The sequence below is a fragment of the Hippopotamus amphibius genome, chromosome 12 (assembly GCF_030028045.1).
Source record: "Hippopotamus amphibius kiboko isolate mHipAmp2 chromosome 12, mHipAmp2.hap2, whole genome shotgun sequence".
Classification (NCBI taxonomy): Eukaryota; Metazoa; Chordata; class Mammalia; order Artiodactyla; family Hippopotamidae; genus Hippopotamus; species Hippopotamus amphibius.
Genome location: NC_080197.1, coordinates 98,575,048 through 98,701,767, shown reverse-complemented (window position 1 = coordinate 98,701,767; position 126,720 = coordinate 98,575,048). Strand labels below are relative to the sequence as shown.

At 49.6% G+C, this 126,720-nt stretch overlaps 9 protein-coding genes, 3 long non-coding RNA genes and 2 other non-coding genes across 32 annotated transcripts; 4 read left to right on the top strand and 10 right to left on the bottom strand.

Annotated features, from left to right (window-relative positions):
* Positions 1 to 12,416: 12,416 nt before the first annotated feature.
* RNF41 (ring finger protein 41) lies at positions 12,417 to 19,414 on the top strand. Its single transcript, XM_057703734.1, has 5 exons — positions 12,417 to 12,531; positions 15,603 to 15,874; positions 16,577 to 16,712; positions 17,116 to 17,219; positions 18,061 to 19,414. The coding sequence occupies exons 1-5, from the start codon at positions 12,442 to 12,444 to the stop codon at positions 18,410 to 18,412; spliced, it is 954 nt and encodes a 317-aa protein (XP_057559717.1). The 5' UTR covers positions 12,417 to 12,441; the 3' UTR covers positions 18,413 to 19,414.
* LOC130833762 (uncharacterized) lies at positions 12,525 to 23,526 on the bottom strand. 4 transcript variants are annotated; one of them, XR_009048542.1, is made up of 5 exons: positions 23,260 to 23,526; positions 19,971 to 20,091; positions 16,626 to 18,430; positions 15,951 to 16,064; positions 12,525 to 13,049 (listed from the first exon to the last, which is right to left on the bottom strand). It is a non-coding gene; the product is annotated as an uncharacterized LOC130833762 (long non-coding RNA). The 4 variants fall into 4 exon arrangements; XR_009048543.1 differs by lacking the exon at positions 23,260 to 23,526 and having other exon boundaries at positions 16,626 to 16,770; positions 18,041 to 18,430; positions 19,971 to 21,108; XR_009048541.1 differs by lacking the exon at positions 23,260 to 23,526 and having other exon boundaries at positions 19,971 to 21,108.
* Positions 23,527 to 25,776: 2,250 nt separating this feature from the next.
* LOC130833763 (uncharacterized) lies at positions 25,777 to 28,409 on the bottom strand. Its single transcript, XR_009048545.1, has 4 exons — positions 27,861 to 28,409; positions 27,420 to 27,625; positions 27,048 to 27,232; positions 25,777 to 26,507 (listed from the first exon to the last, which is right to left on the bottom strand). It is a non-coding gene; the product is annotated as an uncharacterized LOC130833763 (long non-coding RNA).
* On the bottom strand, positions 27,649 to 27,730 carry TRNAS-CGA (transfer RNA serine (anticodon CGA)). The gene has a single exon. It is a non-coding gene; the product is annotated as a tRNA-Ser (tRNA).
* A 137-nt stretch (positions 28,410 to 28,546) lies between the features above and the next one.
* Positions 28,547 to 49,228, top strand: SMARCC2 (SWI/SNF related, matrix associated, actin dependent regulator of chromatin subfamily c member 2). Of its 4 annotated transcripts, none has more exons than XM_057703715.1 (29): positions 28,547 to 28,744; positions 30,812 to 30,931; positions 31,561 to 31,646; positions 32,106 to 32,187; positions 32,289 to 32,381; positions 32,981 to 33,050; positions 33,269 to 33,338; positions 34,038 to 34,113; positions 34,284 to 34,415; positions 34,518 to 34,633; positions 35,305 to 35,429; positions 36,757 to 36,816; positions 36,974 to 37,011; positions 37,285 to 37,415; positions 37,702 to 37,773; positions 39,759 to 39,872; positions 40,293 to 40,446; positions 41,157 to 41,249; positions 41,483 to 41,602; positions 41,694 to 41,756; positions 42,093 to 42,351; positions 42,591 to 42,752; positions 43,024 to 43,088; positions 43,319 to 43,454; positions 43,531 to 43,697; positions 44,338 to 44,472; positions 45,466 to 45,847; positions 46,169 to 46,252; positions 47,147 to 49,228. In XM_057703715.1, the coding sequence occupies exons 1-29, from the start codon at positions 28,634 to 28,636 to the stop codon at positions 47,221 to 47,223; spliced, it is 3,393 nt and encodes a 1,130-aa protein (XP_057559698.1). In that variant the 5' UTR covers positions 28,547 to 28,633; the 3' UTR covers positions 47,224 to 49,228. The 4 variants fall into 4 exon arrangements, with proteins under 4 accessions (XP_057559698.1, XP_057559695.1, XP_057559697.1 ...); XM_057703712.1 differs by having other exon boundaries at positions 46,169 to 46,591; positions 47,147 to 48,579; XM_057703714.1 differs by lacking the exon at positions 41,157 to 41,249 and having other exon boundaries at positions 46,169 to 46,591; positions 47,147 to 48,579.
* Positions 49,229 to 49,306: 78 nt separating this feature from the next.
* On the bottom strand, positions 49,307 to 52,493 carry MYL6 (myosin light chain 6). Of its 4 annotated transcripts, XM_057703747.1 has the most exons (7): positions 52,390 to 52,492; positions 52,095 to 52,122; positions 51,081 to 51,224; positions 50,726 to 50,899; positions 50,551 to 50,628; positions 50,200 to 50,244; positions 49,307 to 49,494 (listed from the first exon to the last, which is right to left on the bottom strand). In XM_057703747.1, the coding sequence occupies exons 1-6, from the start codon at positions 52,390 to 52,392 to the stop codon at positions 50,216 to 50,218; spliced, it is 456 nt and encodes a 151-aa protein (XP_057559730.1). In that variant the 5' UTR covers positions 52,393 to 52,492; the 3' UTR covers positions 49,307 to 49,494; positions 50,200 to 50,215. The 4 variants fall into 4 exon arrangements, with proteins under 4 accessions (XP_057559730.1, XP_057559729.1, XP_057559728.1 ...); XM_057703746.1 differs by lacking the exon at positions 50,200 to 50,244; XM_057703745.1 differs by having other exon boundaries at positions 49,307 to 50,628; positions 52,390 to 52,493.
* Positions 52,494 to 52,752: 259 nt separating this feature from the next.
* MYL6B (myosin light chain 6B) lies at positions 52,753 to 56,968 on the bottom strand. Its single transcript, XM_057703737.1, has 8 exons — positions 56,879 to 56,968; positions 55,313 to 55,586; positions 54,571 to 54,598; positions 54,215 to 54,358; positions 53,812 to 53,985; positions 53,208 to 53,285; positions 52,991 to 53,056; positions 52,753 to 52,881 (listed from the first exon to the last, which is right to left on the bottom strand). The coding sequence occupies exons 2-7, from the start codon at positions 55,538 to 55,540 to the stop codon at positions 53,028 to 53,030; spliced, it is 681 nt and encodes a 226-aa protein (XP_057559720.1). The 5' UTR covers positions 55,541 to 55,586; positions 56,879 to 56,968; the 3' UTR covers positions 52,753 to 52,881; positions 52,991 to 53,027.
* A 9,286-nt stretch (positions 56,969 to 66,254) lies between these two features.
* On the top strand, positions 66,255 to 66,327 carry TRNAE-UUC (transfer RNA glutamic acid (anticodon UUC)). The gene has a single exon. It is a non-coding gene; the product is annotated as a tRNA-Glu (tRNA).
* A 2,555-nt stretch (positions 66,328 to 68,882) lies between these two features.
* ESYT1 (extended synaptotagmin 1) lies at positions 68,883 to 83,270 on the bottom strand. 5 transcript variants are annotated; one of them, XR_009048455.1, is made up of 31 exons: positions 82,788 to 83,270; positions 81,137 to 81,268; positions 80,832 to 80,966; positions 80,648 to 80,721; positions 80,457 to 80,529; positions 80,210 to 80,299; positions 79,969 to 80,024; positions 79,419 to 79,542; positions 79,155 to 79,331; positions 78,967 to 79,049; positions 78,627 to 78,675; positions 78,406 to 78,492; positions 78,211 to 78,303; positions 77,931 to 78,002; positions 77,666 to 77,752; positions 76,117 to 76,266; positions 75,635 to 75,790; positions 75,329 to 75,505; positions 75,091 to 75,173; positions 74,942 to 74,990; positions 74,743 to 74,832; positions 74,520 to 74,615; positions 74,174 to 74,245; positions 73,994 to 74,080; positions 71,217 to 71,357; positions 70,955 to 71,103; positions 70,758 to 70,877; positions 70,543 to 70,674; positions 70,360 to 70,465; positions 69,985 to 70,119; positions 68,883 to 69,875 (listed from the first exon to the last, which is right to left on the bottom strand). XR_009048455.1 is itself a non-coding variant. In XM_057702827.1 (31 exons), the coding sequence occupies exons 1-31, from the start codon at positions 83,172 to 83,174 to the stop codon at positions 69,836 to 69,838; spliced, it is 3,417 nt and encodes a 1,138-aa protein (XP_057558810.1). In that variant the 5' UTR covers positions 83,175 to 83,270; the 3' UTR covers positions 68,883 to 69,835. The 5 variants fall into 5 exon arrangements, 4 of the variants coding, with proteins under 4 accessions (XP_057558810.1, XP_057558811.1, XP_057558812.1 ...); XM_057702827.1 differs by having other exon boundaries at positions 70,070 to 70,119; XM_057702828.1 differs by having other exon boundaries at positions 70,070 to 70,119; positions 70,758 to 70,856.
* A 3,700-nt stretch (positions 83,271 to 86,970) lies between these two features.
* ZC3H10 (zinc finger CCCH-type containing 10) lies at positions 86,971 to 92,335 on the bottom strand. The gene is made up of 3 exons (XM_057700780.1): positions 92,275 to 92,335; positions 91,432 to 91,495; positions 86,971 to 89,968 (listed from the first exon to the last, which is right to left on the bottom strand). The coding sequence occupies exon 3, from the start codon at positions 89,911 to 89,913 to the stop codon at positions 88,606 to 88,608; it is 1,308 nt and encodes a 435-aa protein (XP_057556763.1). The 5' UTR covers positions 89,914 to 89,968; positions 91,432 to 91,495; positions 92,275 to 92,335; the 3' UTR covers positions 86,971 to 88,605.
* A 453-nt stretch (positions 92,336 to 92,788) lies between these two features.
* On the bottom strand, positions 92,789 to 94,017 carry LOC130832499 (uncharacterized). Of its 2 annotated transcripts, XR_009048303.1 has the most exons (3): positions 93,985 to 94,017; positions 93,411 to 93,870; positions 92,789 to 93,136 (listed from the first exon to the last, which is right to left on the bottom strand). It is a non-coding gene; the product is annotated as an uncharacterized LOC130832499 (long non-coding RNA). The 2 variants fall into 2 exon arrangements; XR_009048302.1 differs by lacking the exon at positions 93,985 to 94,017 and having other exon boundaries at positions 93,411 to 93,978.
* Positions 94,018 to 96,107: 2,090 nt separating this feature from the next.
* PA2G4 (proliferation-associated 2G4) lies at positions 96,108 to 104,132 on the bottom strand. 2 transcript variants are annotated; one of them, XM_057702929.1, is made up of 14 exons: positions 103,792 to 104,069; positions 101,849 to 101,977; positions 101,487 to 101,592; positions 101,325 to 101,394; positions 100,608 to 100,700; positions 99,063 to 99,126; positions 98,744 to 98,822; positions 98,513 to 98,591; positions 98,297 to 98,430; positions 97,907 to 98,001; positions 97,658 to 97,785; positions 97,453 to 97,506; positions 97,170 to 97,236; positions 96,108 to 96,333 (listed from the first exon to the last, which is right to left on the bottom strand). In XM_057702929.1, exons 1-13 carry the CDS (start codon positions 103,877 to 103,879, stop codon positions 97,171 to 97,173), a joined length of 1,185 nt encoding a protein of 394 aa, XP_057558912.1. In that variant the 5' UTR covers positions 103,880 to 104,069; the 3' UTR covers positions 96,108 to 96,333; position 97,170. The 2 variants fall into 2 exon arrangements, with proteins under 2 accessions (XP_057558912.1, XP_057558911.1); XM_057702928.1 differs by having other exon boundaries at positions 96,108 to 97,236; positions 103,792 to 104,132.
* Positions 104,133 to 105,041: 909 nt separating this feature from the next.
* ERBB3 (erb-b2 receptor tyrosine kinase 3) lies at positions 105,042 to 123,179 on the bottom strand. 4 transcript variants are annotated; one of them, XM_057701461.1, is made up of 28 exons: positions 122,748 to 123,179; positions 119,109 to 119,260; positions 118,420 to 118,606; positions 117,566 to 117,691; positions 116,867 to 116,932; positions 116,576 to 116,694; positions 116,326 to 116,467; positions 116,029 to 116,142; positions 115,796 to 115,916; positions 113,834 to 113,907; positions 113,571 to 113,661; positions 113,156 to 113,361; positions 112,817 to 112,949; positions 112,539 to 112,629; positions 112,161 to 112,315; positions 111,685 to 111,738; positions 111,201 to 111,342; positions 109,839 to 109,958; positions 109,637 to 109,735; positions 109,261 to 109,446; positions 108,943 to 109,098; positions 108,627 to 108,702; positions 108,298 to 108,444; positions 107,889 to 107,986; positions 107,604 to 107,792; positions 107,370 to 107,441; positions 106,871 to 107,165; positions 105,042 to 106,694 (listed from the first exon to the last, which is right to left on the bottom strand). In XM_057701461.1, the coding sequence occupies exons 2-28, from the start codon at positions 119,163 to 119,165 to the stop codon at positions 106,171 to 106,173; spliced, it is 3,840 nt and encodes a 1,279-aa protein (XP_057557444.1). In that variant the 5' UTR covers positions 119,166 to 119,260; positions 122,748 to 123,179; the 3' UTR covers positions 105,042 to 106,170. The 4 variants fall into 4 exon arrangements, with proteins under 4 accessions (XP_057557444.1, XP_057557443.1, XP_057557446.1 ...); XM_057701460.1 differs by having other exon boundaries at positions 122,744 to 122,967; XM_057701463.1 differs by having other exon boundaries at positions 119,109 to 122,282; positions 122,744 to 122,861.
* Positions 110,099 to 110,785, top strand: LOC130832736 (U6 snRNA-associated Sm-like protein LSm3). Its single transcript, XM_057701464.1, has one exon. The coding sequence runs from the start codon at positions 110,162 to 110,164 to the stop codon at positions 110,468 to 110,470; it is 309 nt and encodes a 102-aa protein (XP_057557447.1). The 5' UTR covers positions 110,099 to 110,161; the 3' UTR covers positions 110,471 to 110,785.
* Positions 123,180 to 126,720: the final 3,541 nt, after the last annotated feature.

Here is a 126,720-nt window from a genome sequence, read left to right as displayed (position 1 = left end):
GGAAACTGAGTTCCTAAGAGCTCAGTTCTCTAAGAGGGGGCGTGACGTCACTCTAAGGATTCTACTGCTTAAATGGAAAAGACCACTTGTTTCACTTAGAAAGTCAAGAGAGTTGCTTAAAGAGAGCAAGGTCAAACTTTGCTCTCTTAAAGCCGAGGCACCTTTTGTAATATAATTACCCCCTAATTTAGCCTATTCTTATACTTATGTAGAATTTATGTAGTCTCAGATGTTTCATTTCATGTGGAGTAAAGGGAACGGAGGCCCAGAGAGGTTAAGTAACTTGCCCGAAGTTACACATTGGTCAGTAATAGAGCTAGAGCTAAGGTTCAGATTTCTAGATTCTCAACTCAGTTTCTTTTTCTTTTCTTTTTTTCCTTCCCCATATCTGTTTCTTTATTGGGAGACAGGGATATAAGATGAAATGTTTTAGGGCCACCTGTGAGACAGCCTTCACGAGCTACTTTCTTCACTAGGTTGAAGTTCCTAGGCGTCACCTGTTTCAGCACACTGGGGCAGGTTATGGGGCCCTTTCCCTGTGTGTCTGGTGATTTGTAGCGATTGGGGCTGGAGAATCCTCAGCCCCCTGCGCCTTTGTTGTATTTAGGGCATGGAGGAGAGAGCATTAGTAGAAGGAGACTACAGCACATATACTTGGCTTTTACCCATGTGCTTTGGCCAAGAATTGGTGACAGCATGCCCAGTAACCCTAAAATGGGTTGGAGTAGTTGCTGTAATGTTTCTCTTTGTGTGTGTGTGTGGGAATGTGCATGGTTTGCACACCTGTACATGGGTTCAAGAAATCCTGATTAAGGGAGGGTACATGTTCAGGCTCTGTTAGAAACAATCTGTTCTGAATCCCTAGCTCTCTCTAGGGGTAGACCAGTGAAAACAACTGCAACAGTAAGGGTATAGGAAGGGGTCTGATGAAGTTCTCACATTTTTATAATAATGCTGACCAGAAATATAGAGGGACATCCCAGTGTAACGGTGAGGAAGTATAGCAACACGATGACCTGGTTTGGTTCTGGCCTGTTGGGAATGAAGTTTTCAATTTGGGTTCAGGATGTTCAAATCAGGGAAGTTGGCCGACCTCCTATAAGTCTAAAGGAACACCTCAGTGCTACTTTAGTTCAGCTCCCCAACTTGAGTGAAACCTTCCAAGGCCTTTTCCTATTCCACAACTCAAGGAGAAGATCTAGGAATCTGTGCTTCCAGTGGCTGTGGTCACTGGCTGTGACTCTTAAGGTCCCTGTGGTTTCAGTTTGTTAAGGCTTCTGTCCCTAGGGCAGTGAGCAGTTGCGTTCTTGTGAGGCATCCCCCTTGAAATGATAATCCACCCCTGTGAAAGCCCTAGAGGGTAGAAGGAACAGTCAAGGAGCCTAGCCTATCAGCTTGACTGTCTACCTAGAGGCAGGGCGAGACAAAGCAGGGAGCTGGCTTCCAGAGCTGTGTATAACCACTTCAGCATTTGTTTCTAAAGATGACAGATCGGAAATACCCTAATCAGAATGGAGATCTAAATTTCCCCTTAATTCTTGAGGCGGTACCTCTGAAAAGATATAGTTATAGGAGGGTGGATAAAACAGGAGCATCTCCAAGCAGATAAAGTGGAGGTTTCAATTTAGAAAGAACAACGCCCAGCATCTCTGCAGAGTTTTGTAAACCTTGACTTTATGGTGGGAACTTTGCAACTACTTAGCCTGGCTGGTGGCTTCCCACACCCTCTGGCCATCTCTGCACCAACTGAGGCAAGTTCTTTGCTGTTTCTTTTGGGGATGTAGGATCCCCTGAGACCCCATTACGGTAAGTTTTCAGAATTTGTCTTCCTCCTTAAGATAACATCGTTAGCATTGTTTTAAAATGAAAGCACAGTGAAGCACAGTACAGACTCTCAGCCTGCTCTCTACATTGCCCCATAGGAACAAGGGAGAAAAGGTTATTAGTTTAATTTTTGTCCCTTGCTCTAAGGTAACTGATTTTTAAAAATAATTAAATCTTGCAGAAATATATAATGTAGATCAAAAGTATAATCTTAGCATCTAGATTTTAAAATTGCATACACTACATACACCACTTAAAAAAAAGTTTTTATAAAAATGGGATCATACTATACGTACTGTTTCTGCACCTTGCATTTTTCAGTTTGAGAGGCAGTTTAACATAGGGCAGTTAAAGGCTTGAGCTCTGGGGCCAGTCTGCCTGGGTTGGAATCTGGCTCCACCACCTGTTAGCTGTATGATTTTGGAGAAGTTTTTTAACCTTTGTGCATATGTTTCTCATCTGTAAAATGTGGATCATGGTAAGCCCGGCCTCACAGGGTAACTCATAGAGTCATTGTCATAATTAGTTGGGTTAATATGCAAGGAATGCTTAGAATGTGCCTAGCATGTAGAAATACTCAATAAATATTGACTTAATTATTATTTAATTGTATAAGTAAAACATGATCATTGTTAAAAAAGAAGGAAAAACTAATAAAGCAAAACTGTGAGTGAAATTAAAAGTACTGACAACATGGGGAATATAGCCAATATTTTATAATAACTAAATGGAAGAGAACCTTTAGAAATTGTGAATCACTATATTGTACACCTGTTGCTTATATATATTGAACACCTACTATACTTCAGTTTAAAAAAAGTGTGGAGAAAAAGTAAAAATAAAAAATGAAAGTACTAGAAGTCTACACTTAGATACAGCTTCTCTAATATATACCTTTCTAGATGCTCTCCAAAAAAGTGTGTACACACGTACAGTTTTTTAATAGAAATGGTACTATAGTATACGTAATATGTATAGGTGTTATTTTACTTATATATAAATGATGAATACATGTAAATAATCTAAATAAATATTAATATAAACAAATATATCTAAGTCATATTAATGCTACATTGTATCCCATTTTATGGATGTAAGGAATTCTACAGGATATTTGTGTCATTTCTGATTTTTTTTTTTTTTTTGCTATTATAAACAATGTTTAGATAAACAACCTGGTGAATTGTTTTGCACATTTGTGTAATTATTTCCTTAGGTTGAGTTACTGGAATTATGATTGCTAGGTAAAAAGTATATACTTTTTTTAGGACATTGACTGTTTTTTTGTTATGATTCACCTTGATTAACTTTTTCTTACAAGAGTCCATTTTTTCCAGACCTTGCTATAGTATATGACATTATATGTGTATGTTGTATATGTTATATGACATAAATGACATATACAGTATACGTGACATTGAGTATTTTGGACATGTTTTTTTATTTAATCTTAATACTTTCACAATTTAGGACAATTATAAATTTATTTCTTTATTTGAATACTGAGTACACACACAGAGAAAATCTTTTTCAAAGGTGCAAAGGGATAACTGAGGAAATTAAAATTTTTCCCCTATTCCTGTTCCTTAATGACCCTTCCTCAGCAGCAGCGACTATTGGCAATTTCCTGTGTATCCTTCTGGAGAGTTCCATGCATATGAAAGCATACACATATATGTATTATTTTTTGCACTCATGGTGGCACATTTACATATACTATTATATACCTGAGTATTTTTCTCTTAGTGTATCTTGGAAGACTTCATACCTGGTTCATTTTAAGGCAGCAATAATGTTTTTTCCCTCTGGTTAATTTAGTAGCTATTGTAGAGAAACCAGATTACAATTTGTTTAATTGAGGTAGATATTGTAAAGTCAGCAATCCAACAGGTGAATTATGGACATTTGGTGGTGTTTTCGCTGTAACGTAGAGGCTGTCTCAGGTAGCACCTCTTCTTGACTCTTTCTCTTGAGCCTTCCCTTTCATCCCCACTCTGTGTGTTTGTCTGGACTATGAGAGGGGCAGTAGCTGTTATCCAGAACAGCACTAACGAGTATCATTAATTGAAGTAGAGCGGGAAGGTGGTAATAGTCCCATTGTGTCCATATTGGTCAGTCCACAGGTGAAGCTCCGGGCACCCTGTCTTAGAGGGACAGAGGCATTACAGAATGCTATGGGAGATTTGAGTCTAGGCTAGGTATTTCTCATCTGTGCTCCTGCTGTACCCTATCTTGATTTTTCCCTGGACTGTCTAAGCACAGGGTGACTGACTGTTGGGTAATGTGGTCTCTTATGGTCCATTCCAACTTTAAAGGCAAAAATTAGACAGTCTTAACCAGGGCAATGGGAAAATCTTCTGGGTGTGATCAAATTCTGTCATCCTTTATTCCGGAACTTCAAAAATAAAAGCTTTCCTGTATTTTTTACTCTTAAGTAATTTCTAAATTAAAAAAAATTTTTTTTCATGTTTGTAGAAGACTGTTTAAAGTTGAATTATCACTTAAAGAATGTATACTCAGTAAAACCTTTGGTAGTTAAAAATAGAAGAAAAACATTATTCTTAGTCCTACACCCAAATAAAACAATTGTTAACATTTTGATAATTCTTTTTTGGTCTCTTTGTGCATGGATTATTTATAAATATGTGTTTTTAAACAGATCTGTATTCAAATTTGTGTCCTTTTTTCATCTATTATTATGTTATGTTATTGTATATTCCTCATAAGTGTCATTCAAAATAGATATGCTGTTCCATCAGATGGGTTTACATTACTCTAAGTGTAACTATACCTTTATTGTTCATTTAAATGAATAACTGATTATCTAATTTTTAAAAGTTTACTGGTGTGATTTTTGAAGACCTCTCTGGACCTCTTTTAGTACCGTTCTTTCTTCTTTCCTGCTTTAAAGGTGCCCCTCTTCCTGTTTAACGTAATTTCAGATCTTCCTACCTTTCCCTCAGTGACCAGATTCTCTCCCGTCTACTTTTCTTTCTTCTCTAGTGCTTCCTCTCAGTACATAAACACCCTCAAGCCTTTTTCATCATAAGGAGAACACCCCTAACACAACCCACTTCCTCAGCCACCTGTGCTCCTCTAACTGGTTCTCTCTCTTTTCCTTCCTTGGAAATCAAGCTTTCGACAGGGTTGTCTCTCTGTCTCACTTGTTCACTGTGAGCCACTGCAGCCTGGCTTCTACTTCCAATGCTGCCCTGAAACTACTCGCCACAGTGCCACCCAGCTCCATGGAACCGCCTCTGCTGTGGGCTCCACAGTCCCACATCCTGGCAATTTTTGCTTTTTTTAATCTGTCTTGTGTTTGCAGTTTTTGACACTTCTTTTCCCTCTAAAGCATTCTACTTCCTTAGCTTGTGTGTGTGTGTGGTAAAAAACACATAAAATTTACCCTTTAACCATTTTTGAGCATTCAGTTCAGTAATGTTAAATATATTCACATTGTTGTGAAACAGATCTCTAGAACTTCTTTTTTATAATTTATTTATTTATTTATTTTATTAGCTGTGTTGGGTCTTTTTTGCTGTGCGCGGGCTTTCCTTTTAGTTGCGGTGAGTGGCGGCCACTCTTTGCTGTAGTGCACAGGCTCCTCATTGCTGTGGCTTCTCTTGTTGCGGAGCACGGGCTCTAGGCACGTGGGCTTCAGTAGTTGCAGCACATGGGCTCAATAGTTGTGGCTCACGGGCTCTAAAGCTCAGCCTCAATAGTTGGGGCTCACGGGCTTAGTTGCTCCGCGGCATGTGGGATCTTCCGGGAGCAGGGATCGAACCCGTGTCCCCTGCATTGGCAGGCAGATTCTCAACCACTGTGCCACCTCGGGAGCCCGTCTGGAACTTTTTCATCTTGCAAAACTCAAACTCTGCTCATGAAATGAGAATTCCCCTTTCCCTCCTCCTCCCCACACCCCCAGCTCCCTTAACTTTTGTGACTGTCTTCTCTCCAGGATTTTCTCTTATCTCTGGCCAGTCTTTCTCAGTCTTTTTTCCCCCCCCTTTTAAATGTCATTGTTAAAGTATTTTCTTACACTCTTGGTGGTAGTGTAAATTGAAAAGGCCTTTCCAGAGTACAGTATGGAAGTATCTAGGAAAACAAATAGCAGGCACACCATTTAGCCCAGCAGTTCCACCTCTTGATGTCTGCCCTTGGAGAGAGATTTGTTCTTGTGCTCCAAAAAATCTTGTTACAGGGATGTTAATTGCAACATGATTTGTTTCAGGGGAAAAACTGGCAATCAGGCAAACTTCAGTCCTGAGGGGAATGGCAGAATACATTGTAATCAGGCTTAGACTGGTGAATTAGAAATTCCTACCACTAGAATATAAACTAAATGAGAGCAAAGACCTTATCTATCTTACTCATACATGAATCTGTGGTACTTCACTGAAGGTCCAGTGGTTAAGACTCTGTTTCCAGTGCAGGGGGCATGGGTTCGATCCCTGGGGAACTAAAATCCCATGTAGCCTGCTGCGCAGCCAAAAAGAGAATCTATGTATAGCAAATGAGGGCAATTGAAAGAATGAATGTTCACTAAGCAATGGATGGGGAGAGGAAGGTGGGAAGAGAGGCTTTATTCTTTTAAAATGAGAATATAGTCATATGCATTACTTACGAAAAAAGAAAAACTAAAAAATTAAAACAAAGAATCAGTGCTCTCCAGGGTTCTACAGTCTTCAGTCCAACCTTCATTTTCTGTTTTCATTCTGTATACTTTCCCTCTGTGGCATCTCAAAACCCATCAGCTACTACCTTCAGGATTTCCACTTGGACTCTCAAACTCTACATATCTAAAACTACGATCATTACCTTTTTACCCCATCCTGATCTTTTTTTCTTTTTTAAATTCTCATTTTGGTAAATAAGAATTCACCACTAGCAATCTTCGGCAGAAACACAAGAGTCATCTTTTTTTTTTTTTTTTTTGGCACATGGGCTTAGTTGCTCCGCGGCATGTGGGATCTTCCTGGAGCTGGGATCGAACCCATGACCTCTGCATTGGCAGGCGGATTCTTAACCACTGTGCCACCTAGGAAGCCCAGAGTCATCTTTTTATTACTTCCTGAACCAATATAGTTCCTTTTTAAAATTTTATTTATTTATTTTTTTATTATTATTATTTTTGGCCATGCTGCTCGGCTTGTAGGACCCTAGTTCCTCGACCAGAGATTGAACCCAGGCCCCCTGCAGTAGAAGCACAGAGTCCCAACCACTGGGCTGCTTGATTCCTTCTGTCTCTTTTTTCTTTTTCTTTTTTTTTTTCTTTTTCTTTTTTAAATATTTATTTATTTGGTTGTGCCGGGTCTTAGCTGTGGCATGCAGCCTCCTTAGTTGTGGCATGCGAACTCTTAGTTGTGTCATGCACGTGGGGTCCAGTTCCCTGATCAGGGATCGAACTCGGGCCGCCTACATTGGGACCACAAGATCTGTTTTGTTTTGTTTTGTTTTGTTTTGTTTTGTTTTGTTTTGTTTTCCAGGGACCACAAGATCTTATCCACTGCGCCACCAGGGAGGTCCCTCCTGATTCCTTTTCTTAGATGCCTTGGTTTGAACCTTTATACTTTTTTTAATCTGAACTTTTGCAATACACTTCTCTAATCTTCCCTACCCCCTGTATTTTCTACATAGCTGCCAGAATCTGCCAGTCCAAAATAGGAAGCGAATCATGTCAGTTTCTTAAAAATCCTTCAAGTGTACACACACTTAAAGAATCTCCCCCACAACATTCTTACTGATTACAAAGGAAAAAGTAATAACTCCTACAGTAGAGAAACCTGACAGACAGCACTTAACCAAAGGGTCAAACTTAGTATCACTAGAAATGGTACGAATCAACGTTATGTACTCCTGATATAATGCACTGAGAACACAGTGCCACTTCTGTGGTATTTTTGCCCAAAAGGAAACCTGAATTTAATCATGAGGAAACATCAGACAAATCCAAATTGAGAGACATTCTCATATAACTGGTGTGTACTCTTAAAAATGTCAAATTTATGAAAGACAAAAAAGATTTAGTAACTTTTTCGATTAAAGGATTAAGGAAGCTTGACAACTCAGTGCATAACATAATTCAACATAATCTTGAATGTTCTTTTGCTAAAGGAGATTATTGGGACAATTGGCAAAATTGGAAGAAAGGTTTGTAAATAGTATTATATCTGTTAATTTCCTGATTTTCATAATTTTACTATGAGTATATAAAATAATGTTCTTTTTAGGAACTACAGTACACAGTAAAGTTATTTAGGATTAAAAGCATCAAGTCTATAGTTTATTCTTAAGCAGTTCAGAAAACTTTTATCCATCTCTCTATGTATACATATACCAATTATAAAATAAACATCAAATGTTAACATTTAAGGAGTCTGGATGAAGAATATATGGGATCTTTGTAAGTCTGACATTGTGAAAATAAAAAATTAAACCCTGTAAATTTATGTCAAAAAAAAATCCTTCAGGTACTCCTATAGCTTTCAGGTTAATTCTAACCCTAGTGTAGTGTCCTGGGGCCTTCATTGCTCTTAATTTAAACCATCCCTCTCCAAACTTCTAATGCTGTCTGCTGTCTCTTTACTGTTGTTTGGGCCAGGATTCTTTTGGTTGTAAGATACAGAAGCCCAGAGGACTTCCCTGGCGGTCCAGCAGTTAAGACTCCACACTCCCAATGCAGGGGGGTGGGGTTCGATCCTTGGCCAGGGAACTAGATCCCGCATGCTGCAACTACATATCCTGCATGCGGCAACAAAGATCCCGTGTGCCACAGCTAAGACCTGGCACAGCCAAATAAATAAATATTAAGAAAAAAAGAAAGATGTGGAAGCCCGACTCAAAGTAATTTAAGGAGAAAGAGGATACACAGGTTGTCTCACAGAAGCCAAAGATAGGAAGGCAGCTGGGTCTTGGGAACCAACCAGTCACTCTGAAGCCTCAGGACTTTCCAGCTCTCATCCAGGCCTTTCTCACTGTGTCTATTTCAGTCTTTTCTTTCCCTCTGTAGCTTTGTCTTCCTCAGTCCACATGACAGGCAGAGAAGGACCAACTCATCTTTCCTGGTGTCAAGCTCAAATCCTCAGACGTAGGATCCGTTGGCCCTGCTTGGGTTGCATGCTCACCCTTGGCCCAGTCAGCTGCCCAGGGTAAGGTCTCACAGTACTAGTGAGGCAGCTTCTCCTGGAGCCATGTGGATGAGAGAGAAAGGGAATAGAATTCCTAGAGTGAACAATGTCGTGGTACGTGCTGCAGCTCTCAGTGATGGTGGAGGTCCATAGGACAGTAACACTGCACTATTCTTAGCTTTCTTACTACCATCCACATTGTTCAGTTCAGTGAGTTGCGACAAGGAGATACGTTTCACTTTATGATGTCCTTAATATCCCCCTTCATGTACTCACCCTGATCCATTAGTGTTGGTGGGTTATTCAAGGGAATGTTGGCATAGGAACAGGAGGTCAAAGGTCTGAGGAGAGACATATGGATATCCCCATTTAGAGGAAGATAGCCAGACCAAAGTGATTTAGAGTGACAATTTCAGAGGGATTGTTAGTAAGCCCAAGTCCCTGAACTTAGGCCCTAGAGATGGAAGAATAAGAACACAGAGAAACGGTGGCGATGGAGGACAGTGTAATTGTAGCAGTGTCATTGGATCATTGTTCCTGTAATAAATGGGTAAAGAAATATAAGTGGTTCCAAAGTGAGCCTTGTGATTTCTTGTCTCCATTAGCCTACTATATTAATCAGGATTTTTGTCAGTTTGAAGAGACAAAAACCCAGCTCCAACCAGCCTAAACATAATAGGGAATTTACTGGCTCATGTAACTTATGTTCAGAAAGTGATTGTGGCTTCAGGCATGGCTGAATCCAGGCCCTCAAATGATTTCATCTGAAATTGATTTCTCAGCTCCTACTTTTTTCATTATGGCATCTTTTTTTTTTTTCTTTTTTCTTTTTACTGTGCTGCGTGACATGCAAGATTTTAGTTCCCCAGCCGGGGATTGAACCCGCGCCCCCTGCAGTGGAAGCGCAGAGCCCTAACCACTGGACCACCAGGGAGTTCCCAATTACGGCGTCATTTTATAAGGAGGCTCTCCTCATTAATGGCAGAGATGATCTGTGACCACTCTGAGTTGTACATCCTACCAGCTTTGCAAACCCCTTGAGAGCTCCAGTAGAAGTCCTAGGCATCTCTCTCATTGTCGTAGGTTGGGTCACTTGTCCACTAGGAACCAGGGTCTGATTCCTAAAGGAAAACTGCGATGCTGTTTACAGAAAATGGGATGCTAGGTAGGCAAAATACATGTCCACAATACCCTGTTTGCTGGGGAGCTCCCAGTTAAAGCAACATTTAATCACACCACACGTTTTACTGTTTTGTAAAGAACTGTGCTTTGTGCTACATTGGATGTAGCATGTGAGTTCCTACTCTTAAGGAATTTTTAATCAAGTAGTAGAAATTAGATGTGTACATAAATAAGGAATTCCATGGCTGTCCAGTGGTTAGGGCTCTGTGCTTCCACTGCAGGGGCCACAGGTTGGATTTCTGGTCAGGGAACTAAGATGCCATGTGGCTTGGCCAAAAAAAAAAAAAAAAGGTATACATAAATAATGGTTACTCTTGTGTATCGAGTTCCTAGTATGTGCCAGCAAGCACTGTGCCGAATGTTTCATATGCATTGTTTCTTTGAGGGCAACTCTGTGAGAGTCACTTCTGTTATTCCTTATACCCATTTTATCTATTTAAAAAGCCATTCAGGCTTAGGAAGTGTACGTAGCCTGTCCAAGGTCATACAGCTAATGAGTAGTAGAACTGGGGATGTAAATCCAGTGAGTCTTGACTCAATTGAGTGCTGTACTTTAGCTTGCTTGACTTATCAAGACCTCTCTGCATCCATCCCATTCCCTGCCCTTTTATTTATTTTTAAATTTTATGTATATATGTATGTATGTATTTTTTGCTATGCCATGCAGCTTGAGGGATCTTAGTTCCCTGACCAAGGATCAAACCCGGGCCACTGCAGTGAAAGCGCTAAGTCCTAACCACTGGACATCCATGGAAATCATCCATTCCCCTCCCTCTTAAATTGAACAGCCTGATTCTAAATTCCTGAGAACTACACAATTGACTCATCTTTTTCAGGACATCACAGCTGATGGCTGGTCTGTAGATTGTCTGCCCTTGTATCAGATACCCATTCTTGCTCCAGTTAGCTCACTGGTTGGATGTCCACAGGGGAGTTTCAATTATTATTCAGTGATGTCTTAATTGGGTTTGACCTTTAGGAGCCCAGAGAAGGGGCATGGCAGCTTCACTGCTCTTTGAGTTTTTGTTCTTCTGAAATTCCCTCCCACAGCCACCACCTAAATTCAGACTCTCATCACTTCTCTCCTGCCTAGATGTTCTTCCTGTTTCTAATCTCACCGCTGTTTCCAGAGTGATTCTAAAAGAGAACTTTTATCACATCATTCCTTTTAAGTTTTTCAGTAGCTCCCCATAGCCTTCAGGATAAAGTCCAAACTCCTTACATAAGACTTCTCATGGCCTGGCCCTTAACTTACCTTTCCAGCCTTGTATTTTGACACTCCCTCTCTTGCATCCTTCAGATCAGCCATTTTCCGAACCACTTACAGTTCCCGGAACTCATCATATCCGCTCTTACTTCTGGGCCTTTAAATGTGCTATTTCATGTGCCTAAAACCCTAATGTCCCATCCTGCCCTGGCTCTTCCCGCCCCCAAGCACAACCTAGCTAACTGCTTGCTTGTCCCACTGATGTCCTAGAAAACATCTCAGTCTCCCTCTCCTTTCAGCCTGGGTTAGGTATCCACATGTCTTGCTCTCATAACGCCCTGTACTTACCCAAAAAGCACTTATCACTTCATATTTTATTTATATAAAATGATCTCCCATTAGAATTAAATTTCTTGGGACTTCCCTGGTGGCGTCGTGGTTAAGAATCTGTCTGCCAGTGCAGGGGACACGGGTTCGAGCCCTGCTCCGGGAAGATCCCACATGCCGCAGAGCAACCAAGCCCATGCGCCACAACTACTGAGCCTGCGCTCTAGAGCCCATGAGCCACAACTGCTGAGCCTATGTGCCACAACTACTGAAGCCCATGCACCTAGACCCCATGCTCCGCAACAAGAGAAGCCACCACAATGAGAAGCCCACTCACCGCAACGAACAGTAGTAGCCCCCACTTGCTGCAACTAGAGAAAGCCTGTGTGGGAATTCCCTGGTGGTCCAGTGGTTAGGACTCCGCACTTCCACTGGCAGGGGGCCCGGGTTCAATCCCTGGTTGGGGAACTAAGGATGTCACACGTCACGTGGCGCAGCCAAAAAAAAAAACCTATTAAGAGAAAGCCTGTGTGCAGCAACAAAGACCAGATGCAGCCAAAAATAAATGAATTAATTTTAAAAAGAGAATTTTCTTGAGTCAGCTTCCCTCTCCCCCCACACATGACTGGCACATAGTAAGCTCTCAATAAATATTTATTGGATGAATGAATGCATCTTGGCAATGAGATCAAGTTGGCACATACCCGTAATCTTCTGAACAGGCCTCTTTTCCCTCTGCTGTTCCCTCCAGGACCTGGGTTTCAGTGATGAGACATGGGGTATGATGTAACCCGTTTCCAGGGGGATGTTGACGAAGACCTCATCTGTCCCATTTGCAGTGGAGTCTTGGAGGAGCCAGTCCAGGTGAGTCGGCCTGAGGCAGTTCTGGTGCTGCAGTAGATGGCAGTGGAGCTCGTAGAAGGCCTTCCTAGGAAATGGGCCAGTGGGGAGCTCACTGTTTGGGCCCCCCTCCCCCACTGCTCACACCCCTGACACACGCAGAATAGGCGTTCGGTGCAAAGGAGCAGCCGGGTACAGGGCACGAGGGCCTTGCAGAATCTGTCTAGAGGTGGACACCGCAGAAGTGCAGCGGTTCAGATTTTCTTCGGAGGTTGCTGTGAGACTTGTGCTGTAGGATGGTCAGCTGTTTGTTTCTGTCCTCTTGACAGTAGCTTGGTGGCTTCTCTTCCTCTTCAGGGGCTCTAGTTAGGTTTCATCTTCCTACCCGTGACGGAACTTCCGGACTCTCTGAATAAGTTATCTCTGCATTTTCATGATGTGGTGTTTCAGGTAACCAGCCAGTCTCCCCACAGGCCTGCCTACTGTGTCACAGATAGGAAGTGGGGAACTGTGTGAACTGACCTCGTTTCTTCCTGGGATTTCTTGGAAAAAGAAAAAAGTTTTTGATGCAGTCATGTACTCTGCATTTTGATACGAAGGCTGCCACCTTCATTAGGTCATCTCTCTACCAGCTTTGCCAGACCAGAGATAATTGTATCTTCCTGGGGCAGGTATGAGGAGAAGCTCATGATTACCAAGCAAGTATAATGAGTGAGATGAATTCTTTACAGTTGTATTCATGGAACACCATTCTACATGGTCCTTACTGCCTATACTCTGCAAATACCAATTAATCCTTTGCCACTCCTGGCTAGCTGGAGGTAATCCTGTTTTCTAAACCAGGACCAGTCAGTGAGGTCTCATGGCCCTTCCCCCACTCACTGCTAATACAACTCCCTGGGGCTCCCCTTGATTCTTGGAGTTTATTCTTACTCTCCAGTTTTCAACTACCCAAAGGAGCACAGATGCCTGAGTTGAATGAAAATCAGGCTGCCTTCCAGTGGCAGCTAGCCCTGGACCTATCCCCTGCCTAGGCCTTTGCAGTCTCCTGCCATTAGCAGCAGATTGGCTGGATGTGGAACAAGGCTCTCCGGGTGGTGTCAGGAGGTCATGGGGTGTGTCAGGGCCTTGTCTGTTTTCTGGCATTGTCATTTGAGGTGAGTCACATGCAGAGAAGTCAGTGGCAGTTGGTGACTAAGGCAGAACCTCCCTCCACAGCTCAGACTTTACCTTCTGAGGAACAGGCCAGGTTATCAGGTACATTTCCAAGGGTCTAGAAAGCCTCTGCTAGGGATGCTGATTTCCCTACATCATATTTATTTATTTTTTGAATACATAATAAATTCATATGGTTCAGAAATCAAAACAGTATAAAAAGATATACGGTGAAAAGTCTTAGGTCCATCTTTGTCCCAGGCCACCTAATCCCCCCCATAGATAACCATTTTTATTACTTTATTTGGTATCCTCCCAATGTGTATGTGGGCAGATACAAGCAAGGATGAATGTAAATGTATATTTGCCTACCTTTCTGTATAGTTCTGCAGGGGTGGCAGGTTTAGATAGGAAGCTCACAAAAGGTTCAGTTGAGCTGAGATCTGAATGATAAGGGACCATTCTGGCAAAGGGGAACGTCAGAAACAAGAGACAGGAGTGAGCAAGGTGTGGACAGGGAACAGAGAGAAAGCCACAATGGCCTGAAGTCAGTGCTGGGAGCACGGTGTGAGGTAAGGAGAGGCCAGAGGCGCGGGGCCAGATCAAATAGAATGTTAGAAGTCCTGAGCAGGAGTTTGGATTTATTTTAAGTGTAATGGGAAACCACTGTAAAATTTTAAGCAGGCGAGAAATATGATCTAGTCTGCATTTTTAAACAGCCACTCCAGCTGCTGAATGTAGGATGGATTATAAAGGGGCAAGGTAGAAGTAGGAAGACCAGTTAGAAGACATACTTAATAACACAGATGAGAGATGATCGTTTGAACTGGGTTAGTGGCAGTACAGATGGGCAAAAATGGACACATGTAGAAATCTTTTTGGAGAAAGGGTCTGTGTGATTTTGAAAAGAATCAAATATTATGTCCTTAAGTGAAGAATAACAATGTACTGACAGTTGGATTAATGATATTGAGAATGACTTCTTTCCTTATGAAGCCTTTCTGTGTTAGTCTTTGGTGTCTGTGAGCATCTTGAGGGCAGAAACTGTTTATCTTTTTTTATCTTAAGCACGTAGCCAGATGTTTGGGACGTCACAAGCACGTGAGTCACTCACCCATTCATCATCGTCTAGTGGGTGCCTGCTGTGTTTGTCCCATGCTGCAGGCCAGATACTGCCTCCAAAGAGGCCAGAGACTCCTCTCACTTTGCATTATCAAGGAAGCAGACTGAAATATCTTTATGAAACTGAAAAGAGTGTGATTCTACAAAAATCCAGTCCTGTTGTGGAGGGTAGGCCTGGTCACTGGGACTCAGGGCGACGCCTCAGGTTGGGCTTCATAAAATAAGAACTTGGGGGAGTTCACTGGTGGTCTAGTGGTTAAGGATTCAGCACTTTCACTGCTGTGACCCAGGTTCAATCTCTGGTTGGGGAACTGAGATCCCACAAGCAAGGCCAAAACAAAAAAAAAATTGAACTTTTGCCAGTAAATCTCTGCCCCCCTCCCCCCTTAACCCTCAAGACTCATATTAAACTCTGTCGTGTCCATAAACATCTGCCCTGCTTGAGCTAGACTGGAAGGGTCTCACCCTCTGGATTTCTTTGGCTGTTGTTGTATATGTAATCCAGTTGGCAATTAATAATTGACTACCTTCTTCCCTCTTATTGTCCTGAATATTACTTATATCTGTTACTGTTAGGTAACTTTTTACTTGTCTGTCTGATGTCACAGCCCACTTGGAATCTGGAGCACAGGAAACATATCTGAAGCCTGTCCCCCACAATGCCTTGCCCACAGTAGATCTGTGCGTTGCTGTCACCCCAGGGACCTCTGGTCCTAGAAGCTGCTCAGAGGCTTGATAGGCTTTGCGGAGTTATCGTGCCCAGGCTCTTAGCTCCTGCTGATTCTCTTGTGTCCCTTTTGCCCTGCTGTCCCTTCCAGGCGCCTCACTGCGAGCATGCTTTCTGCAACGCCTGCATCACCCAGTGGTTCTCCCAGCAGCAGACGTGTCCGGTGGACCGGAGCGTTGTGACTGTCGCCCACCTGCGCCCAGTGCCTCGGATCATGCGGAACATGTTGTCGAAGCTGCAGATTGCCTGCGACAACGCTGTGTTTGGCTGCAGTGCTGTTGTCCGGCTTGACAACCTCATGTCTCACCTCAGCGACTGCGAGCACAACCCAAAGCGGCCCGTGACCTGTGAGCAGGGCTGCGGGTAAGACTCCGGCCCTCCTTCTGCCCTCACAGAGAAGGCCTTCCCGTTCACACCCGTCTCGGGATCCCCTGCTCACCAGCTGAGAAGGTCTCCTGTGCACGTAGGCAGGGAGTGTTCTTGGCCTCCCTGGCTCCCTGCTCCAACAGCTCACTGTCATGCTGCTTTCCGAGCTGCGATCTTTTTGCTCTTGCTTTAATAAAAGAAGGGAGACAGCCGTTCAGCAATCTGTGTGACACCACTAAAGACCGATTTACTTTATTTCCCCCCTTTTGTCCAGTACTGCTTTCTCTTTGTCAGATTGACTGCTCTAATTTCCAGGCTTCTCATGTTCCCTCTTGTCCTATTTTTTCTTTCTTTGGGATGTGCAATATTTGATTAAATACTGATAGCTAGGGCTGTGAATCTAGGGCTTCTCAGAAGGAATGAGTGCACAGGCAGAATCTGTAGGAGGAAAGGAGAGCCACTGGGAGATACAACACTGTCTTAGTGAGGAGAAGAGGCCCAGAGGAAGTAGATAGCAAAGGGACGAAGGGGAGCTGGGGAGAAGGAAGTGAAGGCAATAAACAAGAGGGGGCCTGAATGTTAGAGATGAGTGAATGTGAGTAACTTCGGGCAGGAAGAAGCCCTCTCAGCAGTTATCTGCCTTTGCTCACATGTCCCAGTGATGCTCCTGTCCTGTTCTTTTCCCACCCTGGGTGGCAGCCTGGAGATGCCCAAAGATGAACTGCCAAACCACAACTGCATTAAGCACCTGCGCTCAGTGGTACAGCAGCAGCAGACACGAATTGCAGAGCTGGAAAAGACCTCAGCGGAACACAAACACCAGCTGGCGGAGCAGGTAGGGCCCCAGAGAACACAGGGCAGAACACCTCTTTCATGTGCAGATAACCGCGTGCCTGTGGGTGACGGGCATGGGTGTGAGCCGCAGGTCTGTGCCTGTGCTTGAGAGTCTGGTCAGTGGGATGCTCTGCCTGTGCGTAGCAGTGAATCAGACTGGAGCTCTTCTTGCTTCCCTTCATCCCATCAATGGCATCATTTACTTAACATTTATCAAATGCCTTCCCTTGAAGGCACTTTGGTAAGCACTGGGGATACAGCTGGGAATGATACAGTCGTACCCTGGTCTTCATGAAGCTTCCAGTCTGGTTTTTCCTCAGATCTCTGGATTTCCCTCATTCTCACTTATCTTTCATCTATTGTCTGTCTTAACCATTATCCCTTGTTCCCCTTCCCTCCAACAGAAGCGAGACATCCAGCTGCTCAAGGCATACATGCGTGCTATTCGAAGTGTCAACCCCAACCTCCAGAACCTGGAGGAGACAATTGAGTACAACGAGATCCTAGAGTGAGTGTCACTCAGGACGTGGGGCCACGTCCACGGCTGACTCCACATCCTGGCACCAGGCCTTGAGTGGGGAAGAACAGGGAAGTCAGGGAAGGAGCAGAGGGGGAGGGTAAGAAGAGGGCTGGGCTGGGGCCACTGCTTCTCAGGTGCTGGGATGAGCAGGGCCGGGGAGCAGGGGATAACCGTCACCCCAGGAGAGGCGCTCTTATTCTTTTGGGTGGATGGAAGGGAAAGCTTACCCAAGAGTTAGGTGGGTACCCTCATGTACAAAGCCCTGTATGAAAGGCTGTGGGAGGGCTAGGAAGACCAAAAAGAAATAGAAGATATCATCCCTGTCTTCAGGGAGCTTACAATTCAGAGAAGAAGAGAGTGCAAATCCAGGAAAATGATCTAAAATGCAGCAAAAACAAGGGAAGTAAACAAGTAAAGTCTAAGATCCCTTTCAGGTCTGGAGTTCTACATATTCATAGACTACACTGTGAGTGAATCTATGTAGTGCAGATAGTGCTGTGTGGGACTCAATATAGAATAATTGCTTCATTCAGCACACATTTGTTGAGCACTTACTACATGCCAGGCACCATGTGCTAAGTATTGGGATTTTTAAGAAAAATAACAGGAACCCTACACTTGTGGAGTTTAATCTGGTGAGTAACATGTGACGACACTTGGATGGAACCAACTAGGGAAAGATCTTGAGTTTCTGAGCCAGTGATGGAAGGAAAGAAGGAGGAATCGAGTTAGGCCGAGTGCAGAGCAGCCAGTCGTTCCTGTTAGGAGAAAAGCCAGTGCAGAGAAAGGGGATGAGCTGGACTGACGACCTGCAACTCCCTCCACACAGGTGGGTGAACTCTCTGCAGCCGGCACGGGTGACCCGCTGGGGAGGGATGATCTCCACTCCAGATGCTGTCCTCCAGGCTGTAATCAAGCGCTCCCTGGTGGAGAGTGGCTGTCCTGCGTCTATTGTCAACGAGCTGATCGAAAACGCCCACGAGCGTAGCTGGCCCCAGGGTCTGGCCACACTAGAGACACGACAGATGAACCGGCGTTACTATGAGAACTACGTGGCTAAGCGCATCCCCGGCAAGCAGGCTGTTGTCGTGATGGCCTGTGAGAACCAGCACATGGGTGATGACATGGTGCAGGAGCCAGGGCTTGTCATGATATTCGCACATGGCGTGGAGGAGATATAGGAGATCTCAACGGGCTGTCTGGAAGAGATGAAAATCAGAAAATCCTTCCACTCCAGCAGTGGGGCCCTAAGTCCTCCCCATTTTCCTGAATACTGTGGCTTACACCAGAGCCACACATTTCCCTGCTCTTCTGCCACTGAAGGGGGGCCCCAGGGCACTCTGCTCAGCCTTTCAGGTGGGAAACCCAGATTCCCTCCTTTTGCCTAATTTCTTCCCCTGAGATGTCTGTAAGTTTTCCATCTGGTTGGGAAAGTCCCCACCTCTATTTCTGTTTTCCTGCCTAGGGTCCCTGGTTCCAGATATTTTCAGAAAGCACAAAGATAACTCATCTTCTCTGGAGGATCAGGATGGAGTGAGGAATCTCTAACTGTTCCCCTCCTCCAGAACCAGGGAATCCAGAGCAGGCAGGCCTGTTGACTCTACACAGCATTTAGAGGGTGGCTCTGGGGAGCAGACATCCTGAAGAAATGGTAAGGGTGGAACAAAACCCTAGAAATAATGAGGCCAGTAGGCCATCGCTGGTGGCTCTTAGGGGAAGACTGGACCTCTGTGCCAAGCAATACCCCGTTCAGCCCACCTTAAAGATGTGGGCTCCCCACCAGGTCTGCAGGTATACAGGTGGGGATGCGGAAAATTTCCAGATGAGCTCTTCTTTCCTATACTTTCTCATGATTAGGGAACGACAGGGTTGGGGGTGAGGGGTTAGCCTATTGGGTGAATATGCTCAGCAGGAAGCAGCTCTCTGGCTTTTGCTGAAACCAGGTAGGCACTGCCTCTGTGGCATAGCCCATAATAGTTCCGTAGACCCCTCTCCAGCCCTGTGATTGTAACTAGTTATTTTGATAATTTCCATTGGCCATTGTTTGTTTGTTTCACTCCCTCCCTCCTACTTTTTTTCTTTTTTTTTAAGAATGGCCTGATTATGGCTACCCCACTTTTCCAGCCTAGCCACATTGTTGGCAATTTAATTTATTTACTTTTTTTTTTTTAAGAAAGGAAAAAGAAAAAAAAATTAACAAAACTTAAGACTTTTTGCTGTTCCTATTGTGGGGATTTTTGGATAGGGTGGGAAAGGGATGTGGTCTGTTTTATATTTTTCCCTTTCAGCACAACCTTTGGCTTTAATATAGGAAGGGCCAAGGGAGTCCTTGGCTGAACTGAAGTCTGCCCCAATCCTCCATAACCCATCTGAGATGAGGAGCTTCCTCTGTTCCAGTGATGGATGTGACAGTTCAGCATCAATGACTGTGCACTCTGAAGAACTTTGCTCCCAGCCCATCCACGGTCTCATTGTAAAATTCTGAACTTAGATCATTACTTTTGAAGAAATTCTACCCTCCCCCGCCACCACTCACACCCAGTTTCCTTGGAGATATATAGCTGAGTTCTAAGCTTCACCAGGCAAGATGGGAAAGAAATTATGTCTCTGAGTACAGGCTGTGCTGTCTCACCTATACCCCCTAAGGAATTCAGCTCCATTTCAGGTTGCCCAGAGTACTCCTTAATCCCTGGGGTGACTAGCAGAGGAGAGAAGGGGAGGGATGGTGGGTGTGATTACCTTGATATGCAGGTGGGCGTGGGGCTGGAGAGAGATGGCCGTGTGACAGCTTCTCTTTGGGGAGTTTTTCCCAGGGCAGCTTGCTGTAGGTCTGGGTAGTTGGGTCCTGGCTCCACTGGGACTGTGGGCAGGAGGGGTACAGCTTGAAGGGGGTGAGGAACAGTCATATGTTCTAGCTCCAGGACGTTGTGCTCAGGAATTTGAAAACGCTGCTATACTTAGTCTGGTTACTACATTTCTTCCACTCTCCTCTGGCCCTGCCTGCCTTCCCCAGGCCTGTGCCCTCCTGTCGTCACCCTCGGATGGAGCCAGGAGGCTCAGCAGCCTCCGCCCTTTGCACTGGGGTCTCTGCAGGCAGCTGGTTGTGTTATGTTTGTGCTGTTCCATGGTGTTGGCTGCACTGATAATAAACCTTTTACTCAACTCTCTCAATTCTTAATTCACGTCACTCCCCCCATGAGGGTTCTCCTCTGCTTCGGCTTTGTCTCACCTTAATTCCCCTGACGTCTTCCTTGCTTTGTAACCTACTCTTGTCTTAGAACTAACCTCTGTTTTAGGAGGATGTCTGTCTGGGAGGAGTGTGCACCTCATATCTTCTTTGCCCTGTGTACCCTCTTACATCCTTCCCCCCTGTCTCCTGTAGAGCTGAAGTGCTCTCACCAGTGATCTGACCTCTGTTCTTTTCAGGGTTTACCTTTGCTCCAAATCCATGTCTTCCCTATGTGCTCTGGGATTTGGGGACACTTTCTATAGGTGATACGCAAGTACCTTTCCCCCCGTGTCCCACAAGCACCTTTGCTTTGGAATCAGGGATTCCATCGCAGGCAGGGAAGCCTCCACCCCCCCGTGTCTCCTAGAAGTAAACATGAGAGGAACCTGGAACAACCACACCTGCTGTGGCTGTCAAACCTTGATAAACCCTCTTGTAGGCATTTGCTGCCACCTTCTCCCATCATGAGAAAAAAAAATCTTCCTTTGCCACAGTACTATATTTTTAATTTGTCGAGCATTTATCGTGTACCTAATATAAATCTAATAGCACTCTAGATACTTCAGTGCCCCCCTCACACACAAAAAAAGCATAAGGACATTCCTCTGCCCACCAAATCTACTACACTTTCTTACATACAAGGTCTGATGAGAACATATCACAGAGAGCACAAGTGGCAATATATATATGTACTCTAGTGATACCAGTAGTGCTTTTTAAAAAAAAAAAAAAAAAAGCTTAAAAGTTACTTTGAGAACCTGCTGCTCATTCTTTTGAATGTCATCAATGATCTTCCTTTTAAGGTAGATTTGGTTTTTGGAAACAATATTTGCTGGATGTCTATTCTGCAAGAACTCACTAGGGTGGGCTGGGGGTGCTGGTTCATGTAGCAAAGTGGCACTGCTATCAAGGAACTTACTCCCTAATGGGGACGACTATATAATAAGACATCATACATGTGGGAAGTGGATCTTACCACAAGCAACATGTGAGCAAAGAGAAGATAAAGCCACTGGTTCTGATGGGTTCCAGGAAAGAGTTTTCCAAGAGATGTGGCATTTATTCTAGAGCAGAGGCTGGCAAACTATAGCTTGCGTCCTGCTGCCTGATTTTGTAAAAAAAAAAAGTTTTATTGGAACTCAGCCATGCCTCTTTGTGCTTACGTCTACTGTCCATGGCTGCTTTTAGATGACAGCAGCAGAGCTGAGTAGCTGCCATAGAACTGTGGCCCACAATCTGCCAACCTATTCTAGACCTTTAAGGCCAGGAGAATGGGCAGGCAAGTAGAGAGGGTTGGTTCGTCTGTTACTTTAGTATATACATTTGAAAACATTTTTCTACCTTGCCCCAGTAACAAATGCTTAAAGTTAACAATGTATCCTTAATTTCATACAAACTATATTCACTGTTCCCCAATCATTGTAAGAAAAGTACTTTCAGAACTGGTTTTTGTCCAATTCTGGACCCAATCCAGGAACCACTCCATTACACCAGGTTATGTGTTTTAACTCTCTTAGTCTGGATTCCAGGAATAACCTTTTTTTGGTAACACTAATTTGTTGAAGAGAATTGGACCAGTTGTCTAGAGAGTGGTCTTTTGGATTTGATTGCTTCTTCACAGGGTCCTTTAACTTATTCCTCTAACACCTGCTTTCCTTAACAGGATTAGATCTAGAGTCAGATTTTTTTTTTTTTTTTTTTTTTTTTTGGCCACACCATGTGGCTTGTGGGATCTTAGTTCCCCCACCAACCAGGGACTGAATCTGGGCCCTTGGCAGTGAAAGCGCAGAGTCCGAACCACTGGACCACCAGGGAATTCCCTAGAGTCAGAGAGATTCAAATTAACCACTTCTGGGGATAAAAGACATCACAGGAGAGATGTTGTTTATGTTGTGTAACATCAGGACATAGGCCCAGTTATCCTGCCATTAGCCTGATCTCTTCACTGTATACTTGTATTGTTGAGAGAAGTTTTTGAAGCTGGCTAGATGACACATACATGCCCTGAGAGAAGGGGCAGCTGGCAGTGCAGCTCTGACTGGTTACTGCTCTACAAGAACAAGTGCCCAACATTGCTCCTGTTATTTTTTCAATAACTTAGACATCCTAATGTTTATGTTAGATGTCACAACTTTTAAATGTTGGCTCAATTTTGTTTTTAACGTGGGCCAAAAAAAGAACAAAACAAAACAAAAACATAGGGTCCACCAGAGTTTGCAATCTCTGTTTTAGGCTGAGAAAATAGCATGAATAACAACAAGTGGAGGTGAAGGAAGAGACTAGTGTACTCTGAAGCATGGAGTTTGTTGAAGGAAGTAATGGAAGATAAAACTAAAAATAATTTGGGGCCAGTTCTTGGTAGGCCTTGAATACATGGCAGGGAATTTGGACTTTAGTTTTACAGGTAAGTTTTTGAGAAGAGGAGTGACTTCCAATTCATGATTCTGGTGACAATAGGAAAACAATGAAAATTTGGTGACAATATTAGCTTTGTAGTAATTCACACAAGAGGATTAGAGTTTGAAATAGACCAGGAAAGATGACAGAGACATGAGGGGAGAAAAATCAACAGGCCTTAGTAACAGACCAGATTCACTCAGCCAACATTTATAGCACATTTGTCAAGTGCCAGACGTGGTTCTAGGTGTTTGAGATATACAAATAATTGTATATTCCTTGAAAGGACTTTGAAGCTTAGGTGACATACACTTGAACAAATAATGGGAAATACAGAAAAGCATATTGTTAATAAGAATTAAGTACAGTGGGACAACAGGAGGAAAGGGGTCAACTACCTACCTTGGTGGGATGCAGGAGGGAAGACTTCTCAGGAATCACTGGAGCTGAGTTCCAAATAGGATCAGATATTGGCAGTGAGCAAAGCGGCTAACAGCCAGGTTGAGCATGTACTGTGAGTCACGAACTAAATATTAAACATCTAGTCGTCCCAGCAGATCTACAAAAAGACATCTCCATTTTCCATGTGGGGAAACTGAGACAAAGGACAAAATTCACACAGCTGATAATCAGAATTGGGATTTGAACCCAGAAAGTCATTCCAGAGCCTGAGCTCCTAACCACTGCACATAACAAGGGGCACGTAACTAAAGGTGAGTCACAGATAAAGACAGAGGTTTCTAGTCTGTGAATGAGAGGACAATCATTAACCTGAATAGGGAGGAGAAGACGATGAGCAGGTTTCAGGGGTGAAGTAATGAGCTAATTTGGGGAACAATGCGTTGGAAGTGCTTCCCCGTTGAGGGGCTTAGCCAGAAAATGGAAATGTGGGTCTACAGCTTTTAAGAGCAAGAAGTTAGGGTTAAAGACGTGGATTTGGGAGTTATCTGCCCAAAGGTGATCAAGAAATTCCAGGACTGAATGCAGTCACTAGAGAGAATACGAAGAAAGCTAATAATGAGAACTTAGGGAATTCCAGAAGTAATCTGGCACAAAAATCTGGAAAATAGATGGATGATAAAGGTAGCTAGCATGTCAGCTTTTTTTTTTTTTTAAGTAATTTTGAAGTAATGAATCGTTTAAATGTGACTCATAAACTAGCTGTTAAGGAGTTCCAGAAATGTTTTGTGCGATGACAGCATTCCTGAAATAAGTATAGGTTGAGATCATTTCAGCTCAAGTCCTCTAATGATTTGCTTTACTGGATAAACTGCAGAGATCCAAGCCTCTTTTAACATTTGGAACAAGTCAACAACTTGGAAGGGGATTAGTTCCTGTGTGTTAGAATCTCCCCACATTAGCTTTTTAGTCACAGAAAAGCAAATTTGATTAAGACCTAAGACTTTGTAGCTGAAAGAAATCAGTATAGGGTGGCATTAGCTAGTTATTGGTTTTAGGTGAAGAGACAGAAGGAACTTCATGAGAGAAGGAAAGAATTAGGCTGTGACATGGAGACACCCAGCCTGATTAGATTGGGGTATCTTACTGGAAAGAAGGATTTTTAAAAAATGGGTGATTTAGGCAGGACATATTGATCATAGAAGCATGTGTTTGAACAGATGGGGCACTGAAATTCCTAGACGGGATTAAAATGATGAAAGCAGTGTTTCAGAGATTTAAGTGAGGTGAAACTGGGGCACCTGGAAGGCCACTGTTACACAAGCATGAAAAAGATGATGTAGTGGAGGAAGCAATGACTGATAAATGACAGGCATGGCAGGAAAGAAAAGGATAATTCTTAAGGTTGGAAACTAGATGGAATTGAGAGAATAGTATTAACAAATAGAAAAAGTTGAGAATGTGATTCTGGGAAAGAAAAAGTTTTGTTTATATTTTAGATAACATTAGGTCAGCTATATAGACATACAGGCAGCAGGAGATATAGGACCACGGTATGGCTGAGAGGCCATGCCTGAAACGGTGGCTTGGGATTTCTCTCTTGGGAGGAGGGAGAAGAATGAAGCTTTGGTAGAACTCCAGAGAAGAAGGGAGAAAATAAATGAGATGGAGAAACAGTGTTCTAAGAGAAAAGCAAGAAAGTACAATGTCTCCTAAGCCCAATAAGAAATCAGTGGTTTCAAACATAGCAAAGTTTTCTACTACAGGGTATTAAAGATAGCATGGAGCTGCAGGCAGGGGGTATACATTTTATTTTATTTATTTTTTAATTTCTTTGGCTGCAGCGGGTCTTAGTTGCGGCATGCAGGCTCAGTTGGGGCATGTGGGCTCTAGTTCCCTGACCAGGGATTGAACCTGGGCCCCCTGCATTGGCAGCTCGGAGTCTTAACCACTGGATCATCAGGGAAGTCCCAGAGGGTATACATTTTATTTAAAAAAAAAAAGGTGTAGAAAACAACATGTGATTTTGGAAGTGTCAAAGTGACAATTTGTCCTGAATTAATGAAGGAGTGAGCGAGTAGAGAAGGAGAATTTTAACTTGTTATGGAAGGATGCTCATAGAAGTTTCCTTAGGAGGTTGAAATGAGTAGGATTGCAAGCCTAGGTGCAGAAGGTAATTTCAGGGCAGAAGAGCGAGGGCAAATACTGAACCAGAAACTAAAGAATGCCAGTGGGTAGAATGTAGTAAACAAGTAAGAAGAGTGAGAAAGGGGGCCTGATTATGCAACACAAAGGAAAATATAAGGATAGAGAGATAGGATCTGCTGCGATGGAAGGGTGAAGGAATCGTGTTGTGGTAGGCTGTGGGGATAGTAAAAATTTGAAATCATCTATTGTACATGAAGTTTCAAAGTCTTGGCCTCTCACCCCTAAAGTTACAAGGGAAGTATTTGAGAGTGAAAAGTTGTATCTCAAGTACCAAACAACCTCAGCTAGCTTATTCTGGATCCAGATCCTCCATTTTGTAAACCATAGGGCCTTCTTCTCTTCACAACGTAGTTGTCGGTTGCCCTCTGCTGGCCAGTTTTGGTCCTGGCTCTCCAGATATTTAAATTTGAGAGCATGCGCAAAAGGGGATTTGGCAGGACGTCAAGTGCAGAACCTATTAGGTTCCATTCATTCAGGACATTTTTTATTACATCTATGTCTAAGGCCTAGTAGAGGCGGTACAAACAAATAAAATACACAATCCTAACTCTCAAGAAGCTTACAGTCCAGTCTGAGTGAAGATTAAAACATGTACACATGACTATGTTAAAAAACATCCATGTACTCAAAAAGATTTTTTTGGAGTGGCTTATATGTGCTAAGAGTGTATATTCTATACGGGAAAAAAGCTTTCACATGGAAAGATTAGGGAATAGGATGGTGGGTGACAGGTGGTTAGAGAATACTTCCCAGGAGAACCAACATTTAAGTGAAAACAGAAGAAGGTGAGAATGAGAAAGATTATTTCAGGCAGAGAACAGCATGAACACAGACCAATACTATACCAGGAACTAAAAGAATACCAGCGAATGAAATGCAGTGAATATGAAAAAGTGGGGAGAAAAAAGGGACCAGGTCATGAAATACGCAAAGCAGCTACAGTGTGGATGCTTTAGTGCAGCTTTACATATATCAACTCATGCAGTCCTCATACCTTCCAAATGAAGGCTCCAGCAAGTGGTGGGTCCAGCCTGCACTCACCTCTGAGAAAAGTGGACACAGTTGAGACTATTTAGGAGGTAGAATAAATATAACTTGGTTTTATTTTATTTTAATTAATTTTTGCAGAAACACGTCAAAGGAGATGCCTTGCATTCAACCTAGTGGATGGTGGTGGTAGACTACTAGGTTCTAACTGTCGTAATAAAAAAAGACGTTGTAAGATAAAAAGACATGCATGATGGAAAGTGATAACGGTGTGGGGGGGTGGGGGGAAGGCAGTGGTGAGGGAAAAACAGCATAAGCAATGATAGTAGGGAAGTGGGACACTCCAAAGTGTAAATGTGTACACAGCTCTACGAATCACCTGTGAACCCCTTGCCCTCTGGGGAACCTTCTTGGAGATGTGGTTGTGCAAGAAATCAAATACAAAGAGGACCTGCTCAACAAGTATCCTAGATATTCCCAGCGTGAGAAATTGGGAATAGGAAGAACCGGCTGAGGTGAGTACAGGAGCCTGAGAGGTTAGAGAAGGATTAATTCCCTAGCTAGGAACTTGGAACATGGAGAATTTAGAACAGTACCTGGCACACAATGAGCACTCAATAAAACGTGAGTTATCTTCCCACACTGCGGCTCCAGCTAGATTGGCAGTGTCGATGTTTCAGCAGGCTACTCCCCACTTGCGCTGTGATACCCGAGGTGCAGCTCCTCACGGAAATCCCAGGGAGAGAATGCCTTGTTTCCCCGGTCTTCACTGTAATCAGACCTACAAGATGTGATGTCTGGTCATGAAATCCAGAGGTGCCCTCTTTACCTGGGAACTCCAGTGTTGACTATTACAGCACAACAGGCATTCACATTCCCGAACACAACTTAACCCTCCTTCAACCACATCTTTTGCTATGCCCTCCCAAAAGAATGAAGCAAGGTATGCCAAAACTCTGCTTGCCAACCTGAAGTTACAGAATTTTGAAAGTGCCTTGTATCCTAGCAGCCAATACAGTTGTGCATCATCACGCTTCTCTGGGGAATCTTCATTCCCGCCCCCCACCCCCATGCCCCTTAGATCCAGGGGTGAGACCTTCTGGCTTCTGTTTCCGAGACAGAAAGGGAAGAGCACGAAAGACACGTGGAAGACAAGAGGTTCCCTTCACACACCCTAAAGGGAAAAAAAAGAACGACCGTCACGAACAGGATTCGAACCTGTGCGGGGAAACCCCATTGGATTTCGAGTCCAACGCCTTAACCACTCGGCCACCGTGACTTCCAAAACCACTCTCCGCCGCGCACTTACAGAAGGGGTGGGCGCAGCGACCCGGCGAGAGCGCCGCCGCGGGAACCCGGCAGGGCCCAAGCGCACACACCCTGTGACCTCCTGCCGCCCCGCTCCTCACCTCTGCCTCCGCGCCGCGCGAAGCAGCGGGGCCGGGTGCAGCGGCTGACCCGAGGAGAGAGGGTCTCCCGCCCCAGAAGGCGAGGGTCTCAGGGAGCGCAAAGCTACTTCGCGGGCGATGGCGAGGCCCGTGGAGGAAGCAGTTGGAGAGGAGGGCTGGGCCCCAGGGTGGCGGCTGGGGGGCTCCTCGGGTCACGGAGTGAGCGGGGGACCGGGGGCAAGGCGTTAGGGGCGAGGGAGGCTCGCGCGTACACGGGGAACTCCCGGGACCGGATGACAGGAAGGAGCTTCTTGCGGAAAGGGGTCCGGGGCTCCTTGCGATTAGGGGCTGCAGGGGGTTAGAGATGGGCAAGGCGGGGACCCTCGGAGCTATGCGCTGGGAGCTCCTCACGCGACGGGCAGCCCCTTGGGGCAGGAGAGAGAGGCCTCCCACTCCCCGGGCTGAGGGGCGAGAAGCGAAGAAGCTTCAGGTCAGGTAAAGGGCGATGGCAGGGGAGCGTGCGCCCCCTCCCGGAAGCCGCCTCCTCCCCGAAGCTCGGCCGCCGCCGCCGCCGCCAGGGAGGCCGCCAGGGTCCGCCCCGCGCCCGGCGCTCCGTCGCCGCCGCGGCCGGCCGGCCGGCAGGGGGCGCTGCGCGGGCCGGGGCCGGCCTAGGCGGCGGGAGGCGGCGGCCGCGGCGGCGGGAGGCGGCGGGAGGCGGGCGGAGGAGGAGGCGGAGGAGGCGGGAGCTGAGCTGAGCGGGGCGGGCGGCGGCGGCGGGGCCCGAGCCCGAGAAGATGGCGGTGCGGAAGAAGGACGGCGGCCCCAACGTGAAGTACTACGAGGCCGCGGACACCGTGACCCAGTTCGACAACGTGCGGCTCTGGCTCGGCAAGAACTACAAGAAGGTACGCGGGCAGGGCCGCGCGGGGGCCGGGGGCGGGACAAAGGGACGGAGGCCCGCGGCCCCCCGGCTCCTGCCCGCCCGCCCGCGGCCCCTCCCCCGCGGCGGCCGGCGCGGCCCCGGCGCCCTCCACCGCCCCACGCCCCTCCCCCAGCCTCGCTGACCGCCCCCCGGCCCCTGCTGCTCGCCCCCGCCCCCGCCGCTGCGCCCTCTGCCCCTTGTTTTTCTTCACGGGCCCGGCGGGCCCCGGTGCCAGCCGCCCACCCCCCAGAAGCCATCGCCTTCCGGGCCTTTCCGGGAGAGACGGCCGGGGCTGGACAGGGTGCCGAATGCCACCGCCCCCCACCCCCCGCCGCGTGCCCGCCACGGTGCCCGCCAGAGCTCCCCACGGAGCCAGGTACCAGCAGGGCTGAGGCCTCCCCGCTGCTTTGTGTATGTTCGGAGACAGATGATGGAAGCGGGAGGGTGAACAGCCACAGAGCAGGCCCTCGACCGCTCACCAGCCTGAAAGAGGCCCCCACCCCTGGATCACCTGTCTACCGCTCGTCCCCCGTCTCCATCCTGGGGGCGACAGAATCTCTTTGGGAGTCAGGGTATAGGAATTCCTGGGCAGCTACCCCTTCCAAAAGCATTCCTCAGCTTCACAATGAAGTCACCCCACCACCTGGCCTTGCATTGCCTTGGGTTTGGGGTTCAGAGGCTAGGACACACTTTATGTGTGTAGTCCCCCATCCCATAACAGGAGATAATAAGGTAGTGAACAAAGGGTTCAAGCCTTACCTGTCTTTTCTACCAGACCTCTTTCTGGTGGTGTCTTTGTCTTTAGGCCTGGTTGAAAGGAACATCTCTGCATAGGGCTTTTCTCTGGAGATGGTCTGCCTTTCTTCCTTCTTACTGCCCTCAGGTAGGGGTTCTCTTTCTGACATTCCTTCAGCTCCCCAGTTCTTCTTGCCCGGCTTTGCAGCCTGTCAGAAGTGTGATGGGCGGTTTGGGAGATCGGCCCCCTGATCCTGATTAGAAGCCTGGCTCTGTTCTTGGAGGTCTCTCTGGGTGTCAGGATCTTGACACACAGCTACTGGGTCTGTGGCTTGTCTGTACCCCAGCGTGAGGCTCTGGTTGCCAGGCGTCTACCTTTGACCTTTTGGAAGGGAGATCGGTCTAGGGGCTTAGTCTCTGGCCCTGGGGGGATTGACAGTCTGTGACCTGGTTCAGCTTTCAAGCTCTTAGCTCTCTGTCATTTGCCTTTTCTTTCAGGGATCTCTTTACACCTCCCACTGAAAGGTGCACTTTTCTCTGTGATCAGGGTTGAGGAAAAAGGGGTCAAAAGGTAAAGAGAAAGTTAGCCTCTTGGCACAGTTTTAAATGAGAACAGAAGGCTAGGATGCTAGGTAGCATGATATGGAAATATTTAAGAAGGCCCAAGGTTGCCTGTCTCTGATACAGTTTCCTCAGAAGGAACAGACGTTGTCTTGCTAGTTCCCGCCAGGCTGGGTAGTGGCTGGTCTTTTTTTCCCGTCTGGGAGGGCCTGTGAAGACATTTGTGCCCCGTCCTAGCAGAAACAGAATGTACAAACTCACGCTCTCAGTCCGTTTGCCCTACCTCACTTCCTTGCACCTTTCTTATCAGGCTGTATTATAGGGGGAATCTTGACCTTCCACAAAGTTACCCCAAGAAGTAGACTGTTGTATCGCTTAGAGTCTTGAAGATGTTGCTTCTGTGGCCTGAACTCCATAAATCTTCAGAATTTTACAGCTCTCAGTGCTGTTGGCTAGAGATCAAGGTCCTGCAACTCCGTTTTTAGGGTGTAGCTGAGGGAGAGTAGGAATCTGCCTTTACCTCCAGCACCCAAGACAGGTAACCTAGGCTGGGGGCAGCAGAATCTCAGCTTCTTGGTGAGGGGCATCTAGGGCCCTCCTTCTGCCATTTTCTCTGTAGAGACTAGACATGTGGGGCAAGAAGACACTATTTCTTCCTGCCCCAGATGCTTCCAGAGCTCCTGGGGAAGAAATAAGGGAGATGGTGGACAATTGATCTGGGGTCTATTTTTCTTTCCTTCCCCTGTCTCCCCAGTATATACAAGCCGAACCACCTACCAACAAGTCCCTGTCTAGCCTGGTTGTACAGTTACTACAATTTCAGGAAGAAGTTTTTGGCAAACATGTCAGCAATGCACCGCTCACTAAACTGCCGGTGAGTGCAAAAAGCAAGGGGGCAAACCCTCCAAACCCAAGAGGGAGTTGTTTTTTTGTTTTTGTGTATTTCATAATTTTTGAGATTTGGGCGATTTCCTACCATTCCTTTCCCTGGTTGGGGTGTTACTGGCTTAGCAGAGTCCCCAATTTACCATTCCCTTTGTCCTAGTAATACTTTGTGCAACAGGTTACCTCAGAGTGTCTAAGCTCAGTCATGAAACTCATGGCATGGTTAAAACGTGAGATTTGAATTTGCACAAGCTTGTGTTCAAATCCTGGCTCTGCCACTTGGTGTCTCTGTGATCTTGGATAAGCCATTTCTGCCTTTTGAGTCTTGGTTCCTTCATCTCTCCGTGGGATTAATACAGCTGCCTTGTAGGGTTTCTGTAATGGTTAATGGGGTAACCCAGTGAGGGTAACCCAGTAAAGCACATGGTGGGGCTTTGTGAATATTGGTTTCTTTCTCTCCCCTCTTCCAGGCCACACGATAGAATGGCACAGGGCTTAAAGAATTCCAGCTTCAAGAGGGAGATCAGTGCAGCATAGGATTTTGTGAAAGGATTGTTAAGTCATAAGAGAATTTAGGATGTAACTCTCACATACTTCTTCCCTGTCTCAATTTTGTAGATCAAATGTTTCCTAGATTTCAAAGCAGGAGGCTCCCTGTGCCACATACTTGCAGCTGCCTACAAATTCAAGAGTGACCAGGGATGGTGAGATGCCTTCTCTTCTCTCTGTGCTTCTTACATTTAGTTTAGAGGGAATCCCCCTTTATGATTCCCTGGGGTCTTTGTGGGGTGGGAGAGCATAGACATTCTTGCAAGTCTCTTACTTTGCTAGGTCCGTAGGCCTGACCTGCCAGGTCAGAAAATGGCCGGGAGTCAGAGCCAAAATAGTCTCCGAGAATGAGTGAGTGTGTGTACGTGCATCAGTGTGCATATTATAGAGGAAGAGGGATTCTTCGGTTGGCATCTCAAGCTTTTCTTTGTCCTTTTGGACTAAGTACAAAGTGATTCATGGAGTGGAGATCAGTGAACCCCAGATCCCAGGTGATTTTGGCAAAGCTGAGGGCAAGATTGCCTCCTACTTTCCCATGTTAAAAAAGTCACATACTCTAACCACGTCCCTAGACTTGGGCTATACCACTCACCAGATTATTGCCTCTTTACAAGGCGGCGTTACGATTTCCAGAATCCATCACGCATGGACCGCAACGTGGAAATGTTCATGACCATTGAGAAGTCCTTGGTGCAGGTAATAGTCGAGAACCTTCCGCATCTATCTCCTTTCCCTCGGTGAGAATCCAATATTCCCCTTCCCTGTAATCTCACCCCATTTATTTCTTCTTCCCACAGAATAATTGCCTGTCTCGACCTAACATCTTTCTGTGCCCAGAAATTGAACCCAAACTGCTAGGGAAATTAAAAGACATTATCAAGAGACATCAGGTGAGTGGGGAGGCCAGGAGAAGTTTTAGAAACTCCGTGACTCTCTTTCTGATGTTTTCCAAACCAGAAGCAGCCCCGAGGTAGCCCTGCCGACTTGGAAAAATGTTAGAACTAGAGCCTTGAGCCTCTCTTTCTGTTTCTCCATTTCCCAGTCTTGGCAGGTTTGGACGACTGTTCCTAGAGACTGCTGGGCCTGGGGGGAGAGCATCTACTTCCATTGAGCTAGAGATTGCCTGATTTCAGATCAATGAAATCGTCACTCTTTGGAACTCCACAATAACAAGCAGATGTCGTTGGGACATACAGGAACATAAAATCGACTGTACATTTCCCATGTGTAATAGATTATCTATTCAGAGGATTATCTGTAGCAATTTAAAATTCTTTGATTTCTCTCCATGATTATTAGCCCAATCCCAGCTGTTTCTCTCTGCCACTCAGCTGATGTGTGCTTAGAGAATGCAAACCAACTTTGATACCGTTCTGAGCAAAGTATGATTAGGAAGGCAGATCTGTGGTTAAACCTTGCTTTGGTTTATTTACGTTTACGAGTAATTCAGATGGGACCATACTTACCTGCTTCTCCTTGTACCGCCCAGGGAACGGTCACTGAGGATAAGAACAATGCCTCCCATGTCGTGTATCCTGTCCCAGGGAACCTGGAGGAAGGTGAGACCTGGGTTTTGTTGGTCACTGCAGTGGATGGAGGTAGAGGACGGCTCACAGCCATGCAGTGCCTGGGCTTCTCTTTCCTTTCAACTCTGAATCCTCTTATCACCTTTGTCCCTATTTCCAGGCGCCCTGCTGCAGCAGGCGTTGTGTACAGAGTGCTTTTGTGTGTGTACCCCTTTAGCTTATGTCTCTCCCTGCTCTGTCTCTGTCCCCAGAGGAATGGGTGCGGCCAGTCATGAAGAGGGATAAGCAGGTTCTTCTGCACTGGGGCTACTATCCTGACAGGTGAGGATGGGCTCCTGGGCAGGTGTGAATACAGGAGCCAGACTGGGAAGCCCTAGGATGCCTAGTAAAGCAAGAAGACACTCTTTGAGGGTTATTTTTAGGTCTGTTACTTTGTTCTCCTCCCACCTGTTATGTGAATCCTGTGTCTTGGGGGAAGTTGGGACTTATTGGACAAGGCTTAGTCTGAAAGGTTTGGGGCTTTATGTGTGAACTGGTTATCCTGGTATAATTTGGTAAGTAAATCTTAGAAATAATCTAAATATCTAACAGTGGGAAAATGTCTCAGCAGATTTATATATCTAGTCAGTGGGCTATTTTGCAATCTTTAAACTAACAGAGATAACAGATAATTTGTAGGTAAATATTGCAAAAAGCCAGGTGTAAAATAACATCTAATATCATTGCAGTTCTGTAAAAACAAAATTGTACAGAAAAAAGTTACTGGGGAGAAAATATATACTGAATGTCACAAGTACTTGTGTTAGGGTGATTCTTTTCATCTATTTGTGAAATGTTTTGTAATTATTTTTACTACTTTATAGTGGAAAGAATCCCAATATTAACTGTAAAAATAATCATACCAAAAAATAAGCCAGCAACCCAGTACTCTCTGTAAATGGGAAAGGTAGAAGGTCTGCCCTTTATTTTACCACAACTCTACCCCATCAATTGTGCTTCCTGCCCAACTTCCCACGGCAGCTATGACACGTGGATCCCAGCCAGCGAAATTGAAGCCTCTGTGGAAGATGCCCCAACTCCTGAGAAACCTAGGAAGGTAAGCTTTTCTCGTCTGTCCCCCCCTCCTCCAAGAAGAATGCCAGGGCCAGACCGCTCTTCGGAGGTGAAGCGGATGCTATGGTGCCTTTGGGCTCCTCTGCTGAGGGTCCGCAGACAGAGCCGGGGCTTCCGGGCCTCTCTCCAGGACAGTCTGCCTTTGTACTTCAGGTTCATGCAAAGTGGATCCTGGACACGGACACCTTCAATGAGTGGATGAATGAGGAAGACTACGAGGTCAACGATGAGAAACACCCTGTCTCCCGCCGCAAGAAGATTTCGGCCAAGACGCTGACAGATGAGGCAGAAACTCTTCTTTTCTCCTTGAGCCCTTAGCACAAGTCTCAGAACAAGTCTTTGGTGGAGATTGTTGGCTGACACTTGCCCCCCTTCTCCACCCTGCAGGTGAACAGCCCAGATTCAGATCGACGGGACAAGAAGGGGGGCAACTATAAGAAGAGGAAGCGCTCGCCCTCCCCCTCGCCGACCCCAGAAGCTAAGAAGAAGAACGCTAAGAAAGGGTAGGCCAGCCCTTCCCCAGCCCCACCTTCACTGCTCCGTCCACAGCACGGTGCAGGCAGGAAGGGCAGATCCCCTCTCGTAACCGCCGGGCCCTGACCTGGGTGAGCCTGAGAGGGAGGGTGAGGAGGTCGGCTTTACCTGTCCAGCGGCTGCTTCTGGTCCTGGCCACTGGTCAACTCAAAGAGAGCTTGATCTCCAATTGAAAAGCCTCTGCTTCTTCCCATTACTCTGTAGCGATTGGTTTCTCTTATCTCAGAGCTGCCCTCAGGATTCTCTCTCCCTTTTCTTTCCCTTCCAGTTTTATTGAGGGGCAGTTGACATGCATCCCTGTATAAGTTTAAGGAACCAGCATCATGATTTGCTTTATATACATCATGAAGTGATTATGACCGTACATTTGGTGAACATCTCTTGTCTCATGTAGAGAATAAATTAAAGAAATAGAAAAATAAATAAGCAAAACGTTTTTTTTTCCTGTGCTGAGAACTCTCAGGATTTACTCTCTTGACAGCCTTCACGTGCCCCGTACAGCAGTGTTGATTATATGTATCATGTCGCACCGCATAGTCCCTTTGGGAGTTTTTCTTGCTTCCTTTCCGTTGGGTCTCACCTTCTGGGGATTCCTTGTCCAGGGGTGATTGGATTCTCTATCACTTCCTTTCCTCCGCAGTCCCTCAACACCTTACACCAAGTCAAAGCGTGGCCACAGGGAAGAGGAGCAAGAAGACCTGACAAAAGACATGGACGAGCCCTCCCCGGTCCCCAATGTGGAAGAGGTGACATTGCCCAAGACAGGTATGGGCCTGGCCAAGCTCCAGGGCCTGCCCCCGCCTGTCCCGCTCTTCCTGTGTCAGACCCCCTGTGTGGGCTGACTTCCCAGGCCATCTCCGGGTCTCGAGGATCTTTCCCTTCAACTCAGCTGGTTATTGAACCATTTTCATCACCACAGACAGTCCTCTAACTTCATATTCGTATCTGAGTTGTGGACTGTGCACTGTCTCCAAACTCTTTTATTACTCACCAATGTCAGTAAAGTATATTTGAGCACAAATTATACACGTCAACTATTTACCATTATAAAACATACGTTATCTAAAAATGGGAAAACGTAGAGGATAAGATTAGAAACTATAAAGAGAGGTTCTGATATTCTGTGTCTGTATTCCAGTGACTCCTCTTTTGCATCCCCACGTTGGGGACCGTTGCTCTACAGTACTGGTGTACAGTCTGTATTCCACTGAGATCCAGGAGTGAGTTTCAGGAGCAGCGTAGGGGAGGCCACTGAGAGAAGAGTTCTGGCTTCCACGCCCTCACCAATCAGAGCAGCTCTGCTCACTATCTGCGTTTTCTCCTGGGCTTCTGTGTGTGAACTCAGTGGAGGAAAATGTCCTCTGCTTTCAAAAGTGTTTAAGATCTAATCACTGCTCTACAGGGTGATTCAGTCAGACTCTGTCTCAGTCCATGAACTTACAAACACGTAGATGGAGATGAGAGCCAATCATAAAGTAGAAGATGCTTCTTTATAAGAAAAAAGTGAAGTGAATATTTGGTTGGGGAAGAGGAGAAAGTGGCAGGAAGGAGAGAAAGTTTCAAGCCCTAGAATGATTGTGACTGGGGAAGTTACTACATTTTGTGATCCGATGGAGCAAGCTTTTAGAGAAAGTGAGCTCTCTGCAACTGGGGTTTCTTTTGTTTTGTTTTGTTTTTTTAAGTTAATGTATTGGCTGTGTTGGGTCTTCATTGCTGCACACGCTCTTTCTCTACTTGTGGCGAGCAGGGGCTACTCTTTGTTGCAGTGCACAGGCTTCTCATTGTGGTGGCTTCTCTTGTTGCAGAGCACGGGCTCTAGGTGCGTGGGCTTCAGTAGTTGCAGCACGTGGGCTCGGTAGTTGTGGCTCGTGGGCTCTAGAGCACAGGCTCAGTAGTTGTGGCACACGGGCTTAGTTGATCTTTGACGTGTGGGATCCTCCCGGCCCGGGGCTTGAACCCATGTCCCCTGCATTGGCAGGCGGATTCTTAACCACTGCGCCACCAGGGAAGTCCCTGGAACTGTTAACAGTGGAGAGGCGAGGGCTTGATTTAGGCAGAACCTGTCTGTTAAAACGACTCTCTCCTCTGGCAGTCAACACTAAGAAGGACTCGGAGTCAGCCCCAGTCAAAGGAGGCACTATGACTGACCTGGGTAAGATGGGGAGCTCAGGGCAAGGTGGTCACAGCCCACAGGAGGGGAGGGGAGGCTACCACCTGCCCCTAGCCTGCCGGGGCCTTTCCGAAAGTACACGTACTCTCCAGCCCTTCAGGAGGCTCCTGCCTTCTATCTTGCTGTCTCTGTCTTTCAGATGAACAAGAGGACGAAAGCATGGAGACCACGGGCAAGGTAGAGCCAGTTTAGAGAGGCCCTTCCTCTCTATGTGATTCTGACTTGTGATTATAAAGTTCCTTCTACCCAGAACTTCCCCCTGCTCAGACGTTTCCCACCCTGAACTAATTCTAGCTGTTGCTCCAAACTCTGACCCTTTGAGTCCCAGGGCCCATAACTGTTCGTTCCCATCCCATCTTTAGTGCCTGCATTCCTGGGGTGTGGGAGAAGCAGGGGGTTGTGAGGGGCAAAGTGGGAATGCTGAGCGTGCAGCAGCCTCCATACTCGTAGGATGAGGATGAGAACGGCACAGGGAACAAGGGCGAGCAGACCAGGAATCCGGACCTGCACGAGGACAACGTGACGGAGCAGACCCACCACATCATCATCCCCAGCTACGCTGCCTGGTTCGACTACAACAGGTGCCGCTGCTCCAGCTTCTCACCGGGTCCTTGTTGTCCTGCCGCTGCGGGTCGACGTGTTGTTCCTCCGCCTGCCTCCAAATAAGCTCCCTCTCCCTCAGGCAGATAGACCGGGGTATAGTTCAGTTTTAGGGGAGCTCCTGGTCTCTGAGTCTTCCCGCCCCGGCGGAGAGTTCTTGCCAAGCATCTCGTTCCTTCCTGCCGCCCCGTCTTCCGGGCTTTGCCTCTCTTTGAGGCCCCATCTCTCCACTAGAGCCGTCTGAATGCAGCCTTTCTTCTCTTGCAGTGTTCATGCCATAGAGCGGAGGGCTCTCCCCGAGTTCTTCAACGGCAAGAACAAGTCCAAGACTCCAGAAATGTAAGGACATCTCAGCTCATGATTCTCTCCCTCCTGTCCCCGCTCACTCCGCGATCCAGTTCGGCAAACATTTCTTGAGCTCCTTGCGTGAGCCAGGCACTGTGCTAGGCTTACAGACACATGACCTCTGCCCACAGGCAGCCCTCACCCAACACTGCGACCACTGCTCTCTAGGATTTGCCTGGGGGCTGTATTAAGCATGCTCTTCTGTTCAAAACAAGTGTCTGCTCCAGTGCCTCCATTTCTTTTAAGGGGTGTAGAGCCTTTCCACCCATAATTACTCATGCTGTCTAAAATGCAGGTATCTCTAGCAGAGGCAGTAGCTTTGACTAAAATGTAACTGACTATGACTGGTCCCTTAGAGTAGGTTTTGATAGAAAAAAAAAATGGGAGGAGGAACTATTAAGACCCCAGTCTGTGAATTAAAAGGATGCAGAGGGCTCTCTGGAGAGAAGTGTTTTGTAAAGTCTGGGCTTGGGGCTCAGAAGTCTTCGTCTTCTTCAAGGCTTCTCCTCGGGCCAAACCTGCCAGGCTTCAGTTTGGTGTTTTCCTTGGTTAGGGGTGCTCCAGGATAAATATGGTGAGGCAGGTGAGACTTCGTGCTGAGCCCAGGCCCCCTGAGGACTGAACCAGCTGGCTTCCCAGCTGCTCCTCAGCCTCCCCTGTCCCTGCCCCGAGGCCACCTTCCCTTCCACCTGGTTTCTTCCCGCGTAGCCTGGTGTGGTTCTCTCTTCCTCCTCTTCCTGGGGAAAGCAGTGTGTGAAGAAGCCTTGCTCTCTCTGGAGGAAGTAGTGACAGGTGACATGAATTCAACTTGATCTGCAGGCAGAGCTGGAACTAGAACTGTTCTACACTTTGCACTCTTAGTGTAAAATAGTAAATGATAGTCACCTACATGTATTGAGAGCTTACTACCTCCCAGGCATTATCCTAAGTGTCCTACATTCCTTGACTAATTTAATCTTCACATCGGCTTTAGGCTTTAGAGGTAGGTCCTATTATCTTCAGTTTAGTGATAAGGAAACTGAGGTGTAGACGGCTAAGTCACTTGCTTAAGGTCACACAGCTCGTGAGTAGTAAAGCCGGGATCTGAGTCCTTTAGTCTGGCTCATGTTCTCAAACTTTACACTATACCACACAATAGCTACTGGTTTTGGAGCTCGTACAGTGTGTCTGGCACTGTTCTAAACCTCTACAGACCTTTCTGACTCTCAGCAGACACTTCATTTTACAGATGAGGAGACTGAGGTTCAAAAAATTTAAGGCCATCATGATAGAACTAGGATTTGAACTTAGACCTTTCCACCTTCAAAACATGTGATGTGGGTTTTTTTGTAATATTTATTTGGTGGCACCAGGTCTTAGTTGCAGCACATGGGCTCCTTCGTTGTGGCTCATGGGCTCCTTAGTTGCAGCATGCATGTGGGATCTAGTTCCCTGACCAGGGATTGAACCCAGGCCCCCTGCCTTGGGAGCACGGAGTTTTATCCACTGTGCCACCAGGGAAGTCCTGAAACATGTGTTCTTAATACCGTGCCATGCTGGCTAGGTGGAGGCACTGATCAGGACCTCCCTTTAACATCTGTCTTTGGAGTTAAGGGTACTTTCTCTTACGTTTTGATTCTTTTTTCAAAAGTTGGATTGAGGGAGTTCCCTGGTGGCCTAGTGGTTAGGATTCCGGACGTGTGCTGCTGTGGCCCGGGTTCACTCCCTGGTCGGGGAACTGAGATCCTGCAAGCCATGTGGCACAGCCACAAAAAAAAGTTGGATGAAACATCCCCTAGTACAGCCAAGGAGATCAACGCATTTCACTGGAAACTCCATCAATGGTTTGAACCCCTCACGTCTAGCACACAGGGGACCCCCAGTGTCTATTGAGTCAGCTGAGGTCTTCTCTGTCTCTGTCACACAGGAGAAGCCCTTAGCTCTCTTATCATTCTTCCTACCCTTCAGTCCTCTCACCGTTCACCTCTCTCTCTTCGAAGCTACCTGGCCTATCGAAACTTCATGATCGACACGTACCGGCTGAACCCCCAGGAGTACCTCACGTCCACTGCCTGCCGCAGGAACCTGGCCGGCGATGTCTGTGCCATCATGAGGTGGGTCTGCCGCTGAGGGGCAGCGGGGGCCTGAGGACGAATGCCCACAGGTGCCTCCGGGCCCAAGTAGAGAGGCCAGCAAGGAGCACAGGGCACGAGCAGGAAAAAACATCTCTAGAGAAAGGAGACGTTCGGGCTCCGGGACGGGAGGCTGAGGGAGTGGCAGGGGCCCTCTCCGAAGTGTGGAGGGAAGGGGAAGGAGCCTGTGCAGCGAGGTGTGCAAGAAGAGGTGGTTAGTAGGTGGGTCGATGTGCAGAGAGGCCCCAGCTGCAGAGGTAGACATGGGTGTCCCTGGCATGTAGGTGCTGGGAGGAGGCGGTATTTCCCAGGAAGTAGGAAGAGCAGAGAAGAGGGTGCCCCCAGCTCCGCCCCCAGCCTTCCTCCTCGTGTGTCATCCTGTCTCTGCCTCTCTCCTCACAGGGTCCATGCCTTCCTAGAACAGTGGGGTCTTATTAACTACCAGGTGGACGCTGAGAGTCGACCAACCCCAATGGGGCCTCCGCCCACCTCTCACTTCCACGTCTTGGCAGACACACCATCCGGGCTGGTGCCTCTGCAGCCTAAGACCCCGCAGGTAGGGTGGGGGGCTGTGGGGACAGGGTGGGATTGGGCAAAATGGGGCTTCTTCGGACTTTTCTTTTTCTGGTTTTTTAGGGTAATGGTTCAGGAGTGTTTGGAGGCCTCTTCCTTCCCCGTGGGTGCAGAGGGCCACAAGAGTCAGCCCCATGCACCTAGCACCCTCTCTCAGCCTTTGTCCCTAAGACTGTGAGGACCTGCTGAGGGAGAAGAGATGCTTCTTGTCCTTGAGCAGCAGACAGGCTAATGTAGGAGATGGAGCAGATAGAGAAAAGGGGCTTCCTATTAAGTTGCATGACATTTGTAAAATTTTGTCACGTTTCCAGCACTTTTTCATTTTCGCTTCATAATTTTTATCACTTCCATCTTTTTTCCACTTCCATGTCATACGTTATAAAAATTATCTTTAAGCTCTTTATTGGAATATACAGTATAAACATTAAGAAAAGTTATGTGGCTTGCCCAAGGTCACACATGTAGGATTAGAACCTACTTGTCCAGCTTCTAAGAGAACCTGTAAAGATACATGTGAATACAAATGGATAACATGCCAACTACAGATATAGTTAATCATGAAGGGAATACAGAATAGTGGCAGGAGTGCCCCCCTGAGCTTGCGGGCCGCCCAGCATTTGGTCTTGAGACCTCCAGGGCCTTGGCCTTGTCATTTCCTGCCCAGCCTCCATGACGCCAAGCTCTGTCCCCCAGGGCCGCCAGGTTGATGCTGATACCAAGGCTGGGCGAAAGGGCAAAGAGCTGGATGACCTGGTGCCAGAGACGGCTAAGGGCAAGCCAGAGCTGGTAGGTGGGGTGTAGACCCCGCTGGGCTTCTTATTTGCCCCTTTATTGGGGGGCCCCTGCCCGGGAAGAAGAGCCGTGAGAGCAGAGGAGCTACAGCAGTGAGGGAGGAAGTCCTGCCCAGGGGTGTCCCTGGCTGTGGGAAGGAAGCTCCTTCTGTCTGTCCTCTCTCTCTGTCTACCCCTGGTTCCTGGCAGTTACTCGGACTCACCTCTTTCTTTCCCCTCCACAAATAGCAGACCTCTGCTTCCCAGCAAATGCTCAACTTCCCTGATAAAGGCAAGGAGAAACCGACAGACATGCAGAACTTCGGGCTGCGCACAGACATGTACACAAAGAAGAATGTCCCCTCCAAGGTACAGAGGCATGGGCTGCCCGGGGGTCGTGCACCTTTGCTCCTCGAGGCTGTGGGCTCCTCCCTCTGACCCACCTGTATTTCCCCTGCAGAGCAAAGCTGCGGCCAGTGCCACTCGAGAGTGGACAGAACAGGAGACCCTGCTGCTGCTGGAGGTAACTGGGGCAAGGGAAGGAGCATCCTGTGAAAACAGACGTGGCCAGGGTGCCGGCTGCACTTGTGAGTGGGGAAAGCGTGCTCTTGCCCCAGTCTCTCTCCTTCCCGGTGCCCATCACACCTGCCACAAGGACCGGCTCCAGGCCAGGGACTGGGGCCATTTCGTTAGCTTGTTGTCCTTTCTTAGTGCCACTTGGAGATGCCCCTTGGACCCGGCAGCATACACAAATACCACCACCCAGAGAGCTTTGAAGCAGCTCTGCTTAGTGGGATGGGGGGTGTTGACCTTCAAGGAAAGTGGCTAAGTGAGGTTGTGTCTCCACCACCACCACCAGGCACTGGAAATGTACAAAGATGACTGGAACAAAGTATCAGAGCACGTGGGAAGCCGCACACAGGATGAATGCATCTTGCATTTTCTTCGCCTTCCCATTGAAGACCCGTACCTGGAGGACTCAGAGGCCTCCCTGGGCCCCCTGGCATACCAGCCCATCCCCTTCAGCCAGTCAGGCAACCCTGTGATGAGCACCGTTGCCTTTCTGGCCTCTGTCGTCGACCCTCGAGTGGCTTCTGCTGCTGCAAAGTCAGCTCTAGGTAATGCAGAGGGGTCCCGGCCCTCTTGGTTTGTATTTGAAGGGCTGGGTACTCAGATTGAGAAACCCGCTCAAGTGTGGCTGCCCTCCTGGCCTGGTCTGCTGCTGGCATCAGCCCAGGCACCTGTCCAGCTCCATGCAGGTATAGTTAAAGAGCCGGGCGTGTGAGGAAGCTCTCACAGGGAGAGCCGTGACTGCCTGCCTGCCCACTCCCAGCCTCCCCTTCTCTGGGTCTTACAGAGGAATTCTCCAAAATGAAGGAAGAGGTACCCACAGCCTTGGTGGAGGCCCACGTTCGGAAAGTGGAAGAAGCAGCCAAAGTGACAGGCAAGGCGGACCCAGCCTTCGGTCTGGAGAGCAGTGGCATTGCAGGAACCACCTCTGATGAGCCTGAGCGGATCGGTAAGACCCGGCATGTTCCCGGACTCCTCCCTTTGTACCAAGAGCCTGAGCCATCTGGCCTTCCCACACCATCCCTGCCTCCAGTTGGCCGGAGAGCACACGCCAAATGGGGAGAATGGGTGGGTTTTTATTTTCCCCAGGGCTTTACCGTAGGTACCGTGGGTCCCCACTGGTCCTCTCAGTGAGATCTTGGCTAGGAGAAGGGGTTGTTGGACGAGTGTTGTAGACAGACTGTGTCAGACATTTCCCATTTTCTCTTCGCCGGGCCCAGAGGAGAGCGGGACTGATGAGGCACGGGCAGAGGGCCAGGCCGCAGAGGAGAAGAAGGAGCCCAAGGTATAGTGGGACCAACATGGGCTGGGAGGGTGGAGGGGCCAGGCCTGGACTGTGGTGGGGGGAGCCGGCTCCGTTCAGCTCAGGCAGGCAAGGGCTGGGCTTGGATGGGGCTGCATCCTGGAGCCAGGTCACCTCCCAAGGAAGAGGCGTAAACTCAGTTCCTGGTCTGGGCCCTCTGTGTGTGAACCAGAGCCCTGATGCTCCCCCCTTTCCTTTCCCTGGGACTCCAGGAACCGCGAGAAGGAGTTGGGGCTGTAGAGGAAGAAGCAAAGGAGAAGATCAGCGAGGCACCCAAGAAGGATGATGAGAAAGGGAAAGATGGCGACAGCGAGAAGGAGTCAGAGAAGAGTGACGGGGACCCGATAGGTGAGCCTTGAGCGTGGTGGTGGGGGTCCAGGAAGGAAAGCAGGCTGTAGCTCTCATGATCCTTTTCCTGGCCTAGTTGATCCTGAGAAGGAGAAAGAGCCCAAGGAAGGGCAGGAGGAAGTGCTGAAGGAAGTGGTGGAGTCGGAGGGAGAAAGAAAGACAAAGGTGGAGCGTGACATCGGTGAGGGCAACCTCTCCACCGCTGCTGCCGCCGCCCTGGCCGCCGCTGCCGTGAAAGCCAAGGTGAGGACCAGAGACCCAGGGAAGGAGGTGCCCCTTCCCTCATCTCACGTCACCTGGAGGAAATCCTTTCTTTCTTTCTTTCTTTAATGTATTTATTTAATTTATATTATTTATTTGGTTGCGCCAGGTTTTAGTTGCGGCAGGTGGGCTCCTTAGTTGCAGCTCATCAGCTCCTTGGTTGTGGCCTGTGAACTCTTGGTTGCGGCATGCATGTTGGATTTAGTTCCTTGACCAGGGATTGAACCCGGGCTCCCTGCATTGGGAGCATGGCGTCTTAACCACTGCACCACCAGGGAAGTCCCAGAAAATCCTTTCCTGTTATCCTTAAACAATGTTGGCCTGTTTCCTTTCCCTTTTGATTGTGAGAGGGAGACTCAGTCATCTCTTCTCCAAGCTTTTTTAAGCCTTCACCATTGGGCCTGTTTTTACCCTCTAATTATTTGACCTTGTTTTACCCTTTGCCACTCTCTCTTTTTCTTCATGTTCTTTTAAAAATATTGGTCAAGCCTGTGCTACTCTCTGGTTTGTGACCGCAGCAAGTTTTCTTCAAAGCTGCCAGCCTCCATACTACCCTTCTCTGTCCCGCAATGTCTTCAGCTGGGTCCTGCCACTGACGGGCTGCCCCCTCCTCCTTCCTTAGCACTTGGCTGCCGTTGAGGAGAGGAAGATCAAATCTCTGGTGGCCCTGCTGGTGGAGACCCAGATGAAAAAGTTGGAGATCAAACTCCGGCACTTTGAGGAGCTAGAGACGATCATGGACCGGGAGCGGGAAGCGGTGAGTCGTGTGCCCTGGGTGTCGTCAGGGCCTCACCTTGACACTGGGCTGGGCCTCAGTTTAGGACAGAGGGAGCAGCAGTGCAGAGAGCCTGAGGCCAACAGGGCGTCACAACGGAGTGGACTAGCTCAGGCCAGGGCAGGAGGGGCCAGCCCAGGCAGTTAGGAACAAGTGAGCCACAGGTGCAGCCTGGAGACCAAGGTCCCACAGAATGTCAGCTCCAGGGGCAGGTTCTGGTTGGTTCTTTGATTGCTCTACCTCCAGGTCCTTGAAGAGTGCTTGGCCCGTAGTAGACTCTCAATAAAGCTCTGTTGAGTGATTGAACAGGTTTAGGGCGTGATGAGAGGGTAAGGGCTTCAGATCTAGGAGGTGGACCTGGAAAGGGAATGGGATGGACAAGGTGTTGAATCATTTTGATTTTTGAGAAGATATGAAAGAACTAGAAGACAGGGACTCTGACCCTGACTTCCTCAGTTGAAGATGTCAGATGTACAATCTGGAGACATCACAACCAGTTAATGCCTCAAGTATCTGACAAATGCAAATTAAGAGATTTCCAATCAAGTATAAAAGTCCTGAGAGAGTACAGAATAAAGGCCAAAGCTCAGAGGCTAGTGAGTTGACCTGGGATGGCTTCCTAAGAATGGTGAGTTTTTCTCCAGTTTTGAAGGAAGAAAAGAACATTATTTGACCAGAGAAACTGGAGGGGTTTTCCAGATTAATGACAAATTCAAAGCTTTGGAGCTGAAATGAGCAAGGGCCACCACCAGATTAAGTCCACTGCAGTGAGGAGCCATGCAAGCGGCCAGAGACCAGGCGAGGGACCTGGGGCGGAGGGGGAGGGAGGACAGAGGAAGCCAAGCACGAGGGTGGGACTTGGTGAGGGGAGCTGCCAGGACCAGAGGCCGGATTTGTCAGGAGAGAAAGCAGGGGGCAAGGCGTTTGCCCTCGGGATCTTCCGAACCCGGGTAACAGTGCAACTGGCACCGGCAGCTGGAGTATCAGAGGCAGCAGCTCCTGGCCGACCGACAAGCCTTCCACATGGAGCAGCTGAAGTACGCGGAGATGAGGGCCCGGCAGCAGCACTTCCAGCAGATGCACCAGCAGCAGCCACCGCCACCGCCAGCTCTGCCCCCGGGCTCCCAGCCTGTCCCCCCCGCGGGTGCTGCCGGGCCGCCCACTGTCCACGGCTTGGCTATGGCTCCAGCCTCTGCGGCCCCTGCTCCTGCGGGCGGTGGGGCCCCTCCCGGAAGCTTGGGCCCCTCGGAACCGATTGGGCAGGCGGGGCCCACTGCGGGGCCGCAGCAGCAGCAGGCAGCTGGAGCCCCCCAGCCCGGGGCAGTCCCACCAGGGGTACCCCCCCCTGGACCCCATGGTGAGTGATGGGTTCTGGAACTCTTGATGGGTGGAGGGATCCGGGTGAATCCAGTTCCCCTCAAAGGGGATATGTGCTAGGACTGGAGATAAGGATCAGCCTGTTTCTATAGCTCGACCTTGGTTATATCCCTAAACCAGCAGGGCTCCCTCCCCAAACCCAGGTGTTTGGAATTTTGTTTCAAGGATTTACTACTTATCCTAGTGTCAGGAGAAGGCAGGATGGTACCTAGGAGTGACGAGGTCATCCTCTCTGTGAAAGTCAGTTGGCAAGTGAGATTGTACGCCTCTCATCTTCTCGATCTCTCCTTTTCATTCCCAGGCCCCTCACCGTTCCCCAACCAACAAACTCCTCCCTCAATGATGCCAGGGGCAGTGCCAGGCAGCGGGCACCCAGGCGTGGCGGGTAATGCTCCTTTGGGTTTGCCTTTTGGCATGCCGCCTCCCCCCCCCGCTCCATCCATCATCCCATTTGGTAGCCTAGCCGACTCCATCAGTATTAACCTCCCCCCTCCTCCTAACCTGCATGGGCATCACCACCATCTCCCGTTCGCCCCGGCCACTCTCCCCCAACCTAACCTGCCTGTGTCCATGGCGAACCCTCTACATCCTAACCTGCCGGCGACCACCACCATGCCATCTTCTTTGCCTCTTGGGCCGGGGCTCGGATCCGCCGCAGCCCAGAGCCCTGCCATTGTGGCAGCTGTTCAGGGCAACCTCCTGCCCAGTGCCAGCCCACTGCCAGGTGAGAAGGGTCCTGGAGGGGAGAAGGGTGAGGGAGAGGGGTCCACGTGGAGGGCTGGAAGGCAGGTGGGGAGGGGCTCAGGTACTAGAGCTTCCATGATGCTTTTTGAACGCTCTGGTAACATCAGAACACAGGAGGGAGGGGCCGCGCTGGCTGTCCTCCAGCACGCCCCAGCCTGGCAGCTGCCACTTCTGGGATGACGCTGGGGCCCGTCACTGCTGGGTTATGGAGGAGCCCTGTGGCACAGAGCATCTCAGTTGTGAACTGGAAAAACGGCTACTTGTTTGCATGATGATCAGCGTCCCCTTTGCTTGTCCCCATCACGTGCGAGTGCCCGGTGTAGAGAGTTCCCTGGGGGACAGCAGGAGGATGTGGGGTGTACCCGTTTTCCCAGCGTGCAATGGGAGAGGGCGCTGGGGAAAGGCAGTTGTACGTTGGGGGTACTCGTTCATCTCCCGTCCAGCGCATGCCGTGCCCAGTTGTCTGCCTGGTGGCCTGGGTCTGGGGCCCTCTCTCCTGCCCGCCCCGGCTGACACGGCTTCCTTCTCTCCGCAGACCCAGGCACCCCCCTGCCTCCAGACCCCACGGCCCCGAGCCCAGGCACAGCCACCCCTGTGCCACCCCCACAGTGAGGAGCCAGCCAGACATCTCTCTCCCTCACCCCTCATGGAGATCAAGGTTCCAGGAACAGCCCTCTCCCCACCACTGGGACCCTTCCCCAGCCTGGAAGGAGAGTTCATCACTACGTAAGGAAAGCTCCTCCTGCCCCTCCAAAGCCCCCACCATGCCTGTAAGAGGCATGCATTTTTATATTGGATTATTCAAGGACTTCTGTCGAAAAGATGTTTCTAATGTCTGGGAGAGAAGATAGGATGGGGGTGCTGCCCTCAAAGGAAGGGCTGGGGGAAGCGTTTATACAAGGTTCTAAACCACTCCTAAGGGTACACCCCCTCAAAACTACTGCATTTTTTATGGATTGGAAAAAAATGAAGCCCTTTAAAAGGAAGTAGAGATTTTAAAAAAAAGCCACCTTGGCGCTCCCTCCACTCAGTGGGAAAAAATCCACCTTTTACATTTTTTGAGGGAGGTGAGTTGTAGGAAAGGGGAATTTAGGTTCTGGGGAGAGCTCTGGGGATAGAGCAGGGTGCCGACTCTGTCTCCTGCAGCCCCCGGTTAGTGAGTCCCTTCCTGAACCCCCTTGGCCGCCCCACCCGCCGTTTATTCCCACTAACCTCTCCTGCTGCTTCCTCAGTGTCGCTGTTTTAGGCCACCCCAGCTCACCCTTTCCCTCTGAATGTCAGTTTTGTGTTTTTAAAAGTCTCCTGCGTAGTTGATGTCAGCGTATGTGTATTCGGTGGGGAAACATTTTTGGGGATTCCTGTGGTAGGTAGTAGGGGAAGAAAGGGCACTCAGGGCTCTGCTGCCTCCTCCCTGGGCTCTGTCATCGAGCAGACTCCCAGAAGACACGGAGAGGGGAGCGCTAAGATGATAGGAAGTTTAAAAAATGGGAAATTGTCAAAAAAGCACTTAAGCACCTCCTTCTTATGACTTCGTGGGTCACCCCTCTCATCGCTTCCCTCTCCCACCAAGACCATCAGAACCTTGGCTGGTAGCTAGGGATTCCCCGGGATCTGGGGCAGCAGCAGGGGAGGGGGTGCCTGACCTAGGGAAGTGCCGACCCCCTGCCTGCAGCTCACGGCTCGGCTCCCTGGATCCCAGTGCCCCCGCCCCGCCCCGTACCAGCTGTCCCCTCTTCAGCCTTGATGTGAAGGCAAAAGTGGTTCCAGGCTCTCCACCAGTTCTTCTTGGTCCCTCCCACCAGCCCCTTTGTTCCTCATGTCCACATGGTTCTCCTCCTCTGCGTCTTGGCACCTTTCTTCTGTTCAAAAGTTTTCTGTAAATTTTCTCTTTTTTCTTTCTTTTTCTTTTTTCTTTCTTTTTTTTTTTTTTTTATAAATTAATTTGCTTTCAGTTCCATCTTGTGGATGCCTTCTGTGTTCTTACCTGTGGCTGTCAGACAGGGGGGTCGGGCTGGGGGCAGCACTCCTGGGGTCCTTCCCACGCGGCATGCGGCGGGGCTGGGGAGGCACTCAGCCAGCCACAGGCCCGCAGATACTGGGCCTCGCTCCACAACAGGCCAAGGGCAGCACAGCTGTCAGGACTGGACAGCGGGTGCAACAGCTGGTGCAGGGGCTGGGCAAAGGCTCTCACCTGCCCTAAAAATAGCCATTTAAGACTTGGAAGGACATCCTCACAACCTGGAGATTTTGTCTATTTATCCTTTCCCAAGTGGTGGCTTCATATCTTCCCTTATTAGGCAGAGAGAAGGGAGGCATCTCAGCTACTGGTTATTGTTGGCCCCTGGCCTTGCTGAAGTGACAGACAGGCTCAGGCAGTGCTAATGTGGCCTGGCTTTCACACCAGTAAACACTCCGGGGCTCCCCAGCAAGAGGCCTTCGGTGCTGGGGAGGGCTAGGAGGACTCTGCTCCGTGTGGGATGGAACGAGGGTGGCCAGCCTTGGTCCTACAGGGGTTTACGGCTTTCCTAACCCCTGGGAGGTAGCCTTTGTAGCATCAATAAATAAGGCCAGCATTTCTTAAGTGAGGCAACGATGGCTCCTAGAGGCCCTCCGCTGGGTTTCCCCAACCTCTGGTCCATTGACCCCGGACTGTCCTCCCGCTTGCCCTGCTCAGGAAGGAAAGCAGACCCGCACGTAGGGCAGAGAGCAAGTTTATTTGGTGAATGCTGATGGCAAACATCACCCAAGAGAGACAACCTGGGGAAAGTACTGTGACAAGAGAACCTAGGAGGCCTCTGGGGCCACACAGTCTCCCACAGGGCAGGCACGGCCTCCGCACACACTGGGAGGGTCCTCAGCCGTTCAGCACCATGCGGACGAGCTCTGTGGAAAGGAGAGGGGGGTGAACCAGGGAGCAAGGCCAAGGGGAGGGGTCCACTAGGGGCCAGGAGACCACAGGACCACAAAGGCAGCCTAAGAAGGAACGTGCCCACAGCAACCAACCTTGGGGTCAGTTTGCAGAGGGGCCACCCCGAGTCTGACCCGTACTCTCGGCCCCCAGCTCCCCTCCCACCGGCTGTTAGTTCCCCACCCCACCCTGAGCAGCAGGAACGCAGCAGAGGCCGAAGAGTTCCCCACTACACCTACAGCTACTGTCAGCCATTGGCGGGAGGGGGAGACAGAGTTTTGGGTTAGGGTACCTCCAAGCTGCCCAGCAGAAGGACGGGGAAGAGACGTCAGCTGCGGCAGCACAATGGGGCAGGCAACCCACCCTCTTACGCGAGCCGCCCGTGCTCCCGGACCAAAGGGCCACCACGAAGCAACACTGGGAGAGGCTGATGTGAGTTCCCAGACACCAGCGCCCTGGAAGCAAAACCTCAGAGCCCATACAAGGAGAGGAGGAGGTACCACACCCCCAGGCTGTCTTCCTCTTTGAGGAACCCCTCCCCTCCCCGGTCAGCTCCATGCAGAGACATGCCAGGAGGAAGTCGGGTGGTAGCAGGGGAAGGGCAGGGGCTAGAGAGCGAAGGCTGGCAAGGAAACCCCTGGGGAGGTCAACGAGAGAAGGGGGGCTGGGGGGAGCCGTACCCGCCCCATGGGCCCGTCACCCCGACAGGATATGCCTCACAAACGCTGCAGGAAGGAAGAGACATGAATGGTGAAGACAAGACACAGACATGGGGTGCAGGGGTCAGGCGGTGAGGGATGAGACATCCATTTATTTTACGTCCCGTCCCTTTCCCACTCTTCACGCCACAGGAGCCCTTCCTTTCCTGTTGCACTCCCCTGGCCTCCCACTCCTGGGCTGCGCTAGGCCCTTGCCCCTTGCCTCTTGGCACTTTTTGGAGCCTGAATCCAGGGGCAGGGAAGGCCCCCGATTCTGTGCTTGACCTGCCCCGTAGGGCTGCTTCCTGCGGGAGACCCCAGTTCGTCCCTCACCTTCGTAGTTGATACAACCATTGCTGTCCTCGTGCCCTGCTACCAGCATCTCTACTTCTTCCTCTGTCATCTTCTCACCTGCAGAGGGGAGGAAAGAGCGAACGTTCTGGAATCAGATGACCCATGAAGTCTATCAAGTGACACCTCAGCTCAAGAAGGAAGGGCGAAGCCTTACCCAGGGTGACAAGGACATGCCGGATTTCAGCACCCATGACGGTGCCGTTCCCTTCTTTGTCAAACACCCGAAGGCCTTCGACGTAGTCCTCATAGGTGCCCTGGTCCTTGTTCTTAGCCACCGTCTGCAGCATGGGCAGGAAGTGCTCAAAGTCCAGCACCTTCACGTTCATCTCTGCCAGAAAGGAGGTGGAAGCAAAGTCACATACGTTCTCAGGCCTGGGGCTTGTGGGGCGCCCAGTGAAGGCAGGAGAAATCTGGGGGATGTGAGACAGAACCCCAGGGAGATAGAGGGGAGCTACTAGCTGAAGACTGCAGGCCCGCTACAACATGCAGTTATTCCCAAGGGCCCTCACCATCACTCTTGGGGTTCCCCAGGACCTTGAGCACCTCGGCGTTGGTGGGGTTCTGGCCCAGGGCCCTCATCACGTCCCCACACTGGCTGTATAGGATCTTGCCATCCCCTGTTCGGTCAAACAGCTGGAATGCCTCCTTGAACTCTGAGGATTCAGATCAACATCAGCACTGGGCGTGCAGGGGTTAACCCGAACCCTCCCTTCCAGCCCCCACTGCCCATTCAACGTTGATCATGCTGAGGAAATCAGATATTTATACCACTGTACACCCAAGCCCGCTGCGAGGGATCCAGTGTCCCGTCCTCCTCCCAACTCAGGTGTCCTACATAAAGGCCCAGCCTTCCTCAACCCTTGGCAGAGTGCTGACAAGCCACTCGCATACCCTCTCTGCCTGCAGCAAGCCTGCCCAGCCTCCTCACGACAGCTACTCAGGGCAGGAATGCGCCACCGCCCTGTCCGGGCCCTGTCCTTATAAGGAGGTGGGAGCAGCAGCCTGGGACTGGGGCCATCCCAGCCTGCCCCTTCTCACCCCGCCGGTACAGAGACCTTTCAGAGCGCACGGCTACAGAGGAGTATCCCCAGCAAACTGCCCTGCTGCATTTTCACAAACTAACAGGTCACTGCTGTTTACAGCCTTCACAATTCCAAGCTGGGGGAGGGGGAGTTACCGCAGGAGGAGAAAAGAGGCAGAAGTAGCTGATTAAAGAACAGAGGCGCACAGGCAGTTTAGTACGCCGTCCCCAAGCCCCACACAACAGGCACTAGTGACCAAGTTGTTTCACATGCCCACACCACCTAAAACTCACCCAGTGCTTGGGGCTCAGATCTAGAGTAGAAGGGAAGGGAGGAAGAAAGAGTGAGAAAAGAAAATGGAAGATCCAGAAGGAGGGAGAAGGGAATCTTACGAGGTACTCCCCTGGGGGTGCTGAAGAGATGAGGGGGGAGGCGGTAAGGTTCTAGAGAGAGTGTCCCTCTCTCTAGGCATGACCTCAGTGGGGGTCGGAGATTACCTACCCGCAGTCTGGTCCTCGGTGAAGTCACACTGCTCAGAGAAGAGGGGAGCGGTCAGCGTCTGAACTCCAGTCCCCCAAGCTTCTACCCCAGTCCCAAGAACTCTGAACCGCAAACTTGTTCCATGCTGGGGACTCGCTTCCCAGCAGGACGGCATCCCAGACACCCCAACCCCACCTCCAACCTTCTAGGCCCTCAGGTTCCTTTACCCCCTGCCCTTTGCCTTCTCCCGCCCCCCATCCCCGGCTTCCCGCCTCTCGCCCCAAATCCCGCTCATCCCCTCGGCCCCGGGCCCCACCATCTTGACGGCTCGGCTCTGCGGGACCTTTTCCTGCAGTAATGGCTCCGGTTCCTGGCCCAACCCTGCTCTTAGTACGTCCTGATGACGTCACCCCAGCGGACCCAGCCAATAGGAATCTTGGCCCGGGCTTATGCAGATGACGCTGCTACATTAGTAATAAGGTGGGCGGGGCCCGCTCGTGTTCCTTTCGCCAGCATCTCGGTACCTGGGGCACAGAAACTGCGGAAGAGGGTGGGGTGGGGTGGAGCGCGAGGAATCTGCTCCTCCAAGCAGCAAGAAAGCCAGAGGATATCGGACTGGGGAGGGGTGGAGGGAACGGAGAGGCCTCCCTTTCCTTCCTTCCCTCCCCCACCTCTAAAGAAATCAGGAGTCCAAGACCAAGGGAGGAACCGTCTCTTTATTTTGAAACAATAGCCTCCTAGCGGCAGGAACGTGCTTTCGCCTGCGGGGGGTGGGGGGTGGGGGTGCCCACGTCCGACCCCGCGGCACCTGTGGAAAAAGGTGAACGTTGCCAAAGCCTGGCGCTCTCGCGCAGCAGGACATGCAGACGCACTTCCCTGCTTTTCCACCCTGGCCGAGGGACGCGAAGGAGGCTTGCCTTTCAGGGCGAGGTGGGAGGGCCCAACCTGTAGAGCTCAGACGCTTAGGATGTGCTTCAGGAAGGCTGCAGACAGAGGAGGCAAGAGGGGCTTCAGAAGCTGGCCTGATGATAACTCATCTGACTTCAGCTAATCCAGGTGCCAGGGTGCCCCCGCCCCCTTACGGCGAGCTTCCATCTCCGCCTCCCTCTCCCTTCTGCTCCTCTGGCCTCTCACCTTCATAAGTGATGCAGCCGTTGCTGTCCTCATGTCCTGCCAGAACTGCCTCCACCTCCTCTTCAGTCATTCTCTCTCCTGAGTCCCAGACACAGCGTTTTAGCCCCTGCCTTCCCTCCCTCATCAACCCAGGCCTCTTTCCTCTGGGCGGTACCTCCTCTTCTCCAACCCTGGAGACTTGCCCCTAGCAACAGTGCCCCAAGAGAATCCTGTCCTTGTGATGGGCATGCCTTGAATATGGCCCTGAATCTTGCTTTCCATTTCACCTCAATTACACCTGGTGAAAGCTTTGACAGACAAGGAAACTGAATTCCAGAGGACTGAGACATACCATATCAGAGCACAGTCATCTCTTCCAAACCCGAAACTCAAATCTCCCACTTCATCCCCTCTCCTCTGCTCTTTGGGAGGCACCTGCAGCTACTCAGCTTAGTCTCTATAGGAGCAAGGCCTCCAGATTCTGTCCCCAAGGCTCTGACCTTCTCAGTCTCCTGCCCATGACCTACAGGACAGTAATCCCTCCCTGGCTCTGCCTACTTGGCGAACCCTCTTCTTAGTTCACCCCCTCCTCTCAACCCCACGGGAGCTCCGGTCCCTGCCTCACCCAGGGTGGTGAGGACATGTCTGAGCTCTGCCCCCATGACTTTGCCGTTCGCCTCTTTGTCAAACACCCGAAGCCCCTCCAGGTAGTCCTGGTATGTGCCTTGGTCCTTGAGCTTGGCCACTGCCTGGAGCATGGGCAGGAAAGTCTCAAAGTCCACACGCCGGGACTTCAGTTCTGGAGATCAGAGAGGTGAAGGAGAGGTCCCTGTGGTATCACCTAGGACCCAGCTCCCACACCCACCATGAGGGGTTTCACCCGCCCAACACTCACGATGTTCTTCTGCCCCTGGGTCGGACGGTTTTTGAAGTCCTGGGACCCACCTCAACACCCTCTGTCACCTTACCAACAGTCCTCGGTTCCACCACCAAACTGAAAACCCGCGTGGGCCCAGAGGTCCCCTCACCATCACTCTTGGGGTACCCCAGGACCCTGAGCACCTCGGCGTTGGTGGGGTTATGGCCCAGGGCCCTTATCACGTCCCCACACTGGCTGAACTGGATCTTGCCATCCCCTACTCGGTCGAACAGCTCGAAGGCCTCCTTGAACTCTGAAGTATAAGGAGAGGTCCGTGTTACAAGGGGTTCCCACCACCACCGGGAGGAAGGAGGTTCAGAAACTGCGTGCTTGAGCTGGGCAGAACAGGGAACACAAAGAGCACCAGTGTGGGGGGTTTCAAGGTCGGGAGTGGAGTTAAGGGAAGAGACAGAGGATCTGATCAGGGACTGGGGATGGACAGGAGGCTCAGGGGCTTCTCCTCACCCTCCAGCTGATCCTTGTTAAACTCGATCTGTGGAAGAAAAGAGCAGGTGAGGAGAGATGACAGGGCTCGTTCAATCCCCCTCGAGCACTCCTCCCGACCAACTGGCAGCCACTTCTGGGGAGGGGCCCAAAGGGACCAGGCTGGGAGCCCAGCCACCTCAGTCCCATTCCCAGCTCCAGACCTTGGGAGAATCCCAAGAGGAGGAATTATTGGGGGGAGGGTTTCCTGGGAACAGGGTTAATCCCATGCCACCTGTTCCCCTCCCTCTACTGCTCTGAGTCCTGCATCCCTCACATAACTGGGGGCTGAACAAAGGCTAAATTTACCCCTGGCCCCCAGCTGTGATTGTCTAACAAGTCTGTCCTCTTCAGCCTTCCCTCCTGGGGTTCAGAGCTGTGGCCTTTCGTGCTGAATAGTCAGCTAGGCACAGGCAGCAGCTCCCACCTTTCACCTTGAAACTGTCCTCAGAACCCAGATGTTCCCCATCTTACAGGCCCTGCCTCTAGCATGAGGGTCAGTGAGAAGGTGTGGGGGGTGTGGGTTTGTACATACACACACGTGACAACAAAGACAATAGCAGAGTCATAACCTGGATGCTTCCAAATGGGGTCCTAAGAGAAACCCCCACGCTCATCCAGTGCTTACCTATTCCCTCCCTTCTAGATATCCCTGGTCCCCTAGGCTGTATCCCACCCTCGTACCGCCCCCTCCAAATTCTTTTCTCACTTTCCAGGGACTCACCACCACTTTGGAGAGATCGATGGGGGGCTCCTGGACTTTCGCAGCTTTCTCAAGGGTTAGAGGGACATCTGGAGCTGGAGCTGGAGCTGGCACTGACGCTGGCTCAGTCTTGGGCTTGGCTGGAGGGGCCCCTGCTGCTGCTGGCTTGGCAGCAGGCTTGGAGAGAAGGGGCCCCGCTGGTTTCTTCACGGGAACATCCTTCACGGGAACATCCTTCTTGGGAGGCATGATGTCCGGTGGCCAAAGGACAGTGTGCCGATGGGGGCACCCATCTCTGTTTAAATAGCCAGGGAGTCTGGGATGTCAAGGGGCGGGGGCAGGGGCAGGGAGCCAGTTGGCTGTAGGGAGGATGAGGTAGAGGAGAGATATGCCGGCCTGCCCTCACTCCCCTGGCCTCCTATGGTTCGGGACTCCTGCCCCAAGGTCTTCTCCCTTCTGTCTACCCCGCCCCAAATGCTGACCAGAACAATTGCCCCTTTGGGGGGAGGGGGAGGAAGCCAGAGACTGCCCAGAATGGGGGAGTTAACCTCCAGGGTGAGGATAGGATGCTTGCCTCCAGGGTGAAATAGGGGTGAGGCAAAGAAGAGGGTCCCGGCATTCCAGATCCTCAACCCCCTGACTAAGAAGAGCCCTTTCTCCTAGCAGCTTTAAACTCTTGAAGGCTGAGGCAGGCATGGGCCCTTGTGAAATGGATTGTTAAAGTGGGGTCTGGGAGTAGTGAAAGGTGAAGAAAACAAGCAGCCCTTCCACTTCCCTCTTACCGTGGATGAGGAGCAGGGCAGTTGACACCACAGCCAAATAATCCTCAATACCTCAAGTCCCCAACCCCCTCCCTCCCAGCCCAGAGCTGGCACTGTGCACAATATAAAGAATAATAATAGAAGAGTGCGACACTGCTTCCTCCACCTTGTCTCCTGTGCTCAGTGTTGTTTTAGGGTGATGATGGAGGCAAGGATGGAGTTTAACACCCACCACCCATACTCCGAAGGAAGGAACCCTTGTCCACAAGCCTATGGTCATTCAAGTCAGACAAAGGTAGGGTGCCTGCCGAACCTGCAGGGACTCCGTGGTGCCACCTGGGGGGGAAGGGCAGGCTCTGAGAGGCAAAGGGCCTGATTTCCAAAATCTCTAATCCAAAAGGATGTGCGAGGTCCCCTGGGCTCCATGAGTACTCACCCCCAACCAGAGGGATAATAAAACCCTGACTCGGTCGTCAGGTTATAAGCCTTGCTGGGGGCGCTGGGGAAGGGTGAAAGTCGGGGGCCTATGGAAGAGGGGAGGGGTTGCTGGTTACTTTTTTGTTCTGGGGGTAAAGAAGGAGAAGATTTAGACAGCATTCTGAGGAAGACAGTAGTGATTCCACTTAGGCCCTGGGGTTCAGAGTGTTGATGCTGGGTCTCCCACTCGCAAAAAAAGCCTTTGACTCTCGCTACTACAAATTGTCTCATTTTACGATAATCAGAATCATTCCTCCAGCCGGGAGTATGTACATCACACACACACACACACACACTCCTAATCCTAACATAAAGGAAAGAGTCCCCCCCCCAGCTCCCCAAAACTCACCCTGCGGTGTCCAGGTAAGGGGAGGAGGCGGGGCGCAGGGCAGCCGCGGGCCCTGAAGGGTTAATTCCGGCGGCCCCGGAGCATGCCGGGAGTCGTAGTCCCCGCGCGCCCGCGGGCTCAAGGGAAACGCCGCCCTACAGCGCTGGGCGGACTCCAGCCAGGAGACTTCCGGCCCGCGGCGGCGGTTGGTGACTCAGGTTCTCTGGGGCGTGATTCCGTCCCGCAGGCTAAAGGCAGTGAGCACTCTACCGTCCCCATCCCTGACCGTAAGACGGCGCGCGGTGCCTCAGGAGCTGTCCCTTAGTCCCGAGTTCCCCGTTTAGTGTGGGCGGGGATATTTTCCTGAATCCACTGGTGAGAACGCAGAACGAGGGGAAAGGCTGCCCTTGCAGCAGGCCGGATGGAGGTCAGGTAGCAGGAGGCACTTACTGCCCGGGGCAGAGTAGTGCGGTCTCTTCAGCTTCCTCTTGCGGCTTGGTAGAAGGACAACAGAAGCCACTGAGTCGCTGTGTGACTTGCAATAGTAACTCTAAAGTTTTTCAGTTTTTGAGATGAACTGGTAGTTGAAATACATAATCAATTTTGGTATTAAGCCGGGTCTTCTGCCCCACTCTCTCTAAGTTGAAATTTCTCCATTCTGCGGCCACCTTTGCGGCAGCCACCCTGTCAGTTCCTCACAGGTCTCCTTGGAATGGAGGGCTGTGTTCTCCAGCCCTTGACTCTGAGACATCTCTACTCAGCATTGGACATCTCTTTCCCGCAGATGGTTATTATTTAGATTTTTTAAAAATATATTTTATTTATTTATTTGGTTACATTTTATTTATTCATTTATTTCGTTGCCCCATGTGTTAGTTGTGGCCAGCTGGCTCCTTACTTGTGATTCACGGGCTCCTTAGTTGTGGCATGTGAACTCTAGTTGCAGCATGCATGTGGAATCTAGTTTCCTGACCAGGGATGGAACCCAGGCCCCCTGCATTGGGGGTACGGAGTCTTAACCACTGCACCACCAGGGAAGTCCCCCCCCTCTTTTTTTTTTTAATTGAGGTATAGTTGTACAATATTACATAAGTTTCAGGTGTACAACACAGTGATTCACAATTTTTAAAGATTATACTCCATTTATAGTTGTTATAAATATTGGCTATAGTGCCTGTGTTGTACATCCCCCAGATGTTTATCCAAGGGCTCATCTGTGCTGGGAGGGAACCAGCCCAGGCAGGCCAGCCTCACTAGCTGGATCAGTAAATGCCCTGGCGGTGCATCTGTGCTGGACATGGGGGCTTGCATGGGCCTGCAGGCAGTGGATCAGGGTAGAAAACCCTCAGGAGGTCACAAGTGTGAGGCATGAGTTAACTTTATGGGCAGTGCAGAGTGATGTGTGCTGGTTGAGGAAAGCTTCTTGGAAGAACAGAAATGGGCTGTACAATATGGTTGGTTACAAGACTGGGGGAGGGCTACACCACAGATGCCTTTTTGTGTCTTTCATCACTTTCACAAAAGTTGATTTGGAAGATGTGGTTTATATGATATTTTTCCTCCTCCCCCTTTATCTATAGCTGCCTTTTGGCAGTTTGCCAAGTAGAGGTGGTTATGGCATCATCTGACTTCCTAGCATTTTGTCTGTCTGCTTGTTCTAGAAAACATTTACTTATTTATTTAGGCGGCTTCACATCTTAGTTGGAGCATGTGGAATCTTTTAGTTGCAGCGTGCAGACTCTTAGTTGCGGCATGTGGGCTTCTTAGTTGCAGCATGCACGTGGGATCTAGTTCCCCTACCAGGGATCGAACCCGGGCTCCCCGCACTGGGAGTGCGGAGTCCCACCCACTGACCACCAGGGAAGTCCCTCATTTTGTCTGCTTTATAGAGAAGTAGTGCAAGAGAAAAGATGAAGGCCCTTGGCAAACAGAGGTTGAGGACTATCCTTCATTTTCTGTACGATCTCTGTCTTTTAATCATAAATAATGAAAACCAGACTGAACATGGTCTTAACTGGGCATAGATGATTTATACATCACGTATATTGGCTTTCTGTGACAAATGCCCATCTCTCCTCTCTTCCTGTCCTACCTAGCAGGTGACTTGTATGTTCTTAAGGGTTGCATATTCTGATATTAGTCAATATAAAAAAATTAGGAAGGGCACATTTAAAAAATTTATTTTTTTATAATTTTAGTTATTTTTATTTATTGGCTGTGTTGAGTCCTCGTTGCTGCACGCGGGCTTTCTGTAGTTGTGGCAAGCAGGGACTTCTCTTCATTGTGGTGTGCAGGCTCCTCATTGCAGTGGCTTCTCTTGTTGTGGAGCTTGAGCCCTAGGTGCATGGGCTTCAGTAGTTGCAGCACATGGGCTCGATAGTTTTGACTCACAGGCTCTAGAGTGCAGGCTCAATAGTTGTGGTGCACGGGCTGAGTTGCTCCGTGGCATGTGGAGTCTTCCCGGCCCAGGGATCAAACCCATTTCCCCTGCACTGGCAGGTGGATTCTTAACCACTGCGCCACCAGGGAAGTCCAACATCTTTTTTTTAAACAATTTTTAAAGGTTACTTTTCATTTACAGTCATTACAAAATACTGGCTATATTCCCCGCGTTGTTTGATACATGCTTGAGCGTATCGCATAACCAGTAGTTTGTACCTCCCACTCCCCCACCGCTATGTTGTCCCTCCCCACCTCTCCCCACTAGTAACCACTAGTTTGTTCTCTGTATCTGAGTCTGCTTCTTTTTTTGTTATATTCACTGGTTTGTTGTAATTTTTAGATTCCATGTATAAGTGATATCATATAGTATTTGTCGTTCTCTGTCTGACTTATTTCACTTAACATAATGCCCTCCAAGTCCATCCATGTTGCTGCAAGTGGCAAATTTTGTCCTTTTTTATGGCTGAGTAGTAGTCCATTGTATGTGTGTTCATCTGTTGATGGACACTTAGGCTGCTCCCATATCTTGGCAGTTGTGAATAATGCTTCTGTGAACACTGGGGTGCATGTGTCTTTTCAAATTAGTGTTTTGGGGTTTTTTTTGGATATATACCCAGGAGTGGAATTGCTGGGTCATATGGTAGCTCTGTTTTTAGTATTTTTGAGAAACCTCCATACTCTTTTCCACAGTGGCTACACCAATTTACATTCCCACCAACAGTGTACAAGGGTTCCCTTTTCCACATCTTCGCCAACATTTTTGTGTTCTTTTTGATGATAACCATTCTGACAGGTATGAGGTGAGGACAGGCACAGCTTATAAAAGGTTTTGCTTTTCATATACAGTAAAAACTGGGACTTCCCTGGTGGTCCAGTGGGTAAGACACTGAGCTCCCAATGCCGGGGGCCCGGGTCCGATTTCTGGTTGGGGAGCTAGATCCCACATGCATGCCTCAACTAAGAAGCCCCCATGCTTCAGCGAAGATCCTACGAGCCACAACGAAGACCCGCACAGCCAAAATAAATAAATAATAAAAAGTATATACGTTAAAAACCTAATAGAACAATTTTTGGAATTATATGGCACTATAGATCTTTAGTAACTTGAATAATTGTTGGTTCACCTATGCAGCTTGACTAGCTTTTTCACCACTAGCTAATGTATTAAGATGGGTAATAGTTTAGGTAGAGAGAACCCAACTTCCTAAGTCAATAGGAAAGATGTCTTCAGTCCTCTGGCATTTTAATTAGAAAGTGGTACTGGTGGTAACGCATAATATAAAGAAGAGGGAGGAAAATGAGGATGTTTTATGACGCACAGGTCGTTTATAAAGTCCTTTCCAAGTCCCATTTTTATAGACCTATGCTAGATGCAAGATATAAACAGAAAGATAGATTTTATGGTAAGTTATGCTAATTTCATTTTTGTAATGTTCTAAAACAGTGGTTCTCAGACTTGCTGTTCTTCAGAACTTCCTGGGAGCTTTGTAAGCAGACAAACTTCCAGACTCTGCCGCCAAAGATTCTGACTGTAGGTCTGCGTTAGGGCATGGGAATCTATTTGAAATATTTTTAGCCTACTGGAAAGCACAGAAAATAAACAGATGTAAGTAACCACAGCTTTAATAAAGGGGATAATCTTTTCAAAATATGCCTTTGCTCATGTCATCTTCCTGCTTAAAATCCTTCCATGTGTTTTGATAAAGGTGAAATCCTTACATTGGCCCACAAAAGACAGCATAGTTTCAAACACTCTTTGCCTGAACCAGCCATACCTACTAGCTTTCAGATCTTCAAAAGTGTGCTATGCCCTCTTTGCTCAGGTTGTTGCCTCTGTCTTTTATATGCCTGCCCCCTCATCCCACCAAAGCACACTTTTTCCACGGCCAAGCAGAGCACAATGTGTTGCATGTGCTGGGCACTCAAATATCTGTAGAATGAATGGCTTTCAGGGTGAAAGGAAAGAGCCAAGGATGGACACTGATGCACTAGTAAGTCAGTAGGGAGATAGGTTGGGAATTAAAGAGACTGAGAGAGTTCCCATGTATTGAACTCTTATTTTTATCCTGAAGTAGAAAGTGAGGCGATTTATTTGCTAAAAGGGGAAGTAGAAGGAGGTGGCTTGAGAAAGTAGTGAAGATTTGAAATACTAATGGTAGTGCTGTGAAAGATGGGTGACGGCTTACTGGGGACTCACTCGCAGATGTTCATTTGACATTTGCTGAGTGCCTACTCTGTGCTCCACACATGAGCTTGCTGAGCAGTTCGGAGGATGGTTACAAAGGGAGATCATGCATTTGTAATGGTGCCGGTCCATAAGTGGCGATTTTCTTCTTCCAGCAGTACTCAGCTACTTGGGCAATTAAGCTAGAGAAGAGAGGTGGCTGGTATGGTAATGGCTTGGAAGTTTGTGGAATAGGGATAATGGGTGAACTTGGGAGCCAGGAAGTTGAGAGTATGAGTAAAAGGTTTGTGGTCCAGGCCAAATAGAGGAGTGTGTATGAAAGTGGTTGATAAAAATTTTTTTGTTTTGTTTTGGCACACAGGCTTAGTTGCTCCGCAGCATGTGGAATCTTCCTGGAGCAGGGATCGAACCCAGGTCCTCTGTATTGACAGGCAGATTCTTAACCACTGCGCCACCTGGGAAGCCCAGTTGGTAAAATTGAGAGAATGTGGGAGGTCACAAGAGGCTGGAGTCTCAATGAAGTTGAAGAAGTGAGATAGTTGGAGAAAATAGTTCATTTGAGATTAAAATTTCAAAGAATATAGAGGAAGACAGGAACTAGACGAGTGGCCATGGGAGTGAATGGTTGAAAATGTAGTGAGAGGAAGGTCACTGGGTTTGAGGAGAGTGTCCTTTAGGGTTCTTTCAATTGCAAATAGCAAAAAAATCTTTCTAAAACTGGCTAAGCAATAAAGAAAATTTATCGACTTATGTAATTGAAAAGTCAAGAGGTAGGGTGGGTTTTCAGTTCATATCAATCCAGAAGTTCATGATGTAACCAATGGTTCTGTTCTCTAATTCTCTTGCCACTGTGCATGTGTTAACTTCTTCCCTAGGTGCCCCCGTGGAGCCAGATGTGGCTTAACCGCATAGCTATCACATCCTCACACCACAAAAGGAAGGGAGAGAGCTTCTCCTGATCATTGCAGTCAGTTCCTGGACTTCACTCTGACTAGACCTACTTAGAGAAATGCCCATCCACCCTTGAACTAATCGCTATGGCCAGGGAAATATGCCCTGGGGTGCTAGGTCTGGGTCATTGCCCACCCTGTGGTAAGGAGGATGTTACTCTGATTCACTTAGGCCACCCAGGGTGTGTCCCTGCCCCTGGAGGTGGGTTGGAATTCATCCAGATGGGGAGGAAAGGAAAGGACGCTGGGGAGGAAACCAACAGTGTCCACCACAATGATAAACTGTGGTTCTAGTTATTGAGTGACCTACAATGTACCCTGACAACTCCAGGGCGACGGCAGTATCCAGGGTGCCACACCCTTCTGTACATATTGAGTGTGTGCATCTGGGGAGTGAGGGGATGAAAAAAGGTAGAGTCAGCGCATCAGATTGGCAGCATCTCCAGAGGAGCTGAGATTTTTCACTGCTCTGAGAACAAGGAGGAGGAAGCAGCACTGGGGCACATGGAGAACGCGGAGCCCATCTCCCAGTATAGGTGTATGGGGTTTAGGAGAAAGATTGGTTTCCTCTGGAGGGTGCTTCTGGTGAATGAGTTCTCTTGGGAGGTGAGCCAGGTTTCAGGGGAGGCCAGAGTGAGCTTTGTGTAAATAAAGAATTATAAGGAGTAGAGTGGGTGGGAAGTGCTGTGTGGAACTAGGTTTGCAGAGAGCACAGTGGAAAGGTTTGAGAGGGCCCTTCAGCTGCTCTCTTACCACCTCTATTCTTTACATCTTTCTTATGTTCAGTGGTGTTACAGTTATTCTACTTGCCTCATTACCCTACTTCTTCCTAGGTTTTTAGTTCTTTTTAAAAAAATTGACATTTAATGTTATTTTAATTCCAGGTGTACAACATAATGATTCAATGTTTGTATACGTTGCAAAATGATCATCACATTAAGTCTAGTTAACATCTGTTAACATACATAGTTTAAAAAATTGTGTGCGATGAGAACCTTTAGGATTTACTCTCTTAGCAACTTAGAAATATGAAATACAGTATTGTTAACTATAGTCACCATGCTGTACATCACATCCTTAGGACTCATTTATTTTATAACTGGAAGTTTGTACCCTTTGACTCGGTTCACCCACTTCACCGCCACGCCATCCCCTGCCTCCAGCAAGCACCAGTCTGTTGTCTGCATCCACAAGCCTGGTTTTGTTGCTGTCGTTGTCTTTTAGATTCCACATAGAGGTGGGATCATACAGTGTTTGTTTTTCTCTCACTCATTTTCCTTATCATAATGCCTTCAAGTTCCATCCTTGATGTCAGAAATGGCAAGATTTCCTTCTTTTTTATGGCTGAATAATATTTTATTGTATTTATATACCACATCTTATTTATCCATTCACCCATCAATGGACCCTTAGGTTGTTTCTGTTTCTTGGCTACTGTAAATACTGCTGCAGTGAAACAGGGGTGCACATATCTTTTCTAATCAATGTTTTTGTTTTCTTCAAAAAAATACCCAGAAATGGAATTGCTGGGTCATATGATAGTTCTGTTTTTAATTTCTTGGGAAACCTCCATGCTGTTTTCCATAGTGTTTGTACCAGTTTAGAATTTTCTACAACCAGAGTGTGGATAATTTTTGACTCACCCTCATACATTCTCACCAACAATTCATAAGGGTTCCCTTTTTACACATCCTCCCCAACATGTTATTTCCTGTCTTTTTTTTTTTTTAATTAAAAAATTTTTTTTTAATTTATTTTTTTAATTTTTATTGGCTGCATTGTGTCTTCATTGCTTCGTTGCTGCACGTGGGCTTTCTGTAGTTGCAGAGAGCAGGGGCTACTCTTCATAGCGGTGTGCGGGCTTCTCATTGCCGTGGATTCTACTGCTGCGGAGCACGGGCTCTAGGCCTGTGGGCTTCAGTAGTTGTGGCACATGATCTCAGTAGTTGTGTCTCACGGCCTCAAGAGCGCAGACTTAGCAGTTGTGGCGCATGGGCTTAGCTGGTTCACAGCATGTGGTATCCTCTGGAACCAGGGCTCGAACCCGTGTCCCCTGCATTGGCAGGCGGACTCCCAGCTGCTATGCCACCAGGGAAGTCCTGTCTTGTCTTTTTGAGAATAGTCATTCTAACAGGTATGAGGTGACATTTTTTTTTAATGGATTTATTTATGTATTTATTTGGCTGTATCAGGTTTTAGTTGCAGCACTTGGGCTCTTCATTACCGCGCACGGGCTTCTCTCTACTTGTGGCTCGCAGGCTTAGTTGCCCAGCGGCATGTGGGATCTTAGTTCCCTGACCAGGGGTCAAACCCGAGTTCCCTGCATTGGAAGGCGATTCTGCATTGGCAGGCGGATTCTTAACCACTGCGCCACCTAGGAAGCCCTGGAAGGCGATTCTTAAGCGCTGGACCCCCAGGGAAGTCTCCTCACTGTGGTTTTGATTTGCACTTCCCCACTGATTGCTGATGTTGAGCACCTTGAAATGTCTATTCAGATCTAATGTTCTTTTTTTAAAACAGATTATTTGTGTTTTTTTGCTATTGAGTTGTATGAGTTCTTCATGTATTTTGGATATAAACTCCTTATCAGATAAGTGATTTGCAAATATTTTCTCCTATTCAGCATGTTGATTGTTTCTTTTGCTATACAGAAATTTTTTAATTTGATGTAGTCCCACTTGTTTATTTTTGCTTTTATTGCCTTTGCTTTGGGTGTCAGATTGGTTTTTAGTTTTTTTTTTTCTTTTTTTTTTCAAATCAAATCCTGTAAATTTATTTATTTATTGGCTGCGTTTGGTCTTCGTTGCTGCGCACAGGCTTTCTCTAGTTGCAGAGAGTGGGGGCTAATCTTCATTGCGGTGTGTGAGCTTCTCATTGTGGTGGCTTCTGTTGTTATGGAGCACAGGCTCTAGGCCCTCGGGCTTCAGTAGTTGTGGCACATGGGCTCAATAGTTGTGGCTCTCGGACTGTACAGCACAGGCTCAGTAGTTGCTGTGCACGGGCTTAGTAGCTCTGCAACGTGTGGGATCTCCCTGGAGCAGGGCTCAAACCCATGTCCCCTGCACTGGCAGGCAGATTCTTAACCACTGTGCCTCCAGGGAAGCTGGGTTTTTAGTTTTTTAGGGCAGTCTTACCTTTACATTTCAGTAGTACCTTCCTAGTGCAATGCTCCACAAATGTTATCTGAATTCCAGTCCAAAATTAGAAAATTGACAGGTTGGGGGATTGCTGCTGGAGAGAAAGCTTACAAATTTCACCAAGAAATGACAATAATTGGTAATTGGAGAGTGAGGGAAGAGACAGGAAAATCTGTAAAAATAGGCAAAATTTTGCCCATCAGTTGGCAAAGATTTTTTATTTATTTTTATTTATTTTAAAAAATTATTATTTTTTTAAATTTTTGGCTGTGTTGGGTCTTAGTTGCTGTGCCTGGGCTATCTCTAGTTGCAGAGAGTGGGAGCTACTTTTTGTTGTCATGCGCGGGCTTCTCAGTGTGGTGGCTTCTCTTGTTGCAGAGCATGGGCTCTAGGTGCACGGCTTCAGTAGCTGCAGCACACGGGCTCAGTAGTTGTGGCACACAGACTTAGTTGCTCTGAGGCATGTGGGATCTTCCCGGACCAGGGCTCGAACACTTGTTCCCTACAGTGGCAGGCAGATTCTTAACCCCTGCACCACCAGGGAAGTCCCGAGATTTTTTTAACTGTAATATACAAAAGAGAATATAAGAAAACATTTTTGTGTAATTCTGGTGGGAGTAGAAAATTCATCTAATTTCCTCAGAATGCAGTTTGGAAGAATGTATTAGAAGTCGTTAGGGAATTCCTTGGTGGTCCAGTGGTCAGGACTCCGCACTTTCACTGCTGAGGGCCCAGGTTCAATCCCTGGTCTGGAAACTAAGATCCCACAGCGCAGCGTGGCAAAAAAACAAAAGTTAAAGTACAGAAGTTGACCCACTAATGCTGCTTATCCTAAGGAAATCAGTTGTGTCTACTTTTATGTTCCCACAGTGACTAGCAAAACAGAACTACCTTCATTTCTTTTTTTTTTAATTAATTTATTTTATTGACTGTGTTGGGTCTTTTTTGCAGTGCGCAGGCTTTCTTTAGTTGCGGTGAGTGTGGTGCACGGGCTCTTCATTGCCTGGGCTTCTCTTGTTGTGGAGCACGGGCTCTAGGTGCGTGGGCTTCAGTAGTTGCAGCACATGGGCTCAATAGTTGTGGCTCACAGGCTCTAAAGCACAGGCTGTAGTTGTGGCGCACGGGCTTAGTTGCTCCTTGGCATGTGGTATCTTCCTGGAGCAGGGATCGAACCTGTGTCCCCTGCATTGGCAGGCGGATTCTTAACCACTGCGCCACCTAGGAAGCCCTACGTTCATTTCTGACAAGAGAGAATCAGTTAAACTATGGGGCAGTCATTCTATGGAATTGTACACATTGTAACCATTATAAATTATATTTTCAAGGAATATTTAATGAAGTGTAAAAATGCTTATTATGTGTTAAGTGAAAAAAGCAGGTTATAATATACCCTAACTTATAAAATATGTATCCCTGTAATCATGTTAGGTTTTCTTCCTTGTGTTAGTGACTTCAGGCCTTAAACCTGCCGCAGCTCCATCACATCTTTCCACTAATGACCCAGGCAAAAGGCGGGGAGCAATGAAGGCTTTCTTCTGTTGACCCTCCATCCCCAGGACCATCTTATTGACCAGAGCTGGGTCACAGAGGCACTCTGAGCTGCAGTAGAGGCTGGGAAGGTGAGTATCCAGCAAAAAGGATTGTGATTAATCCCTTGGGGCTGGCACACTGCCACTAAGAATGCTCTGGGGTTCTGTATGTAGGGAAGAGGGACAAATGACTGTTGTGTAGACAAATGTGTTGCCACACCCAGTTAACTACAGCATCTTGTTTGGGCCAATAAAGCCACATTCCAAGAGGGCAGTATTTGTAAACGTCAGTGACAATGTACCCATGTGCTGTCATCTCTGCCTTTCTCTGGAAAAGGTAGGCACCATATGTCAATGTCAAAGACCAGCTGTTTGAGAAATAACAAATTAGCATTCGTTTAATTCCTGTGATTAATGACCCTTAGTTTTTCATCTTGTATAAGTGCAAGAGTATACTGAATTGTGTCTCATCATGTATTTAATACGCAGATCAATACCTCTTCTCCTACGTATCCTTGAAAAGAATGGGAAAGAGCAGGGACCCTTCTAGGATGGGAGAATTTGTGCCATGTCCTTTAGTTTTCTGGAAATGTAATTACTAGGAAGTGATGAATCAGCTAAACAGTGCTTCTTAAAGTCACACATTGCGAGATCCCTGAAGCCAACTAGAACAGCAGGCCTTGGGCTACATGCCCAGTATTGAATAATAAGACAAGAGACCTTAGAAATTTAAGTTCCTCTGCCCTGTGTTTTGGCGTTTCATCCCTTCAGTTTGTGGACCTGGGGAAGGACAACAGAGACTTCTTGCTCATGGTCAAGGCTCTTAAGATGATGGGCTGGAAGCAGAGATGGCAGGAGAACCAGCAGTGAGTACCAAGCAGTTACTGGCAAAAAAACAGGACCTGAGTTAGCTGATGGCGTAGAGTTTAAATTCAGCTTTTGCTAATGAGGTGAATCTTGACAACTCCCTGTGGCACTGAGTTTAGTTCTTTCCACTGAGGCTTTCCTCTTTTCCCAGTGGACAGCATCTTAAGGTTCCAGAGATGATAAAGCTATGTGATAACCTCTCACGTAGCTGCCCATCGGGTGGGCCTTAAGCCCTTCTGGATGTCGCTGCTCTGTGGCCCTGTGCTGTGGCACAGAGCCTCCACGTCCACCAGCTTTAGGAATCCTTTCCCTGGAAAGCCCAGAAGATGATACCGGGTGACAGACTTCATCACCGTCACTGGGAATAAATCTCACCAGAAACTCAACAGCAGCGAAGTCACACAGGCCCCCTGACCGCCCTCAGAGGTACCAACAGTCTTGGTGGCTGCAACCACAGTAGGTTCTGACCACTAATGAACTTGATCTCTGAGGAAGAAGCAGTTTCAGCTGCAGGGAGCTCCGGTCCACCTGTGCCTATCTCACCACTGTTTGCTCTCGCGGAGGAACAATTCGGTCAGGAAGCTGCACCACGGCCTGGCTCTTAAAGAGACTCACCAAGTTCGAATTACTCTAAATAGCTGCAGCATGTCTTTGGAGAAGGTATGTGCTGACTTGATCAGAGGCGCAAAGGCAAAGACTCTCAAGGGGAAAGGACCGGTTTGGATGCCCACCAAGACTCTGAGAACAACTACAAGGAAAACTCCTTGTGGTGAAGGTTCTAGGACTTGGGATTGTTTTTCAGATGGGGATCCAAGAGCTACTCACTGACATGCACAGTCCTTCTGAGATTGTTAATAAGATTACTTATATCAATATTGAGCCAGGAGTTGAGGTTGAAGTCACCATTGCAGATGCTTAAATCAATTTTTTAATAAACTGATAATCAGTTGTTAAAAATATAAACAGACATGATTTGTGAACTGAATGAAGGCTTTTGACCCTTGGAACAAACACCTCATGGATAGGCTGGATCCTCTGACCTTAAGGAAGAGAGCCACAGCTGGTTTAAGTATACTGTTTAATGTAAGATACAGTGGATTGGCAGAGTTGGTACAAAGCTAAAAGGTTCAGTTCTAGTCAATGAGTTAACATCCCGGGCACCTGGACAAAAAATTGGCCCTGCTGTCCTCAGTCCTCCAAAGCCCTCTGCACGGCACCAGCTAGAGGCTCCACACCAAGCCTGACACTGGCTACCTGAAGGCTTTGATGGAATCTCCTGTTCCCAGAGTCATTCAAGAGACGGGCTGGCCCTGGTCAGCACAGCAGGTGTAATTTTCAGGACAGCCTTGTGGAAAGTGGGTGCAGAACTGGACGTGGGGTTTGGGTGGCGGTACATTTGCTGCATGCAGTAGTCCCAGAGGCTCTCAGCTGGAGTGGTTAGCCTTCCTACCCTCCCCGCCTGCTCATGTTTGGGAAGAAGGAGACCATCCAATCAAAGAAAAAAGGTCTTCCCAAAAGCTGTATTTGGCATAAGCTAATGCCACTGCTAGTGCTGCCAGTGGCCAGGCACAGACACAAAAAGCCCTGAGGAGCTGGGCGGAAAGGAGGATGTGCAGGCAGAGCAGGAGACAGTCAGCTCACGCCGCTGTCCCAGGAGCCCAGAAGGATACAGGCCGTGCAGTAAAGGGTACCATACGGTCCTCCTCTTTGGTCACGCACAGGCCCTAGCATGGGGCTGGGGGGCGAGAGGGTGGAGGGGTGCAGGCTCTGCCCTCGGGCCCCAGGCCTTAGGCTGATCACACCAAGGCGGTGATGCAGCCTGAGGCGAGGCGAGGAGACAGGGCAGGCAGGCTGGTGATCTCCGGCTCCTAGGAGCTGCCTTTGTCCTTGTCATCCGTGAGGTCATACCTGTGGCAACGAGCAGAGAAGGCTCAGGTAGAAAGAGGACTGCTGTGTCCTCTAAAAAATGAGACAAGATCTGAGGGCTCTCATACGTCAGAGGATCAACAGCTCTCACCTTGGGTTGCATGCTTTTTCCCTCCTATGATTGGGACTTTCCTACTTAAGCCTCCAGGCCCCACTCCAGCTCATCAGATACTCACCACTGGGCTGCACCCTGGGAAAGGTCTGTCTCGGCGAGGTCCAGCTGCACCTGTGTTGGAGGAGAGTAGGGGCGAGATGTTGCTTTTGATGTCTCCAGAGACCACATCTCATCCTGACACACTCCTGGTCCCAAACCAGTGCAGAGGTAATTGGGTGGTAAACTAAAGTACTGTCAAGTACATCTGTAAAGGAGTCTCAGCGGGGTGTTTCCTCCCTAACAGGGACTACAAGCCTTTCCACCAGCAACTGCTAACTCCCATCTTTGCCCTGCCCACCCTTGCCCTCTTACCTTCCCCAGCAGCTCACGCTCTCTTGACATGAAGGAGGAACTAGACTTCACAGAGACATCCAGCTTTCGCCGAAGGGCCTCATCCAGGGGCAGTTCCCACTCAAACCTGAGGAGGGACTGGGCATAAGGCGCAGGGGCCCCTCCCGAGCCTGCCATCTCTCCCTTGAATGCCCACTGACTGACCGCTCACTGAATTCAGGACTTAGGGTCCTCTTCTTCTGTGAGGTCTTCCTCTTGGTGCCCCGGTTCTTGTCTGGCAGGAGCAACAGTGACACGTAGGGGTCGGGGGGATCCCGTCCATTCTGCCGAAGGGCCCTGTGGCAGGAGGAAGGAGGTGATGAGGCAGCCCCAGGGGAGGGGTGGGGAGAGCCTGGAGGATGGGACGGATGGAGTCTCACCGGCAGCCGTGAACGATGCTGACCAGCTTTCGTTCTTCACTGTAGTACCAAACGGTCAGTTTCACCTGGCCCAGAGGCCCGGCTGGAGCCTCAGGGGGACTGTGGGAAGACGAGATAGCGCTGGGAGGAGGAATACCTTGGGACTCTGGAGCTTATCCTTTATCCTTAAGTCCCATCTTTTCTGTCCCAGCGCTCACCTGTCACCATGTGTCAGGCGCTGCCGGAGCTCTGGGGCTGAGGAGGTGAGGTGAGGGAGACCCCCCCAGAGCTCCGGTTCTTCGCTGAGAGATGAGGAGCTGTGGCTGTGGCTGTGAGCCTCCACCCCCGAGTGCTGGGACACCAGGATCTAGGCAGACAAGAAAGCTATGAGCCATGCGGAGCCTCCCGGCTCCCGGCTAGGAGGACACAACCCTCTGCTCCCACCCTCCCTCCCCTTGCCCACTGTCTCCTGGCACTCACCCCGAGCTGTGCTCTCAGTAGCACCTGCCCTTGACCATTGCTGAGTGTAAACCAGCGGTCCAGGCAGAGCCCGTCAGCCACGAGGAGCTCGGAGAGGGGCAGGGCTAACGAGCCCAGTGCGCCAGTCCCCTCGCCTCGAACCTGTGGAGCAACAGGACTGCCATCAAGAGAGAAGTGATTTAGGGAATTCTCTGTGGTCCAGTGGTTAGGACTCGGTGCTTTCACTGCCAGGGCCTGGGCTTGATCCCTGGTCAGGGAATTGGGGAACTAAGATCCTGCAAGCCGCACAGCGAGGCAAAAAAAAGAAAAGATAGAGAGCAGTGATTTAATCCTGGCATCCCAGGTCCAAATGCTTGGAACTTGAGTGGTTTTGGTGAGATACTCCCCTTCGTGAAGGGCAGGGAAGCCGTGGTAATAGTCGCTGCTGGTCCCATGTCCCTGCTTCCCTTCCTTTCTTAACCCGAGTACACGGTACTATCTTTACTTCCTAAGTTTTCACAAATTATCCCAGTAATACCTGCACGGGGTAGAGAAAAGAAGAGTAAAAATAGAATTAAATTGTTTCATGCCCATCCTACCTTCATGTCCGTAATCCAAATGTAAGGACCTTTGGGCCCTTCCTATGTTCTTTGTTCTGGTATAATTCTAACTAATATGCCTATATCTCCACATTTCATAATTTGCCAACTTTATTATCTACCGATTCCCTGTGCAAGGGACAAACTGAGCTCATTTACATCTCTTCTCTACCTCTGCCAGTGTTGTGACTTTTAAATTCTATCGGTTTCTATTCATGTAATTTTCTACTTACTATTCTATCAACTTTGGAAGGTATCTGAGGACTTTTTACTTCATAGAGAAGCAGTCAGCACTCCTATATTACCTTCCCCCATGCTCTCCCCACTTCCCATACCTCTTCACTTTTCAGTCACCCTTCAACCCACTGAAATCTAGTTTCTATTCCATTTCAGCCACTGAAGTTGCTCCGGTCATCAATGACCTCCTAGTTTTCAGAGTCAGTGAATAGTTTTCAGTCATCTAATTTTACCTCTCAGTAACATCTGGCCCCTTCCCGTCTTTTGAACACTCTTCGTTTGGCTTCTGTAACCCACTGTCTCCTGGTGAGCATCCCAGCACCTGGCCACACTTCAGGGCGCTTCTTCCTCCACCTGCCCTTTCATTGTTTCGTTTTGTTTTTGTTTTATAACTTTTGAAATTTATTTGTTTATTTATTTATTTATGGCTGTGTTGGGTCTTTGTTCCTGTGTGCGGGCTTTCTCTAGTTGTGGCGGGCGGGGGCTACTCTTCATTGCAGTGTGCGGGCTTCTCTTGTTGCAGAGCACAGTCTCAGTTGCTGTGGCTCGTGGGCTCTAGAGCACAGGCTCAGCACTTGTGGCGCACGGGCTTAGCTGCTCCACGGCATGTGGGATCTTCCCGGACCAGGGATCGAACCTGCGTCCCCTGCATTGGCAGGCGGGTTCTTAACCACTGCGCCCCCAGGGAAGTCCTGCCCTTTCATGGTTGCAGCGCACAGCATATCCAACCTTTGTCTTCCTGTCGCTCTCCACACACCCTGCGAGCTCTCGCACACGCCCCTGACTGCAGCTGCTACCTGCTGCTCAATCACGGTGCTCAAAAGAAGAGGAGAGGGAGGGACACCGCAGGGAGCAAAGACCCGTCTTCCAGGTGGCGGTTTCCCGCTGGGTTACCCTCAGAGATCTCGATTTCAACAACTGCTCAGTGCATTCCCTGTGTTGGCAATCGCGCCTTTATCTGTCCACCCACACTAAGAACCCAGGAGTTAACACCTAGGCTGTTCTTTTTCCCTCCTCCCCCTCCCCCTGCATGTCAAAATTCAGCCATTTTATTTTTTTTAAATCTTTTTTTTTTATTTTTTGGCGCACGGGCTTAGTTGCTCTGCGGCACATGGGATCTTCCTGGAGCTGGGATTGAACCCGTGTCCTCTGCATTGGCAGGCGGATTCTTAACCACTGCGCCACCGAGGAAGCCCCCTGCATGTCAAAATAACCACCAAATACTACCTGGCCTTTGTCAATTCTTCCTTCAATTACTCTAACAGTCTCTTGACTGATCTACCTGCCTCCAGTGTTGTCTTCCTCCAGTTCATTTTTTTTTAAGCTCTTTATTGGAATCTAATTGCTTTACACTCTTGTACCAGTTTTTGAGGCACACCAAAGGCAATCAGCTGTATTCATACACATATCCCCATATTCCCTCCCTCCCCCTCTGGTTCATTTTTTACCCTGATGTCAACACAGTCTTCCTAAGATGTAAATCTGGATATCACCTCTCATCCCTCCAAATGAGAACATTCCTTCAAATGTTTCCCTATGCCTGCAGGATACAATCCAAATTCTTAGCACAATTTTTAGGAGCTCCTGTGATCTTGCTCTTGCCTGCCTCTATAAAATATAATTTGCCTTCTTTCTCCTCCATTCCCTTCTCAGCCTGACGTTTTCCTGTCCTTCTTTTCTTGGTCAGGGCCTATTTACCCTTAAGCTAAGGACGCCTTTCTTACTACCCACCTCACCTTTTCCCTAGTCTAAGTTAGAACCCCTCCTTTTTTCCCCACACTGCCTTTTACCTCAGCAGTTACCAGTCCAGAAGTATTCTCTGGTTATTTTTCTCCTAAAAGAAGAGTGTGAGCTCCAAAAAGATAAGAACTACATCTTTTATCTCTGAGCGCCCTGTGCCTGGTTCAGTGCCTGGCCTGTGACAGCAACCTACAACATGTCTGTGGGATGAATTTTCAGTACCTGCAACTCCAGGCTCTCAGTGTTTGGTTTCCTGATGAGAAAGGAGGCACTCTCATCCCAGACAGGGGCTGATGTTTGGGAAACAGTCTGGTGGAGACGAGGGGTATAATCAGTGGTTGGTATTTTCTCCTCTACTCCTCTCATCCCTCCCATTCTTAGTCCTGCAGCATTTCCTAATACCTTAGTTTTATGAGAAGTATCTCCCACAGCAAGCGTAGCATAAGGGCTGGGAGGTTTGGTACCTTTTCGGAGCTAGAAAGAGAATATTGGTCTTAAGTTTGGACCAGTTAGGCAGATTCCCCTCTTCCCTCACACATTACATCCACAGCCAGGAGTGGCCTGTGTCCCCGTTATCACCTGACAGCCACCACCCTCCTGGCCTTGGACAGACTCTTCTTCCCACCCCAGCACCACCCTGGGAGAGAGGAATTTGGAATTTACTATTCCAAATACACCAGAAGCATCCAAACCTGAGGGATGTAGAAGAAGGGCCAGGGAGCTATGGGGCGTGGGGAGCAGATCTCACCGGCAGGTCCTCAGCCCGCTCCAGGTAGACAGACAGCAGGGCTGCTGCCAGTTCTGCACTCTTCTGAGTCTGGATCAAACTGTTCACCTGCAGCACCTTGGGGAGGACACATGGGGGCTGGGGAGTGGGAACGGGCACCCTAGGGGCCTGGCACATGCTTTGAAAGCTGATAGAAGAGTTTACCCATCTTGGGTCCCTTCCTGCCTCCAGCATCTTTCCTTACCTCCTCTAACTCAGCAGCAGTGGGTCGGGGGGCCAGACGCTCCAGACGCAAGTGTAGGCGGCCAGAAGGGACATCCTCCAGGGTCAGCCACTGTGGAAGTAGGCAGGCTTAAGGCTTGGGGGGTGTGGGGACAGGGACTATGAGAAGGAAACGTGCATCAGAGATCAGGAGGGGGTGCTGATTCTAATTCCATGCTCACCTCCTCAAGGAAGCCATTGTTTAGGACTGTGGTGAGATTCACTTTACACCTGTAGAGGAGAAAGGTTAAAATTAAGGTCTATGGTCAAGAGCCAAGTCTCTTGTCTCCATGGTCTATAGAGGTCCAGCCTGTCTTCCCTGCTCTCTCACCTGCCCAAAAAGTCATCCTTGTCCAGGTCCTTGTCAAAAACCTCAGCCTCTAGCTCTTGGCCTGGAATTGATGTGACGATCACCTAGTGGGAGAAAATAGTGGGATCCTTTCTTTTTCTTCTCCAAATGACTGGACACCTCCCTCAATCAACTGAACCCCAGAAGTTTTTTGGCCCACTCTCAGAGCTGGGGGAAGAACGGGGCAAGACTGGGAAGAGTCCTAACCCTCAATTCTGACCTCAAAGACCTCGTTCCAACGGGGATTGAGATCTTCCCGAACAACACGGCTCCGGAAGCTTCGTCCTGCCAGCTTTAGTTTGACATAGGGGTCTGACTTGCCCTTCACTAATCCGCCCAAGAAACGGTCTTTGGCAATCAGGTCCTGGGCCTCTAACACATGGATCCGAAGCACATTCTGCAGAAGGGACAGATGGGGCACCAGATGGCAGTCAAAGAGAGAAGCCTGTCAGACCCAGCCTGGAAACAGCCTTTGCACAGGTTGGGTGGGCAAACAGACCCTAGTCCTTCCCAGGTATAGGCTTACCTCCGTCCCAAAGTTACTGTCAGGAGTCGTGTGACTGGGGCGAGGTGGGACATCCACACTGCTGCCTGTCTGGGGGCTCTCGTTGTCCAGGTCCCAAGCTCCAGGAGTACCAGGCACAGCAGGGAAGCCCACTTCTGATGAATCCAAGTACAAGAGCTGGGAAGGGTAGTATGATTGTCAAATCAAAGCAGGGCATTTAGCCACCAGCAGGCAAGCTATGTGGGGCCTGTGGGGGCAGAGCAGGGGCTCTGACAGGTCCCTGTCTTGGCTGTGCTTATCCCTGGAGAGTCCACGCCACACTCATCCTACTCAGACACCATGTCCTCCCCAAGTTAGATCAACAAACACATTTTGTGCGTCTGCTAGAGGCTTCCACTTACACTAGGTCATTTCATCATGGAGGGTTCCCTTCCCTTACTCTTAATACCACAAAGAATCCACAAGGCCCACGCCCACCCGCAGCACCTTCTCCACCTCCATACCCTCATAACAAGTTTCATGTAGAGCCGGGAGTTGGGGCCAGAGCTGCTGAGCTGGAACCACTGGTCCAGGGTGAGTTCAGAGGCAGTCAGCAGGCGAGCCAGAGGAAGGGTCAATGCCCCTAAAGTCAGGGCCCTGGAGTCATCCTTCACCTATAGGCACAGGAGGAGGGGACAGAGTGAGAGATTAGGGAAAAGGGAGGTAGAGTGCGGAAATGGTGACCTGGCTACGGCTTCCTTCTCTCTGTGCCAATTGCAAACCTTGTGCTCCACTCTGGCCTATCCTTTCACAGTCCTCTGCCCGTTCCACAGTCCCTTCCTCCTTTGCTCTTTCTGGTCTCATCACCTAGAAGAGTTCTCATTCTGCTCTTCTCTGTCTATTTAAACCCTACTGATACTTTATTTAAGGCCCTCTGAAAATCCTACTTCCTTCACAAAGACTCTCTAGTTGCTTCAGCCTCTCTACCTTTCTCTGGCCATCCTAAGCACTATACTCTGGGTATTTTACTCCCACCGGCTAATGTGGAATCATTCTTAGATGGTTGTATATGTTTGTCTCTTCTATGAAACTAGCCAGTAAGCTTCATGAAGGCAGATACTATGTTTTGTGCTTTTTTTTATGACCTTAAAAGTGCTAGTTGTCTGGGAGGCTGCAGCTAGCATACGCACACTACTGCATGTAAAACAGGCCACCAGCAAGGACCTGCTGTACAGCACAGGGACCTACACTCAGCACTCTGTAACAACCTATTTGGGACTAGAATCTGAAAAAGAATAGATATATGAATATGCATAACTAAATCACTTTGAGGTACATCTGAAACGAACACAACATTGTGCTAACCCTATACTCTAATATAAAATTAAAAATTAAAATAAAATAAAAATAAACCAGGAAAGAAAACAGTGCGAGGTGTCTAGCTGGTGCTCAATATGTTCCTCACTTCCTTGGACAGGGATTTTATTTTCTTATTATTTTTATTTTTTTATTATTGTGTTTTATTTTTTGGCTGCACCGAGTAGCATGTGGGATCCTAGTTCCCTGACCAGGGATCAAACCCATGCCCCCTGCAGTGGACATGCAGAGCCTCAACCACTGGACCTCCAGGGAAGTCCCCTTATCTTCTTTTAAAAAATAATTTTATTGAGGCATAATTTACATACCACAAAAATCACTCATTTTAAGTGCACAATTCTCAATCAAAAAAATGATTCTAGAGAGGCAGTGGGGAACTGTGGAGAGTGGAAGAGGTGGAGAGTCTAGGTAGAGGGACTGAAAACAGAGATCATGGAATTCCCTGGCGGTCCAGTGGTTAGGACTCCTCGATCTCACTGGGTTCCATCCCTGGTCAGGGAACCTTAGTTCTTAACCCCGAGAGTCATGTGGCACAGCCAAAAACACCCAAAAAACCAAACAAACCAAACCAAACAAACAAAAAAAAAAACAAGGAAAGAAAATAGAGATCAAAGGAGAAGACGGAGAGAAGAAATGGTGCAGATTGGGGAAGACAGAATAGGGTATCCAGGAGGGGCTGACAGGTGATTCTCTCACCTGCACATCGAGCTCCTGGCTTCGAGGGTCTTGCAGGAAGAACCGGAAGGCCTCCTCCCACACCGGGCAGTTGCTGCTATAGACAGCCTGGAGATGGGCAGGATGCGATCAAGGGTACACTCCACAGTACAGTCCTATTTCTCCAGAAAACCCTTGCCCTTGCAGGCATCCCAAAGGGAATGCTTCATCCCAAGAAAGAGTTCTCCCTCCTCCTGTCCCCACACACACAACACCTCCCACAATGACGTCCTCGTCCTGCCCTCACCTTGCTCTCCTGGGTCACATCCTGAATTGACAGCTGTACCATGGGGTTGGGCTCCTTGTTCCCTTTCTTCAGCTGTGGGGGTAGAATTTAGAAGTCACCATCTTGGTTGTTTTCGTTTTTGTTTCAGGGAAGGAAGGTGGGTTCGCATCAGAATCTTTGCCCTGAGGTGACCCTGACCCCCTCTTGGGAACCTCGTGTTACATGGGGCCAGGGGAAGGAAGGGTGCCGGAATGCTGCACCCACGGCTTCTTGTTCCCCCGCGCTCAGAAGCCACACTCACAGGAAGATCCTGGGCCCGATCGAGGTAGATGACTAAGATGGCAGCGGACGGGGGCTCTGGGCGCGAGGAGACTCCTCGGTTCCACTGTAGAACCTGGCGGGGGGTGGTAGTCGTCAGACCTTCATCCCCTCCCCTCCGTCCCCCATGCTTCTCCCTGTTTCTCCCCTCTAGCTTACTGTTTTCCACATGAGTTACCTGCTCCAGTTTTTCTGCATCTGGCAAAAGGGAAAGCCATTCTAGCCTTAAGTGAACTTGACCTTGCCCACCTTGTAGAGGGAACCACTGAAGGGAGAGATAGAAGAAAGTGAGGCATAGTAGAGATCAGATACACACCCAACCTCTTCCGCACCAGTGTAGCAACCACTGTGTACACAATGGGGGACAACACCCTCCACCTTCCTCTTCTTTCAACTTACTTCATCCATTACTCCAGCCTGCAATACTTTCCCTACATCCAGCTTCATTCTGGGGGGGGGTGGTAGTGACGATGGCAGTGAAAGGGAAAAGAGGGGAGTGTTATAATTAGCAGCATGTCATTCACTGGCCCGCTTCTCACCCACCCAGAAATAACTGGCAGATCTCAGACTCCCTTCTTACACTCAGGAGATACCTATGTATGTGTGCAGGGTGGGGAAGAGGGGTGGGAAGGTTGGGAAGGAAAATGACACATGATTCGCAGGCCTGGAAAAGGATTATAATCACTTGTGAGACGGTGGTGGCCCTGGGGATTTAGAATCCTAACAGGCAGCGTCTCACCTGCCCAGAAAGTCATCTTTGTCTGGATCCTTGTCAAACACCTCTACCTCAATTTCCTGTCCCGGGACTTCATGTACCATCACCTGAAGAACACAGAGGGCTAAGGGTCTGCAGGTGTGAGGATTATCCAATCAGCATCTTCTCTCAAAACCTGCATCTGACACAGCCCCACTCCTTGGCTCTCCCACCTCATAAGTCTCTCCCCACTTGGGGTTGAGTTCCTCATCAATGACGCGACTGCAGAATGTCTGGGTGCCCACGCGCACGAGCGCGTAGGGGTCTGACTTGCCCTCAATCAGGCCCTTTACGTATTTGTCCTTGGAGCCCAGCCCTCGCGCAGCCAGCAGGTGAATCCGAATAATGCCCTGAGGGAGGAATCAGATCATGAGACATTAAAGACCCACCACAGGGTTCCTGAGAGGAAGATCTAGCTAATCGCGCAGAGACCATACCCTGGGAAGAGGGGAACGCAACTGGGCCACATCTTGAAGGTCAGGCACAAGGGGCACCAGTAATCGGTTGGGCAACACAAGGAAGGCGGCGATGGAGTCCATGATCATGGTGTCAGAGAGGGAGCTGAATGGGGGAGTGGAAAAGGAGGCAAGGGTGAGGGTCACTATCTCCCCACCCCAACGATGTTTCCCACAACCAAGACAGACCTAAAGCTAGACGGAAACCCTTTCTTGAAAATACCTTTTTGCTGCTCCTCTACCCTAATTTCCCACCTGCTGCTCTGTCCCTTCCTCACTGCCATCCCAGCTCTTCTTTCTCCCTTGGCCCCCGCCGAGGAGTCTGTAGTCCTCTTCATTCTCTACCAAAATGCACAGTCCCCCACGGAAGAAAAATCACAGTATGAAACTTTTCAGGGGTGTTTGTCTTATCTCCCTAACTAGGGCCAAGGCTCCTGGAGGACACCAGCTGCATCTTTTACTGTTCCGTATCCCTTAAACTCCCCAAACCAGGGCTGGCACACTTAGCAGGCACTCAACAAATCCTTGATACCTGAGTCCTGGGATATCCAACAGGTTGGTCATCCCTGTCCAGTTGATATCTAGGGTCTGGAAGCAAAGAGCAGGTGGATTGGGACAGAGCATAGGTGGCAGGGTCACATCTAGCCAACAGTTGCCAGACCCCAGCCTACTTGTCAGTTCCCTCCCCCCATTCCCCATAGCTGGCTACCCTCACCCTCCCCGTCCTCTCTGCTTCTCCCGCTTCCCTACCCCTCCTCAGTGTTTTCCCTTACCGGGCGTCGGATAAAGAACATCGACACAGCCCCCACGATAGGAACGTCCCCAATGAGCGGTTCAAGAATCACCCGTAAGACGCCATGTAGCTGCGGCAGGAACAGACGAACAAAGCTGTTCCTCAGAAACCAGCCTTCTTTCCCTCCCAGACCTCCCCAGCCTTGGTTTTTCCAACCTCCCACTTCCCCATATCTAATGAAACTTAGGACAAAGGCTTCTCATTGAGGCCCCTGATATCTGCCCCACCTGCATGCCCTTGACTCCTGCTTTGCAGAAATATTTCTTCACTTCCACATCAATCTGTACATCACCTACGTAGCTGAGAGTTGGTGAGGAAGAGAACAGAGGGTTAGTACTAGGCTGAAGTGGGGGTAAGGAGAGTGAAGTAGGCAGAGTGACCAGGAAGGGCATGCGGGAAGTGTGGTGAGTGGCATTACCTGATGTTCAAGTCCAGCAGGATCTGTTCTTTCCTCTGACCAGAGTGAACCTTGACTCCTAGGATGCGCAGTGGCTACAGAGAGATGAATGTTTGTTTGAGAGGGGAAGGAAAGGCCCCTTTGGGCCACCCACCGCCCCTGTCCCATCTCTTCCCTTCCATTACTTTCCCTCCTACACACATACCTTTTCACCCAGTTCCACTCGTGTAAATGTAAATGTTTGCAGGTGGGGGTTAGATCCTCGAACAGCTGGGGCCACAGTTTGGGCCAAAAGCTTCTCCATATACTGGCCCAGGAATGGCCAGACCTGGGCCACAATCTGGGAGGAAAGGGAGCTGGTCACAGGAGAGCCGTGCCTTCCCTCTAAAGGCAAGCTCCTTCAGCATCCTCCCCATGGGGAGGCTAGAACTGAAGTGTGGCAGGGTCTGTCCAGAGAGCGACCCCCATCCCCCCTCATGAAAAACAAAAGCCAAGACAATCAAGCCTCACCTTATTTAGCCACTCAGCCTTCTCCACGTCCGGGAAGCTGACCTGGAGGTGGAGGACACGGAGACAGTGAGAGCACGAGCCCCTGCCCGCGGCTTCCTCCTGTGAGGCCGGGTGGGTGCCCACGGGGGAAACCTAAGTGTGACAGGGCTTCCTCACACCCTGGGGTTGGAGGGGGGGAGCCTGGATGTCCTGGGACGCACTCCTCCACAGGGTTTGAGGGCACTGAGGTCTCTTTGGTAAAAGGAGCCCACAGAGTGTCGGCCACACAAAGTTGCTTTGCGGATAGCTTAGAGATGTGAAATGATGACAACTGCTGGGGCAGAGAGGAGGGGGAAGAGAAGGGCACATTCTTTCTGGAGCGGGATGTCCTGACAAATCAGAGTTTCTGGAGGAAATCCTGGGATTGGATAAGTCCTGGTTCCTTTTACCAGCCTTCACTCCACCTCTTGAACTGGGGCTTCTACACCAAGAGGTGAAGCAGGAAGTGGGCCCCTGAGTTAGGGAGGGGCCAGAAGAGCTATTTAGGCCCAGGCTGCTGTTTTCTCTCTTTTTAATCCGTGTAACGCCTTTGATGGGAAGGAAGGACACCTGTGCTTTGTATCGGGGAGGAGGAGGGGTAGTTGCTTTAGGAGGAAAATTCCTTTCCATACTGAGTAGGAAGAACAGACAGTTGCTGCCTGGGCTGCAATCCCGTGGGACCGTTTCTTCCCCTTTCTCCTCCCCAGTCCAGGGTCTGGGAAGCATGGCTGCGTCTGCCTACTGTCAACTTTGATTCCCCCTAGACGAGCACCTCTGCTGGGAGGAGCAGGAAGGGAGGGGCCGGGAGGGGCCCGGTAACGGCTCGGCATCTGCAAGGCCTGAGGGAAGCCATCGGGGCTCCTCACCACAGGAGAGGGGGGCGTATAAATAGGGACCTGGCCCCAATCCAGCAAGCGCAGCCCGCAGTCCGGAAAAGGGTGGGGCCGGCCAGGGGCGGTGGAGTGTGGGCAGCGGGCACTGCAGCAGTCGCACTCCCCTCCCCCCCAGCACCCCCGCCCTTTGTCCAGCAGCCGCCTCTGCAGCGCTGCGGCCCGGCCGCCTGAGGCTGGAAGGCGAGGGCCGGAGGGTCCGTCCAGGTGCGAGGACTCGACTGGGCAGTGCTCCCGGGGCGGGTCTCGGGATAAGAGCGGGAAAAGGGAGAAGAATCTTATGGCCTTAAGTAGGTTAAAGAAAAAAAAAAAAAAGTCTTGGGGACGACAGGAAGGAGGAGGGAACCCTCTGAGCAGCAACGGGAACAGGGATGCCCAGGAGCAGTGTGAGCGGCAGCACCAGGAACGCGGAGGGGCGTTCGAACGGTTTGGTTGGAGGAAGAGCCACAGCTGGGACGGGCTCCCCAGATGTTATTACTGCTCTTCGCCCAAGCGTAGAGGAAGAAGTCCTGATTCTGTGGAAGAATCGGGATCTGGGCGTGTGGAAGGCGGGCGAGTAGTGGACAGTCGGTCCCAAGAGTGGCGCGTCCCAGCAGGCAGGCGGCTAGCGGGCCAAACGGGCAGGTCCGGGGCGCATCGTCCCAAGGTGGGGAGCTGACTTCAAGGATAGGGAGGGAGAGCCCTGGAAACGGAGGGGCTGGAAGGGGGCTACGCTGCACTGAGAATGGAGGGAGGTCGCTCACCCAGGCAGGTAGCTCTCGATGGCTCATGTAAAGAGTTTTCGCCGTGAGCCGCTCCTCATCGTCCAGCAGCTGCCGCGCTACTCGAAGGCTCCGTTCTTTCTCCTCGCGTACCCGGCGCCAGCCCAGGTAGAGGGCGAGGCCGAAGAGCACAAAACCCACGCTGAGTCCCATTGCCCCGGCCAGGTATACCGGTACCAGCACCAGCAACCTCCGCCCGAACGAAGTCAGCACCGCCAAGGCCTCACCCGCCGCGCCTGGGCCGGCAGGTTGGTTCCCAGAAGAACTCTGGTCCAGCTTTGCGTGAGCAGTGGGGGGCCGGTCAGGGGGGTCGGAGGGAGCGCAGGGCTGGTCCACCGGGCTGGGGCTGTCTCCAGGAGGGCGCTCCATGCTGCCACCTCTGGGAGGACCCGCCCGACCCAGAGACCCGCTAGAGGTTGCCTAGTTTTGTGACCAGCTTCCCCCACTACAAACCATAAACCCTAGGATGGGGGAGGGGACTTCAAGCCACGCCCCTTCATTCTGACGGTCCGGGTTGGTCCGCGCCGCATAGATGAAGGTGGAGTCAAAAGATCGAAACCCCGCCCCCCTCCCGCGGGGAGAGGAAAGGGCTCGGGAGAGGCAGGACCTTCCTGATTGGACCGGAGTGCCAAGATGGGCGGTCTGGGATGGCGGGAAAAGGAGGAAAAAGGCTAAAGAACAGCATGTGATTAGCCAGAAAGAGAAGGAGGCGTGGGGTACCATTTAAAGAGGAGAGGCGGGACCAGGAGCTCCCCCACGTGGGATTGGAGTGCCTGTGGTATGACGTCATGCAGAGCCGCACCGCCAAGTACTCGGTTTTAGAAGGAGCTGGAGTTGCGAAGTTGAGGGGTTGTGGGGGGGTCGGGATTTCCTTCTACTCCCTTCAGACGTTTGGCAGAACTTGGTCTGGGATTCCTACATGTTCATTTGTCTCCCTTCCCTTGTTTTCATACTTTAAGCACATTCCTTATCCTTCCTTTCTGGCTGTCCTTACAAAAGGAAAGGAAATTACCCTATTTGGAATGAAAGTGTTCGATGACCGATCCTGTCTGTCCTGTTCCCAATCCTCTACCTTGTCTATGCAGTGTAACGACTGACTAGAGAAAACTGGAGAATCCGAAAATTAAGATAATCCAGCCTTCAGGCAAGGTGGGGGGCAAGCGGAGTGAATAGGAAGTGAGGCTTTATTTCTCTTTAGAAATCTCCAAATGAGTCGATTCTATCTCCGAGAATTAGTGACTTCTATTTTAAAGAGCAGATTCAAGCTCAATTGGCTCCAAGGGAGATGGGGGCCCAGCTGCAGCAGAAATGATTACATTTTCCAAGAATTTCTGACCCCGAGGAACTGCTAGGACACTAAATGGGAAATCAAGAGTAATGAGACAATTCCGTTTCTCATTTTCCTGGCTTATTAGGAAGGTTTAGAATATAGTCAGGTGTAGAACTAAGTTCTACATTGCACTGTGTAGGTTTAGGAAGGAAAAAACGCAGGGTATATTGATGAGTCCTGTTACTAGTTAATTGGACTTAGAGGTGGAGTGTTGTCCGGGGACTTAGAAACAGGACTGATTTGGAAGCCCAGGAGGGACAGATTGGTCATGACTACCTTTTAGTGCAATGTATGTGGGGCTTGTGTTACTCTGATTTGCAGCTGTCTCTGCAGGGCATAGATTTCATCAGGTTGTGTTTCATCAAAGCTATTTAAAACTTATCGCTGCCCAGCCTTCCTCCTTTAATCTTAAATTTTCTCACTTCCCTTTCTCTACTTCTCTGAAACAGTATTTAAACTGCTTCTTTCAGTTTGCAGAACTGTATCAGGAACAATTTTCTATCTGCTTCCTATGTGCTCCATATTCTCAGCGATGAGCAGGTAAAAAAAAAGGAGCTCAAGGAGTTTGGAGGAAGTAAGAGTGCCCACCAACTGAGGAACCAGAACTACAGCAGGAAAATGGATGAACATCCTTTGAGGGAAACCTCTCTACAAACTGAAATTTGCCAAACACTGGAGTGGGGGAAGGGATTCCTTAGACTGGGGGATGAAGAGGGTGACCTATGGAAGTTCCTTTCCAAACTTCTCCCCTTTCACATCCTATCTAGATCATCAGACCCTCCTACTGAAGACGGTATATGGAGGACAAAAGCTTATCCCCAGGAAGGTCTCTTCCCAGCTGGGGCTCAGGAGCCATAGAATCAGCAGCTGCAATGCAGGCACCAGAACAAGTAAACAGGGTGGGTCCCCACCCATTGACAATTCTGCTGCCCAGGTGCCACCTGGTGGTGATAAGCAGTAAGTGGGTAAAAGGAAAAAGGATGGCTATTTGTTAGAGGAAGTGTCTAAAGTGAGGAGAGCACTGAGACTTCCTGGTTTGCAGTCTGCATTTATATGTAAACTACCATTGCCTCCCCGGGTTGGATGTGGTAATCTGGTCCCAGCTTACTCTCCTAAGATGGAAGGGGCAACAGGATTTGAGGAAACTTCCTCTGTATTATTCCTTGCAAGTTACTAGAAAGTTAGTGGTCCCATTGCTGGATGGCTCTATCATTAGAACTTTCTTATGCCAAGTCTGGAGTCAGACTGCCTGAAGAGACTCTTGGCTCCATTCCTTACTAGTTGTGGAACTTTGGGTTGATCACCCTCTTTAGGTCTTTTCTCCTCTGCGAAACAAGTATGATAATAATGCCCACTGTGTCAATGAAATATTGCATGTAAAGTGCCTAGCACAGTGCCTTGGTTTATATTAAGTACTCACATGTTAGCTATTTTTTTTAGAACTCCCTGCTTATTTCCTATGCAGCAAGACTGGACCTTTTTCTCCATTAGGTAGCCCTTCAAATAGCTGAAGACATCTATTGGGTCTACCCTTAGTCCTCTCCTGTCAATTTTTTTCAGATACCCCACTGGTTTGCCAATGGCCCTCTGTAAAAACTACTACTTTAGAACTGGTTCCACTCATATAGACATGGTAGAACTACTATCTTTACAATGCACAACTATGGTTCTTTTACCCTTATGGAGCTTCTAGAAAGGTGCCTAGAATATAGCAGGCTCTTAATATTTATTAACGGACATATATAAGATTTTAATTTTTTGCAGCCAACTGGAAGTCCCATGTTCTCATGTGAATTATTGCTGATGTAGATCTCTGCATTTGTTTCTCAGGCTCAAGCAATTTTTAGGGGGAGGGTTGGTCAATGCAAATTGACCCTTTGGATTACTTTAATCAATCCAAGTTACAGACACTTTCAATATTACTTAGTGTTTCCTTGTGTTACTGTTGGTAACTGGGCTTTTCATATTTTTATACAATTAAAAAAAAAACATAGCCCTTGGGTATATCACTAGAGACTAGAGATTTCTCTAACATGAATGTGCTAATCAACATTTTTAGGCACAAATGTTCAGTTTTGATTCCATCAAACTCTAACTGACCCATAATTATTTTCTTATCTAAAATGACTTAGCAAGTGAGAAAGAGGAAAGCAATTCCTGCATCTGGGGACTGGCCTGACGCAGCTAGGCTTTGGAACTATTAAGAGCTGACCTGGGCTCATAGGTACTGTTGGACACAATTTCACAAAACACCAACATCAGACAAGGGCACTCAGTGACTGTGAGGAAGTAAGGCAAAAAACAAGATCACTTCACAATTTTGTTTAAGTACTAAACAAGGTCAGTGGGCAAACCACGGAATAGCAGATGTCCCCCTCTCCCAGCTACTGAGTGACTGCTGCTTCATTACCTGTTGCGGCTTCAGCTTCACTTTAGTCTGCCCTTTTTCTAGGTAAGATAAAGATACCCAATTATAGAATTTTCCCTGCTTCCCTGACAGCACCCAATTTAGAGGCAAGCTCCACTTCCTTGAACCTTCCTCCAACTTACTTAATGGAGTTCAAGTCCTATAGGTCCTTTCCAACACCCTCTTGCAAGACACACACCATGGTTCCACATAGCATCTTCTCTCCATCACTGCAATTAGCATTAAACCCAACTTGTTCAACTGCAGGTGTATTCCTGGGTGTCTTTAGCTGGAGCATGTTTAATAAAGTACATACAACAACTACAGTTTCCCAAATCTACCTCTTTAGAGGTAACTGGCAAAAAAATAATAGCTTGTCAGGGCTTGGCTAGGATGAATTCATGTTGGTAACTATGATCACATTTGTCTAAATGCTCACAAACCATCTCTTTTAATAATCCAGAATTGTACCAGAAAATCAACATTAAGCTTATCAACGTGTGGTTTTTAGAATCCACAAACAATATTTCAGTATTTGCCCATTTTTAGTCTTTCGTGCAGCAACGCGCCCCCCCCCCCTTCTTTTAAATGACTGGCCTTGACCTAGCCCACCATCTCCAACCCCAGGTGTAACCTGAGTGATCAATCAGATAAGAGAGCAAGAGGTAGCAGGAGATATGATGGGGGAAGAACAAACCAGGATCACTTTCTCTACCCCCAAATCCACTGTCCCATAGACTAGACACCTGAGTTGTTTCCCCTACATCAGCCATGAGCTGAGGAGGAACTGAGGTTTAGCTACTGGTACCCTTGGGTTTTACTGACTCTTAATTGGATTTAAAACCTCTGTGGTCCTACGTGGAGGCAGAGGAAAGAAAGGGATCAACCCTGAGGCTTGTGTCCTCAGAACTCTCCTTTCCCCAGCACCTCTTAAGCTTGAAGGCTTAAGGCATTGGTAACTGAGGAAGGGGTGGGGAAGGAGTCACATTAACTGCCATCAACAACTCAGAGAGCAACCACCACCTGCCCTGCTCTGTTTGAATAAGGGATGGATCTGTTGATACGTATCCCATTCCCATCTACCAGCACATCCACCCTCCTTAGGACCTGCCCCCCTAAATGACCCTAGGAGCCCTGGTTACTAAGGCAACCTGGGAATAGTACATGCAGATAGAAACCAAAACAGATGGGACTATTTTTAAACTAGACTAGGTGGCTCCAATGTTTTTACCCCACAAAGTACCTTCCCCAAAGCCCCATCTGATCCTGTTCTGGGTCCCTACCCTTCTTCACTGGCCTCCATCCATCCTTACCCAAGCTATGTGAGAGTGGGGTCTTTATTCCATTTTGGCATGAGATCTATTTACTGCTCCCATCTTCCACACAGAATATCTAAGCAAGTTTTCACTGCCTCCATTTGTTAAAAATAATTTTTTTTATTTCTTTGGAACGTGGTGGGCCCTGCCCTATGGATGTCCAGGCCAAGCCAAGGTAATGAATGCTCCCCTAGTCTTTGGGCTGGAGTGCTATGGTCCTCGCCTCCCCACGGGCCCAGGAGCAGTTCCTATATTGTCCAACTCCACCAGGCCCCGAATCTGAAGGGGCCGGATAGCCTGAAGGCTCCTATCAGGCCTTCTCTTCTGGCCACCCACTTCCCAATCTTTCCTGGCTTCCTCTCCGGGCAGGATATTTTTTTCTTCCAAAGCAGTGCTGAAACCTGTACTGTGCAGAAGAGAGGACAAGACCAAGGATGTCCCCCAAATTCCCATAAGAGGACACACAGCCCCTCATCAGTCCTTCCCCTGCTGGCTTCAGTCTGCACTCCTATGCAAGCCCCCTCTGTGAGGCTTGAAGGAAGATGGATAAGAGGACCCTCATAATAGGGAGGTGAAAGAAAACACACCAACCCAACCCCTTCTCAGAAACAAACTTCTTGCAGTCTCTAGTCCTAGTTCATGAATGAGCCCTTCAGACAGGAGCTGGGAGGGCTAGGCGAGTGAGTGAGTGAGGGCCCCTTGACCCCAGCCCTAGGAGGCTACATCGGGGAGTGTCCGTCAGCCCCATCAGTGCGGCATGGCTGTGATACGCATGCTCTGGGAAGCGATAGGGTAAGTCACCATGGGAGTGGTGGTGTGGCTCATCGTGATTCCTGCCAAGGGCTGGGCCATCGATACAGCCACAGGGGCCACAGGAGCCACCGATACAGCCACAGGAGCCATGGAGACAGGTGGGGGTGCCATTCCCTGGGCAATTGTTTGAGCCAGAGCAGCTGACAGTGGTGTAATCTCTGGGTTCAAGTGTGGGGGTGGGGGTGGTGGAGCAGCAGGAGGTGCAGCATTAGCTGGCGGAGCCGCTGGAGCTCCCGCCGGGGCCACCAGTTCTTGCTGGGACACGGGGCGCGGCTGCAGAGCCTGGCTGCTGAGAGTAGTGTGAGTCTGGGCAATGCCATGGTTAAAAGTGGCGACAGTGCCCACGGTGGGGGCCAGAGTCTGCTCAGTTGCTGGTGCGGTGGAGCTCAGGGTCATGACTTTGGCCTGATTGCGGAACTGGGCATTTTGTTCCAGCAGTACCTCGTTGGTGGCCAGAAGGTTGCTGACCTGTTTCTTCAGCTCCTCCACCCGCTTCCTGAGCATGGCATTCTCCTCCTCTAGCAGCCTGCACTCCACCCCTCGGGGTGCAGCCAGGCTGTATTCATACGACTCAAAATGGGGGCCATCTGGGGGGCAGCAGCCACCTCGCCGGCGCTTGGGGCCTGGCTCATGGTCCTCAAAGCCCCTGTCAGGGATGTCGTACATATCATAGAGCTCATGACGTCGTCCTGGGGGAACTGGGCCTGCTGAGCCCCCACCGCCAGCACCTCCTCCACCCCGAGCATCAAACTCAAAATCCCGTTGCAGGTGACGGAACTTGCACTTGGCTCCTCTCTGGCAATCGCCCTTGAGAAAGTCACGGCAGATAGGGACCTCCTCCTTCCCATTTGGTAGGTCAGCTGGTGAAAGGCCCAGGCCGGCTGCCACTTTGTGCCTCAGCCGAGGGGGAAGCTCTCCTGTCTTTTTATAGCCATCCTCATCCTCCTTGGAGCCGTGGATGAATCGGCAGTTTGGGCGGCTACACTCCTTGTTCTGGAAGTCATGGCAGAAGATGAACTCGTTTTTGCTCACCCCCAAGTTGGACACCTCACTCATGTCTGGATGGCGATAGCGGCAACGCTTGCCTCGCTTGCACACATTCCTCAGGAAGTCTCTACAGATGGCATCTGAGCTGGGCCCGCCACTGCCTGCCCCTGTCCCACTGGCCTCCTCGTTGCCACCGCCTCCGGGGCCTCCACCGCTGCTCCCAGGGCCGTTGGCATAGCTGTCCCGGTCAGGCATCCTGGTCCCCCCCAACTCAGGGCTTTCTTCCTTTTCTTGCCACCCTTGGTGACCACTAGGAAAGAGGAGAACTGTGTCAAACAGGAGTCCTCCAGAGAGGCCAAACTTTTCCTGACTATAGGGCAGGCAGTCCAGCAAGAGGCAGGCCAGAGGGACAATGGCTTTGCAGATGAAAAATCTAATGGATGAGAACTCTGCCTGAACTGGATGGCTTGTCAGAAGTGCTGCCCAGGCCCTTGTGCACCTGGTCTGCATCAGAATGACTCACACTTGCCTGGCTAACACAGGAGGGAGGGAGCTGGGGTAAAGCTACCTCATCTCACTAAGGACAATATGCCAAGGAGAGGGCAGGCAGAGAATACTGTTGGATTTTATTTCCCCTTCTGAACCGACCTTATTCAAGTTGTGGATGCAAAATTAAAATTGCTGTCGGTGTCTGTTTAGGCTAAGAGGAGACTGGAAAACAGTGGCTATGATAAGCTGGTGAGCTACTAAGGGCTGTGGATAATGGGATACTGGTGACATTACTTCCCTGACCTCCTCTTCCATGGGATCTCAGGTGAGCACTCCAAAGTATCAGAACTCTAGACCCCAGGAAATCCTGAGTAAAGAGACTGGCATCACCAGCTTGAGGGCAATACCTAAACCTGTCATGTGGTGGTATTCTCTCCCTGATTACCACTATTCTTAACTCCGGGGTGGTCAGCCCCCTCCCCTCCATGGCAGGGGAAGAGTTCTACAGCTGGAATCTCCTCTTATAGACCTCCCAAAGGGTAAGACCATTTGTGGCAAGACCAAGGCAACAGGAAGGAGTTAATTTCACAGGAACAAGTGACTTTTCTTTCCCTATTCTATACCCCTCCTACTCCTCCATGGGAAGATCCCTCTAACACCAAACCACACCATTCCTCACCCCATAAAGATCCTCTTTACTTATAGACTCTATTAAAGCTTTTTAAATCTTCCCCTTACCAAGAGAGCTCAAAAATGTCAGTGCACTGCCTTGGTTCTAGCCCTCTCCTCTCCCCACCCCCAACAAGACTAGGTGTCCCTGCTACCACGTGTCTGACCTCCTAAGCCTTTCCTAGGCAGTGTTCAGGTTCCCCCTGCTGTTCAAACAGGAAAACTTCATATTGTTTCCCCTTGGGTATAAGGGAATCTTTCCAATTTCTTTGGCCCTGATGGCCCCCAACCACCCAGTCAGTCCACTGCCTTGACTTCACCTTCAAGGCAAAATGAACCCTAAAGTGAACAGACTAGATCACAGGCCAGAGTTGCAAGAGAGTCTGTAAAAGAGGGGTCCTCTTCCTCCAAAGGGAGGTTGTCCCAGAAAGATAAAAACAATCAAGGAAAAAAGAGTGGGAAAAGAGAAGATACAAACTTTTACCAAAAGGGAAATGACCTGGTGAAAAATAAATGGCATCTATCGAAGCCTGACCTGTGTTACAAGTCCCGCCAGAAGCGGATAATCGTACCTGATATTCTTCCCCACCCAACTTTCCCAGGATTGTTTGATACCTGAGGTAGCTCAGGTGAAGTCCGGGGCTCCTGTGGGTCTCCACCTCCACATCACTGCTGGGTTCTGAACAGGAGAAAAACAGAGACTTGGATGTGAGAAGGGGTAAGAATGGAGGACTACAGGGTGGTTGTTACAAGAATGAAGTCTGACCAAATGGCAAGAGCTCTGGGCACTTCAAGGTGTCCTTAGGATTCAAACTGCGCTTCCCCTGTCAAAGGCAGAAGCTGCCAGTAAGAAGAATAGTAAGGGACAGAACTAATCTGGAGAGCCTAGGAGGACGGGTTGGAAATCCAGCCCTGCGTGAACAAAGGGTTAAGAGCACTCTGTCTCAAGATACAGGAGGATGTGGGGATCAAAGCCCGGCCAAGGGTTGGGGTTAGGAACTCCAAATAGGGAGCCGTGCAAGGGCAGAGACTGACAGTGCAATGGGATGGCGGATTAGACTTGGGGGCGGTGATTATGACGCTTCGCAACACCCCAGAGTTTGCGAAAAAAGTCCTAGGAGTTTCCCGCAGCAAGTCTGTAGCCTGGCAGGTTCTGTGCAGTGCCGCCGGAGCTCAGCCGGGGACCAGGTTGAATAGGACACTATTCAACAAAGTGAAGCGGGGAAGGGGACTCCAGGTGGCATCAAGCAGAGGGGAGGGGCAGGGCTGTGACGTCACGGAGCTGGCGTTTGCTCGCTAAGCGGGGTCAGTCAGAAAAGGGGTTCGGCCCTGCGACGTGAGGAAGAGCCAACTCGGTCCTGGGGGGCCATGTGTAGCCCGGCCGAGCCCAGCCGCTGGGCCGGCCCCGACTCCTCCCCTCCGGGCGCGGCCTCCACCTAAGTCTCCCGCCTCCCTCACCTGCCGCCGCCGCCGTAGTTGCTGCTGCCGCCTGCCGGTCCTCTAGCTTCGACAAAGAGCCGCCTACTCTATCGCCCTTCCGCTTCCTGCGGAAGAATTGACGCTCTAGCCACCAGACCCGGAACCACACTCTATGATGTGCGAAATACTTGCGCGACTAGCCGCAGGAAGTTCCCAGCAAGCTTTGCGTGTCACCATGGCAACCCAACAAAACCGCTAAGAACCCCCAAAGAAAGACTTAGTAAAGTAGGCCCAGACAAGGGAGTGGGAACACCGTTTGCCCCTGTGCCCGCAAAATCAACTTGAAAACCGTCTCTGGCGTGTGGTAACGCCCTTTCCAGGAAGTAAGGGCTGTCCAATACTCTTAGCAGCTCCGAGGGCTGGAACCCACACCCTCGACTTGGTAGTCTATGTAGCTTGCTTGACTTTCTCTACAGCACTCGGTAGAGGTGGACTGTACGGATACAGAATCCCCAACTAATGGAACCATAAAAACCACATAACACACAAGACGAAATTTTTTCTTCAGCTAAGACAGCAAAAGAGATGATTTATTGTACACGTTACATTCAGCCACAAGTGAGAAAAGAACCAGTCCAGAGTGTCACAGGTCCAGGGCAAAGGACTAAAAGGGACCGTTTTGATATGAGCAAGGTGGGTCTCTCAGAGGTGGTCGAGGCGATCAGAATGGTCATAGATGTTTCAGATCCACTGAGACAAGTTCTAGACAGGAGGCATGCAGTCCAACAATTTGTACCAACGTCCCTGGCCTCTGGCTTCCCTTGTTTCTGCTCCTGCGGCTTCCATGCGTGTACAAGTTTACTTGGACCTCTGCCTCATCTTTCTTCTTTTGCGCTTCAGCCTGAAAACCAGACATAAGAATACACCTCCTGCCCACAAGGCCGAGTTCAGTCTTTCCCTCCCATCTTAAACCGTGCACACAATACAAGGGATGGGTAAAACCAACAATCAATACGATTCTATCGTCTTGTGTCCAATTCCTGGCTTTGGCCAGTCAATGCTCATAACGTTTTTCACCTAAAGTTGTTTTGGGTTTCTAAACCAAATGTTCCTCCCAAGTTTTGTCCAAAGCGCGCCCCACTTCCCCCTCCTGTACTGGCAACGTCTCAGCATACCTGCGCATTCGCTTCTTCCTCCACTGGCAACCGGTCATAACCAGAGGCAGAGAATAAAACAAGATATCATTAGTTTTAGTAACAAGTTTAGGTAGGGATGCGAAGAGCATTATTTAAAACCAGGTGTATTCTTGACCAAGTATGAGGGCTTAGTCGCTGTAACCACATCAACAATTTCGACTCCCATCCGGATCCCAGACCGAATTCCGCACGCGCTCTTCTACTCCCGCCCTCTCTCCCACTCCCAGCCTCTCTCATCAAAGCACTTACCCACCACCTCCTCTGCTTCTCCCTAAACTATCCTTCCTCTCTCACTAGCTCCTGGACACCCTTGAGAACCCGGAGGTCCCGGAACGATGGCGGACTTCCCCTGCCAAGGTCTACCCCCAAATCGCCAATTCTTACAGCCTCAGCTCACTGGCAGGGACTCCTTACCTTCGCTCTCATGGCGCGGAGGTTTCTACGGGTAAAGAAAAAAAATATGCGGTTAGCTTGCTGAAATGATGGTAAGTGCAGAGATCAGATGTTAATGGATTGTACTTGGAATCCGAACACAGCCACAAAAGACACTCACCTCAGAAGATGGCGCTAAGGCCGAGAGAGCGCCTAAGACCCGCCTACGGATATTTAATGGAACGCTCAGTGTTGTCACTTCCGCTGTCTCGCCCCGCCCCTAAGGGCAGAGCTGCCTGAGGGGAGTAACGATAGCTTTCAGCCCGTCTCAAGTATCTGAGAAGTGGTTGAGTTACAAAAGTTATGTTGGAAAACAGTATTTTGAGTTTGAGTTACAAAATTCCCCTTCTGCCAATTTTATTATGAGGATACTGTATTAGTTAAGTGACTACATATTTCCAATTAGAGACCTAGAGGTGCAAATGAGCAACGGATAGCTACTTCCGCCTTCCCTCTCATTGCTTCATGGGAGTTGCAGTTTTCTGACGGCATCCTCCATTTTACTATGGATAGGTGCGGACTGAACAAAAATTCCTGATTCGTTTTACTGGTTTACCTTATTTTCTAAACTACATTGCTGCAGGCCGATTCGATCTTGGAACTTACAAAGGTCCTAAGATTCCAGAACATTGGAAGGATGTAAAGTGGGAAGTCGAGAAAGCTGTCATACTACAAAAAGAGATCTTGTCACTATTGAAGATAAACTCTTCCTAGCCAACTCTGGTCTTTCTCTACAATGCCTGAGGCGGAATGTCACTATATTTCTGGCCACAATCATGTTCAGAAAATACTTAAGTGATTCTCCCTCTGCGTAGGGTGAGGATCAAATCAGTGGACAGCGCGGGAGGCAAGATCAGCTACACATTTCTTTTTTTTTTTCTTTTTTTTTTTTAGCTACACATTTCTTTAGGGCAGAAATGGTATTTGGTGCTAAGACAACTTCCCAGTCTCACGGTATGGTTAGGGCAGAAGCACCCAGACAAAACACCCAAAGATTTGGCTGCAGGAAACGTGAGTTATGGAGGATGAAAGAGAACCCTTCATCATACAGACTTCACCTTATTCACTTAAGATACAGTAGGGCTTGTTATAATCCCTCCCTTTTTATTGGTTTCCCTTTATAAAATTTCACTTTTTTAGCTCTGGAAAAACAAGGTTTCTAAATTTAGGACACTTGTTCCAAGTGCTTAAGTGGTTCTAGTATTGTTACCAGCAGAATATGTTTGAAAACAAAAAACCCCAGCAGGATTATTTTATATCAAATCCACTGGGATTTCACCTGTTGATTGCCCACTAGTCTACAAGCTTTCATGAAGGGATGTGTCCAGTTTCGTTCAGTACAGCATCTTCAGATCAGCAGCGCCTGATATGTAAGATGCTCTAATACACAAATCACCTATCCAGTCTCAGGCTGGCCCTGAAAAATTGTGTAACACTAAATGCATTCTTCCTGGCTTCCTAAATCATCACTTGCATACAGTGTTCTTGTTTTTTGCAGTAAACTTTGTGTCCTGAACAGTGCCAGCAGCAGTGTTTTTACTTTAGAAAACTAAATCACAAACTCCCATAGAAAATGTACTCTAAATTAAGAAAACCCAGGATTTATGTCTCCCGAACTCAAGGTATTCCTTGTTTTAGAAAGGTAAAATATGGCTATAGAAAACTGGTTCTAGGGACTTCCCTGGCAGTCCGGTGGTTAAGATTCCAGCTTCCACTGCAGGGGGCACCGGTTCCACCCCTGATCAAGGAACTAAGATCCTGCCTGCCAAACAAAATGAAACAAAACCCTGGACATTTGGATTACTCCTTGTTTTATACTGCCTCTTTAATTTTCTTATCAATTTTTCTCCTGAATTTTTGATGTTTTTGGTTTGGAGCCATTCTTTATCTGTGGTGTATTTAAACCCTTTATGTTGAAAGTTTTCACTCTGAATGGCTTCTTTCAGTGAAGAGCACTTCTTAGTCAAGTCAGTTAAACTTTTCAATGTTTTACACTATGGCTAATAATTTTATTAAAAATAATTTTCTCACATCAATGTCATGAAGTTGATATACACTACCTTTGAAAAGATTCATTTTATGCTTAAGTTTATAAATTATGTGAAATAACATTTTTAAAATAAATCCTGTGAAGGAAAAAAAACAAAGACACAAAAGTACCACAAAATTGGTTCCAAATGATCATCACTTCAACTCACACTGTCCCACCACCATCAAATAAGACCAGCATACAAAGACACATGATTATGAGCAAATCCAAATTTATTTTAACGCCATGTCATTTTCAATGTGTTTAAAAACCTCATAAGTTAGCGGGAGCCCTAGTTCCCTGGGACAGGATGCCAGAGGTACTGAAATTCATCACCTTTCTCTCCAAACCCCTAGCAATTCATCCAATCCAAGTCCACAGCTTCAGAAAGCCAGGAGTTTTGTCTCTTCAATCAGTCTGCTCCTCTGGTTCCGGGTCTTTCTTTCAAGGAAGGGAGGTCAAAACATTTCAAACAGGGAACAAAACCACAGTGGAGCTTCCAGCTCAGGTTTCTAAGATGGAGCAAGGGAAGAACCCCACTGACTCCGAAGAAATGGACAAAGTTGAGATCGATTACTTCTTTACACCCTTGTGGAGGGGGAAAAAATGTCCTGCAGAACAATATTGACTACAAAGATTCACAAATGAGGATCCATTTGATAGATGAGAATCCCTTGGTAAATGCAGGCTCCAGCTCCTGAAAATGGGAGGGGCCTGACTAGACAGCCTGGATCATAAAAGGAATCTGCCACACGTGAAGAAAAACAGTCTGAAGAACAGCTCCTCTCTATTTCTGAGGCCGGATAAAATATTTAGGGAGTGTGGGAAGAGAGTAACAAGCCCCAACAGATGGGAAAATGCTGACACTGGAGTGGTATAAAAAAATTCCAGCTCAGTTTTTAGTGGTGGTGGCTACTTTAGCCTCTTCCCTGTTCCGTTGTAGGGCCATAAACCTCGACCAAGCAGAAAATAGTAGAAAAAGGCTAGAAAGAGGGGCTTGAAGACGATGGATTTTGACTCCTGATTTTATTATTCAATTTCTCTTTTCTATTTAAAGTAGTCTTCAGTGGCTGGGAAGCCTGGCCTCCCATGACCAGAGTCAGTTGGAGCTGGTTGTTGTTGGAAGGGGGCTGGGTTGGGGGACTGGGATGAGGACAGGGAGACCCCGCTCTGCTGGCGGTCCTGGGTGGAGAAGACTTGAACTGCACTTCACAGAGCCTGGGGTATGATGGGAAGGGGATGAGGCAGGAGTGGCAAGCCGGGGGGATGGGACCCACCTCAGTCCCCTGCTTCATTCTCTTCTAAAGTTTCCCCACTGGTGGCATTCTCTGCAGTCTTAGAGGCCTACATTCATGGAAAGGAGAAGACATGTCAGTTTCCACCAATTTAGGGTAGTGTCCGGGGAACCAAGGACAAAAATATCCTAATTCTCTAGGTCAGGGCTGAAACAGGGAGAAATAAGGACATACAGAAATCTACACCCCCACCACGACCCAGGAAGGCAGAAGAAAGAGGGAGGGACCAGGTTCACCCTGCCAGAGAGGGAGAATCATAACGAACCTTCTTTTTTTTCTTTTTCTGGGTTTTCCGACTTGCAGAACTCTGGAGGAGGGCCTGGAACATAGAAGGAAGAAGGAAAACTAGTTTTGAGAAATGTGGAGCAAACACCAAATGCTACTGTAGCTCTTTTCAGGACTTTCCCGTCACTTAGTCCTCACTCCTAAGACAAGTGCCATGTGTGCACCCCTTTCCATCCCACACTGACCTTGAGCTCTGCATCCTGGACCTCCATCTCGGACTTGTAAAGGTCAGGCTCAAAGGGACCACTGGTTATCCGCATGGGGCCATTGGGCATAAGCAAAACTGTAAATTTAAACTGGGCAACAAATTCACCTATGAGAGAAACAAAGTGCTTTGATAAAATGTTCCCATGTCATCCTCTTTTCTGTGAGCTATAGGAGGGAGGGGACCATAGTCAGGGGCTCCGAAGCCCAACTCTCTTCTTAGAACTCACCCTCCTTCTCATAGAGAACATTAAATGGTTGTAGCAATTCATGTTTGGCGCACTCCACCACACCCATGCGGGCCTTCTTCTCATCTTCAAATGCTCTGGGGAGGGAAAGACAAATTCAGGTATCCTTAACTCCCTATCACGTCTTACCATTTTGCTCATGTTTTGAAATAGCTCCTACCCTCAGGCAGAAACCACGCGTAGGATTGTTTTCTTACGCTACCTTCTATGAGAGGGAGATGCGGAGAGGGAGAGAAGGCATGCACTCAGGCTGCAGCTACAAGCCCAGGCAGGAGGGGAGAGGGAGAGGTGGGGAAAGGAAGAGTGTTCCTGGGTGTGTGGTCTATGGGTCAGACTGGTTCCCAGCCCTGTCCTCACAAAGTGCAGTAGTACCTTAAAGTAAAGGGCATGGCATCGAAACGCCTTTCGACCTCACTAAAGAAGGCACGGGAAGTTTTCATTTTCAGGCCATACTGCTTAGAAGGGTCTCTTTTGTAAATGGTGGTTCTCTGTCCTGCATCCTTGGCCTAAAAAAGATCACATTTTGGTCTAGTGCTCCTGGAACACACCCTCAGCCACCCCTCTTCGCTAGCTCTGGTAAACACTCACCTTGCCCTCTCCTGAGCTGACCAGAACATCCACAGCATATACTTCATGTACCTCAAATTCAACTTTCTCGTGGTCCTTCCTAAAAGGAACGGAAAGGGAGCCATAAAGAGCAGTAAGTAGTCCCTGGAGTTTAGAGCAGAAGGTGGCTACGATTAGCCTGGAGTCTGAAAGGATAAGTTCATGACTAGTCTGGTATGACAGAAGGCACAGGGTGGGATACAGAGCACCTACTTCTGCTGGTCTGTGGGATTCTGGATAATGGTTTTCTCTCCATCGATGACATGCTGCTTCAATTGGTGTGACAGCATACCTGTAGAGAGGACAAAGGCCATGGTACCACTCACCTAGAATCACGAACGGTTTCCAACCAACCCAAGTAGAACCATGGAGCAGACAACGAGAGCAAAGTTCCTGGCTGTGGAAACCCAGGGCACCGAGGTTTTTGGCTTGAATTATGCCAGAGCCAGAATGGGTCCTCAAGGGAGCAAAAGTCTTAATTCTGCTAAACCACTCACACTTAGCCCCTCAACCCTGCTAGCTGAGGTCTCACCTTCTATTGGTGTGCAATTAAATGAGTGGGCAACTTTGTTCCAGGCTTCTGTCACTTGTGTGTTCTAGAAGTACAAGATCAAATAAAAGGTAAGATACCAGGGGCTAGTAAGTAAGTTGTCTACCATGAGAACAAGAAGCATAAAAGCACTGAGAATTCTAATATCCTTCAGCAAGTGCAATGATTCTCATTGGTTCTTCATTTCACAGCCCTATCATCCCTACAACCTAGAAATTATATTTGCATACCATTTTACAAAGCGCGTTCACCAAGATGGTCTACTTAGATAATGACTCTGTAAGATGAATAGTGCAGATCTACCTCCCAATCTAGAGGAGGAAACTGAGGCTCAGAAAGGTGACATGACTGCGCAAGGTTAAACCAGTTAACCAAAAGAACCTGGTATTAACCCGGTTTTCTGACCATAGTATTTAGTCCATTACACCCAGCATTCTAACCTGCTGAGAACATACAGAAACTCTTATTTTCCACTTCTTATCTCTTTCAAACATGATCTGATCCTCACTTAAACGACAGTTCTTAAAAAAAGGAAAGTGAATTACCAATCACAGCTATTATTAAACTATGTGCCAGGTACTGGGATAATCCCTTTACATGAGTCATCTCAATCCTCACGACCCTGTGACAATAAAGCACAATTTAATTCTTCCCACTTTACAGATGAGGAAATTTAAACTTGAAGTTATTTTAAATCAGTAGGCAGTAGCAATAGGGTGAGAATTCAGAAAGTCTAATGTCATAGCTAGACAATAGCCACTACATTAACAGTACCTTCCAGTGAAGAGATGCAATAGTAAGCATATAAATAATACAAATAATCACTGTGCAAAATAATAACAGCTAGCACAAGTGCTTACTATTACTATGTGCCAGGTACTGTTCAAAGTGCTTTATAGTAGCTCTATGAAGTCGGCACCATTGTAAGAAAACTACAACAGTGGTTTAAGTAAAAATGATGCAATGAAGTAACAATGGGGGCAAATTGATAAAAAAAAAAGAGCACAGAAAAAGAGAAAAAGAAAGAGGATGCTTGAAGTACTGAACAGGTCTCTGAAATCTAAGTGTTAGGGAAAGTCTCCACTAATAGGCTAACATGCTAAACTGTATGAGTTCATGAGAAGTTGGTGATCCCTGGGCTTCCTAATATTGTCTTGCAAGGGCCTTTGGCCTCTTTGCCACCAATTTACTGGTACTATTATGATTTTTGTTTTATAACCTTTAAAACTTGAGTTTTAAAACTGTGTTACCTGTGTTTTATTGTAAGCTATCTACCTCAAATTATTTTGGGAGAAAGATGCACACCCAGAACATGAAAGAGGAGCGCTCTCTAGAGGTTCCATGAGAAAGGGACCACATATCCCCTTACACCTAGCATGATACCATCTAAGGGAGGCATTCAGATTTAACTGCTTTTTGGTATTAAGCTCTTTAACTCCCGCCTATTCTCTTTCAGTACAGAATAGCTGTAGACGCCTAATGCATCTTTGGCTCTATCAAGCTTTAGAGTTGGACTAAACAGCTTACCTGGTTTCCAGGTTTGACCAGGCGTAGGGCAGCTTCAGCACAAAGGTGAGCTGCCTTAATGACATCTGCTTTCCGCCCTGTTACTTGGGCCCCCTGTAGATAAGGAAATGCAGTGAGTACCTTCCTGGAAAGCTCTCCTTTTTTTTAATAAATTTATTTATTTATTTTATTTATTTATTGGCTGCGTTGGGTCTTCGTTGCTGCACACGGGCTTTCTCTAGTTGCTGCGAGTGGGGGCTACTCTTCATTGTGGTGTGCAGGCTCCTCATTGTAGTGGCTTCTCTCGTTGTGGAGCACAGGCCCTAGGCGCGTGGGCTTCAATAGCTGCGGCACATGGGCTCAGTAGTTGTGGCTCACGGGCTCTAGAGCACAGGCTCAACAGTTGTGGTGCACGGGCTCAGCTGCTCCGCGGCATGTGGAATCTTCCCAGGGCAGGGCTCGAACCCGTGTCCCCTGCATTGGCAGGCGGATTCTTTACCACTGCGCCACCTAGGAAGTCCCCTGGAAAGCTCTTTAACTCATCTAGTCATTCAGTTAATATCTGTATGTCCATTATGCAGCCAGTGGTCAGGAAAGAAAACACCCTCTTCCCCTTTAATTTCCCCGGAGACTCTCTCAAAACTTACATGGTGGTAGCGGGTGGGGATAAGAAGCAAGCAGCGGTGCACCCTCCCCCACGCCCCACTGGCTGAACGGAGTTCAGAGCGGTCCACCTACCAGAGCTACATCAACCACAAAAGTGTGAGCCACATTAGCGATGAAGCCATCCACATGGACCCCAAGGTCACTGAAAGGCAAGAGCAGAGTACAGCATTAGCAACCGGCACTACTGTGAATGGTTAGGAAAAAGACAAGTGCTCTAAAACAGTTTAAGCTTACATTTTTACCAAGTCACCTTCCTTGAGAATATAGTCCTGGTCGCTCTTCAAAGGGGAGAAGTGACATACACAGTTATTTACTGAAATGCTGGTGGGAAAGGCAATACCTGTAAAGAGACAATCAGCCTTATTGCCTTGCTCACTCTCTCGGAGCCCTGTTGCCCTCAGAGAAATGGATTTTCTTTAGGGTCTTGCTTAAGTTTGATCAGTTTGGACTGGGTGGGAAACTGCTTGCATTCCCCCTTGCCATTCCAAATTTCCAAATATTTCAACCAGTGCTGGGGTAGGCATTGCATGATTACAAGAAAACAAACAGGACTGAATAAGGGTCAAACTTTGGAATTAGTGGGGGATTGTTTTTACCTTTCTTCATTTCTTTTTCTTTTTTGAAAATCTTCCCTGTCTCTTCCATTATCATGGCATCACCTTTCTCACACAGGCTCAGTACCGACACACCTGAACAGGATGCTTCCACCAAAGACCGAAGTACCCCTGGGAACAGAATCCCACATCAGTCGTGCATGTGTTGTCTAAGTTACCATCCAAGAAATACCTGAAATACGACTTAGAGTTTCTAATATTCCCTAGTGCCATTGCTCTAAGGATGAAAGAGGGACTACATTTTGCCTCTTGGAATGTATCCACCTATATAACCTCTAAATCTCTACCTTACTTTCCTAAAATAAAAAAGCCAACACTCCCTTTCCTCCCTTATATAGTGTGACAACTGGGTATGCACCATCTGTCTCCTTAGGCAAGGGAAACTTTCCAAAGATGATATCTGTGGTGTGGTAGGACAGAATTATGAACTTCAAGGGGGTTCTCACCAAGGTATCCAACATACACACCAAGCAGTCTGGAGGAAATTTATAGGCATCAGGGACAACAAGATGGTAGACATACAACTGCTGACTCCAAGCTGATGCATTGTTAAATGCTACCTTCTTCCCTTCCCAGACACCCCAATTAGGTGTTAGTAATCTCAATTTATGTAGACTTATTTCTTCAAATAACAAGTCAAGGAGACAACCTAAGGTCCCTGGGCTTCAAAAAGCTCTACTTTTAGCAGATGTCAAAGAGGTATGTGACCCAAAAGAGTTTCAAACTAGTATCTGGAATCACAAATGCCTCAGAAGTTATAGACTGAAGAGGGAATTTTTTTTTTTTCTGATTCAAACCACTACACGTCCATTATGTTATAAAGCATTGTTTTGTTCACCAGATACCCTCTCCATGGCCCGTCCTGGACTTCAGATTTGATTTTGTGATCTAAGTTTTGGTGATTCTTTGGAAGTCTAAAAAACCCAGGTTTTCAGCCATAGGATCAAAGGCATCCTCAATGCCTATCTTTACTGTCAAAACCATTTAAAAGCCCAAAGACAAGCATTTTCTGTCCCCCTAACTGGGTTTTAAATTGGAAAGAGAGAAAATAGAAAGTGAGACATCTGTCCAGAGTGGCAGGCAGCTGCCGGATAAGTCACAGCACAGCCCTAATAAGGATGACTTCTGAGATTCTAACATCAGCCCCCCCTTCAACAGTACCATTCGCAGGTTTGCCTGCTTGGGGTGAGAACCTCAAAACACTCCTCAAGTTGTGAAACTCCTGAGAACAATCAAATTTGACGACTAACTAAAACCATCTGCGCAGATTGGAGGTAGTAATGAATAACTTCAAGAACAGCCAGATACATCTCCAAGAGCTATGGGGTGCCTTCCAACGGTCCCTGAGCTGGCCCAAGAGTAGAAGGCGGCGCCCACCAGGGAAGGAGCTGAAGTAAAGAACGAAGGACTACAACAAAGCACGTGGTAGGGAAACTGGTGTCAGAGACCACAGCGGAGGAAGGGAGCCGGCGATCCGCTGGGGACCTGGCAGCACGTGCCGGCTAGGCTTCTGACGGCGGGGAGCCTCGACAAAATAGAGGAGCGCTTTTTTTTCGAGGTGGTTTCGCTGCTGCCAAAATCAGAGACAGAGATCCGGACTGAAGGGTGAGGGGCAGGAGATACGCCTTGCCTCCTTACCAACGGCCGAGGGTCGGAGTGGGGGCCGGGGGCCCAGCTCTACGCTCCTCCGGGACGCCTGCCTGCCTGCCCGCATCTCCAGAGAGTCCAGCCCAGGCCTAGCCTCTCAGGTCCCAGGCGCGACACGAAGCCTCCCCACCACGCCACCTCCAGCAGACCTGCGCGGGGCCCTCACTAGCCCACACTGCATGACCCCACCGCTCCAGCCCCTCGGGGGCCAGCCCAGCACCGTCCCCCTCGCCTCTCCCTCCCAGCCTCGATCTCCGGACCCCCGGGGCCGCACTCACGGTTGGCGATGTCGCCCCCCATCTTATACTTGGTCACGACCAGGTCCTCGGCGATAGTTTGCTCCTGCTGCTCGTCCTCGCCCGACATCTTCCCACCACCACCACCACCACTGCAGCCTCGTTCCTCTTGAGCCGCCGCCTCTGTCGCCCTACCCAGCCACAGGCTGTGGCCAGAGTCCCTTCGATCCGCGAGGAGAGCGTGAGCAAAAGCGCGAGCAAGCTAGGGAGCGGGAGGGCGGGCGAGAGCGAGAAACTGCGAGCGCGCGGGCTGAGGCGCAGTGCACGCTGGGACAACGAGTCCCTCCTACCGCCAGCCTCTAGCCGCCCTCGCGGACTATTGAACTACAATTCCCAGCCTGCCTTTCGCACCTCTAAGCCAGGCCCTGGGGCCTTGCCCTCCGAGGGCCTCGCACGCCGGAATCGCCGAGCACGCTGGGAAGGGTCAGGCTCCGGCGGGAAGGCGGAGCCGTTGGAGAGCATGAGGGGAAGCGTGGTTTCTCCCGGAAAAACCACAACCACCAGGAGCGCTGAGCGAGAACCCGTAAGAGAGAGGGGCGGGCTAAGGGAGAAGGGGCGGAGCTACGGCGGGGACGTGGGTTTGGAGGCTGCGGGGCAGGGTGGCGCCGAGGCGAGTCCGGGTGATTGCATTAAGGGCGCGGAGTCTGGGCACGCCCTTCCCCGGATCCCTGGAGCGGCAGGAGGGACCGGCCCGGCCAGTCCGCTCGTCCTCAGGTGCTGGGAGAACCGGGAGGGGCAGAGCGGGTGTGGGAGATCAGGAGCCCATGGAGCAGGGGCTAACTGGGCAGCCAGGCTTCTGAGGGATTATCCATTCACAGCCTCCCTAGTCTAGTGACCGGACTCCCACTGAAGATGGCACTGTTGTTCTTACAACTGGCTTTAATGGCACCTAGGGGAAGTGTTCACAGAGATTTTTTTAAGAGAATGAGAGTTCTGACACGTTTGAGTTTCAGCATTCCACCTCTTAGGGCTTTTTCTAACTTCCCCAAACGTGCTGTTTTTGTTTGATTATTCCCAGTTGGTTGCCCTATAGAGATTTCTAATAAAACTCTTAAATGAAAAGGACTGTGCCTTATGCTTGTGTTATGGGAATAAGGAAAAGTAGGGCTGGAGAAAGCTACACAGGGCCAAGTTGGGACTGTCAGGAGACAGAGAAGGAAGGATGCAGTGGTAGCTATCCACTGCTGAGGGACAGAGAAAAGGGGTGGTCTATCTTACACACTAAAGGTTTTCATTTGACAGACAGGAAGCTGCAAAACTTTGGCATTTTTATTCAGACGTATAAAAACAAAACAAAAAACTTCAAGGATAATAACAGATACTCCTAGCTTCCCATCCAAGGGAACAGTGCTCTGAAGCAGGGTCCTCTTTCTATCCCAACTGGAAGCTTCCCACTACTGGATGAGAATACCTCCTAAAAGTGGCTCTTGGGACCCTTGTGAATCTGTCCCTTGGGTGGAGATCATACACAGCACATGTACATTATGGTTTACACGGAGATGTCCAGTAATTTTTCCTTCTGACCACCCCCTTACTCCCACCTTCTGAGATAAGTCTGGGTGTAGGAGGAGGCTACAGTTGCTGGAGTCAGACTTGATTCAGTGCAAAAACAAGAAGACAGTGCCCCTTACAAGGGTTCTAACTTATATCAGTTTTCCTTGATACCTTACAGTAAGAGCTTGTGCATTGTAAGATTTTGAATCCTGGACCTGCTGCTTGATTTATTTAATCACTTTAAGGCTCAGTTTCCTTCTCTGTAAAAGAGGATAATACCTAGCACACAGAATTGGTGTCAAGGATTAAGTTAGTGTAGGTAAAGTTTAGCGTGATTCTTGGCACATAGTAAATGCTCAATTAATAGTAATCATTAACATCTCCCAAGCTCTTCACAAGATTTTAAGCTTCTAATTCTTTCTGGGGAATTAAGGGTCATAAGTCAAAAGCTTACTTTCCCCTGACAGTCCCCCCCCCCCTTTTCCTCTTCCTTAAAAGTCTGATGGGAAACAAAGGCACACTTTAAAGCCTAGTCTCAGCAAGTCAGAGTCTTAAGAGAAAGGGACATGGGGAGTGATCCTTCATATCTCCAGGGAGTTCCCCTGAGGAAGCTGAGGGGTGGGATTGGGAAAGCACATAACGTAGGGAAAACCACCTCCTTTCCTGGGACTGGGCAAGAGAAAACGTGCACAGCCGGCTAATACCACAAGAATTTTGTGTCAAGGCCTCCAGAGGTTGAATGGAATTGTCCGGGACTGGAGAAGTGGGGCTGAGATCTGTGAGGAAGAGGGGCTAAGGAGAAGAGAGGTAGCCTGCAGAGGCACTAGCTGCCATCCGATGCTCCCTGAGTACCTCAGGGAGCGGGGGTTACGTTCTCTGGGCATTAGCCTTGGGGAAGAGTCTGCTGTGCCAGTAATCAGGGTTATCAAAGGCAGAATCAGTGGCTTCTAAACTACGTAGAGTTTTGAGGCGAGCATGATGGGCCTGGGGGCCATGGTGGACAGGCCCCTGGAAAGCTCTCATTTCTTCATAGCCTTGCTCAGCTGCTGGGCAGGCCTCCATGGCGGCATAATCCCCCCCAGGACCTCCTCCGCCACGTCGCCGATTCATATATTCATAGTCCTCGTCTGGAGTCGTGCTGGCGTTGGGCATGGTGGGCACGGGGTTGAGCGGGCAACTCTGTGTGCTGCCCAGGGACGCGCTGAGGTCTGATCCCACATCCATGTACTCATAGCCCAGCTCCTCGAGGGAACTTGGCCTGGGGGGACGAGGCGGGCTGCACCTTCTCCTCCGGTTCATGTACTCATACTCCTCGTCCTCGTCGTCGTCTTCGGTGCCCAGGACAGAACTGAGACCCACTGAAGAAAGGGTGCCTTCCCGGGAGGAGGTACCTGAGGGTTGAGAAGAGAAGCTAGGTACCTGTGGTGTTACTTCACGGTAATAGGCAGTGAGGAGTGGAGGGGTGTTAGGAAAAAATGGATAGGGAGGGACATGTTCACACAAAAGGATTACGAGGAGCCTGCAGAGGATTAGAGAAAGACTTGAGGAAAGCGCTACAGTCAGGCACCTTTGAGGTGTGCATCTGGCATGACATAACCATTGACATCCTCTTCCTCTAACCCTGGTGGGGACTGTGGGGTGGCAGGAGTGAGCAGGCTGTGGCGCTGGGAATGATAGGCACTGTCTCCTCGTGGCCGTGGGCTCCGGCTCCGGCTCCTACACATGGATCCCTTCTCCTGGAGCTCGGCTTCAGAACCTGTCACGTGGCCCTCTGATGACTCCGACGTCAGGCGTCCCCGTGGCACGGGGTGCAGAGAGGCTGGACGGGGGCACCGTTCACTACCCCCACAAATTGCCGGCTTCTGAGGAGGAAAATAACACAGAGATTTACACAGAAACGAAGGAAGAAGGGAGATTTGTTTAGAAGGAGACCGGGTTGTTCAGTGCCTGTTTTGTAGGACACTGATTAAACGTCAGAGGTTTCTAAACTCTCCCACACTACCCCTAGCAATCCTAAGACACTGCCACCTAGCCTCTTGGCATCCTCTTAAAGAGACAGACCTTACCTGGGCAGCCTCCCCAAGATTTCCCTGGTTCATAGGCATGTATCCCGATGATGGACTTACGAGGCTCTGGCTCTAGGATGAAAAAAGTGAGGAAGAGGTTTAGATTAAAAGAGGAATCTACTCACCACAGAGGCCTTTGAGTAGTTAATATGGACATCTGTGGGGTTCTTGAGGGTGCAGGTGTGCAGAGGGCTTGGGGTGCAGAAAGTCTTGGGAAAGTGCAAAGTGTCTTACCCCACGTGGCCGACTGAGTGTTCCAAGTGGCAGGCTAAGGGCAGAGCCTAGTGTGGTTGCCAGGTTCTCCTCCTCCGCCTCCAACTCCAGGTCTAGGTCAAGTTCTGGCTCCAGCTCTACTTCCTCCAGTTCCTTGTTTGTCAGAGCAGGGGGCTCTGCCCCAGGGGGAATTCCAGGCCCACTCTCTCTCTGTGAGGGCAGGTGGTTGATTATTAACATATATCCTGGTTACAGCCAAGTTGCCTTTTCTCTGGATCTCCTTGGCACCTCCTAGTCCCTACACACCTTTATGACCAAATACCGTGGTGGGTCTCGGGCCATCCTGGTGAACTCATTGGCTAGTTCTTTAAAGGTTGGGCGAATGTTCTCATCAATCATCCAACCTGGGGGTAAGATGTAGGAAGTAGAGACGTTAGTGGGGAGTGGAGTAGGGAGGGAAGCTGCTTGGAAAATGGCTTGACACGTTGTTCCCTTGTCTTTGTGTGGGAAGCCTGACATCCACACAGATGCCAGTGGCATCAATAATGTGGAGAGTGCTTGCTGTTTATTGGGAGGAGACCATTTGGGGCACCCACCACCATTCTGGGTATTCACTTTTCATCACTGAGCATTGTGCCTTTTAGGTTTTCAGTCCAATGAAGCAATAATGGAGTTATTTAAAAAAAAAAAAGGCTGAGATCAGCAGGTAACTCACACTTGACCATGACCATGTAGACGTCAATGGTACAGATCTGGGGCTGTGCCAACCGCTCTCCCTTCTCCAGCAGGTCTGGTACTTCAGCCAGTCGCAGCCCTGCATAGGGCTCTGCCCCAAAGGTCATCAGCTCCCAAACTGTCACTCCTGGTATAGGAAGACATGACTAGTTGATGGCAAAATAGTAGACATGGGCATGCAGATGAAGGGAAGGCAGAACTTGATCTGACCCAGGATCTGACGGGCTTAGCGATTCTAAGAAAGAGTTTCAAAAGGCATCTTTGGGATTTGGGCCAGTGATGGTATGGCGGACACCCAGATGGACTGACCATAGCTCCAGACGTCACTCTGGTGTGTGTATTTCCCAAAGTGGATACTCTCGAGGGCCATCCACTTAATTGGAGTCTGGGGGATTGAAGACAAAGGCATCAGCAGCTGATTCCCACACATTTTCTCAGCATTTCTAAACCCATATCCTCCATCATTCTTTTCTTTGTTTTTCTCTCAACTTTTACTTCTGGCATCTCCAGGTTCCTCTCTTGGAACTAACCCTGCCGCATCTGCTGGCCTCTGAAAGAGACCGCAGAGCGCTCCCTGTCCCTGTGCGTCCCCCCACCTCCTGATCCAGCCCTTGCGTCCCCTTACCTTGGCCTCGCTGTGCAGTAGCTGCTTATCATCAGGGGGCAGCAAGTCGGCAACCCCGAAATCTGCCACCTGAACCTGACTGGGTGACTTCAGGAGCACATTTCGGGCAGCCAGGTTCCTGTGCACCATGCCATGTTCCTCAAGGTAGTACATTCCCTACAGGGAAGGAAGTATTCTCCAGGTTGGGGAAACTGGTCCTTGAGCTTCAGAATCACCACAAACCCTAAGACACTTCTCGACCCGTCAGCCTCCCAGTCCCCTCCCTGCGGGCCCGCAGGCAGTTTTATCTTAGAACCCCTGCAGGCTCCTCTCCCTCACCTTGGCAATTTGTACTCCCCAGTTGAGCAGCAGCTGTGGCCCCAGTGCCCCACGGTGTTGTCTCACGTGGTCCAGCAGGGAGCCCAGAGGCAAGTACTGAGTGACGAGCTGCAGAGATGACCCTGGGCACAGTCCCAGCAGGCGTACAATGTGGGCGTGGTCGAGGCTGCCGATGGCCAGCATGTGCTAAGAGACACAAGAAGGGCCATCCTGGGAATGAACAGCTTCACACAAAACCAGACCAGGGCTCCCCCCGCATTCAAAGACATCAGCGTGGCTAACACAGTATCTGCTAACACAAGACAGCGTGTCTACATAATCGTACCTAACAGCGGCCCTCTCCTAGGGGCACGCAGAACGCTCTGCCTTCACTTACGTCCGTCACAGCTTGAAAACTTTGCCGTCCACTCTTGTCCTCGATGACTTTAATGCAGACGGGAATCTTGATCGATTCACCCTCAGGAATCCACACTCCCTGGGAAGTTTTGGGCGGGAGTCAGTCTAAGGTGGTCCCACCTAGGCTAGTCCTTTCCCTAGATCCTCTCTGCACCTCCCCAGACTTCCTGTGGGCCACTCACTTTGTGCACAGTTCCGAAGACACCCGAGCCCAGCACTTTAAGCTTCCTCAGCTCTGTTTCTTTGAAGATTCTGGCCGAGACTTTGTTAGCCTTCTCACTGGGATCCAGAGGCTCTACGCTCTGAAGAGCAGATGGGAAGGAGGTACTCAGGAAAGTCCACTCCCATGTCCCTCTCCAGCCCCCTCCCCATAGCTGGATGCCAAGAGCAGCAAAAGGAGTGTCTCTAGTCTTGGAAAGCATTGCAGACATACTGGGGAATAAAAGACCTGAGGGTTGAGGATGTTTGTGTTCGTGAGATCAGAAATCAAGAGGGGGATTGAGAGATGGCGGACGACGTAGACCAGCAACAAACCACCAACACTGTAGAAGAGCCCCTGGATCTCATCAGGCTCAGCCTGGATGAACGAATCTATGTGAAAATGAGAAACGACAGAGAGCTTCGAGGCAGGTTACATGCTTATGATCAACATTTAAATATGATATTGGGAGATGTGGAAGAAACTGTGACAACTATAGAAACTGATGAAGAAACATATGAAGAGATATATAAATCAACAAAACGGAATATTCCGATGCTCTTTGTCCGGGGAGACGGTGTTGTGCTAGTTGCCCCGCCCTTGAGAGTTGGCTGAAACAAAAAATTTATCCTGTGTGGAAAATAGATTTTGTATGATTGCCTCTTTAAATGTAGAAGATATTCAAAAGAGAAACCGGCGTACATTTTGATACTAAGAAATAACCAAGATTTCTTCCACACCTGAAATAAGTTGATTTGCAGATAACTCACAAATTCTTAAGCTAAATGGCATTTTTATTTTTCTCCAACCCTTCCAATAAATGTGATCACCAAGATGCAGAACTTTTTCAGGAGTTGATTTGCTCCATTGTTTTTTTCGGACAATTTCTGGGTTTCTTTTTTTACATTAAATTTGATGTTTCCTTTTTTGATTTAAAAAAAAAAAAAAGAAATCAAGAGGGTTGGGTTCTCCCTTTGATGGGGGGAAGAGGAGAGAGCTGGTAATACCATCGCCTTGAGTACTTTTATATAATTCTGTTTTTCAAAGCACTTTCACACACATCATCCCCTTTCACCCTTACAGCCATCTTGAAAGGATGAATGTTACTGTTTCCTCTGTATACGTGCATAAACAGAGGCACAGAGAAGGGAGGTAACTTCTTCAAAGTCTTATGGCAAACTAATGGCAAAACCAGGACTAGAATTCATGTCTCCCATTCCTCTGGCCAGAGTCCTTTCTAGTGGACCATACCACCTCCTTGAAGAAAGGGATCAAAGCTCTGGGGAAGAGGCTCCTAAGAGGGTGATGGTATAGGGTGTGTTCCAAGGGTAAGCTAGGCACTCACCTCACCCCGTTCCAAGTAGCGCCTCATAGCCCTCTTATTCTGAATCTGGCGCCCACGCCAATAGAGAAAAGTGCTGCCCAGGACCAGGAAAATCACTGCCAATCCTACTACCACTGTTAGAGCCATGGCCAGATGGGTTTTGCTGTGGGACAGAGAAGCCCAACATTATCCTGGGTCTACACTTCCCTTGCAAATGTCATTTACACCTGTACTAAAGGTATAGCACAGATCTGGGGCAAGAAGTTAACATTCACATCTACATATATCCTTGAGTAATGCGGGGTTAACCTAAATCTCCACCCCGAGACTACTGCAAGTTAATTTTAGGAAGGGCAGGCCAGAAGCTGGGATTCTTGTGTTCCCAAATCCAGTGACAGTAGCCTGTATGTAGAAAGCCAGAATGAACTGAGATTCAGCTTTTCCCAGGAGGTAACGGCCCTTCCTCAAATATCCCCAGCTCCCTAAATCTCCAAGCCCACCATACCTGATCAGTGCCGGTGTTTGGCCTAAACAGTCTTGTAGCTCTGGTCCCTTACACCTGGAGAAAAAAGTCACCTCCTTAAATGGGAGCTTGGTAGACTCCCACGGGAGGCTCAATTCCAACAGCCTCAACATACAACACTGTTTTGGACCCTACCATAGCATCCCATCCTGGAGCCCAAAGCATATCCCAAGACATGGCCCCCATCTCTGGTTCACCAACCCTTCCTGAGTCCCTCTCTTGAATAAGATTCCCCTGAGCTGAGGTTATTCCAAATTATTCCCCAAATTATTCCCCAAATTGTGGTGTCATTTTGTGCTGTTATTGAGTTTCCCTTTCTCCAGTCCTTCACTACACAGCTAGGAGTGGTTCTTAAGTCATAGTTCCTTTCTTCTTTCTGCTTCCCTCACCTTCTTCTTTCCCCCTAGTCCTGTACTCCTCCCCCTCCCCCAGCACCCTTTTATCATCTCATCACTGACCCCTGGGTGCAGTTCTCATGACAGGGCCGACATTCACTCTGAGCATCTGGGTACTTGTAGATGGGGCCCTTGGCACCGAGGACTCCAAAGGGACAGCTGCTCACACAGTGGGGCCCATCTCGAAAATGGGCACACTGGGCACAAGCATCAGAGCCCTGGGTGGAAGAGAGAAGGTCAGGAAGTATGGGATCCCAAGATCAATTCCGTATTTCCCAACAAGAACTAGCCCAGCCATTTAGGATCCTCCAGCCACAGACCCTAGCATCATCTGGCCTCCTGTGCCTCTCTATAGCCTTGAAATTTGGCCATATCATTCTCTAGACCCTCCAGTGTTGCCCCGCCCTCTCTCCCTTAGAGATCCTGGTGCTGCTACTGTACCGAGCCATTGCACGTGGCAGTATCCTCCATGGGCTGGCATTCCGAGTGGCAGGAGAAGCATTCAGCCTCATGGGCAAACTCACGAGGCTCCCTGCAGGGGGGAGCGGGGGATAAGGGGTGGGGGGGGTCACTTCCAAGGTCTGACCTGATCCCCCAACCACAGGGCCTCCTACTTAATTCCCAGCCAGGCATGTGCAGAAAGTTGTCGAAAGGCTTTCAGGTGCCACCTGAACAGCTCCATCCCCCCACCCCTTCTTTACTCTCTCCGCTCACTGTACCCCTTCAGAAAGTTGCAGTGGGTCACGCAGACACCTCCTCGGCTGTAGTTTCGGCAGGAGAGGCACTGACCTGGGCCCGGGCCCCAGCATCCCCCAGAGGAGCACAGTGGGTCGCACACTTTGCCCTCTGCCACTGGAAAGGAAGGGGTGGGTCAGGAGGAGTCTGAGGTCTCCTAACAAACCTCTCCCTGAACGCTTGCTCCTTGCTGCTTCCAGCCTGACGTCCCCCTCTCCTTGGCTCCGCCCCCCCATCCCTACTCCCGCCTGCAGGGCAGAGCAGCCCTTACCGCCCCTCTCCTGCCTGACTCCACCACCCCGGCGGTGGGCCCTTTCCCTCACCGCAGTCTCTGCGGGGCCGATTATGCTTGATGTCCAGTCTCTCTTCCGAAGGCCCACGAAGCAGCCTGGTCCAGTTCAGAGAATGGTGGTAGCAGAGCTGTCGATTGGCACTTATGTAGATGCGCCCAGCACTAATTTCTTTCAAGGATTGGAGGCCCAGAGACGTTACATTCAAGTTCTTCATGATCAGCAGTGAGAAGCCCCGGCTAAGAACAAGGGGACTGGATGAGGGGAGACTGCAGGGGAAAAACTGAGCGCGCAGTGGATTCGTTTTCATTCGACAGATTTGCTCTGGGCTAGTCAGACCCCCTCCTTTGGCGTTGCCCCATCAAACTCCCTTGTATCTCACTCAGGGATGCCCGAGAAACGGGGTTCTCTGCCTGGACATGATACGACCGCTACACTCCTTACTCACTTGTAGAGGCTTCGGCCCCCAATGGTCGTCAGGTTGGAAAAGACACTGAAGTTGTGCATGTGGGGAGGCCAGGACTGGATGTTCAGGTAACCTGAGGGGTTGGAGAGGGGCATATGAGTGGGGAGCCTCTCCCTTTCCTTTCTTAGGTTCACCTGGCCCCTCCCCTGCTGCTTGGGACATGACTTTCTCAAGTGGTTCCGCTGCAGTTTGTGCCAGTGGTTCATCTAACCCTCTCACAAAGGGCAGCCTCTCCTCCCACTCACCTGTGATCTCCCGCACTGTCCGGAAGACGTTGAGCTTCTCAGGGTCCAGAGCAGGGATCTTGTGCCAGGGGTCTCTGGGGAGAACAGTAAAAACCAGTCAACGAGGTAGAGGCATAACCTAGCCTGTGAGCAGGCCTAGCCCTCCAGAACTTAGTTTCTGAATACCATTCTCCACTAAAAGGAAACAGGACTCTTGAGAGAAGTGGCTGAGGCAGGAGAAATATAACATAAGCCTACAGCATCTTGTGCAAAAAAGTAAGGAAATGCTCAGGAGGAAGGGTAGAAGCCCAAAGAACACAGGAGCCATCATGAAGGGGCCCCACAATGAGCAGATCAAGGACAACTGAGCTGGTCAACTGACATAACGATTGTAAGAAACTATGAAATATTGACTAAAACAAGTATCCACACATTAAACACACAAACAAGTAGGTAAATAAACAGGAAGGGAAGGCTCTTCCTAACACGAGAATGCCAACAGATCAGTACAGGCGGACTAGTGGAGTTAGAAGATCATCATCTGGCGATTCTCATCAAAACCACTTCAGGCAAATATCCCCCATGATGGGACGAACCAACATCACGTGCCTCCGTGATGTGATGCACTGAGAGCACATCTGAGTACTCCTGTCACAAACGCATAACCTGAATCTAAGTGTGAGGAAGCATCACATAAACCCCCACCGAGGAGCCTTCTACCAATCATCTGACCTGTACTCATCAACAGTGTCAAGGTCACGAACTGCTGCAGATGAAAGGAGACTGAAGAGACACCAAATGGAAATGTATGACCCAGGATGTAAGACAATTAGCAAACTCTGATTAAGGTCTGTAGATTAGATAACATTTTGTATCAATGTTAAATTTCCCGATTTAAACAATTCTACCCTGGTTAGGGAAGAAAATGTTATTTTCAAGGAATACACACTGAAATGTAACCATGTCTGGAAATTTACCTTCAAGTGGTTTAGAAAAACAAGAACATGTATAGTGTGTGTGTGTGTGTGTGTGTGTGTGTGTGTGTGTGTGTGTGTGTGGAGAGAGAAATGATAAAGCACGTGGCACACGGTTAACAATGGGGGGATCCGAGTAAAGAGCGTATGGGAGGGACTTTCCTGGTGGCGCAGTGGTTGGGAATCTGCCTGCCAATGCACGGGACACAGATTCAGGTTCGAGCCCTGGCCCAGGAAGATCCCACATGCCATGGAGCGACTAAGCCCATGCACCACAACTACTGAGCCTGCGCTCTAGAGACTTCAAGCCACAACTACTGAGCCCATGTGCAGCAACTACTGAAGCCCATGCGCCTAGAGCCTGTGCTCCGCAACAAGAGAAGCCACCGCGGTGAGAAGCTCACGCACTGCAACAAAGAATAGCCCGCTCGGCGCAACTGGAGAAAGCCTGCACACAGCAATGAAGACCCAATGCAGCCAATAAATAAATAAATAAATAAAATTACACTCTTTAAAAAAAAAAGTTTATGGGAAATCGTCATACCATTTTTTTCAACTTTAGATCTAAAATTTTGTCCACAGTAGACAGGTGAACCTAATGTTTCACACACACACACACACACTCGCTCACTGTAAATGCTGTCCTATGGATTAGAATGTTCCTTTGCTCTTTGTGGCTCCAAGCCAAGGAGCAGAACTAGGGGAAACAGCTGGAAGTCATGGGACACTGATTTTTATCTTATTTAAGTAAGAACATTTAGAAAACTTGAAGAAGGAGGACACAATGTCCCTGTCCCTTGCCACTCAGCTGGCTGGATCGCTCAGGGGTATCTCTGAGGGGATTCAAGCCCTGGCTGGGGAGTTAAGCACTGTCAGGTCCTTTGTGACCTCTACGATTTTATGATCTCGATTCCTGGTCAGCTCCACCTATGAAGCCTTGAACCAATGCAGTGAACTGTGAGGGGGTGGGTGGGGTGGAGGATCGGGGGGCAAAAGCAGAGTCTCTAACCCATTGAGGCCAGTGATAAGAAAGTCCAGGTTGCCCAGGATCTTGGTGCAGTTCACAAATCCCTCAATGTTGCTCGAGTCCACAGTCTGGAAGCGGCTCCCAGAGCCCGTCCCCTCACAAGCTGTAAACACAGAAGCAGCTCAGTGGGGGTGGGATGGGGAGGTGGAGGCTGCAGAGACTCAGGGGAAAGGTGAAGGTTGTTTTTCACCAACTCCTTGCCATCGCTTACTTACCTTTGGGGCACAGACCTCCACAAGGTTCACATATCTTGAGTCCATTTTTATCTACTTCCATCTTGTCAGGAGGACAGGCCCTGACACAAGACGTCTGATCCACCACAAAATTATCTAGGAAAGGAGGGCATCGTGAGAGATGAGGGAAGAACACGGCCAACCACCCACCGAACCTCCTTCCTCCTGCTCTGCCCGGGGTTTCTCCAGTTGACCACCCAACGCGACCCATCTTGCCGCCTCCAATGTCGTCTAAAATCCTGGTTCCACTACCATCGTTCCTCCCCTTCAGGCACGTACGGGGACAGCTGGCTACACACACGCCTCCGTACTGATACTTGGTGTGGGGATTGGGTTCCAGCTGGAAAGTGAGCTTGTTGTAGACAAGAGGCTGCGGACACTGGCGCACACAGGCTCCACTGTCGTTGAAGAGCCGGCAGGCCTAGGAACCCAGGAGGCGCGTGAGACTCCTGTTACATACGTGCCCTTACTTCCTCCCCAAAGCCCACGTCCCACGGCAGAACAGGCACGTGGCGGTAACGGTACGTACAAAGCAGTCCGTGTCCTGAGGGCCCGAGCAGCCCCCTGCACACTCGTCGTGGCAGCACTGGTTGGGGTTGGGCCCAAAGCAGTGGCCGTTACACTGAGGTGCACAGATGGTCTTGGTCACTAGGGAAGGAGAGAAAGCACAGCGGTCAGGGCTCACGGGACTGGATCCTGAGGCCATCGCTCACCCTCCTGCCCTCGGGGCTCACCCCTACCCCCGTGGTGACACAGGCTAGGTGGGCAAGGATATGAAAGCGTACATGAGTTTGAAATTTTTAAAATGAAGTAAACCCACGTGTCTGGCAATCTTCTGGTCCAGGACCCCAGCATCGTCCCTTGCAGACCTCATGACAGGGGGGACCTGGTTGGGAGGGAAAGTCACACAAGTGGCCGTCAACAAGGCTTACTCAGACCCACAGGGGATGATGTCAGCACACAGGCACCCAGACCCGGGAAGCGGAGAGCCAGGGCAGCGTCCCTCCTTGCCCCAGCAGAGCAGGGCTGGGCTCAAGGGAACCTGTCAGCAAGGCGTGGAGCCCTGCCTCCTCACCACCCACAGGGCAGCTGAGGGGAGGGCCTGGGGCACACGCCCCCCTCAGCCCAGTCCCAACCCAGGAATTTGGTTCTTCTTGGCAAACTGAACCAGTAGGACTATGTGTAAGTGAGTGGACAGGGAGCGGCAGACTGCAGTCAGGGGCAGGCAGGTTCCAAGAAGAGAGAGGATGTCGGAGTAGAAAGAGAAATGGATGTGGAATCCAGTAAACCTGACTTCCCACTCAGAGCACAGAGCTCTTTAGCCCCTTTCCTTGGCACTCTGCTTCTGCAGTTTGGGTTCTAGGGGACTGACCTGCTCCCTCCTGGCAGGCGCCATGGGTTAGAGCCTGAGCTCTGTTCAGTGGAGAGCTGGGTTCAAATTAGGGACCTATTGATGAAGGGAGAGGAGTCCCTCTAACTGGGTGGGGGCAGAGGCGTAGTCTTGGTCACGGCCACTCACAGGTCCTGCCATTGTCCTTCACCACTATCTCAGCATCTCGGTCCCGCACGATGTCCCTCCAGTCAATCGTGTCCATGTGACAAAGTTTATCATTCTTCTCAATGTAAACGCCCCCTGACAGAATCTCTGAGGTAGGGAAGAGAAGGGCCAGGGTCAAGGGCTAGTCAGGGACGTCCTCCTCTTCCCTACCCCCCTACCAGTGTGCAAGGCCACCCAAGTCAGGAGCAAGCGACGTGGGGCAGACAGATATGTGCAATGACGTCCAAACTGCAGAGGAGACGTGCGTGTAAGAAAAGCAGCCAGGCCAAAAGAAAATCCTGCCTCCTCAGACACCTGTCTAGATCCGGTTTGGCCAGTGGGGGAGGGGAAGGGAAAGAAAGAGAGAAGATCCCTGACTCAAACCCACACCCCCACCCCCGCATGCCCTACCTGTGTGTTTTTCAACTGAATAGGACAGGCAGAATTAGAAGGTGGCCAGGTGGTATTTAGCCCCTCGAGTCCTCCAGCCTGGGGAGACTTGTGGTGGGGGGTGGGGGTGGGGGGCGGATTTCTATTCCCAGGGAAGGCAGGACATCCAGGTACCCTGTCCTCGGAAGTCAGAGGAATTCATACCAGCCCCAGCTCCAACTCCAGCCCCCCCGGGACATAAGGACCCTCCCCGCGGACAGCTGCTTCAGCGCCCTGTCAGGGCCCTCTATTGTTTTAGGAGGAGTGGACCTTTAGGCCGTAGTGGTCAAGGCGCTGGGCACCTTGAACGGGGTACTTAGAACGAGGCGTCTTGGGTCATGGTCAAGGAGGCACCTGTCAGCAGGCTGGCTGAGGGGCAGGCCTGGAAGGAACCACCAGGAACTGACCAGTGAGCTGAGTAAATCGGAGCTGGCGCAGAGCATGGCTGGAGTTGGTGTTGTAGTTCAACATGACAAAGATGGCGAACTTCCCATCGTAGACCTGGGTCCCCCGCACCACGCGGAGGTTGGGCAGGGGCAGCGTAGAGAACTCATTCATGGCCACAAGGACGTAGCCGGTCACTTCTCGGATCCACTGGGATGAAGCAGACGGTATCGGTGAGAGGGACAACAGGGCAAGAAGTCTCAATCCCCTTTCCCTTCCTAAGGCACTGAGGAACCTCTAACTCCTCTAATTGTTTCCAAGTCCTGTTCTGGAGTGGGGAGTTGCAGATGCCACATGACTTCTGCAAGTGAAGACAAGCTGCAGAAATGACGAGGAATTCTAGGCTCCTAGCCTTTGCTTCCCAGGGCTCCTCACGCTAGGAGGGTCCTTGCTTATCTCTTCCTCGCCTCCGCAGGTGCTTCTTGGTCCCCAGTGCAGAACCCCACCCTGCCCCTGCCCCCTTCTCATGGCCAGCCTCTGTGGAGCAGTCCACAGGCCCCAGATTCCAACCATTGCCCCATAAACACACAGGCTTGGGTCTCAGAAACCATGGAGTCTTAGGAATGCTGAACGCCAGCCCTGAGGACAGAAAAGAGGCTTCTGGAGGGAGGACAAGGGGGAGGAGGTCGAGGAAGGAGGTCGGCCCTCTAACCTGCAGGAAGGAGAGGTCAGCATTGTGTCCTGTGAGCACGATCTCCAGGTTCCCCATCACCACCTCACACCTCTCGTAGAGCTTGTACAGTGTCTGGTATTGGTTCTCGGCATCTCCGGTCACACTCAGCCCGTTCAGAGTCCCAGGGCACACTGTTCCAAGTGGAGGGAAGAGTGGCAGAGGGCTGGACACAAGTTTTCAGCCCTGTCCCCCAAGCCCACCCCCTCGCTTGCTCTCTTCCGGTAACATTCCACACGATTAGAAGGCAGCTGCTTCAACCCTCAGCCCGAGAAGCAGACACCAAGGCTGGACCGAGAGAGCCTAAACGTCCTCTTTTCCCAGAACTCCCTCACTATCCCTCCAAACAGGAAGGTGAAAAGGTTTCCTTTTCCCACCTGGGCCTCCTCTGTGCCTCTTTTGGGTACTACTTTGGGTGCTAAGGAGTTAATCAAGGAGGATGTGGGGTTGTTTTCCTCTCCTTAGAAAGAAGTTAGAAAAGGACCACAACTTGGTTACCCTCCTCTTCCCCTCCCCCACTCCAACCAGGGCACTTCTCTACCCCCATCCTGCCTCTCTAGGTCCCGGAATAAATATCTCTTTGGGGCAACACACAGCCCCTATTGTGTCTACTGAGGGTGGGATGGGGGCAGAGGGTGGGGGCAGCGCCTGGGGCCACAGTCCGGCCCACAATGAGGCGATTCTATCTAGGAGGAGGGGGCGGCCCCACCCTGTCCCCAGACTCCCTGTCCTCAGAAGCAACCTCCCTCCACCCTCAAGCCTTGGGCTCAGACAAGTGACCTCACTAGCAGGGGGCCTCTGGTGTGTGCGGGGGGGTTCAATGTGAGCTTTGTCTTTAACGCTAGAAGATGGGGAGCTGGTTGCCTACCCCGCACCCCCTTCCTAAAGCCTGGCTTTCCTCTCGCTACCTTCCCCAGCCCAGCACGCTCCAGCTCCCTCACCATTACACGTTCCAGCCCCAGAGTATTTTTCAGCAAATACACAGAAGCTGGATGGAAACAGTAGCCGACTGCCTCCATTCTAAGCCTGCTACCCAATTTCATTGTCAGAGGAGATTCATTAAGAAACCTTCCAAAATGGCAATCTCATTTATGTCGGGAGAGCCTAGACTCGAGGTACGTGGGGCATGTCAGTCTTGGGGGTTCACTTTACTTGTAAGCATGGAGGACACAGGGGCTGAGAAATGTTGGACCCTGAAGCCCTACCCGTCTCTGCCCTGGCTCAGTGAAAGACTGCGGGGAGGCGGGGTGGATACCACCTGTTCCAGCCACCCTTCCCTGAGGCCGTGGCAGCCTAGTGCGAGGCAGGAATGGGAATGGGGGCAGGGAGACTGGTGAGGCCCCAACCCCTCCTCCCAGAGGAACCCCTAGTCTGACCACTTGACCTTGCAAGGGCTCCCATTCCCTATCACTCCCCAGGAAGAGAAAGGGGTGAGCTGGACCCAGCAGAGGGATAAACAGGCCGGGAGCTCCCAGAGGAGCCTGGGAAGTCTAGGGTCCTTGGGTTGAAAAGAAAACGACTAGGAGGTTAGTCACTTCTGGAACAGCTCCACCCCAACCCCCTTCCTCGCAGGACACCCCCTCTTCCAAGTCAAGGCGCCAACCCTTCTCCCCAGATAAGGGAGGAGCCAAGATTTCTGCAACAAGGAAGTGGGGTGTGTGTACACACCCACACCCACACACACACACACACACTCTTTCTCGCATGCAAACACGTACACAGCTCCCCTACTGGCCCAGAAATCTACATGGGTTCTGTCCTTGGGTTTCCTTATTAGGCAGTTTTTTAGGTGGCCCCATCCATCCCACCTGCCCACATGCGTCTGTGCAGACTCTGGGAGGGAGGCTTGGGAGGCTATGGTGTTAGAGGTCCCAGATCCCTGCTGCCCGGGGGGTAAAGTCCATATTGCACAAACAGGAGCAAAGGGCTGGGCGGGAAGAGAGTATGAACAACACCTCTGAGGAGGAACCAGGTAGCCTGGGGAGGAGAGGAGGGGGAGGGGAATTAGAAAGTCCCTGCTATACCCAGGGATGGGGCCACAGGGAGGGCCAGTGTCACAGGCTCCCCTTTGGTAGAGAGCACTGGGGTGGGTCAGGACAAGAATCTCCAGCCCCTCCTTAACCAGAGGCCTCCTCTCCAAAGTCCCCCACCCCCATCACAGCCGGGACAAAGGGGCTATAGAAGGACTGAGACAGGGCCGGATGCCCAGAGGCTGCAGGATCCAGATAAAGGGTAAAGAGACCCAACCATGCCTGCCTCCTGTCTCCCTCAGGGAAGGTGGCCAGGATCTGGGACTCTTGGGTTCCGGGCTGAAGAGTCCAGGGGTCTGGATGGGACAGTGATACAGTCACTTTACTCAGTCTCTCCCACTCCAACCCCCCAGACCCGGGCCCTCCACCAGCTGGGAGTGTTCACATCTCAAGATCCCAGGGTCTAAATTTAGGCCCAGCAACTGTGAGGGAAGCACAGGTGTTTCTCCCACTCCCACCCTGGGGAAGGGGCCCTTACTGTGCCAAACCCCATGCTGAGATCTGGGGGGAGGGGAGGAAATCAGCAGGATTCCTCCAATGCCAGCAACCCCAGCACCTCTCAGGTGTCCATGGTCCCAGAGACACCCCAAAGAGGTGGGCTCAGCTGCCATGGGAGTGGGAGGAGGACTAGAGGAGCAATCTGACTCTTGTCTAGACTGCTGCAGACAGCCAGACAATAAACCAGAATGGTGGGGGGTGTGAAGCTGGGTCTAAGAAGGAACCCCCCCCCCCAGGACAGGGGGCTCAGAAGATAGGACAGGTGCCCTACTGGCCCTCAGGTTGGGGAGAGAAAAGACAGAGAGAAATAGCATCTGGAAGTCCTTGGCCCTATAGCTCCTGGCCCAGGGCTTTGTACATAGTAGATGCTTAGTAAGTATTAGTTGAATTCATCTGCGTCTTGACAAAAAAAAGTCTGGTCAAGTCGGGGACCAGCCAACTTTATTATTTTGAGATAAAGAGGGCAGTCAGCCTCGGCGTGGCCTCTCACCCTGCTGTCACCTGGACTTGGCCCTCGGGTTCATCTCAGCTCTCCACAGGGCAGGCCCTCACGGAAGAGAGGAGGTGCCACTCTTGTTTTCCAACACTAGAGAACAACAACCTCCCCCCCCCCTTCCACAGCTCCGCCCTGTCGGCAAAACAACGAAACTGGAGGTGGCTGAACCCCAGGGGGGCAGGAGGTGGGGGGCAAACCGAGACCGTCCCTCCCGCCCCGCTCCCTCCAAGATCTGCACCTCCAATCATCCCCTCACGTTTACAGAACGGAGGTCCCAGCTCCCCTCCCTACAGGGCCCCTCAGAAGTGTGCACTGTTTTCAGCATCAGCCCTCTCCGGAGAGACACATCAGAGGACCCGCGACGCGCCAGGGAGGAGGTGGCCGGGGGGAGGCAGTGGTCCGGGAATCTCGTGCCCGCCCGCACCGCGCCGAGGACCTGATCGCGACGGTCTTCGCCCAGGGGGTCCCAGCGGACCGGGGCTCCGCGCCCCCAGCCTCGCGCAGCCCGAGCTCCTGCCCGCGGCCTCGGGCACCCGGCGCATCTGGCTGGGAGTCCCGGGTTCCGAGCCTGCCCGTGCTCCCGCGCCGCTTACCTGCCTGCGAGCTGCCCACCTCGGAACCCCGGGCCAGGCTGAGGAGGACGCCCAGCACCTGCAGAGCCCCGCTCGCTCTCATGACTCCCGCGGAGCGTGAGGGGGGCCCAGCCCAATGCGGCCGGGGGGCGGCCCTGGGCTAGGACATCTAAGCGGAGCCACCTGAGCCGCCCGCGACTCGGCAGCGGCGGCCGAGGAGGCTGCGCACTGCACCCGGAGCCGGAGCCGGAGTCTGGGGCGGGATGGCAGGGGAGGGGTGTCGTCTGCGAGCGAGGCAGGAGGCAGCGCAGGGGGAGGGGGGGAGTCTCGGCCGCGCCCCCTCGGGCGCGAGGCCGGAGCCGCGATTGCTGGAGCCCGGGCGGCCCGCCCCGAGCGTGCCCCACGCCCCGGCGCCCGGCCGCTTCGCCGCGCACGTCCCGGACGGCTCGCGCCCTGATCCCTCTCCGGGAGCTGGAGGGAGGGGAGGCCGAGGCTCCAGACGCCCCCAGACGCTCCCAAAGGGGAGCGGTCCTGGGGGTGGGGAGCGCGCGCCAAAGCCCGACCCCCTGCAGGCTGGCCTCGCCCACTCACCGAGTCCCTCAACTCCCCTAGCCGGTTGGGTCACTTGGGGGAGTTTCCGTCTGAGTGTGAATGTTTCTCTCCGTGTGTGTTTTTGAGGGGGAGGGGTTTTTGCCGCCCGCTCAGGCCACCTCAGTTTCCCCGGAATCCCCTCGAAACCCCATAACTCATCCACCCCGCCGAGGAACCCGAGCCCCGGAGGCCGCGTGAAATTGCACTGTCTCCGGCCGCTTCCTCCTCCAGACCCGGCGCCGGCCCGGCCTCTCCCGGGGATTTGGCTGGGGGCGGGGGTGGCTGCCAGCCTGGGAACAGACCCCGAAGCCCGCCTTTTCACTTCCACCCCGGGAGGGGCTCCCGCACCTGTCGCCGTCCCCTCTGCTGCCCCCCACGGCCGCCTGGGAGAACAGCTGCCTCCCCGGGCACACGGGTCGGACCGCGCCGTCGGGGCGGCCACCGCTGCCACCGCAGGCGCTCCCTTTCCCGGGCCCTGCCGGCCCCGGCTCTAGCTGGAAACGAGGAGGAGGGGGACGCGGAGAGCGCGCTGGAAGAGGCCGCGTCTCCGAAAGGCATGAACCCCGGGCACCTCCAGCACCAGCTCCCGGATCCTGCCCAGAGGCCGTGGAGCGCACCGCGAGGGGCTGCCCCAAACCCAGCCAGACGCCAAATGGGTCCGACGGGCACCCCCTGCTGCCCAACCGGCGGCAGTGAGACCCCACACGGCGTTGCATTCCGGATCTTGCCCAGAGAGCCTAATTATTTTGCCCGAGTTTCAAGCCTGAAGACTTCAAGAACAGTTGAGCTTTGATTAAGGAAAATTCCACCTCTCACTCCGAGCCAAGATTACTGGCTAAAATTCTTTAAACTTGCTCTGTATTGATCTGCATCCCGGAGGGCCCATTCTCCGGTGGAGGCTACCTTTGCCCTCTGGGCATTGACCTTGCCCTGACCACTTACATAAGTCGTAATAGTAATAGCAACGTTAACATATACATACATATACCACATCGTTTGCAAGCGCTTCCTCAAACTTAGAGAATGTTCCACTTAACATAAAAGTTATGTGAGCTAGGCGACATCACTCTCCATTTTACAGAACTGGAAATGTGGGACTGCTCCAAGGTCATCCACCGGTGACAGTGCTGAGATAATCCGGTGATCAGAAGGAGGGGCTCAGGATTTTGCCTAGGATTTTCATTTGTCACACCTGGTGCTTCGTCTGCTCCGAATCAAACTCCCATCAGATAACTGAGCTAATACCACTAAAGGGGCCTTTCATTTTATCACTCATCCACCTCGACCTAGTATTCAAGGCTCTGGTTCTGAAGGAGGAAACCCTCCTTAGTTTCTTCATTTGTAGAGCAGTCATATTTACGGAAAGGTTGTTGTTTGTATTTACTGAGAAAAGACAGGGAGATCTTCATTACTGAATGCTAGCTGTATTTCTTCCTATTATTGCCAACCCTAACCCTCCCCTCCCCAACTAGATACCCAGGTGTGCTTACTGGTATCCATTCTTCAATATATTATGCTAAACACCAGGGATGTAAACACTGGATAAAGCTGACAGGTAAGGGGCCATCCCTGGTACCTCCCTGACTCAATAAATGAAGGAAGGGAGGCTTTATTTACGGATGCTCACTGCAGTTATCCAGCATCCCTTTATTTTTCCTTACTCTTAGCTGATAACTTTAGTTCTTGTTTTACTGTGAAAGTAATCAAAAGAAAACATCCTTATCTATCTACCACCAATCTGGCCAATTTACCTCCATCTCTCAAATACTCTGACTTCCATCACATTACAATAAATTGTCATTGCTGCTATTTAAGCCAACTGTCCCTCTCCCATTCCCATCCCTCACCCCCACCCTCACCCCACCTTCTGGTTCTACACCTCAGTCCATTTCTTCTTGTCTTTTTCCTGTTTTATCCCTTCTGTATTATCAATTTTTCTCTCTACTAGATGATTCCTATTAGCATACAAGTGTGCTGTAATATCCACCATCTTAAAAAAATAAAACAAAGCAAATAAACTTCCTTTGACCACCCCCCTCACGGCCTTCTAGTCCTTTGCTCCAAACTGCTGCAAGATATTCTTTTCTACAGATCCCTAACCTTTATTTGTTCACTACTCCAATGACTGCCTCCAGCTTCCTGCTACCACAAGTGATGCTGCAATAAATATCCTTGTATGTACATGTCTCCTTTGGTTCTGTGATCATTTCTTCTGCGTATTGAGTGCCGCACTCTCTGCAATGTCACACCATTAAGGGTGGGATTTCTATATCCCAACCTTCTTGCCAATACTTGACATTATTCAAATTTCCAATTTTTCAATTTGCTGTACATTTAAAATACCTCATTGCATTTCTTTCATTATTAATGTTTGAACATCTGAAATTTTTTCTTACTTTTGGTTTTTCCTTTATGAATTGCCTATTCATTTTCGTTTGCCTATTTTTCTATTGAGATTCCCATTTTTTAAAATTGATTTGTAGCAGTTTATTTTATTTATTTATTTATTTTTGGCCACACCACTGGGCTTTCAGGATCTTTGTTCCCCAACCAGGGATCAAACCCACATCCCCTACATTGGAAGGCAGATTCTTAACCAATGGACCACTGGAAGTCCAATAGCAGCACTATTTACAATAGTCAAGACATGGAAATAACATAAATGTCCATTGACAGATGAATGGATAAAGATGATGTGTATATATACAATAGAATATTACTCAGTCATTAAAAAGAACGAAATGCCATTTGCAACAACATGGATGGACCTAGAGATTAGCATACTAAACAAAGTAAGTCAGACAGAGGAAGACAAATATCATATGATATCATATATGGAATCTAAAATACAGCACGAATGAACATATCTACAAAAGCAGACTTACAAATATAGAGAACAGCCTTGTGGTTGCTAAGGGGGGGGGAGGGGAAGGGAGGACTGAGAGTGCGGGATTATAGTTAATCAGATGCAGACTATTATATAGAGGATGGACAAACCACAAGGTCCTACTGTAGAGCACAGGAAACTATATTAAATATCCTGGGATAAGCTGTAATGGAAAACTACATTTAGGGAATTTAAATTGATATTAAAAAAAACCCCACACCTGTTGTGTTTGTGTTGTCTCTGTGGAGTCTATGTTCCATTTTCATTCTGTATTTTGCTTATTTGCATCTTTTTTTGTTTGGTCTTTATCATTCTAGCCAGCGTTCTCTTTTTGTTTCCTCTCTTGTTCATTGATTGTATACTTCTCTTTATTCTTTTTTTTTTAATATTTATTTATTATTTGATTGTGCCAGATCTTAGTTGCTGCAAGTGGGATCTTTAGTTGTGGCATGAGAGATCTAGTTTCCTGAGCAGTGTTTGAATCTGGGCCCCTTGCATTGGGAGCATGGAGTCTTAACCA

Excerpts from the sequence above, each read along its gene's own strand:
- ERBB3 (XM_057701460.1), bottom strand. The coding sequence starts at position 122,825 with ATGAGAGCGAGCGGGGCTCTGCAGGTGCTGGGCGTCCTCCTCAGCCTG. Across the intron at positions 112,950-113,155 it reads TCGGCCCCGCAGAGACTGCG|TGGCAGAGGGCAAAGTGTGC; the intron begins GTGAGGGAAAGG and ends CTTCCTTTCCAG. Across the intron at positions 109,736-109,838 it reads TCTTCGGAACTGTGCACAAA|GGAGTGTGGATTCCTGAGGG; the intron begins GTGAGTGGCCCA and ends AAAACTTCCCAG.
- PA2G4 (XM_057702928.1), bottom strand. The coding sequence starts at position 103,879 with ATGTCGGGCGAGGACGAGCAGCAGGAGCAAACTATCGCCGAGGACCTG. Across the intron at positions 100,701-101,324 it reads TTGTGGTTGATGTAGCTCTG|GGGGCCCAAGTAACAGGGCG; the intron begins GTAGGTGGACCG and ends CCTTATCTACAG. Across the intron at positions 98,002-98,296 it reads GCCATGCCCTTTACTTTAAG|AGCATTTGAAGATGAGAAGA; the intron begins GTACTACTGCAC and ends TTCCCTCCCCAG.
- MYL6 (XM_057703745.1), bottom strand. Across the intron at positions 51,225-52,094 it reads CACCGAGGACCAGACTGCGG|AGTTCAAGGAGGCATTCCAG; the intron begins GTAGGTAATCTC and ends CTGAATCCTCAG. Across the intron at positions 50,900-51,080 it reads GGGGAACCCCAAGAGTGATG|AGATGAACGTGAAGGTGCTG; the intron begins GTGAGGGCCCTT and ends CCTTTCTGGCAG.
- ESYT1 (XM_057702827.1), bottom strand. The coding sequence starts at position 83,174 with ATGGAGCGCCCTCCTGGAGACAGCCCCAGCCCGGTGGACCAGCCCTGC. Across the intron at positions 74,081-74,173 it reads ATACTTCTCATAAAACTAAG|ACTGTTTCCCAAACATCAGC; the intron begins GTATTAGGAAAT and ends CGTCTCCACCAG. Across the intron at positions 70,466-70,542 it reads AGTCCTGAATTCAGTGAGCG|GTTTGAGTGGGAACTGCCCC; the intron begins GTCAGTCAGTGG and ends GTCCCTCCTCAG.
- SMARCC2 (XM_057703712.1), top strand. The coding sequence starts at position 28,634 with ATGGCGGTGCGGAAGAAGGACGGCGGCCCCAACGTGAAGTACTACGAG. Across the intron at positions 35,430-36,756 it reads GGTGACATTGCCCAAGACAG|TCAACACTAAGAAGGACTCG; the intron begins GTATGGGCCTGG and ends CTCCTCTGGCAG. Across the intron at positions 42,352-42,590 it reads TGCTGCAAAGTCAGCTCTAG|AGGAATTCTCCAAAATGAAG; the intron begins GTAATGCAGAGG and ends TGGGTCTTACAG.
- RNF41 (XM_057703734.1), top strand. The coding sequence starts at position 12,442 with ATGGGGTATGATGTAACCCGTTTCCAGGGGGATGTTGACGAAGACCTC. Across the intron at positions 15,875-16,576 it reads ACCTGTGAGCAGGGCTGCGG|CCTGGAGATGCCCAAAGATG; the intron begins GTAAGACTCCGG and ends CCTGGGTGGCAG. Across the intron at positions 17,220-18,060 it reads GAGTACAACGAGATCCTAGA|GTGGGTGAACTCTCTGCAGC; the intron begins GTGAGTGTCACT and ends CCCTCCACACAG.
- LOC130832736 (XM_057701464.1), top strand. The coding sequence starts at position 110,162 with ATGGCGGACGACGTAGACCAGCAACAAACCACCAACACTGTAGAAGAG.
- ZC3H10 (XM_057700780.1), bottom strand. The coding sequence starts at position 89,913 with ATGCCTGACCGGGACAGCTATGCCAACGGCCCTGGGAGCAGCGGTGGA.
- MYL6B (XM_057703737.1), bottom strand. The coding sequence starts at position 55,540 with ATGCCTCCCAAGAAGGATGTTCCCGTGAAGGATGTTCCCGTGAAGAAA. Across the intron at positions 54,599-55,312 it reads TCGATCTCTCCAAAGTGGTG|ATCGAGTTTAACAAGGATCA; the intron begins GTGAGTCCCTGG and ends TTTCTTCCACAG. Across the intron at positions 54,359-54,570 it reads TAACAAGGATCAGCTGGAGG|AGTTCAAGGAGGCCTTCGAG; the intron begins GTGAGGAGAAGC and ends CTTATACTTCAG.